Below are 144,179 nucleotides of genomic sequence, written 5' to 3'. Positions count from 1 at the left end.
CTGTATGACTAAGCTAAGCGACACAAACAATTTGCCCATCTAGGAGTGGTATTGCAGTGGCAGACAGGATGGCACTTAAAAAAAAAATAGTCCCCAAACAGCACTACATGCCAAGAAGTAAAAGAGAGCAACGAGGTAGTTGTATGACTAAGCTAAGCGACACAAGTGTGCGGCACAAACACCTGGCCCATCTAGGGTTGGCACTGCAGCCCACTGCACTAATGGCAGATACCGAATGCACATCTTCCACCAGCATAGTTGTTATGGACTCAGTAATCCACTTTGCAACAGGGTATATATATATATATATATATATATATACAGCAGTATCACTGGAATTATATGGCAGTACAACTGGACATATACGGCAGGATCACTGGACTCGACTTATACGCCAGTACCACTGGAATTATATGGCAGGATCACTGGAATTATATGGCAGGATCACTGGATTTATACGGCAGTACCGTTGGACATATACAGCAGTATCAATGGACATATACGGCAGTATCACTGAACATATACTGCAGTATCACTGGACTGGACTTATATGCCACTAACACTGGAATTATAACGCAAGATCACTGAATTTATACGGCAGGATCACTGGATTTATACGCCAGTACCACTGGAATTATATGGCAGGATCACTGGATTCATACCCCAGTACCACTGGAATTATACGGCAGGATCACTGGATTTATACGGCAGCACCGCTGGACATATACGGCAGTATCAATGGACATATACGGCAGTATCAATGGACATATACGGCAGTATCACTGGACATATACGGCAGTATCACTGGACTGGACTTATACGCCAATACCACTGGAATTATACGGCAGGATCACTGGATTTATACGGCAGTACCTCTGGACATATACGGCAGTACCGCTGGACATATACGGCAGTATCAATGGACATATACGGCAGTATCCCTGGACTGGACTTATACGCCAGTACCACTGGAATTATACGGCAGGATCACTGGAATTACACGGCAGGGTCACTGGATTTATACGGCAGTATCAATGGACATATACGTCAGTATCACTGGACATATACGGCAGTATCACTGGACATATACAGCAGCACAGGGACACCACCACTGGACTGATGCAGGACAACACAGCACCACTGCAATGGACTGTACTTATACAGCAGCACTGGACATATGGCAGCAGAGGACACCACCACTGTGACTGGACTGATGCAGCACAACACACCACCACTGGACTGATGCAGCACAACACAGCACCATTGGACTGGACTTATACAGCAGCACTGGACATATGGCAGCAGAGGACACCACCACTGTGACTGGACTGATGCAGCACAACACACCACCACTGGACTGATGCAGCACAACACAGCACCATTGGACGGCACTTATACAGCAGCACTGGACATATGGCAGCAGAGGACACCACCACTGTGATTGGACTGATGCAGCACAAGACACCACCACTGGACTGATGCAGCACAACATAGCACCACTGGACTGGACTTATACAGCAGCACTGGACATATGGCAGCAGAGGACACCACCACTTTGACGTTACTGGACTGATGCAGCACAAGACACCACCACTGGACTGATGCAGCACAACACAGCACCACTGGACTGGACTTATAGCAGCACTGGACATATGGCAGTAGAGGACACAACCACTGTGACTGGACAGATGCAGCACAAGACACTATAACTTTGGACACTGGGGACAGAGACACGTCCTCTCTCTACACTCTCCAATGCCGGAGTGAAAGTGGCGGGGATGCGCTGCTCCTTATATGGAATCCAAACCCAGCGAGAATCCGACAGCGGGATGATGACGTTTTGCCTTGTTCTGGTTTCCGAGTCAGACGGGAAAACCTGAGCCTGACTCGGATCCGGGCTCGTGGCGTGAAGTCAGGGGCGGTTCGGTTCTCTAAGAACCGAACCCGCTCATCTCTACTTTTGAAATGATGATCTAATACAGAAGCTCAGAAAATCTTTGCCAAATCTTTTTGCTAATTTCTAGTCTTATCGTACTATAAATATTGGCATCATTTATCACAACCTTCCAAAATATTGCTGTAATTTGTTAGAAAAACCTTCTAAACTGATGTTCTGAGAATGCCAAACTACATCCATGACGTACTTTATTTACACAGATACAGAGCCGTGTCTTGAATCAGGAAGCACGATTTACATAGGAACATCTACAGCTATAGCAATGATTGCCACTGGGAAGGAATAAAAGCATTTCCATGTTATAGCTGTCTGCAAACAGTCACAGCATCTTTTTCATCCTTATAGCCTCGCAGCTCTTTTCCAACTGATGGTTTCTTTGCTTCGTGTTCTGCCAATTGTTGTACAATATGTCCAAATCACATAAAACCTCAATAGCAATATTGTCTTCCTTTCATAATTAAATGGCGTCAAATGGTGCCAAACAGTACTTCAAATGCAAGGGGTCCAGCGGAAAACAAAGCCTCTACAGGAATGTGACTCATTATGGCTGAACAGTAGGGGGCTAGACTAAGTTACTGTAGTTTAGGAAATGTTTTATTTTTAATATATTCTTAAGCTATTTATTATTACTTTGAGAATAATAATAATATTAACTACATTTCATCTGTTTTAAACTGAACAAAAGTCTCATAATCAGAGATGTTTGAAAATGTTTAACTAATAGTAAATTCAGTTGCTTTTCACTGGTTGGAAATTTGTTTCACACTGAAGATCCATGGTTTGTGGTCTGCTTTCAAGGCTCGCATTAAAGTGTGTGTTTTTAAATAATTGTATTGTTTTGATATTTAAAAAAAATTAAAATGTATCTCAACTTCTTTTTAATGTGAACAGCAAACAATACTGTGTTTGCAGCTTAATGATTACATTCATTGTTCACATTTATGGTTCAACATTTGCAAACAAAAGAAAACCGTATCAATTTTAGCTTGAACATCAGAAATTGTGGGGCCACTCTTGATTGGCTGTCAATCCGTGAGCTCTGAATAGCTGGCAGCCGGTGCCAAACTTAAAATGCCACCGGCGATGTCTCTCTATGGCTACCTGCCGGTGCACCAGTTGCAACCAGCTGGTGGCCCAGCACTAATTCACACTGTAGCCACCCAGACCCTCCTTTCTGACCGGGCCTAGGACTCTAGTTCCGGAAGTCCCCCCTGATTGCAGCCCTGAATCTTTGTGGTTCTGTCATCTGCAAACTGACTCGGATCAAAACTGTTTGATGTTGCCAAATGTTTTCAGTGATCAAAAATTCAAGATATCAGGTCAAATTTACTAGTGCAATTTATGTGTATTTGTACATATTCAGACAATAGAAGAATTTGTCTAAGACACAACATAATACATTACATTTGGTTATACTGTATATACACTATATTTAAATGTACAAGAATTGGGAATAGGATCAACTTGAATATGTTTCTTATTCCATGCAAGCAAACAGAGGTAATTATAAGTGTAGAAAAATAATACAGCGCCACTTGTGAGGTGGAATCTCAGTAAAACTATATATGTATAAATAATCTGTTTCAAAAACCGTAAGATCACCATAAAAAAAGCACACATGACCTTATTAACTTATAGGTGTCAGCCACCCCTAAAAATGCAATACTGGTATGGTACTGCTAGGTGTATAAGAAAATGGAGGGATAGGGGTACCGGTGAAAAGAGTTGCTAAAAAGTAGATAATAAGCTTATAATTTAAGAGCCAAATGTGTTTAAATATTAAAAAAAAGGTTTAATACATATGAGAGTAAAAAAATTCCATATAAAAATGTTTTCATATAAAAGCCCATACGAAAACAAATATACTTTGAGTAAAAAAGGATAGGAGATCAGACTTAACTTAAACTCAGTAGGAAGTCAGTACAGGAAATCCAATGCGTTTTGTCTCATCAGACTTCTTCAAGTGGGAGGTAATTATAAAGTAAAAAAATTAACACATTTTCAGTATCACATTCTTTAATGACCAAATGGGATCAAGCAGGAAATTTGAACAGCTCATTAGCAGACATTTTAGCGCTGTGTGCAAAAAACGGAATCGGCACCCCCCCCCCCCTTTCCCCCTTATGCAATATAAGGGCAGTGCGTGCCGAAGGCACACAAAAAAATAAATAGGGGTGTGGCTTCATGGGGAAGGGGTGTGGCCACAAAATAATACCAATTCATATTACGGTGCACAGTAGTCTCCATTATTCAAATTACGCCACACAGTAGCGCCACTACACCATGTAGAGCCCCTTTTACTCATTACGGCTGACAGATTCCCCTTTTTACACATTACGGCAGACAGCATCCCATTTTTACACATTACGGCAGACAGCGTCCCATTTTTAAACATTATGGCAGACAGCGTCCCATTTTTACACATTACGTCAGACAGCGTCCCGTTTTTACACATTACGGCAGACAGCGTCCCCTTATTACACATTATGGCAGACAGCATCCCCTTTTTACACGTCACGGCAGACAGCGTCCCCTTATTACACATTACGGCAGTCAGCGTCCCCCTTTTTACTCATTACGGCAGACAGCATCCCCCTTTTTACACATTATGGCAGACAGCGTCCCCCTTTTTACACATTACGGCAGACAGCGTCCCCCTTTTTACTCATTACGGCAGACAGCGTCCCCCTTTTTACATGTTATGGCAGACAGCGTCCCCTTATTACACATTATGGCAGACAGTGTCCCCCTTTTTACACATTACAGCAGACAGCACCCCCTTTTTACACATTGCGGCAGCCAGTCCCCCTTTTACACATTAGGTAGACAGGAGAGATAGAGAGATAGATAGACAGACAGACAGATAGATACTTACCATCTCTCCGCTGGCTCAGGCAGTCAGTCTCATCGGTGCTGGCAGCTCTGGAGGCAGGGGAGAAGGAGGAGTGAGGGGGACTCCGGAGCCGCAGCAGCACTATGTAATTGGTAGCGGCACCGCTGCAGCTGTCCCTCTCCTTCCGCATTGGCTGGGCGCCGCCGCTGTGAATGCTGGAATGAGGGAAGCGCATCCCAGCATTCACTGCGGCTGCATCCAGCCTATGTGGAAGGAGAGGGACAGCTGCAGCGGCGCTGCCACCAATTACATAGCGCTGCTGCGGCTCCCTCCTCCCCCTCCTTCCTCCTCCTTCTCCCCTGCCTCCGGAGCTGCTCCTCTCCGGCGGCAGCCCACTCACACAGGCGGCTTGTTATAAGTCAGTTTGACTCATTACAAGCCGTTGATGATTTTAGGGAAAGCGGGCAGTTGCACCCTCAGGGCGACTGCGCTGTGTGCCAAGCACACCTGGCATACACGTAATTACGGCTCTGGCTGTCATCGCTGTTGCTGTTGTTGCTGCTGTTCTACTAATACACCCACAAGCATGGTTAAAGATCACTGTGTGGCCTAAACTCCATTTCACAATTCTGCTGGTGCCTTTAGTTAGCCTCCTATGTTTCACACCAATAGGACGTATCAACATGAAAGTCCAAACAACAGGACAGGTAGTATCCCTGTAACTTAAGGGGTCACTAGCAAGCATAATAGCATAATTGGTAATACAGGGTCTGGACATAAATACCTACCAGAAGATATCTTTTGGCCATGTAAAAACCCTTTACTCTGTACCTAGTGTTGTGCTGTAGGATGTGATGTGTGTGTGTGATAGTCTCCATTTTCTTTCCTCTTCTCAGTGACGCTGTGCCTCCACCCGAATCTTCTCTCAATCATGTGTGGATTTGGCTTCACCAGTCAGTGACTCCTGGGTCCTAGCACCGGTACTACAGCTAATTAGACAGCTGGCCAGCATCCTCGCTGCCATGATGATGGGCCTATTTTTGTTTGGAGGCCTGGAGCAGTAGCTCCATCTGCCCCATTGTTAATCTGGCCCTTGCTGCAACTGGACAGCATATGGGAGTTTAGTTATTGGATATGTTTCAGAGCTTCCCTCTTAAATAGAGGGACTCCTACAATATGCAATGATCAGTAGTAGGATTAATATAGCAGCTTTTTTCCACATTCTATCACTTTTCACAATTTAAAAGCGAAAAAAGAAACACTAGAACAGTGGTTCTCAAACTCGTTCCTCAGGACCCCACACGGTTCATGTTTTCCATGTCACCCAGCAGCTGCACTGTGTATGACCAACTGTCACATTTTAAAAATCTACAGGTGACCTGCAAAACATGGACCGTGCGGGGTCCTGAGGACTGAGTTTGAGAACCTGTGCACTAGAATAATATAAATTGACTGTGTCTGATCCCCTACCTGCCGCATAACAAGCTGTTGTTTTGACTTTTTTTGAATAGTCAGTCACTGTTATGTTTTATGAGGGGCTTTGATGAGAACTTGGTAGGTTGTGGTGTTATTGGCTTCATCACGATTCTGTGTATAACCAGAGCAATATATTTTTTTATTTCTACTGCAACATATTCTACATTCCCTGTCATTTATTATCTACAATATATTGTTATCTGTTCTCGTACATACAATTCTGTTGAAAAGTTTTGTTGTTTAGCGGAATATCAAATAAATCATAAACCTTGAGAAAAGCACTGTAAGATAGTTTATCACGGCAATGCCTTAGATATTTACAAATTATGACAAAAAGGTTTTGCGACCTCTTCGAAGAAGAAAAAAAAAAAAAAGCATTATTACATTTGCAATCTTATCTGAACCGTTCCTAGCTTGTGCATAATAAGAGCGGGGGAAACATCAGTTGGTAATTTCGATTTTGATTTAAAATAGTTTATTTGTTTTTCTTTGTGCTTCTGAGAATTAATAGTGGGCGCTTTATGAGAAAATGATTATACATCAGTACTGTATCGGCCTTTTGAATTATATTCATAGCGAATAGCAAATGCAAGTTGTTTTGTAAGCAATTGATGTACTACCAAAGTAATTTTCTTTGTATCGTAATAAGATGCAATATCAACAGTGATAAAGGAAACAATGCATTTTTTTAATAAAATATTTTAAATATTGAACGTTGCACGAGCCTACTTACACACAACACAAGTTACACAGACTTAGGGAACTATTCACTAAGCCTTAAATGGAGGTAAAGTGGGCGGAGATAAAGTACTAACCAATCAGCTTCTGTCAGTTTTCAAACCCAGCCTGTGACATGGCAGTTAGGAGATGATTGGCTGGGACTTTATTTCCATCCACTTTACCTCCATCCAAGGCTTAGTACATAGACCCCTAAGTAACACACAAATTTAGTTAAACAATACATAGAGCAATTTGTAACACTGACATTGTAGACAACCAAAAACTCCCAATGGGCCTTTTTCACAGACAAAAATGTGATTTGCGACTTTAGCAGCAAGTTGAATTTTTTTAATGTGCATGCGCAAATTTTCGCAGGGTGTTTTAATTTTTGTATGTGAAATAAAATAAGAATTTACTTACCGATAATTCTATTTCTCATAGTCCGTAGTGGATGCTGGGGACTCCGAAAGGACCATGGGGAATAGCGGCTCCGCAGGAGACTGGGCACAAAGTAAAAGTTTTAGGACTAGCTGGTGTGCACTGGCTCCTCCCCCTATGACCCTCCTCCAAGCCTCAGTTAGGATACTGTGCCCGGACGAGCGTACACAATAAGGAAGGATTTTGAATCCCGGGTAAGACTCATACCAGCCACACCAATCACACCGTACAACTTGTGATCTGAACCCAGTTAACAGCATGATAACAGAAGGAGCCTCTGAAAAGATGGCTCACAACAACAATAACCCGATTTTTGTAACAATAACTATGTACAAGTAATGCAGACAATCCGCACTTGGGATGGGCGCCCAGCATCCACTACGGACTATGAGAAATAGAATTATCGGTAAGTAAATTCTTATTTTCTCTAACGTCCTAGTGGATGCTGGGGACTCCGAAAGGACCATGGGGATTATACCAAAGCTCCCAAACGGGCGGGAGAGTGCGGATGACTCTGCAGTACCGAATGAGAGAACTCCAGGTCCTCCTCAGCCAGGGTATCAAATTTGTAGAATTTAGCAAACGTGTTTGCCCCTGACCAAGTAGCTGCTCGGCAAAGTTGTAAAGCCGAGACCCCTCGGGCAGCCGCCCAAGATGAGCCCACTTTCCGTGTGGAATGGGCTTTTACAGATTTTGGCTGTGGCAGGCCTGCCACAGAATGTGCAAGCTGAATTGTACTACAAATCCAACGAGCAATCGTCTGCTTAGAAGCAGGAGCACCCAGCTTGTTGGGTGCATACAGGATAAACAGCGAATCAGATTTTCTGACTCCAGCCGTCCTGGAAACATATATTTTCAGGGCCCTGACTACGTCCAGCAACTTGGAATCCTCCAAGTCCCTAGTAGCCGCAGGCACCACAATAGGCTGGTTTAAGTGAAATGCTGAAACCACCTTAGGAAGAAATTGAGGACGAGTCCTCAATTCTGCCCTGTCCGTATGAAAAATTAGGTAAGGGCTTTTATAGGATAAAGCCGCCATTTCTGAGACACGCCTGGCTGAAGCCAGGGCTAACAGCATTACCACTTTCCATGTGAGATATTTTAAGTCCACAGTGGTGAGTGGTTCAAACCAATGTGATTTTAGGAATCCCAAAACTACATTGAGATCCCAAGGTGCCACTGGAGGCAAAAAAGGAGGCTGTATATGCAGTACTCCCTTGACAAACGTCTGAACTTCAGGAACAGAAGCCAGTTCTTTTTGGAAGAATATTGACAGGGCCGAAATTTGAACCTTAATAAGCCCTAATTTGAGGCCCATAGACAGTCCTGTTTGCAGGAAATGCAGGAAACGACCCAGTTGAAATTCCTCTGTAGGGGCCTTCCTGGCCTCGCACCACACAACATATTTACACCAAATACGGTGATAATGTTGTATGGTTACATCCTTCCTGGCTTTGATCAGGGTAGGGATGACTTCATCCGGAATGCCTTTTTCCTTCAGGATCCGGCGTTCAACCGCCATGCCGTCAAACGCAGCCGCGGTAAGTCTTGGAACAGACATGGTCCCTGCTGGAGCAGGTCCTTTCTTAGAGGTAGAGGCCACGGGTCTTCCGTGAGCATCTCTTGAATTTCCGGGTACCAAGTCCTTCTTGGCCAATCCAGAGCCACGAGTATAGTCTTTACTCCTCTCCTTCTTATGATTCTCAGTACTTTTGGTTATGAGAGGAAGAGGAGGGAACACATACACTGACTGGTACACCCACGGTGTTACCAGAGCGTCCACAGCTATTGCCTGAGGGTCCCTTGACCTGGCGCAATATCTGTCCAGTTTTTTGTTGAGGCGGGACGCCATCATGTCCACCTTTGGTTTTTCCCAACGGTTCACAATCATGTGGAAGACTTCTGGGTGAAGTCCCCACTCCCCCGGGTGAAGATCGTGTCTGCTGAGGAAGTCTGCTTCCCAGTTGTCCACTCCCGGAATGAACACTGCTGACAGTGCTATCACATGATTCTCCGCCCAGCGAACAATCCTTGCCACTTCCATCATTGCCCTCCTGCTTCTTGTGCCGCCCTGTCTGTTTACGTGGGCGACTGCCGTGATGTTGTCCGACTGGATCAACACCGGCTGACCCTGAAGCAGAGGTCTTGCCTGACTTAGGGCATTGTAAATGGCCCTTAGTTCCAGGATATTTATGTGAAGTGACGTTTCCATGCTTGACCACAAGCCCTGGAAATTTCTTCCCTGTGTGACTGCTCCCCAGCCTCTCAGGCTGGCATCCGTGGTCACCAGGACCCAATCCTGAATGCCGAATCTGCGGCCCTCTAGGAGATGAGCACTCTGTAACCACCACAGGAGAGACACCCTTGTCCTTGGAGACAGGGTTATCCGCTGATGCATTTGAAGATGCGATCCGGACCATTTGTCCAGCAGATCCCACTGAAAAGTTCTTGCGTGGAATCTGCCGAATGGAATCGCTTCGTAAGAAGCCACCATCTTTCCCAGGACCCTTGTGCATTGATGTACTGACACTTGGCCTGGTCTTAGGAGGTTCCTGACTAGGTCGGATAACTCCTTGGCTTTCTCCTCCGGGAGAAACACCTTTTTCTGTACTGTGTCCAGAATCATCCCTAGGAACAGCAGACGTGTCGTCGGAATCAGCTGCGATTTTGGAATATTTAGAATCCATCCGTGCTGTCGTAGTACTACTTGAGATAGTGCTACTCCGACCTCTAACTGTTCTCTGGACCTTGCCCTTATCAGGAGATCGTCCAAGTAAGGGATAATTAAGACGCCTTTTCTTCGAAGAAGAATCATCATTTCGGCCATTACCTTGGTAAAGACCCGGGGTGCCGTGGACAATCCAAACGGCAGCGTCTGAAACTGATAGTGACAGTTCTGTACCACAAACCTGAGGTACCCTTGGTGAGAAGGGCAAATTGGGACATGGAGGTAAGCATCCTTGATGTCCAGAGACACCATATAGTCCCCTTCTTCCAGGTTCGCTATCACTGCTCTGAGTGACTCCATCTTGAACTTGAACCTTTTTATGTAAGTGTTCAAGGATTTCAGATTTAAAATGGGTCTCACCGAGCCGTCCGGCTTCGGTACCACAAACAGCGTGGAATAATACCCCTTTCCCTGTTGTAGGAGGGGTACCTTGATTATCACCTGCTGGGAATACAGCTTGTGAATGGCTTCCAATACCGCCTCCCTGTCGGGGGGAGACGTTGGTAAAGCAGACTTCAGGAACCGGCGAGGGGGAGACGTCTCGAATTCCAATTTGTACCCCTGAGATACTACCTGCAGGATCCAGGGGTCCACTTGCGAGTGAGCCCACTGCGCGCTGAAATTCTTGAGACGGGCCCCCACCGTGCCTGAGTCCGCTTGTAAGGCCCCAGCGTCATGCTGAGGACTTGGCAGAAGCGGGGGAGGGCTTCTGTTCGTGGGAAGAGGCTGTTTGCTGCAGTCTTTTTCCCCTTCCTCTGCCCCGGGGCAGATATGAGTGGCCTTTTGCCCGCTTGCCCTTATGGGGACGAAAGGACTGAGCCTGAAAAGACGGTATCTTTTTCTGCTGCGAGGTGACTTGGGGTAAAAAGGTGGATTTTCCAGCCGTTGCCGTGGCCACCAGGTCCGATAGACCGACCCCAAATAACTCCTCCCCTTTATACGGCAATACTTCCATATGCCGTTTGGAATCCACATCCCCTGACCACTGTCGCGTCCATAATCCTCTTCTGGCAGAAATGGACATCGCACTTACTCTTGATGCCAGAGTGCAAATATCCCTCTGTGCATCTCGCATATATAGAAATGCATCCTTTAAATGCTCTATAGTCAATAATATATTGTCCCTGTCCAGGGTATCAATATTTTCAGTCAGGGAATCCGACCAAGCCACCCCAGCACTGCACATCCAGGCTGAGGCGATTGCTGGTCGCAGTATAATACCAGTATGTGTGTATATACTTTTAAGGATATTTTCCAGCTTCCTATCAGCTGGTTCCTTGAGGGCGGCCGTATCAGGAGATGGTAACGCCACTTGTTTTGATAAGCGTGTGAGCGCCTTATCTACGCTAGGGGGTGTTTCCCAACGCGCCCTAACCTCTGGCGGGAAAGGGTATAATGCCAATAATTTTTTTAGAAATTAGCAGTTTTTTATCGGGGGAAACCCACGCTTCATCACACACCTCATTTAATTCATCTGATTCAGGAAAAACTACGGGTAGTTTTTTCACACCCCACATAATACCCTTTTTTGTGGTACTTGTAGTATCAGAAATGTTCAAAACCTCCTTCATTGCCGTGATCATGTAACGTGTGGCCCTACTGGAAAATACGTTTGTTTCCTCACCGTCGACACTGGAGTCAGTGTCCGTGTCAGTGTCTGTATCGACCTGAGGTAACGGGCGTTTTATAGCCCCTGACGGTGTTTGAGACGCCTGTACAGGTATTAACTGATTTGCCGGCTGTCTCATGTCGTCAACAGTCTTTTGTAAAGTGCCGACACTATCACGTAATTCTTTCCATAAGACCATCCAGTCAGGTGTCGACTCCCTAGGGGGTGACATCACTAACACAGGCAATTGCTCCGCCTCCACACCATTTTCCTCCTCATACATGTCGACACAGCGTACCGACACACAGCACACACACAGGGAATGCTCTGATAGAGGACAGGACCCCACTAGCCCTTTGGGGAGACAGAGGGAGAGTTTGCCAGCACACACCAGAGCGCTATATATATACAGGGATAACCTTATATAAGTGTTTTTCCCTAATATAGCTGCTGTATATATTAATATGCCAATTTAGTGCCCCCCTCTCTTGTTTTACCCTGTTTCTGTAGTGCAGGACTGCAGGGGAGAGTCAGGGAGCCTTCCTCCAACGGAGCTGTGAGGAAAAAATGGCACTTGTGTGCTGAGGAGATAGGCTCCGCCCCTTTTTCGGCGGCCTTTCTCCCGCTTTTTTGTGGAAAACTGGCAGGGGTTAAATACATCCATATAGCCCAGGAGCTATATGTGATGTATTTTTAGCCATTTAAGGTATTTTCATTGCGTCCCAGGGCGCCCCCCCCCAGCGCCCTGCACCCTCAGTGACCGGAGTGTGAAGTGTGCTGAGAGCAATGGCGCACAGCTGCGGTGCTGTGCGCTACCTTATTGAAGACAGGACGTCTTCTGCCGCCGATTTTCCGGACCTCTTCACTCTTCTGGCTCTGTAAGGGGGCCGGCGGCGCGGCTCCGGGACCCATCCATGGCTGGGCCTGTGATCGTCCCTCTGGAGCTAATGTCCAGTAGCCTAAGAAGCCCAATCCACTCTGCACGCAGGTGAGTTCGCTTCTTCTCCCCTTAGTCCCTCGATGCAGTGAGCCTGTTGCCAGCAGGTCTCACTGAAAATAAAAAAACCTATTTAAACTTTTACTCTAAGCAGCTCAGGAGAGCCACCTAGATTGCACCCTTCTCGTTTGGGCACAAAATCTTAACTGAGGCTTGGAGGAGGGTCATAGGGGGAGGAGCCAGTGCACACCAGCTAGTCCTAAAGCTTTTACTTTGTGCCCAGTCTCCTGCGGAGCCGCTATTCCCCATGGTCCTTTCGGAGTCCCCAGCATCCACTAGGACGTTAGAGAAAGTTTGTTTTTTAATTAGTATAACACCATGGGACAAATTTATCAAAGCTCGGAGAGAGATATACAGTAGAGAGAGATATACTACCAACAAATCAGCAGGGCCAGCTCTACCATTAGGCAGCTGCCTAGGGCGCCTGGATCTGTGGGCACCACTGAGTCTGCCTGTCACAAAATTAAGGCTGTCTCTGGAAGAAACATTCTTTTTGTACTTAATGCAAGTGGTTGCGATAGAAGTTATAAGTCGCACTTTCATCTGAATAGCTGGGAACTGGGTATTGATGGTGGTTGGGAGCAGTAGGATGAAGTTTGCCTAGGGTGACGTGAAACCTTGCACCAGCCCTTCTAATCAGCTCCTGTAATTTTTCAAACACAGGGGCAGATGTATTAACCTGTAGACAGCATAAGAAAGTTATAAACCAGTGATATGTGCAAGGTGATAAAGGCACCAGCCAATCAGATCCTAACTGTTAATTTACATATTGGAGCTAATTGGCTGGTGCCTTTATCACCTTGCACATATCACTGGTTTATCACTTCCTTATGCCGTCTCCAAGTTAATACATCTGCCCCACAGTGTGAAAAAATTGCAGTTAGTAGCTTATTAGTTGGTACTTGATCTCTCTCCAAGCTTTGTTAAATCTCCCCCTATGGGAATTTTCATTATTTATGTGTGAAATAAGGACATCTACACCTAAAAGTGATCTACAAATAGAAGAAATCCACTACATAGAAAGATACAACTTCGATAAGCCTTGATTTCTTTAAATTGGTGCTGGGCCATCTTTATTACTGATATACAAAACCAAAACACCCAGACTTTTGGTTTTGGTTATAATTAGAGAAGAGCGGGTTCGGTTTCTCTGAATCCGAACCCGCCAGAACTTCATGGTTTTTTTCACGGATCCGAGCAGACTCGGATCCTCCCGCCTTGCTCGGTTAACCCGAGCGCGCCCGAACGTCATCATGACGCTGTCGGATTCTCGCGAGACTCGGATTCTATATAAGGAGCCGCGCGTCGCCGCCATTTTCACACGTGCATTGAGATTGATAGGGAGAGGACGTGGCTGGCGTCCTCTCCATTTAGATTAGGGTTGAGAGAGAGAGAGATTGACCTGAGGCTGTGATACTGTAGAAGAGAGTGCAGAGTTTAGTGACTGACGACCACAGTGACCACCAGACAGTGCAGTTGTTTGTTTTATTTAATATATCCGTTCTCTGCCTGAAAAAAACGATACACACAGTGACTCAGTCACATACCATATCTGTGTGCACTGCTCAGCCCAGTGTGCTGCATCAATGTATATATATATCTGACTGTGCTCAGCTCACACAGCTTATAATTGTGGGGGAGACTGGGGAGCACTGCAGTGCCAGTTATAGGTTATAGCAGGAGCCAGGAGTACATAATATTATATTAAAATTAAACAGTGCACACTTTTGCTGCAGGAGTGCCACTGCCAGTGTGACTAGTGACCAGTGACCTGACCACCAGTATATATAATATTAGTAGTATACTATCTCTTTATCAACCAGTCTATATTAGCAGCAGACACAGTACAGTGCGGTAGTTCACGGCTGTGGCTACCTCTGTGTCGGCACTCGGCAGCCCGTCCATAATTGTATATACCACCTAACCGTGTTTTTTTTTTCTTTCTTTATAGTCATACCAGTTACGAGTATACTATCTCTTTATCAACCAGTCTATATTAGCAGCAGACACAGTACAGTGCGGTAGTTCACGGCTGTGGCTACCTCTGTGTCGGCACTCGGCAGCCCGTCCATAATTGTATATACCACCTAACCGTGGTTTTTTTTTCTTTCTTTATACATACATACTAGTTACGAGTATACTATCTCTTTATCAACCAGTCTATATTAGCAGCAGACACAGTACAGTGCGGTAGTTCACGGCTGTGGCTACCTCTGTGTCGGCACTCGGCAGCCCGTCCATAATTGTATATACCACCTAACCGTGGTTTTTTTTTCTTTCTTTATACATACATACTAGTTACGAGTATACTATCTCTTTATCAACCAGTCTATATATTAGCAGCAGACACAGTACAGTGCGGTAGTTCACGGCTGTGGCTACCTCTGTGTCGGCACTCGGCAGCCCGTCCATAATTGTATATACCACCTAACCGTGGTTTTTTTTTCTTTCTTTATACATACATACTAGTTACGAGTATACTATCTCTTTATCAACCAGTCTATATATTAGCAGCAGACACAGTACAGTGCGGTAGTTCACGGCTGTGGCTACCTCTGTGTCGGCACTCGGCAGCCCGTCCATAATTGTATATACCACCTAACCGTGGTTTTTTTTTCTTTCTTTATACATACATACTAGTTACGAGTATACTATCTCTTTATCAACCAGTCTATATTAGCAGCAGACACAGTACAGTGCGGTAGTTCACGGCTGTGGCTACCTCTGTGTCGGCACTCGGCAGCCCGTCCATAATTGTATATACCACCTAACCGTGGTTTTTTTTTCTTTCTTTATACATACATACTAGTTACGAGTATACTATCTCTTTATCAACCAGTCTATATATTAGCAGCAGACACAGTACAGTGCGGTAGTTCACGGCTGTGGCTACCTCTGTGTCGGCACTCGGCAGCCCGTCCATAATTGTATATACCACCTAACCGTGGTTTTTTTTTCTTTCTTTATAGTCATACTAGTTACGAGTATACTATCTCTTTATCAACCAGTCTATATTAGCAGCAGACACAGTACAGTGCGGTAGTTCACGGCTGTGGCTACCTCTGTGTCGGCACTCGGCAGCCCGTCCATAATTGTATATACCACCTAACCGTGGTTTTTTTTTCTTTCTTTATACATACATACTAGTTACGAGTATACTATCTCTTTATCAACCAGTCTATATTAGCAGCAGACACAGTACAGTGCGGTAGTTCACGGCTGTGGCTACCTCTGTGTCGGCACTCGGCAGCCCGTCCATAATTGTATACTAGTATCCAATCCATCCATCTCCATTGTTTACCTGAGGTGCCTTTTAGTTGTGCCTATTAAAATATGGAGAACAAAAATGTTGAGGTTCCAAAATTAGGGAAAGATCAAGATCCACTTCCACCTCGTGTTGAAGCTGCTGCCACTAGTCATGGCCGAGACGATGAAATGCCAGCAACGTCGTCTGCCAAGGCCGATGCCCAATGTCATAGTACAGAGCATGTCAAATCCAAAACACCAAATATCAGTAAAAAAAGGACTCCAAAACCTAAAATAAAATTGTCGGAGGAGAAGCGTAAACTTGCCAATATGCCATTTACCACACGGAGTGGCAAGGAACGGCTGAGGCCCTGGCCTATGTTCATGGCTAGTGGTTCAGCTTCACATGAGGATGGAAGCACTCAGCCTCTCGCTAGAAAAATGAAAAGACTAAAGCTGGCAAAAGCAGTAGCACCGCAAAGAACTGTGCGTTCTTCGAAATCCCAAATCCACAAGGAGAGTCCGACTCCAATTGTGTCGGTTGCGATGCCTGACCTTCCCAACACTGGACGTGAAGAGCATGCGCCTTCCACCATTTGCACGCCCCCTGCAAGTGATGGAAGGAGCACCCGCAGTCCAGTTCCTGATAGTCAGATTGAAGATGTCAGTGTTGAAGTACACCAGGATGAGGAGGATATGGGTGTTGCTGGCGCTGGGGAGGAAATTGACCAGGAGGATTCTGATGGTGAGGTGGTTTGTTTAAGTCAGGCACCCGGGGAGACACCTGTTGTCCGTGGTAGGAATATGGCCGTTGACATGCCTGGTGAAAATACCAAAAAAATCAGCTCTTCGGTGTGGAAGTATTTCACCAGAAATGCGGACAACAGGTGTCAAGCCGTGTGTTCCCTTTGTCAAGCTGTAATAAGTAGGGGTAAGGACGTTAACCACCTCGGAACATCCTCCCTTATACGTCACCTGCAGCGCATTCATAATAAGTCAGTGACAAGTTCAAAAACTTTGGGTGACAGCGGAAGCAGTCCACTGACCAGTAAATCCCTTCCTCTTGTAACCAAGCTCACGCAAACCACCCCACCAACTCCCTCAGTGTCAATTTCCTCCTTCCCCAGGAATGCCAATAGTCCTGCAGGCATTGTCACTGGCAATTCTGACGAGTCCTCTCCTGCCTGGGATTCCTCCGATGCATCCTTGCGTGTAACGCCTACTGCTGCTGGCGCTGCTGTTGTTGCTGCTGGGAGTCGATGGTCATCCCAGAGGGGAAGTCGTAAGCCCACTTGTACTACTTCCAGTAAGCAATTGACTGTTCAACAGTCCTTTGCGAGGAAGATGAAATATCACAGCAGTCATCCTGCTGCAAAGCGGATAACTGAGGCCTTGACAACTATGTTGGTGTTAGACGTGCGTCCGGTATCCGCCGTTAGTTCACAGGGAACTAGACAATTTATTGAGGCAGTGTGCCCCCGTTACCAAATACCATCTAGGTTCCACTTCTCTAGGCAGGCGATACCGAGAATGTACACGGACGTCAGAAAAAGACTCACCAGTGTCCTAAAAAATGCAGTTGTACCCAATGTCCACTTAACCACGGACATGTGGACAAGTGGAGCAGGGCAGGGTCAGGACTATATGACTGTGACAGCCCACTGGGTAGATGTATGGACTCCCGCCGCAAGAACAGCAGCGGCGGCACCAGTAGCAGCATCTCGCAAACGCCAACTCTTTCCTAGGCAGGCTACGCTTTGTATCACCGCTTTCCAGAATACGCACACAGCTGAAAACCTCTTACGGCAACTGAGGAAGATCATCGCGGAATGGCTTACCCCAATTGGACTCTCCTGTGGATTTGTGGCATCGGACAACGCCAGCAATATTGTGTGTGCATTAAATATGGGCAAATTCCAGCACGTCCCATGTTTTGCACATACCTTGAATTTGGTGGTGCAGAATTTTTAAAAAAACGACAGGGGCGTGCAAGAGATGCTGTCGGTGGCCAGAAGAATTGCGGGACACTTTCGGCGTACAGACACCACGTACAGAAGACTGGAGCACCACCAAAAACTACTGAACCTGACCTGCCATCATCTGAAGCAAGAAGTGGTAACGAGGTGGAATTCAACCCTCTATATGCTTCAGAGGTTGGAGGAGCAGCAAAAGGCCATTCAAGCCTATACAATTGAGCACGATATAGTAGGTGGAATGCACCTGTCTCAAGCGCAGTGGAGAATGATTTCAACGTTGTGCAAGGTTCTGATGCCCTTTGAACTTGCCACACGTGAAGTCAGTTCAGACACTGCCAGCCTGAGTCAGGTCATTCCCCTCATCAGGCTTTTGCAGAAGAAGCTGGAGACATTGAAGGAGGAGCTAACACGGAGCGATTCCGCTAGGCATGTGGGACTTGTGGATGGAGCCCTTAATTCGCTTAACAAGGATTCACGGGTGGTCAATCTGTTGAAATCAGAGCACTACATTTTGGCCACCGTGCTCGATCCTAGATTTAAAGCCTACCTTGGATCTCTCTTTCCGGCAGACACAAGTCTGCTGGGGTTGAAAGACCTGCTGGTGACAAAATTGTCAAGTCAAGCGGAACGCGACCTGTCAACATCTCCTCCTTCACATTCTCCCGCAACTGGGGGTGCGAGGAAAAGGCTCAGAATTCCGAGCCCACCCGCTGGCGGTGATGCAGGGCAGTCTGGAGCGACTGCTGATGCTGACATCTGGTCCGGACTGAAGGACCTGACAACGATTACGGACATGTCGTCTACTGTCACTGCATATGATTCTCTCAACATTGATAGAATGGTGGAGGATTATATGAGTGACCGCATCCAAGTAGGCACGTCACACAGTCCGTACTTATACTGGCAGGAAAAAGAGGCAATTTGGAGGCCCTTGCACAAACTGGCTTTATTCTACCTAAGTTGCCCTCCCACAAGTGTGTACTCCGAAAGAGTGTTTAGTGCCGCCGCTCACCTTGTCAGCAATCGGCGTACGAGGTTACATCCAGAAAATGTGGAGAAGATGATGTTCATTAAAATGAATTATAATCAATTCCTCCGCGGAGACATTGACCAGCAGCAATTGCCTCCACAAAGTACACAGGGAGCTGAGATGGTGGATTCCAGTGGGGACGAATTGATAATCTGTGAGGAGGGGGATGTACACGGTGATATATCGGAGGGTGATGATGAGGTGGACATCTTGCCTCTGTAGAGCCAGTTTGTGCAAGGAGAGATTAATTGATTCTTTTTTGGGGGGGGTCCAAACCAACCCGTCATATCAGTCACAGTCGTGTGGCAGACCCTGTCACTGAAATGATGGGTTGGTTAAAGTGTGCATGTCCTGTTTTGTTTATACAACATAAGGGTGGGAGGGCCCAAGGACAATTCCATCTTGCACCTCTTTTTTCTTTTCTTTTTCTTTGCGTCATGTGCTGTTTGGGGAGGGTTTTTTGGAAGGGCCATCCTGCGTGACACTGCAGTGCCACTCCTAGATGGGCCCGGTGTTTGTGTCGGCCACTAGGGTCGCTAGTCTTACTCACACAGTCAGCTACCTCATTGCGCCTCTTTTTTTCTTTGCGTCATGTGCTGTTTGGGGAGGGTTTTTTGGAAGGGACATCCTGCGTGACACTGCAGTGCCACTCCTAGATGGGCCCGGTGTTTGTGTCGGCCACTAGGGTCGCTAGTCTTACTCACACAGTCAGCTACCTCATTGCGCCTCTTTTTTTCTTTGCGTCATGTGCTGTTTGGGGAGTATTTTTTTGAAGGGCCATCCTGCGTGACACTGCAGTGCCACTCCTAGACGAGCCAGGTGTTTGTGTCGGCCACTTGGGTCGCTTATCTTAGTCACACAGCGACCTCGGTGCAAATTTTAGGACTAAAAATAATATTGTGAGGTGTGAGGTGTTCAGAATAGACTGAAAATGAGTATAAATTATGGTTATTGAGGTTAATAATACTATGGGATCAAAATGACCGCAAATTCAATGATTTAAGCTGTTTTTTAGTGTTTTTTGAAAAAAACACCCGAATCCAAAACACACCCGAATCCGACAAAAAAAATTCGGTGAGGTTTTGCCAAAACGCGGTCGAACCCAAAACACGGCCGCGGAACCGAACCCAAAACCAAAACACAAAACCCGAAAAATTTCAGGCGCTCATCTCTAGTTATAATTATAAATAAAGATGTGTGCTGGCCCCCATGTTTTGGTCTTGATCTCTGTGTTTTGGTTTTGAAAAAAACAGCCTCAAGTGTTTTGGTTCAGATTCAGATTTCAGTTTGGTTAAAAATGTATAAAAAAAAAACAATAATCATTGATACAAATCGCAAAATAAAATTGATAGAAACAACTTCAATCATGTAATTTTTGAAATCCAAAACCCGATATACGGATTTTAAAATCAGAATTTCGAACAGTGGGAAGATGCGAACTTGGATACCCTCAAGTGATTTAGCTTTGGATCTGGAGATATTTAATTAATAAAAAAAATATATAAAAACAGCTAAAATCATGTAATTTTGATCTGTCTTTGTTCCTATAGTAAAATTAATATAGATAACATTTATTTCCAGTCTTCCCATCACTTTTGACTAATTTTGGCATCTGAAATCACAAGGGAGGAACTTACATGCAATCCAAAACACACAAAATCCAGTTTTAAAATTTGAGATCAGAACTTGGCAAAAAAATCTGAGCTTGGACTGTGTTCTCCTCAGAACCCCAAAGTTCTGATGTGTTCAGTCTTTAGCAAAGCCAAACCACTCATCTCTGTTAATAAGCACTTAAGACTTTTATGTGTGATTCCCACACTTCACTTTCCCAACATTACTGTCAGATCAGTGGCGGAACTAGCGAGCGGTGGGACCAGGTGCGACAAAATGCTTGCCCCCCCCCCCCCACACACACACTCATCCCGTCCAAGCCCACCCCCTCATCCCCTGGAGAGGATCTGGTGAGGGGGACCTGCTCAGGGCCAGGGAAATGGATACCTAGCAACAGTGCCGTAACTAGACATTTTAGCGCTGTGTGTAAGAAACGGCATTGGAGTCCCCCCCCTATGTAAAACAGGGGCAGTGCGCGCACAAAAAATATAGGGTCATGGCTTTATGGCGAAGGGGTGTGGCCACAAAATAATACCAATTCATATAACGGTGCACAGTAGTCTCAATTATTCAAATTACGCTGTACAGTAGCACCACTACACCAGGTAGAGGCTCTTTTACACATTACTGCGGACAGATTCCCCTTTTTACACATTACAGCAGACAGTGTCCCCTTTTTACACATTAAGGCATACAGACAGAATAGATAGATAGATAGATAGATAGATAGATAGATAGATAGATAGATAGATAGATAGATAGATAGATAGATAGACAGAAAGAAAGAATAGATTATACTTACTGTCTCCGCTCGCAGTCAGGCTCCTCGGTGCAGCAGCTTCTGGCAGATCCCGGGCAGGGGAGAAGAGGGATGGGGAGGAGGGAGCTGCAGCAGCACAGTGTAATTGGTGGAGGTGCTGCTGCAGCTGTCCCTCTCCTTCCACATAGGCTGGCCACCGCCGCTGTGACGAGGGAAGCGCATCCCGGCATTCACAGCGGTGGCCAGCCTATGTGGAAGGAGAGTGACAGCTGCAACAGTGCCTCCACCAATTACATTGTGCTGCTGCGACTCCCTCCTCCACCTCTCTCTTCCTCCTCCCCCTCCCCGATATGTCGGATCTAGGGTGATCCGATCTGATGCTTGCGAGAATGCGCATCGGATCGGGTGTAAAACATAATGAAAATGCCCGATTTCACCAAATATATCGGCCCGAATGCCTGAATTGGTCTGAAATCAGGAATTATCGTTCTAGTGTATGGGGTCCTTTAGCTGTGAGCAGAGGCTGAGTCGGCCATTTCTCTCCAGAGCAGGGTAGAGTCGGAGGCAGATTCGGGGGATGGCTGTTGCGGAGAGGGGGACCTGTGTGTACCTGCTGGGTTAGAAGCCGGATCCCCCTCAGCTGTGACAGGAGGAGGGAGCCACAGGTAGTGAAAAAGCTTCTGGCTGAGTGGACAAATGGAGAACTATATTTACTACAGATTTGTGAGGAAACTTTTTGGGCAATAATCACCCGTACTATACAGCTGCAGTACATAGGACAGGCACTCACCCAGCCAGCACATATGCAATATAAGTTGAAGGAAGAGGACTTCATCTGTTGTAACCTTAAGCAGTTATCAGCTAGGCCAGATAAAGCCCTTTGCCCAGTAGACAGAAGCCACAGTTAAATTGTGACTGAAAGGATGGCTGCAGCCTAAGTGCTACCATTAAAGTGGAGTCCGTTTACCTGTTCCAGCTATTATAAAGAGGATAAGTGTTATATTTTATAGCAAGCCTTTGAGGAGAAAAGTCTCTTACTATAACCAAATAATAGATAGTACCTATGTTATGGAAGCCAGTGTGAGTAGCCTTACCCACCTAACCACAGACTTTGCGGAATAAACTCATATATTTGGACACTCATAGACTAATCTGCTCAGTGCCTGAACAAAGCAACCTCAAACAAGTAGCCTCAGTTGGAATTCATAATTTTTATGACATATATGTCAGCCAATTACCCAGCAGGAGCTGGCAGCTACAGTACTAATAACTACACACGATGTATAGCGTCAATGTTGCAACACAGTTAAAAATCTGGTAGCATTCGAGATTTGGGAGTTTATACTGCAGTATAATACTTAGTGTTTATTAATAGCCGGGATTCATATTGTTTAAGAGTATATTCTTAATTGTACGTTTATGACTGCTAATATAGAAGAATTTGTGCTTCCTAAAACCTCAGAGGTGGTTTTACATATCTATACCTGAATACATGCATTTGTGAAGTTGTTAATGTTTACATTTGCTTATTCCATAATCTAACGTCAGAGCCACATGCTACCAAATAAAATACATTTATTTAGTACCTGTGTTTAATGGGTCCGGGGCCGGGTACCTTTACCTCTCTGCCACGGAAGAATAAGGAAATACACCTGTTATTATTAGAGATGAGCGGGTTCGGTTCGTCGAGATCCGAACCCCCCCAAACTTCACGTGTTTTTCACGGGTCCGAGGCAGCCTCGGATCTTCCCGCCTTGCTCGGTTAACCCGAACGAGGCCGAACGTCATCATCCCGCTGTCGGATTCTCGCGAGATTCGTATTCCATATAAAGAGCCGCGCGTCGCCACCATTTTCACTCGTGCATTGGAGATTGAGCGGAGAGGACATGGCTACGTTCTCTGCATGAAAAGCTCTGTAATCTGTGCTCAGTGTGCTGCAAATATCTGTGCTCAGTGTGCTGCAAATAATCTGTGCTCAGTGTGCTCAAAATATCTACGTTCTCTGCCTGAAAACGCTCCATATCTGTGCTCAGTGTGCTGCAAATATCTGTGCTCAGTGTGCTGCATTGTGGTGACCACCAGTATATTATAGTAGTACAGTACAGTAGGCCATTGCTATATCTCGCAGCTCCATGTCAGATTCCGTTCTAGACAGTATCCTGATCAGTGCTCAATATCTGCTGCATTGTTGTGTGACCATTATAGACTATATAGTAGTACAGTGCAGAATTTTGGTGACCACCAGTATTTAGTAGTACAGTACAGTAGACCATTGCTGTATCTTGCAGCTCCATGTCACTTCTAGTATCCATATCTGTGCTGCATTGTTGTGAGCAGTATATAGTAGTACAGTGCAGCATTTTGGTGATCAACAGTATATAGTAGTACAGTACAGTAGGCCATTGCTGTATCTTGCAGCTCTATGTCACTTCAAGTATCCATATCTGTGCTTTTGAGCAGTATATAGTAGTACAGTGCAGCATTTTGGTGACCACCAGTATATATAGTAATACAGTACAGTAGGCCATTGCTGTATCTTGCAGCTCCGTGTCACTTCAAGTATCCATATCTGTGCTGCATTGTTGTGAGCAGTATATAGTAGTACAGTGCAGCATTTTGGTGACCACCAGTATATATAGTAGTTAGTGATGAGCGGGTTCGTTCCTCGGAATTCGAACCCCCCCGAACTTCACCCTTTTTACACGGGTCCAAGGCATACTCGGATTCTCCCATATGGCTCGGTTAACCCAAGCGCGCCCGAACGTCATCATCCCGCTGTCGGATTCTCGCAAGATTCGGATTCTATATAAGGAGCTGCGCGTCGCCGCCATTTTTCACTCGTGCATTGGAAATGATAGTGAGAGGGCGTGGCTGGCGTCCTCTCACTTTGTTTCAGGGGGCTGCAGTGCAAATATCTTTATTCTGGGGACCAGCAGTATTATAGGAGGAGTACAGTGCAGAGTTTTGCTGACCAGTGACCACCAGTATTATATGTTGTCTGCCTGAAAAACGCTCCATATCTGTGCTCAGTGTGCTGCATATATCTGTGCTCACACTGCTTTATTGTGGGGACTGGGGACCAGCAGTATTATATAGGAGGAGTACAGTGCAGAGTTTTGCTGACCAGTGACCACCAGTATACGTTGTCTGCCTGAAAAATGCTCCATATCTGTGCTCAGTGTGCTGCATATTTCTGTGCTCACACTGCTTTATTGTGGGGACTGGGGACCAGCAGTATTATATAGGAGTACAGTGCAGAGTTTTGCTGACCAGTGACCACCAGTATTATACGTTCTCTGCCTGAAAAACGCTCCATATCTGTGCTCAGTGTGCTGCATATATCTGTGCTCACACTGCTTTATTGTGGGGACTGGGGCCCAGCAGTATTATATAGGAGGAGTACAGTGCAGAGTTTTGCTGACCAGTGACCACCACTATTATACGTTCTCTGCCTGAAAAACGCTCCATATCTGTGCTCAGTGTGCTGCATATATCTGTGCTTACACTGCTTTATTGTGGGGACTGGGGACCAGCAGTATTATATAGGAGGAGTACAGTGCAGAGTTTTGCTGACCAGTGACCACCAGTATAATACGTTCTCTGCCTGAAAAACGCTCCATATCTGTGCTCAGTATGCTGCATATATCTGTGCTCACACTGCTTTATTGTGGGGACTGGGGACCAGCAGTATTATATAGGAGTACAGTGCAGAGTTTTGCTGACCAGTGACCACCAGTATAATACGTTCTCTGCCTGAAAAACGATCCATATTGTAGTATATAGTAGGAGTACAGTGCATAATTTTGCTGACCACCAGTATATAATATGTAGCAGTACGGTACAGTAAGCCACTGCTCTACCTACCTCTGTGTCGCCAAGTATACTATCCATCCATACCTGTGGTGCATTTCAGTTTTGCACAGTTTGCTGACCACCAGTATATAATATATAGCAGTACGGTACAGGAAGCCACTGCTCTACCTACCTCTGTGTCGTCAAGTATACTATCCATCCATACCTGTGGTGCATTTCGGTTTTGCACAGTTTGCTGACCACCAGTATATAATTTATAGCAGTACGGTACAGTAGGCCACTGCTCTACCTACCTCTGTGTCGTCAAGTGTACTATCCATCCATACATGTGGTGCATTTCAGTTTTGCACAGTTTGCTGACCACCAGTATATAATATATAGCAGTACGGTACAGTAGGCCACTGCTCTACCTACCTCTGTGTTGTCAAGTATACTATCCATCCATACCTGTGGTGCATTTCAGTTTTGCACATTTTTCTGACCACCGGTATATAATAATATATAGCAGTACGGTACAGAAAGCCACTGCTCTACCTACCTCTGTGTCGTCAAGTGTACTATCCATCCATACCTGTGGTGCATTTCAGTTTTGCACAGTTTGCTGACCACCAGTATATAATATATAGCAGTACGAAACAGTAGGCCACTGCTCTACCTACCTCTGTGTCGTCAAGTATACTATCCATCCATACCTGTGGTGCATTTCAGTTTTGCACAGTATATATAGTAGTAGGCCATTGCTATTGATACTGGCATATAATTCCACACATTAAAAAATGGAGAACAAAAATGTGGAGGGTAAAATAGGGAAAGATCAAGATCCACTTTCACCTTGTGCTGAAGCTGCTGCCACTAGTCATGGCCGAGACGATGAAATGCCATCAACGTCGTCTGCCAAGGCCGATGCCCAATGTCATAGTAGAAAGCATGTAAAATCCAAAAAACAAAAGTTCAGTAAAATGACCCAAAAATCAAAATTAAAAGCGTCTGAGGAGAAGCGTAAACTTGCCAATATGCCATTTACGACACGGAGTGGCAAGGAACGGCTGAGGCCCTGGCCTATGTTCATGGCTAGTGGTTCAGCTTCACATGAGGATGGAAGCACTCATCCTCTCGCTAGAAAAATGAAAAGACTTAAGCTGGCAAAAGCACAGCAAAGAACTGTGCGTTCTTCTAAATCACAAATCCCCAAGGAAAGTCCAATTGTGTCGGCTGCGATGCCTGACCTTCCCAACACTGGACGGGAAGAATTGGCGCCTTCCGACCATTTGCACGCCCCCTGCAAGTGCTGGAAGGAGCACCCGCAGCCCAGTTCCTGATAGTCAAATTGAAGATGTCACTGTTGAAGTACACCAGGATGAGGATATGGGTGTTGCTGGCGCTGAGGAGGAAATTGACAAGGAGGATTCTGATGGTGAGGTGGTTTGTTTAAGTCAGGCACCCGGGGAGACACCTGTTGTCCGTGGGACGAATATGGCCATTGACATGCCTGGTCAAATTACAAAAAAAATCACCTCTTCGGTGTGGAATTATTTTAACACAAATGCGGACAACAGGTGTCAAGCTGTGTGTTGCCTTTGTCAAGCTGTAATAAGTAGGGGTAAGGACGTTAACCACCTCGGAACATCCTCCCTTATACGTCACCTGCAGCGCATTCATCAGAAGTCAGTGACAAGTTCAGAAACTTTGGTTGACAGCGGAAGCAGTCCACTGACCACTAAATCCCTTCCTCTTGTAACCAAGGTCCTGCAAACCACACCACCAACTCCCTCAGTGTCAATTTCCTCCTTACACAGGAAAGCCAATAGTCCTGCAGGCCATGTCACTGGCAAGTCTGACGAATCCTCTCCTGCCTGGGATTCCTCCGATGCATCCTTGAGTGTAACGCCTACTGCTGCTGGCGCTGCTGTTGTTGCTGCTGGGAGTCGATCGTCATCCCAGAGGGGAAGTCGGAAGACCACTTGTACTACTTCCAGTAAGCAATTGACTGTCCAACAGTCCTTTGCGAGTAAGATGAAATATCACAGCAGTCATCCTGCTGCAAAGCGGATAAATCAGGCCTTGGCAGCCTGGACGGTGAGAAATGTGTTTCCGTTATCCACCGTTAATTCATAGGCAACTACAGACTTGATTGAGGTACTGTGTCCCCGGTACCAAATACCATCTAGGTTCCATTTCTCTAGGCAGGCGATACCGAAAATGTACACAGACCTCAGAAAAAGAGTCACCAGTGTCCTAAAAAATGCAGTTGTACCCAATGTCCACTTAACCACAGACATGTGGACAAGTGGAGCAGGGCAGACTCAGGACTATATGACTGTGACAGCCCACTGGGTAGATGCATTGCCTCCCGCAGCAAGAACAGCAGCGGCGGCACCAGCATCTTGCAAACGCCAACTCGTTCCTAGGCAGGCTACGCTTTGTATCACCGCTTTCCAGAAGAGGCACACAGCTGACAACCTCTTACGGAAACTGAGGAACATCATCGCAGAATGGCTTACCCCAAATGGACTCTCCTGGGGATTTGTGACATCGGACAACGCCAGCAATATTGTGCGTGCATTACATCTGGGCAAATTCCAGCACGTCCCATGTTTTGCACATACATTGAATTTGGTGGTGCAGAATTATTTAAAAAATGACAGGGGCGTGCAAGAGATGCTGTCAGTGGCCCAAAGAATTGTGGGCCACTTTCGGCATTCAGCCACCGCCTGCCGAAGACTGGAGCACCAGCAAACACTCCTGAACCTGCCCTGTCATCATCTGAAGCAAGAGGTGGTAACGAGGTGGAATTCAACCCTCTATATGCTTCAGAGGATGGAGGAGCAGCAAAAGGACATTCAAGCCTATACATCTGCCTACGATATAGGCAAAGGAGGGGGAATGCACCTGACTCAAGTGCAGTGGAGAATGATTTCAACGTTGTGCAAGGTTTTGCAACCCTTTGAACTTGCCACACGTGAAGTCAGTTCAGACACTGCCAGCCTGAGTCAGGTCATTCCCCTCATCAGGCTTTTGCAGAAGAAGCTGGAGACATTGAAGGAGGAGCTAAAACAGAGCGATTCCGCTAGGCATGTGGGACTTGTGGATGGAGCCCTTCATTCGCTTAACCAGGATTCACGGGTGGTCAATCTGTTGAAATCAGAGCACTACATTTTAGCCACCGTGCTCGATCCTAGATTTAAAACCTACATTGTATCTCTCTCTTTCCGGCAGACACAAGTCTGCAGAGGTTCAAAGACCTGCTGGTGAGAAAATTGTCAAGTCAAGCGGAACGTGACCCATCAACAGCTGCTCCTTCACATTCTCCCGCAACTGGGGGTGCGAGGAAAAGGCTAAGAATTCAGAGCGCACCCGCTGGCGGTGATGCAGGGCAGTCTGGAGCGAGTGCTGACATCTGGTCCGGACTGAAGGACCTGCCAACGATTACTGACATGTCTACTGTCACTGCATATAATTCTCTCACCATTGAAAGAATGGTTGAGGATTTTATGAGTGACCGCATCCAAGTAGGCACGTCAGACAGAACAGGCGTATACTGGCAGGAAAAAGAGGCAATTTGGAGGCCCTTGCAGAAACTGGCTTTATTTTACCTAAGTTGCCCCCCCTCCAGTGTGTACTCCGAAAGAGTGTTAAGTGCAGCCGCTCACCTTGTCAGCAATCGGCGTATGAGGTTACTTCCAGAAAATGTGGAGAAGATGATGTTCATCAAAATTAATTATAATCAATTCCTCCGTGGAGACATTCACCAGCAATTGCCTCAATAAAGTACACAGGGACCTGAGATGGTGGATTCCAGTGGGGACGAATTAATAATCTGTGAGGAGGGGGATGTACACAGTGAAAGGGGTGAGGAATTGGACGATGAGGAGGAGGTGGACATCTTGCCTCTGTAGAGCCAGTTTGTGCAAGGAGAGATTGATTGCTTCTTTTTTGGTGGGGGCCCAAACCAACCAGTCATTTCAGTCACAGTTGTGTGGCAGACCCTGTCGCTGAAATGATGGGTTTGTTAAAGTGTGCATGTCCTGTTTATACAACATAAGGGTGGGAGGGAGGGCCCAAGGACAATTCCATCTTGCACCTCTTTTTTCTTTCATTTTTCTTTGCATCATGTGCTGTTTGGGGACTATTTTTTTGAAGTGCCATCCTGCCTGACACTGCAGTGCCACTCCTAGATGGGCCAGGTGTTTGTGTCGGCCACTTGTGTCGCTTAGTTTAGCCATCTAGCGACCACAGTGCATTTTTTTTTTCTTTGCATCATGTGGTGTTTGGGGACTATTTTTTAAATCGACCATCCTGTCTGGTCTGACACTGCAGTGCCACTCCTAGATGGGCCAGGTGTTTGTGTCGCCCACTTGGGTCGCTTAGCTTAGTCATCCAACAACCTTGGTGCAAATTTTAGGACTAAAAATAATATTGTGAGGTGTTCAGAATAGACTGGAAATGAGTGGAAATTATGGTTATTGAGGTTAATAATACTATGGGATCAAAATTACCCCCACATTCTATGATTTAAGCTGTTTTTGAGGGTTTTTTGTAAAAAACACCCGAATCCAAAACACACCCGAATCCGACAAAAAATTTTCAGGGAGGCTTTTTCCAAAACGCGTCCGAATCCAAAACACGGCCGCGGAACCGAATCCAAAACCAAAACACAAAACCCGAGAAATGTCCGGTGCACATCACTAATAGTAGTACAGTACAGTAGGCCATTGCTGTATCTTGCAGCTCCGTTTCACTTCAAGTATCCATATCTGTGCTGCATTGTTGTGAGCAGTATATAGTAGTACAGTGCAGCATTTTGGTGACCACCAGTATATATAGTAGTACAGTACAGTAGGCCATTGCTGTATCTTGCAGCTCCGTGTCACTTCAAGTATCCGTATCTGTGCTGCATTGTTGTGAGCAGTATATAGTAGTACAGTGCAGCATTTTGGTGACCACCAGTATATATAGTAGTACAGTACAGTAGGCCATTGCTGTATCTTGCAGCTCCGTGTCACTTCAAGTATCCGTATCTGTGCTGCATTGTTGTGAGCAGTATATAGTAGTACAGTGCAGCATTTTGGTGACCACCAGTATATATAGTAGTGCAGTACAGTAAGCCATTGCTGTATCTTGCAGCTCCGTGTCACTTCAAGTATCCATATCTGTGCTGCATTGTTGTGAGCAGTATATAGTAGTACAGTGCAGCATTTTGGTGACCACCAGTATATATAGTAGTACAGTACAGTACAGTAGGCCATTGCTGTATCTTGCAGCTCCGTGTCACTTCAAGTATCCGTATCTGTGCTGCCTTGTTGTGAGCAGTATATAGTAGTACAGTGCAGCATTTTGGTGACCACCAGTATATATAGTAGTACAGTACAGTAAGCCATTGCTGTATCTTGCAGCTCCGTGTCACTTCAAGTATCCATATCTGTGCTGCATTGTTGTGAGCAGTATATAGTAGTACAGTGCAGCATTTTGGTGACCACCAGTATATATAGTAGTACAGTACAATAAGCCATTGCTGTATCTTGCAGCTCCATGTCACTTCAAGTATCCATATCTGTGCTGCATTGTTTTGAGCAGTATATAGTAGTACAGTGCAGCATTTTGGTGACCACCAGTATATATAGTAGTACAATACAGTAGGCCATTGCTGTATCTTGCAGCTCCGTACCACTTCAAGTATCCTGAACAGTGCTCAGTATCACTGGTCAATGTCATGTCAGAACAAAATGTTTTGGAGGTTGTAGAGGTGTCTTCCTCAGAGGAGTCTGTACCAGGTTCTCAGGATTGCCTTGAGTGGTTTCATCCCATTAGGATGGAGACAGAATGGCTGGATAACCTAGGAAATAAGATTCCTCAGAGTTCATTAGGGCATACTCTATTAAGTTGCTGGAAAAAAGCTACGAAGAATGCTCTAGATATGGATCAGTCCCTTTCATCTAGGACCCCCTCAGCTCCTGATACACAGGTCTTGCAGGCCAACGCGGACATTGATTCCAACACAGGAATCGACACAGAAGTTAGAGGGGGGCACTATGATAGATTTGAATATAAAATTCATCAATTTATCAATGCCATTAGGGATGTGTTAGAAATACGTATACAAATAGAGGAAAATTCTTGTATGCTAACTGCAAAATCATTAGTGACATTCCCGGTTTCGGAAGAGTTGAATACTCTATTTGAAAGATCCTGGTTAAACCCAGAAGAGGTTTTTCACATCCCCAATAAAGTACTTAAGACATATCCCTTTCCTGAGAATGATAGAAGGAGATGGGAGATTCCTCCCATAATGGACATTTCGGTGTCCAGGCCTGTACCAGGCTCGGCCTCATTAAAGGAGCCGACTGACCGCAAGATAGAGACAACTCTAAATTCCATTTACACGGCTACTGGAGCCGCCCTTAGGCCCACTATTGGATGTACTTGGGTAGCGAGGGCTATGTTAAAATGGTCAGACAATTTAATAGAAGACCTTGATACAATCCATAGGGACAATGTTGTCTTGATTCTAGGTCACATAAAGGATTCGGCTAAATTCATGGTGAAAGCCATGAGGGACATTGGGCTGATGAATTCTAGAGCATCCTCCATGGCAGTAGCGGCTCGCAGAGGTCTCTGGATCCGCCAATGGAACGCAGACGCCAAATCCAAGAGGTACCTCCCCTTCGCAGGTGAGACACCGCTTGGGGACACTCTGAATACAAATCCTTCCGCAGCACCACCTGTGAGAAGTCGTAACTCTGCTTCTCTGATGCAGTCCCCTTGGGGTGCCAGATCGAGAAAATTCGGGAGGGCCTACTTCTGCATGAGGCTAGGCCATAGAAAGAGCAGAAAGTTTGCACCCTCTACAGGTGCATGGGTTCAGAGGTTGGATTCTACTCCCTTAGCGTCCTCAGTGTGACGCGGAAGGACTCCCATGTGGGGGGAGGGATCTCAACTACATCACTACAGGGGAGCCTTAGTGATTATAATTATATCCCGGGTAATAAAAATTATTACCCAGGGTTACAAACTGGATTCAGGAGTTTCCCCCTGGCTGTTTGTTTAATCAGCTCTGCCAATTATTATGACAGTGGGTTTGTCCCTGTCATATAAAAAAAAAGTTTTTCTTAAAGTGTCATCATGTCTGACACTTCCGTAAATGTCCAGTGGTACTGCCATTTGATATAATTCCCGACATTACTGCCATTTAATTCCAGTGATTTTGTCATTTTCTTCCAGGGATTTGGACCAATAATACCTTTGATTAGAACGAATAATTCCTGTGATACTGGCTTTTCATTCTAGTGATTTTGTCTTTTTCTTCCAGTGATTTGGACCAATAAAAATAATACCATTGATTAGAACGAATAATTCCTGTGATATTGAGGTGTTTGTGTCGCTTAGCTTAGCCATCCAGCGACCGCCATCCAGCGACCTTGGGGCACCTCTTTTTTTCTTTGCATCATGTGCTGATTGGGGACTATTTTTTTAAGTGCCATCCTGTCTGACACTGCAGTGCCACTCCTAGATGGGCCAGGTGTTTGTGCCGCCCACTTGGGTCGCTTAGCTTAGTCATCCAGCGACCTCGGTGCAAATTTTAGGACTAAAAATAATATTGTGAGGTGTGAGGTGTTCAGAATAGACTGGAAATGAGTGGAAATTATGGTTATTGAGGTTAATAATACTATAGGATCAAAATTACCACCAAATTCTATGATTTAAGCTGTTTTTGAGGGGTTTTTGAAAAAAAACACCCGAATCCAAAACACACCCGAATCCGAAAAAATTATTTAAGGGAGGTTTTGCCAAAACACGTCCGAATCCAAAACACGGCCGCGGAACCGAAAACCAAAACACAAAACCCGAACAATTTTCAGTGCACATCTCTAGTTATTATTGATTTAACCTACCCAAACCATCTTATGCAAAAGGTGAGTGTTACAAAAGTGTACCAGATGAAGCAGCCATGTTGGGTGCACTACGAAGGTTAAACAGTGCCAGAAAAACATATCCGAACTCAGGGCACATATGGGAAAACTGACATGTGTGTAATAGTATGATATACCCTGTATGAATAAATCCCCATGTAGCATAACATTGTATTGAGCGGCTAAAGAGGACAAGTGGAGATGTCTATAGCTACCAATCAAATACTACCTTTCTACGGATTTGGCATGATATGCTGATCGACAGGATGCCAGCGATCTGAATACCGACAGCGGCATCCCGACCATCAGAATCCCGACAGCTCCCCAGAAAGTGCTTTAACCCTTCCCTGGCCCGTACCCTACCACTCTCTTGTGGGTGCCTAACCACAACCCTCCCCAGTCGTGCCTATCCCTCACCTGTAGTGCCTAACCCTTCCCCTCCCTTTCCCACTGCCTAAACCTAACCCTCCCCGCTTGGTGCCTAACCCTAACCTCCCCTAGTAAGTGCTTTACCCAACCATCTCCATCCCGCCCCTCACCCTAACCCCCCTTCTAATGCCTAAACGTAACCTCCCACCCCTGTAGCAGAACACAAGCGTGTCCCACTAATAAAATATTAGAGATTCCAGGCGTCGATATTTGGACCTCCGGGATCCCGTACGGCGGCTTTTTAACTGCATCTCATTTCTACAACGTACTAGATAATTGATAGCTATAGTAGAATCTGATTGGTTTCTTTCGGCAACTTTTTCACTTGTCCTATTTAGAAGTTTTAATACATCTCTCTCTAAGTACCCTGAAATTAGTTCCATTTATATGTGTAATATATTCATGTTCCATTATTACTCTGCACAGCACTTAAGAATATGTTAATTGTTTTGTGAATAAAATATAATAATAATATAATAATAATCTCCTATATAATAGCCCAGATCTGTGACTTTGTGATTCATTTGCTAACGCTGGGCGGAGTCACAACACTGGGCGGAGTTAATCAAATGAGTCACAGATCTAGCCAAATCTATAGGAGACTAGGAGCAGAAGCAGATAGTATGGGCATGGCACAGGCAGGGGTGCACACCTCCCAGCTTTCTGCAGGAGCTTTCTTCAGGCAGAAGGAGGGACACACACTCAGCGAAAAGGGGGCGTGGCTTCACGGGAGGGCCCCCGTTTTCGTCAGTGAGGGGGCATGCCCAGCACTCTGTGAGCTGCTGGCATGCCCCCAGGCGCTGATTATGAGTCCATGGGGCCCAGGGCACTTGAGACAGGGGAGCCCTATCTCATTGCTGTGCCTGCTGTGGGTTGGGGGCGTGGCCTAATCGCGGGACGCGAGGCCACGCCCCCTTACACAAATTCCTTCTTTTTTTTTTACATGGAATTTTGGCCCCTCAGCTAGGGGTAAATCCAGAGGGGGTGGTCGCTCCCCTCTACACACCCGCACAGGCAGAAGAAAGCAGGGAGACTGCTGCCTCCTTGCAACACCACAGACCTGCCAATACGCAGCAGCTTGTGCTGACAGTAGCACAATGCTGCCGTTGTTGCTGGCAGGACGGGGAGGGGGGGGGAGCTTCTGAGCTGGGACAGAGCTACTCGAGCAGGGGGGCCCCCTAAAACTGTGGGGCCAACGGTACGTACCCCCTGCCCCCCCCCTTAATCCGGCTCTGCTGCTGGAACCCCCCCTTAATCCATACCCCTTGATGCACCCTCTCCCTCTGTCTCCACTATTCACCGCTGCTCTGCTAAGCAGAACAGCGAGTACAGAAGCTTTCCAACTGACCCCCCCGTTACCGCGGGACACTGCGACCCGCGGGTGGGAAAGCGGGACAGACCCAAAAAAATGGGACTGTCCCGCGAAAATCGGGACATTTGGGAGGTATGGGGGTGTGTGAGGGGTATGCCGTACAGACAGACGGGCACCGGCTCACTGTGTGCTTGACCCCCCCTCTATGGCGCGGAGGAGCGTCACTTTCTGGCACACTCCACGCTTCTTAGCTGCAGTTTTGTGGGGCACCTGCCGCTGTGCAGGTTCCGTACTGCCTCTGTTATCTCCAGCCCCGGCAACCCACCCGCTAGCTGCAGCGCTGCCACCCACAGTGAGGTGCGCCCAGCTCCTTCACACACTTTAGCCGGCGGGTAACGCTGCAGAAGTCCGAGCTGCTTGCAGGCTCCGACCCCCTCCTCCCTCTAGCCGCAGCATCTCCTGGGGGCTAACCAGTCACTCCCAGTCTCCCCTTACCACAGTGCCCGGCAGTGTGTGACTGAGGAGGGGGGGAGGGATGCGGACGGGCAGAGGAAGCAGGACTAGAGAGTCAGCCATGCCAAGTCTCCACCAGCAGCAGATCCCAACAGGTTGGAGTGGAACAGCAGCAGCCAGCAGCAGTGACTCCGGTAAGACACATCTGTCTGTCACCACTGTTTTGTCCCTAATACCAACCTCTCCCGTGCCCTGTGTTCTGTCATGTCCCTGTCACCCCTGGCCTTGCCCTGCCATCCTTATCCTGGCCCTTTCACCCTTATCCTGGCCCTGTCACCCTTATCCTGGCCCTTTCACACTTATGCTGGCCCTGTCACCCTTATGCTGGCCCTGTTACCCTTATGCTGGCCCTGTTACCCCTATCCTGGCCCTGTTACCCCTGTGCTTGCCCTGTCAACCCTATACTGGCCCTGTCACCCCTGTCCTGTTCCTGCCACCCCTACCCTGGCCTGTCACCCCTATCCTGTCCCTGTCATTTCTGTCCTGGCCCCGTCGCCCCTGTCCTGGCCCCGTCACCCCTTTTCTGACCCTGTCACCCCTGTCCTGGCCCCGTCAACCCTGTTCTGACCCTGTCACCCCTGTCCTGGCCCTGTTACTGCATACCCTCCAACTACCTTTTTGGCAGGTACAGTACCCGCAGCGCCTCCAGACCTCTCCCCAATGCACCACACCTCCGCACCTTCCCCTCCACCACATGCGGCACTCCACCCCTCCCCCACATGCTGTGCCTCCTGACCCCCTACACCACCCGCGGCTCCCACTCCTCCGCCCCTTCACCACCCACAGCACCTCCAGGCCCCCTCCACCATCCACCCCCTTTATATGTCTCCCCCCACACCTGCCCCCCTCCACCCGCAGCATCTGCAGACACCCTCCTCCATCCGCGGCCCCCCGCTCACCCACCCCTCCCCCACCCATGGCACCCCTGCACCTGCCCCTCCACCACCAGCAGCACCTCCGGACCTCCTTCCCTATGCGCCGCACCACCCGTACCTGCCCCTCCCCTACCCATGGCACCTGCGGACCCCTACCCCACCCCCGGCACTCCCGCCCCTTCCCATCCCACAGCACCTCCGGAACCCTTCACCCATCCACAACATCCCCACACCTGCCCCTCTCCCACCCATGGCACCCCTGCCCCTCCCCCACCTGCAGTGCCTCCGGACCCCTCCCCAATCTGCATCCCCCACTCCTCTGCCCCTCCCCCACCCGCAGCACCTCCCGACTCTTCCCCATCCGGGCCCCACCCCCACTTTTGCCCCCCCTCCACCTGCAGCATCTACAGACACCATCCGCAGTCCCCCCCGCACCCGCTACATTCTGTACATCGTGCCCTACAGGTGCTGTTCACGCCGTCGCAAGGGGCTGCGCCTCCTTCACCATCGCACGCCCTTTCATTGTGCAATATTTAACCACTAACAAAGCAATGCAGGTAATACTTTATATAATACAAATATTGAACCCCAGAAAGGCATGCAAGGGTTAAGGGGGCGTAGCCCCTTGCGACGGTGTGAAGAGCGCCCGTAGGGCGCGATGAAGCACCTAGTAATAATAATAATAATAATAAAAATAGTAAGGCATGGTTATGATTTTCGGGGGCTTATGTAAAGATGGGCATAAGTGTGTTTAATTTGCGAGCAATATATAGTTAGAGTAATATGGGGGCACTTTGTGACACCTTCCAAACTACTGTAAATCATTCCCCAAGCCTTTTTGATTAGAATAAAGAAAAATGATATATCCGCAAACACAACATTAATTATAGTCTGAGAAGACATGTCTTTCATTACTAACAATTTAGCTGCATGATCTCCATTTTAATTATCAGAGAGGTATTTAAAATGTCATTGCAGATAAATAATTCAACCTCTATCAAAAACTGAAAAAAAAAAAACAAAATACAGAAGTCCTACACAAAGCAATGAACAAGATATGCAAGATACACAGCAAAAAACATCTTAACGTACAGTGCACACTTTTGCTGGCACTCTGCTGCCAGAGTGCCACACTGCCATTGTGACCACACTGACCACCAGTATATATTGTGATTGTCTGCTTAGGAGTACTACTTGCAAGTTGCTGATAGTGTGACCAGTGACCTGACCACCAGTTTAATTAATCACCACCAGTTTAATATATAGATATATATATAATTGTATATAATATATATATAATTGTATATGTATACCACTTTTTTTTCTTTCTTTCTTCTTGATACATACTACTATAGTAGCTTACTGTAGCAGTCTGCGGCGCTGCTGAGCTGACAGTGTCCAGCAGGTCCGTCATCAGTCATTACATAATAAATATATATACCTGTCCGGCTGCAGTACTAGTGATATTATATATATATATATATATATATATATTAATTTCATCTCATTATCATCCAGTCTATATTAGCAGCAGACACAGTACGGTAGTCCACGGCTGTAGCTACCTCTGTGTCGGCAGTCGCTGGTCCATCCATATTTGTATACCACCTACCCGTGGTTTTTTTTTTCTCTTTCTTCTTGATACATACTACTATAGTAGCTTACTGTAGCAGTCTGCGGTGCTGCTGAGCTGACAGTGTCCAGCAGGTCCGTCATCAGTCATTACATAATAAATATATATACCTGTCCGGCTGCAGTACTAGTGATATTATATATATATATATATATATATATATATATATATTAATTTCATCTCATTATCATCCAGTCTATATTAGCAGCAGACACAGTACGGTAGTCCACGGCTGTAGCTACCCCTGTGTCGGCAGTCGCTGGTCCATCCATATTTGTATACCACCTACCCGTGGTTTTCTTTTTCTCTTTCTTCTTGATACATACTACTATAGTAGCTTACTGTAGCAGTCTGCGGTGCTGCTGAGCTGACAGTGTCCAGCAGGTCCGTCATCAGTCATTACATAATAAATATATATACCTGTCCGGCTGCAGTACTAGTGATATTATATATATATATATATATATATATATATATATATTAATTTCATCTCATTATCATCCAGTCTATATTAGCAGCAGACACAGTACGGTAGTCCACGGCTGTAGCTACCTCTGTGTCGGCAGTCGCTGGTCCATCCATAATTGTATACCACCTACCCGTGGTTTTTTTTTCTCTTTCTTCTTGATACATACTACTATAGTAGCTTACTGTAGCAGTCTGCGGTGCTGCTGAGCTGACAGTGTCCAGCAGGTCCGTCATCAGTCATTACATAATAAATATATATACCTGTCCGGCTGCAGTACTAGTGATATTATATATATATATATATATATATATATATTAATTTCATCTCATTATCATCCAGTCTATATTAGCAGCAGACACAGTACGGTAGTCCACGGCTGTAGCTACCTCTGTGTCGGCAGTCGCTGGTCCATCCATAATTGTATACCACCTACCCGTGGATTTTTTTTTCTCTTTCTTCTTGATACATACTACTATAGTAGCTTACTGTAGCAGTCTGCGGTGCTGCTGAGCTGACAGTGTCCAGCAGGTCCGTCATCAGTCATTACATAATAAATATATATACCTGTCCGGCTGCAGTACTAGTGATATTATATATATATATATATATATATATATATATAAATTTCATCTCATTATCATCCAGTCTATATTAGCAGCAGACACAGTACGGTAGTCCACGGCTGTAGCTACCCCTGTGTCGGCAGTCGCTGGTCCATCCATATTTGTATACCACCTACCCGTGGTTTTCTTTTTCTCTTTCTTCTTGATACATACTACTATAGTAGCTTACTGTAGCAGTCTGCGGTGCTGCTGAGCTGACAGTGTCCAGCAGGTCCGTCATCAGTCATTACATAATAAATATATATACCTGTCCGGCTGCAGTACTAGTGATATTATATATATATATATATATATATATTAATTTCATCTCATTATCATCCAGTCTATATTAGCAGCAGACACAGTACGGTAGTCCATGGCTGTAGCTACCTCTGTGTCGGCAGTCGCTGGTCCATCCATAATTGTATACCACCTACCCGTGGTTTTTTTTTTCTCTTTCTTCTTGATACATACTACTATAGTAGCTTACTGTAGCAGTCTGCGGTGCTGCTGAGCTGACAGTGTCCAGCAGGTCCGTCATCAGTCATTACATAATAAATATATATACCTGTCCGGCTGCAGTACTAGTGATATTATATATATATATATATTAATTTCATCTCATTATCATCCAGTCTATATTAGCAGCAGACACAGTACGGTAGTCCACGGCTGTAGCTACCTCTGTGTCGGCAGTCGCTGGTCCATCCATAATTGTATACCACCTACCCGTGGTTTTTTTTTTCTCTTTCTTCTTGATACATACTACTATAGTAGCTTACTGTAGCAGTCTGCGGTGCTGCTGAGCTGACAGTGTCCAGCAGGTCCGTCATCAGTCATTACATCATAAATATATATACCTGTCCGGCTGCAGTACTAGTGATATTATATATATATATATATATTAATTTCATCTCATTATCATCCAGTCTATATTAGCAGCAGACACAGTACGGTAGTCCACGGCTGTAGCTACCTCTGTGTCGGCAGTCGCTGGTCCATCCATAATTGTATACCACCTACCCGTGGTTTTTTTTTCTCTTTCTTCTTGATACATACTACTATAGTAGCTTACTGTAGCAGTCTGCGGTGCTGCTGAGCTGACAGTGTCCAGCAGGTCCGTCATCAGTCATTACATAATAAATATATATACCTGTCCGGCTGCAGTACTAGTGATATTATATATATATATATATATTAATTTCATCTCATTATCATCCAGTCTATATTAGCAGCAGACACAGTACGGTAGTCCACGGCTGTAGCTACCTCTGTGTCGGCAGTTGCTGGTCCATCCATAATTGTACACCACCTACCCGTGTTTTTTTTTTCTTTCTTTCTTCTTGATACATACTACTATAGTAGCTTACTGTAGCAGTCTGCGGTGCTGCTGAGCTGACAGTGTCCAGCAGGTCCGTCATCAGTCATTACATAATAAATATATATACCTGTCCGGCTGCAGTACTAGTGATATTATATATATATATATTAATTTCATCTCATTATCATCCAGTCTATATTAGCAGCAGACACAGTACGGTAGTCCACGGCTGTAGCTACCTCTGTGTCGGCAGTCGCTGGTCCATCCATAATTGTATACCACCTACCCGTGGTTTTTTTTTCTCTTTCTTCTTGATACATACTACTATAGTAGCTTACTGTAGCAGTCTGCGGTGCTGCTGAGCTGACAGTGTCCAGCAGGTCCGTCATCAGTCATTACATAATAAATATATATACCTGTCCGGCTGCAGTACTAGTGATATTATATATATATATATATTAATTTCATCTCATTATCATCCAGTCTATATTAGCAGCAGACACAGTACGGTAGTCCACGGCTGTAGCTACCTCTGTGTCGGCAGTCGCTCGTCCATCCATAAGTATACTAGTGTCCATCCATCTCCATTGTTTACCTGAGGTGCCTTTTAGTTGTGCCTATTAAAATATGGAGAACAAAAATGTTGAGGTTCCAAAATTAGGGAAAGATCAAGATCCACTTCCACCTCGTGCTGAAGCTGCTGCCACTAGTCATGGCCGAGACGATGAAATGCCAGCAACGTCGTCTGCCAAGGCCGATGCCCAATGTCATAGTACAGAGCATGTCAAATCCAAAACACCAAATATCAGTAAAAAAAGGACTCCAAAATCTAAAATAAAATTGTCGGAGGAGAAGCGTAAACTTGCCAATATGCCATTTACCACACGGAGTGGCAAGGAACGGCTGAGGCCCTGGCCTATGTTCATGGCTAGTGGTTCAGCTTCACATGAGGATGGAAGCACTCAGCCTCTCGCTAGAAAAATGAAAAGACTCAAGCTGGCAAAAGCACCGCAAAGAACTGTGCGTTCTTCGAAATCCCAAATCCACAAGGAGAGTCCAATTGTGTCGGTTGCGATGCCTGACCTTCCCAACACTGGACGTGAAGAGCATGCGCCTTCCACCATTTGCACGCCCCCTGCAAGTGCTGGAAGGAGCACCCGCAGTCCAGTTCCTGATAGTCAGATTGAAGATGTCAGTGTTGAAGTACACCAGGATGAGGAGGATATGGGTGTTGCTGGCGCTGGGGAGGAAATTGACAAGGAGGATTCTGATGGTGAGGTAGTTTGTTTAAGTCAGGCACCCGGGGAGACACCTGTTGTCCGTGGGAGGAATAGGGCCGTTGACATGCCTGGTGAAAATACAAAAAAAATCAGCTCTTCGGTGTGGAAGTATTTCAACAGAAATGCGGACAACATTTGTCAAGCCGTGTGTTGCCTTTGTCAAGCTGTAATAAGTAGGGGTAAGGACGTTAACCACCTCGGAACATCCTCCCTTATACGTCACCTGCAGCGCATTCATAATAAGTCAGTGACAAGTTCAAAAACTTTGGGCGACAGTGGAAGCAGTCCACTGACCAGTAAATCCCTTCCTCTTGTAACCAAGCTCACGCAAACCACCCCACCAACTAGAGATGAGCGGGTTCGGTTCCTCGGAATCCGAACCCGCCCGAACTTCAGCTTTTTTTACACGGATCCGAGCGACTCGGATCTTCCCGCCTTGCTCGGTTAACCCGAGCGCGCCCGAACGTCATCATGACGCTGTCGGATTCTCGCGAGGCTCGGATTCTATCGCGAGACTCGGATTCTATATAAGGAGCCGCGCGTCGCCGCCATTTTCACACGTGCATTGAGATTGATAGGGAGAGGACGTGGCTGGCGTCCTCTCCATTTAGATTAGAAGAGAGAGAGTGAGATTGAGACAGAGACACTTGATTTACTGGAGCTTAGGAGTACTAGAGAGTGCAGAGTTTACTAGTGACTGACCACTGACCAGTGACCACCAGTGCAGTTTTATTTAATATAATCCGTTCTCTGCCTGAAAAAAACGATACACAGTGACTCAGTCACATACCATATCTGTGCTCAGCCCAGTGTGCTGCATCATCTATGTATAATATCTGACTGTGCTCACACAGCTTAATTGTGGGGGAGACTGGGGAGCAGTTATAGGTTATAGCAGGAGCCAGGAGTACATATTATTAAAATTAAACAGTGCACACTTTTGCTGCAGGAGTGCCACTGCCAGTGTGACTGACCAGTGACCTGACCACACTGACCACCAGTATAGTATACTATATTGTGATTGCCTGAAAAAGTTAAACACTCGTCGTGTGACTTGTGTGGTGTTTTTTTATTCTATAAAAAACTCATTCTGCTGACAGACAGTGTCCAGCAGGTCCGTCATTATATAATATATACCTGTCCGGCTGCAGTAGTGATATATATATATTTTTTATATCATTATTTATCATCCAGTCGCAGCAGACACAGTACGGTAGTTCACGGCTGTAGCTACCTCTGTGTCGGCACTCGGCAGTCCATCCATAATTGTATACCACCTACCCGTGGTTTTTTTTTTCTTTCTTCTTTATACATACTACATCTCATTATCATCCAGTCTATATTAGCAGCAGACACAGTACAGTACGGTAGTCCACGGCTGTAGCTACCTCTGTGTCGGCACTCGGCAGTCCATCCATAATTGTATACCACCTACCCGTGTTTTTTTTTCTTCTTTATACATACTACATCTCATTATCATCCAGTCTATATTAGCAGCAGACACAGTACAGTACGGTAGTCCACGGCTGTAGCTACCTCTGTGTCGGCACTCGGCAGTCCATCCATAATTGTATACCACCTACCCGTGGTTTTTTTTTCTTTCTTCTTTATACATACTACATCTCATTATCATCCAGTCTATATTAGCAGCAGACACAGTACAGTACGGTAGTCCACGGCTGTAGCTACCTCTGTGTCGGCACTCGGCAGTCCGTCCATAATTGTATACCACCTACCCGTGTTTTTTTTTTCTTTCTTCTTTATACATACTACATCTCATTATCATCCAGTCTATATTAGCAGCAGACACAGTACAGTACGGTAGTCCACGGCTGTAGCTACCTCTGTGTCGGCACTCGGCAGTCCGTCCATAATTGTATACCACCTACCCGTGGTTTTTTTTTCTTTCTTCTTTATACATACATACTACATCTCATTATCAACCAGTCTATATTAGCAGCAGACACAGTACAGTACGGTAGTCCACGGCTGTAGCTACCTCTGTGTCGGCACTCGGCAGTCCATCCATAATTGTATACCACCTACCCGTGGTTTTTTTTTCTTTCTTCTTTATACATACTACATCTCATTATCATCCAGTCTATATTAGCAGCAGACACAGTACAGTACGATAGTCCACGGCTGTAGCTACCTCTGTGTCGGCACTCGGCAGTCCGTCCATAATTGTATACCACCTACCCGTGGTTTTTTTTTCTTTCTTCTTTATACATACTACATCTCATTATCATCCAGTCTATATTAGCAGCAGACACAGTACAGTACGGTAGTCCACGGCCGTAGCTACCTCTGTGTCGGCACTCGGCAGTCCGTCCATAATTGTATACCACCTACCCGTGGTTTTTTTTTCTTTCTTCTTTATACATACATACTACATCTCATTATCAACCAGTCTATATTAGCAGCAGACACAGTACAGTACGGTAGTCCACGGCTGTAGCTACCTCTGTGTCGGCACTCGGCAGTCCGTCCATAATTGTATACCACCTACCCGTGGTTTTTTTTTCTTTCTTCTTTATACATACTACATCTCATTATCATCCAGTCTATATTAGCAGCAGACACAGTACAGTACGGTAGTCCACGGCTGTAGCTACCTCTGTGTCGGCACTCGGCAGTCCGTCCATAATTGTATACCACCTACCAGTGGTTTTTTTTTCTTTCTTCTTTATACATACATACTACATCTCATTATCAACCAGTCTATATTAGCAGCAGACACAGTACAGTACGGTAGTCCACGGCTGTAGCTACCTCTGTGTCGGCACTCGGCAGTCCATCCATAATTGTATACCACCTACCCGTGGTTTTTTTTTCTTTCTTCTTTATACATACTACATCTCATTATCATCCAGTCTATATTAGCAGCAGACACAGTACAGTACGGTAGTCCACGGCTGTAGCTACCTCTGTGTCGGCACTCGGCAGTCCGTCCATAATTGTATACCACCTACCCGTGGTTTTTTTTTCTTTCTTCTTTATACATACATACTACATCTCATTATCAACCAGTCTATATTAGCAGCAGACACAGTACAGTACGGTAGTCCACGGCTGTAGCTACCTCTGTGTCAGCACTCGGCAGTCCATCCATAATTGTATACTAGTATCCATCCATCTCCATTGTTTACCTGAGGTGCCTTTTAGTTGTGCCTATTAAAATATGGAGAACAAAAATGTTGAGGTTCCAAAATTAGGGAAAGATCAAGATCCACTTCCACCTCGTGCTGAAGCTGCTGCCACTAGTCATGGCCGAGACGATGAAATGCCAGCAATGTCGTCTGCCAAGGCCGATGCCCAATGTCATAGTACAGAGCATGTCAAATCCAAAACACCAAATATCAGTAAAAAAAGGACTCCAAAACCTAAAATAAAATTGTCGGAGGAGAAGCGTAAACTTGCCAATATGCCATTTACCACACGGAGTGGCAAGGAACGGCTGAGGCCCTGGCCTATGTTCATGGCAAGTGGTTCAGCTTCACATGAGGATGGAAGCACTCAGCCTCTCGCTAGAAAAATGAAAAGACTCAAGCTGGAAAAAGCACAGCAAAGAACTGTGCGTTCTTCGAAATCCCAAATCAACAAGGAGAGTCCAATTGTGTCGGTTGCGATGCCTGACCTTCCCAACACTGGACGTGAAGAGCATGCGCCTTCCACCGTTTGCACGCCCCCTGCAAGTGCTGGAAGGAGCACCCGCAGTCCAGTTCCTGATAGTCAGATTGAAGATGTCAGTGTTGAAGTACACCAGGATGAGGAGGATATGGGTGTTGCTGGCGCTGGGGAGGAAATTGACCAGGAGGATTCTGATGGTGAGGTGGTTTGTTTAAGTCAGGCACCCGGGGAGACACCTGTTGTCCGTGGGAGGAATATGGCCGTTGACATGCCTGGTGAAAATACCAAAAAAATCAGCTCTTCGGTGTGGAAGTATTTCACCAGAAATGCGGACAACATTTGTCAAGCCGTGTGTTCCCTTTGTCAAGCTGTAATAAGTAGGGGTAAGGACGTTAACCACCTCGGAACATCCTCCCTTATACGTCACCTGCAGCGCATTCATAATAAGTCAGTGACAAGTTCAAAAACTTTGGCCGACAGCGGAAGCAGTCCACTGACCAGTAAATCCCTTCCTCTTGTAACCAAGCTCACGCAAACCACCCCACCAACTCCCTCAGTGTCAATTTCCTCCTTCCCCAGGAATGCCAATAGTCCTGCAGGCCATGTCACTGGCAATTCTGATGATTCCTCTCCTGCCTGGGATTCCTCCGATGCATCCTTGCGTGTAACGCCTACTGCTGCTGGCGCTGCTGTTGTTGCTGCTGGGAGTCGATGGTCATCCCAGAGGGGAAGTCGTAAGCCCACTTGTACTACTTCCAGTAAGCAATTGACTGTTCAACAGTCCTTTGCGAGGAAGATGAAATATCACAGCAGTCATCCTGCTGCAAAGCGGATAACTGAGGCATTGACAACTATGTTGGTGTTAGACGTGCGTCCGGTATCCGCCGTTAGTTCACAGGGAACTAGACAATTTATTGAGGCAGTGTGCCCCCCGTTACCAAATACCATCTAGGTTCCACTTCTCTAGGCAGGCGATACCGAGAATGTACACGGACGTCAGAAAAAGACTCACCAGTGTCCTAAAAAATGCAGTTGTACCCAATGTCCACTTAACCACGGACATGTGGACAAGTGGAGCAGGGCAGGGTCAGGACTATATGACTGTGACAGCCCACTGGGTAGATGTATGGACTCCCGCCGCAAGAACAGCAGCGGCGGCACCAGTAGCAGCATCTCGCAAACGCCAACTCTTTCCTAGGCAGGCTACGCTTTGTATCACCGGTTTCCAGAATACGCACACAGCTGAAAACCTCTTACGGCAACTGAGGAAGATCATCGCGGAATGGCTTACCCCAATTGGACTCTCCTGTGGATTTGTGGCATCGGACAACGCCAGCAATATTGTGTGTGCATTAAATATGGGCAAATTCCAGCACGTCCCATGTTTTGCACATACCTTGAATTTGGTGGTGCAGAATTTTTTAAAAAACGACAGGGGCGTGCAAGAGATGCTGTCGGTGGCCAGAAGAATTGCGGGACACTTTCGGCGTACAGGCACCACGTACAGAAGACTGGAGCACCACCAAAAACTACTGAACCTGCCCTGCCATCATCTGAAGCAAGAAGTGGTAACGAGGTGGAATTCAACCCTCTATATGCTTCAGAGGTTGGAGGAGCAGCAAAAGGACATTCAAGCCTATACAATTGAGCACGATATAGGAGGTGGAATGCACCTGTCTCAAGCGCAGTGGAGAATGATTTCAACGTTGTGCAAGGTTCTGATGCCCTTTGAACTTGCCACACGTGAAGTCAGTTCAGACACTGCCAGCCTGAGTCAGGTCATTCCCCTCATCAGGCTTTTGCAGAAGAAGCTGGAGACATTGAAGGAGGAGCTAACACGGAGCGATTCCGCTAGGCATGTGGGACTTGTGGATGGAGCCCTTAATTCGCTTAACAAGGATTCACGGGTGGTCAATCTGTTGAAATCAGAGCACTACATTTTGGCCACCGTGCTCGATCCTAGATTTAAAGCCTACCTTGGATCTCTCTTTCCGGCAGACACAAGTCTGCTGGGGTTGAAAGACCTGCTGGTGAGAAAATTGTCAAGTCAAGCGGAACGCGACCTGTCAACATCTCCTCCTTCACATTCTCCCGCAACTGGGGGTGCGAGGAAAAGGCTCAGAATTCCGAGCCCACCCGCTGGCGGTGATGCAGGGCAGTCTGGAGCGACTGCTGATGCTGACATCTGGTCCGGACTGAAGGACCTGACAACGATTACGGATACGGACATGTCGTCTACTGGCACTGCATATGATTCTCTCCCCATTGAAAGAATGGTGGAGGATTATATGAGTGACCGCATCCAAGTAGGCACGTCACACAGTCCGTACTTATACTGGCAGGAAAAAGAGGCAATTTGGAGGCCCTTGCACAAACTGGCTTTATTCTACCTAAGTTGCCCTCCCACAAGTGTGTACTCCGAAAGAGTGTTTAGTGCCGCCGCTCACCTTGTCAGCAATCGGCGTACGAGGTTACATCCAGAAAATGTGGAGAAGATGATGTTCATTAAAATGAATTATAATCAATTCCTCCGCGGAGACATTGACCAGCAGCAATTGCCTCCACAAAGTACACAGGGAGCTGAGATGGTGGATTCCAGTGGGGACGAATTGATAATCTGTGAGGAGGGGGATGTACATGGTGATATATCGGAGGATGATGATGAGGTGGACATCTTGCCTCTGTAGAGCCAGTTTGTGCAAGGAGAGATTAATTGCTTCTTTTTTGGGGGGGGTCCAAACCAACCCGTCATATCAGTCACAGTCGTGTGGCAGACCCTGTCACTGAAATGATGGGTTGGTTAAAGTGTGCATGTCCTGTTTTGTTTATACAACATAAGGGTGGGTGGGAGGGCCCAAGGACAATTCCATCTTGCACCTCTTTTTTCTTTTATCTTTCTTTGCGTCATGTGCTGTTTGGGGAGGGTTTTTTGGAAGGGCCATCCTGCGTGACACTGCAGTGCCACTCCTAGATGGGCCCGGTGTTTGTGTCGGCCACTAGGGTCGCTTATCTTACTCACACAGTCAGCTACCTCATTGCGCCTCTTTTTTTCTTTGCGTCATGTGCTGTTTGGGGAGGGTTTTTTGGAAGGGACATCCTGCGTGACACTGCAGTGCCACTCCTAGATGGGCCCGGTGTTTGTGTCGGCCACTAGGGTCGCTTATCTTACTCACACAGTCAGCTACCTCATTGCGCCTCTTTTTTTCTTTGCGTCATGTGCTGTTTGGGGAGGGTTTTTTGGAAGGGACATCCTGCGTGACACTGCAGTGCCACTCCTAGATGGGCCCGGTGTTTGTGTCGGCCACTAGGGTCGCTTATCTTACTCACACAGCGACCTCGGTGCAAATTTTAGGACTAAAAATAATATTGTGAGGTGTGAGGTATTCAGAATAGACTGAAAATGAGTGGAAATTATGGTTTTTGAGGTTAATAATACTTTGGGATCAAAATGACCCCCAAATTCTATGATTTAAGCTGTTTTTTAGGGTTTTTTGAAAAAAACACCCGAATCCAAAACACACCCGAATCCGACAAAAAAAATTCGGTGAGGTTTTGCCAAAACGCGGTCGAACCCAAAACACGGCCGCAGAACCGAACCCAAAACCAAAACACAAAACCCGAAAAATTTCCGGCGCTCATCTCTACCACCAACTCCCTCAGTGTCAATTTCCTCCTTCCCCAGGAATGCCAATAGTCCTGCAGGCCATGTCACTGGCAATTCTGACGAGTCCTCTCCTGCCTGGGATTCCTCCGATGCATCCTTGCGTGTAACGCCTACTGCTGCTGGCGCTGCTGTTGTTGCTGCTGGGAGTCGATGGTCATCCCAGAGGGGAAGTCGTAAGCCCACTTTTACTACTTCCACCAAGCAATTGACTGTCCAACAGTCCTTTGCGAGGAAGATGAAATATCACAGCAGTCATCCTGTTGCAAAGCGGATAACTGAGGCCTTGACAACTATGTTGGTGTTAGACGTGCGTCCGGTATCCGCCGTTAGTTCACAGGGAACTAGACAATTTCTTGAGGTAGTGTGCCCCCGTCACCAAATACCATCTAGGTTCCACTTCTCTAGGCAGGCGATACCGAGAATGTACACGGACATCAGAAAAAGACTCACCAGTGTCCTAAAAAATGCAGTTGTACCCAATGTCCACTTAACCACGGACATGTGGACAAGTGGAGCAGGGCAGGGTCAGGACTATATGACTGTGACAGCCCACTGGGTAGATGTATGGACTCCCGCCGCAAGAACAGCAGCGGCGGCACCAGTAGCAGCATCTCGCAAACGCCAACTCTTTCCTAGGCAGGCTACGCTTTGTATCACCGGTTTCCAGAATACGCACACAGCTGAAAACCTCTTACGGCAACTGAGGAAGATCATCGCGGAATGGCTTACCCCAATTGGACTCTCCTGTGGATTTGTGGCATCGGACAACGCCAGCAATATTGTGTGTGCATTAAATATGGGCAAATTCCAGCACGTCCCATGTTTTGCACATACCTTGAATTTGGTGGTGCAGAATTTTTTAAAAAACGACAGGGGCGTGCAAGAGATGCTGTCGGTGGCCAGAATAATTGCGGGACACTTTCGGCGTACAGGCACCACGTACAGAAAAACGCCTGAACCTGCCCTGCCATCATCTGAAGCAAGAAGTGGTAACGAGGTGGAATTCAACCCTATATATGCTTCAGAGGTTGGAGGAGCAGCAAAAGGCCATTCAAGCCTATACAATTCAGCACGATATAGGAGGTGGAATGCACCTGTCTCAAGCGCAGTGGAGAATGATTTCAACGTTGTGCAAGGTTCTGCTGCCCTTTGAACTTGCCACACGTGAAGTCAGTTCAGACACTGCCAGCCTGAGTCAGGTCATTCCCCTCATCAGGCTTTTGCAGAAGAAGCTGGAGACATTGAAGGAGGAGCTAACACGGAGCGATTCCGCTAGGCATGTGGGACTTGTGGATGGAGCCCTTAATTCGCTTAACAAGGATTCACGGGTGGTCAATCTGTTGAAATCAGAGCACTACATTTTGGCCACCGTGCTCGATCCTAGATTTAAAACCTACCTTGGATCTCTCTTTCCGGCAGACACAAGTCTGCTGGGGTTCAAAGACCTGCTGGTGACAAAATTGTCAAGTCAAGCGGAACGCGACCTGTCAACATCTCCTCCTTCACATTCTCCCGCAACTGGGGGTGCGAGGAAAAGGCTCAGAATTCCGAGCCCACCCGCTGGCGGTGATGCAGGGCAGTCTGGAGCGACTGCTGATGCTGACATCTGGTCCGGACTGAAGGACCTGACAACGATTACGGACATGTCGTCTACTGTCACTGCATATGATTCTGTCACCATTGAAAGAATGGTGGAGGATTATATGAGTGACCGCATCCAAGTAGGCACGTCAGACAGTCCGTACTTATACTGGCAGGAAAAAGAGGCAATTTGGAGGCCCTTGCACAAACTGGCTTTATTCTACCTAAGTTGCCCTCCCACAAGTGTGTACTCCGAAAGAGTGTTTAGTGCCGCGGCTCACCTTGTCAGCAATCGGCGTACGAGGTTACTTCCAGAAAATGTGGAGAAGATGATGTTCATTAAAATGAATTATAATCAATTCCTCCGTGGAGACATTGACCAGCAGCAATTGCCTCCACAAAGTACACAGGGAGCTGAGATGGTGGATTCCAGTGGGGACGAATTGATAATCTGTGAGGAGCGGGATGTACACGGTGATATATCGGAGGATGATGATGAGGTGGACATCTTGCCTCTGTAGAGCCAGTTTGTGCAAGGAGAGTTTAATTGCTTCTTTTTCGGTGGGGGTCCAAACCAACCCGTCATTTCAGTCACAGTTGTGTGGCAGACCCTGTCACTGAAATGATGGGTTGGTTGAAGTGTGCATGTCCTGTTTATACAACATAAGGGTGGGTGGGAGGGCCCAAGGACAATTCCATCTTGCACCTCTTTTTTCTTTCATTTTTATTTGCGTCATGTGCTGTTTGGGGAGTGTTTTTTGGAAGGGCCATCCTGCGTGACACTGCAGTGCCACTCCTAGATGGGCCAGGTGTTTGTGTCGACCACTAGGGTCGCTTAGCTTACTCACACAGCTACCTAATTGCGCCTCTTTTTTTCTTCTTTGCGTCATGTGCTGTTTGGGGAGTGTTTTTTGGAAGGGCCATCCTGCGTGACACTGCAGTGCCACTCCTAGATGGGCCAGGTGTTTGTGTCGGCCACTAGGGTCGCTTATCTTACTCACACAGCTACCTCATTGCGCCTCTTTTTTTCTTCTTTGCGTCATGTGCTGTTTGGGGAGTGTTTTTTGGAAGGGCCATCCTGCGTGACACTGCAGTGCCACTCCTAGATGGGCCAGGTGTTTGTGTCGGCCACTAGGGTCGCTTATCTTACTCACACAGCTACCTCATTGCGCCTCTTTTTTTCTTCTTTGCGTCATGTGCTGTTTGGGGAGTGTTTTTTGGAAGGGCCATCCTGCGTGACACTGCAGTGCCACTCCTAGATGGGCCAGGTGTTTGTGTCGGCCACTAGGGTCGCTTAGCTTACTCACACAGCTACCTCATTGCGCCTCTTTTTTTCTTCTTTGCATCATGTGCTGTTTGGGGAGTGTTTTTTGGAAGGGCCATCCTGCGTGACACTGCAGTGCCACTCCTAGATGGGCCAGGTGTTTGTGTCGGCCACTAGGGTCGCTTAGCTTAGTCATCCAGCGACCTCGGTGCAAATTTTAGGACTAAAAATAATATTGTGAGGTGTGAGGTGTTCAGAATAGACTGAAAATGAGTGGAAATTATGGTTTTTGAGGTTAATAATACTTTGGGATCAAAATGACCCCCAAATTCTATGATTTAAGCTGTTTTTTAGTGTTTTTTGAAAAAAACACCCGAATCCAAAACACACCCGAATCCGACAAAAAAAATTCGGTGAGGTTTTGCCAAAACGTGGTCGAACCCAAAACACGGCCGCGGAACCGAACCCAAAACCAAAACACAAAACCCGAAAAATTTCAAGTGCACATCTCTAGTGTTTACCTATCTTTACTCTACAATCTACCTAACTATAAAATAATATAAAAATAAACAAAAAACGTTTTTCATTTGTGCACAGTACAAAGTTTATTTGTATTTCTGCTAACACATGAGAAGTCAATGCGGAATTGTCTTTCTTTTCCATATTAGATAGAACAAAGTTTTATAATTATAAAATGCCAAACTATTGAACGAAGTACACAACGGAGGAAAATCAAATATCCTTTAAATAGGAATGCCTGCAAGCGCTAGGGATAGTACTAATCATTACTTTCTATTGTACCATTAATAGTTGTAAAGTCATTTGGAAAGAACTGCAGAACTGTTACCTGCAGGGAACAGCAGATGACACCTATGGACTTACAGGTGATACTAGCAATGAAATGACTTGAAAGAAATTAATAACAGTCACATAATGTTAAATTGTTTCTTCGTTATGCACAAAGACTGACAATGATCCAATTTTCATGCAGTGCACATAGGAAATGGATGTTTACCACGTGAAGGTGACCATCTTATGCAAATGAAATATTTTTCAGAATATTGTCAGTCATTAAATGTCCAATTTTAATCTAGTTTCAGCCTTGCTGGAGAACGGCAATAATAATTTTGTACACATTTTAATAGCTACGCGTAGATGCCTTTGGCGCGGCAGCATTCATTAGCTAGTAACTGAAAAAGTTTGAGCTAATAGCATGCTACTATAATTTTTATTACTGATATTTTAGCACTTTTTGGATGCTGACAATGATATACTGGATGATCAAGATATTACCGTGTTGATTTACTAAAGCTTTTAAAAATGAAAAGTGGTGTTGTTACTTATTGTAACTAATCAGATTCCAACTGGCGTTTCTCTATTGCATCTGAGAAAATGATCGTCAGGATTTGATTGGTTGCTATGACAACACCACCACTATGCAGTTTCTGAAGCCTAAGTAAATCTACCCCTTTACCTTTGTATATCAGCATTTCCCTTATTTTATTTAAAAGTTTGTTGTGTTCTCATTAGTCTGCAGCATTAAAGCATGCAAGATGTTTGAAAGGGTTGGGATTGAAATGCCGGTGTTTGTGATGCCGGCAGAATACTGACAGCGGCATCCCAATAATCAGAATCTCGACAGGGGACGGTAAGTATACATACCTTCTCCCAATGGCCCCCTATCCCTCCCTTCCCACAGCCTAAACCTAGGCCTCCCCTCCCAACAGCTTAACCCTAACCATCCCTAGGGTTGCCTAAACCTAACCCTCCCCACGTAGCCTAAACTTACCCCCTTCCCTCCCCTCCCCCCCAAGCTTGCCTCTCCGGCCCACCATGCAGGGATAGATATTCGGAATTTCGGCACTGGGCTGGTGACCCTATTCTGGATGGCGGTGTCCACATTCCGAGTAGTGTCCGGATTCCAGCGTCAGGATTCTGACTGAAAAACTGTCAAACAAACTAAGTAGAAAACATGGTTAGGGTGGATTTTTAATTTTGTAACTATTAAAGAGGCTTTATAAGCTGTTCAACAAAACACTGACAGCATTCTGCAACTGACTTACAAGCTGCTTGTTTGGATCTATGTGGCTGCAAAACTTTGGACAATGATATTTAACGATATGGAAAAGGAGGAACGGGAACAGGAAATGTAATCATTTATGGTTTAGAACAGAGGTTCTCAAACTCGGTCCTCGGGGGCACACACAGTGCATGTTTTGCAGGTAACCCAGCAGGTGCACAGGTGTATTAATTACTCACTGACACATTTTAAAAGGTCCACAGGTGGAGCTAATTATTTCACTTGCGATTCTGTGAGGAGACCTGCAAAACATGCACTGTGTGTGCCCCCGAGGACCGTGTTTGAGAACCGCTGGTTTAGAATAACAGCAAATTCCATCAGAATTGATTAAAGGGAGTTTGACTTTTTAAAACAATTCTCCAGAATTTCTCCAGGAACTCTTGATAGCAATGGGAAATTCCGGGTCAAACCATGAATATGATTTAATATGATGGGTAAGTAGTCAATCACATGCTACCTCATTCAGCTGGGAATGTTCTGATGTGTACATTTATTTATTTATTTATTGCGGCTCGCTGTGTAATACTACAACTGACATTGACTGAAGTGGTGTCAAAATGTAATTTTTAAGCAGTTTTGAAAAATCTTACGTTAATGCAACAGACTGATGCATGATTATTAACACACATATACACTATTTGAAAAAATAAAAACATAAAAAATGCTACAGAACTCACTGTCACAAATTTGTTACTTAAATTACTAATTGTGAACACAGTGTTGTAACGAACATTTTCTTCTGGGCCCCAAATGTCAGTGGGTAAGGCACTGAGAAGGGGGAAGATACCAAAAGAATACTGAGTCCATAGCATAGGGCATCCAGTCTCTGTGTAGTGCCAGCCGCACACTGTGTTAGAGAGGCATCATGAAGCCAATTACACAGGCTGCACAGACCCCTCCTGCAGCAGCACGATCAGGTAAAATAACCAGCAAGGAATTGCTGTTGGCGACCATGCCTTATTGCCCAGGTCTCTGTGAGTATGTGTGTGTGCGGTGGTGGTGGTGGTGGTGGTGGGGGGGAGGGGTGATCTGCTGTCGGAGAGCATGATAGAGACGGGGTTGCTGGTGTGCAGAGACTTTGACTCCAGGCACTCTTCTTAGGAGTCCTGTAACAAGTCACTCTTGGCAGCAGTACTCACGGTTCCTGATTGTTCTGTTGGAGCCCCATGTTGGTGTCATGTCTACTGATGTCAGCAGGTAATGGATTTAAAACTGTTTTTGACCTGACTTGTCTCTGACAAATTTTATTCTTCTAGTTGCTTCCTTACCAACCATAGCACCTTTGTCCTTGCACCAAGAGCTCAAATGTCTCACTGACCATGCATGTGTCTCCTTCTATACAGTTTGGCCTCCATAGTTAGTACATCTTCCCCGAAGAAACACCTAAGCATTGGAGAGTGATAAAGGGGAGAGAGATAAACTATCAAGCAATCAGCTCCTAACTGTCATGGTGGGATGTACGAAAGGGAAAATGTGGGCAAAACCCCATTTTCACACTTTGGTAGCATTTTCCATATGTAATGGACTACAGGGCTTCAGTGTGGAGGAAATTGCCAGCTTTTGCCTATGGGCTTCTTTCTTTCCGCATTTTTCCGTAGAGGGATCCAGTTGGATCCCTCCTGGCACCCTCACAACAGCCGTGTCTCTCTGCGGATGAGCAGAGGGACTCCAGGGGCCTAAACCCAGAAGTTCTGGCATCACAATGGGCAGCTCTTATAGGAACAGCTGTCCTTTGTGATACTAATTACATATGTTAGTCCATTCTGTGTGCGATTAGTATCAATGCAATGTTTGGCAGAATGTACCGGAGATGGCTAGTACATCCCACCCACATCCGGTAACATGGTAGTTAGGAGCTGATTGGTTGGTAATTTATCTCTCTCCACTTTATCACTCTCCAAGCGTTGATACATCTTCCCCTAAATTGTTTAAAGACCTGACTGGCTACTGGCCTCAGGAACTAGAGATAGGTTTCTAGAAAAGGAGCCAGAAACTACTATTCATGAACAGGCAGGGGGGTGAGTTATATTAAGATTGGGGTTGTTCACCCGTTTGGGATGCTACGGCTGATGGGTTTCACACTTTGCAACACTGAGGCCCAGATTTATCAAGCCTTGGAGAGTGATAAATTGCATGGTAATAAAGTGCCAGCCAATCAGCTCCTAGCTGTCATTTTTCAAACACAGCCTGTAACATGGCAGTTAGGAGGTGATTGGCTAATACTTTATCACTGTGCTATTTATAACTCTCCAAGGCTTGATAAATCTGGGCCAGAATGTGAGTGCCACACTTTCACTACACTCACTCTATGACACAGTGATAACAGGTTGTATCCAATGTACTCATGGTCAATCTGACAGGACTATACTTGCCTACTCTCTAGGAACTGCTGGGAGGCTCCTCAAAATCGTGTGGCGCTTTGTTGTGTTCTCAACTTCCGTTCTCATTAGTACATAAGACAACTTGGCACATGGAGTATGACCCATCCACACCACTAATCATGTCTACAACATAGATTAAACAAATGACATCTTCTTTTCTTTTATGTAATAATTCTCTATACCGTAATAAACGCACATTTTATTAGTTTTTGTTTACTGGCCCAACACGATTTCCTACCCTAGCATAATGTCTGTAATATCTATTGTCTGGTTTATATAACCTGATTACCCTTTTTGATCAGCAAGAAGAGATTGTATTCTCTCGTGGTCTGTAGCTTGCAGATATCCCTGGAGATGACAGGCAGTATATACTCGGACAAGTATATCTATCTTAATTCTAACTTTCACAGGAATTTGAATTTTATCTTGGCACTGTCTGAATAAAAGCACAGGCTTTGTTTGTATTCATCCCTTGATTTGATAGCCATAGAAAGTCATTTCAATGAGGCTGACGGCATCAACAAGTAAAAATATACATTGGATAAAAATGTGAGGGATTCCACAGAAAGAACTTTATTCTTCCTTCTATACATCGCCTGATTATGAGTGGAAGCAGTCATGTTGTATTTTATAGTTCAGTAAAGTGGAGCATATGTACTGTATCAAGCAAAAAAGTGGAGAAGTGGGTCAGTGGAGAAGTTGCCCATGGCAACCAATAAGCTGCTATCATTTTATAGAATATGCTTAATAAATGCTTCCTCAAATTAGTGATGTGCACCGGAAATTTTTCGGGTTTTGTGTTTTGGTTTTGGGTTCGGTTCTGCTGCCGTGTTTTGGATTCGGACGCGTTTTGGCAAAACCTCACCGAAAATTTTTTGTCGGATTCGGGTGTGTTTTGGATTCGGGTGTTTTTTTTTTAAAAACCCTAAAAAACAGCTTAAATCATAGAATTTGGGGGTCATTTTGATCCCATAGTATTATTAACCTCAATAACCATAATTTCCACTCATTTCCAGTCTATTCTGAACACCTCACACCTCACAATATTATTTTTAGTCCTAAAATTTGCACCGAGGTCGCTGGATGGCTAAGCTAAGCGACACAAGTGGCCGACACAAACACCTGGCCCATCTAGGAGTGGCACTGCAGTGTCAGGCAGGATGGCACTTCAAAAAAATTGTCCCCAAACAGCACATGATGCAAAGAAAAAAAGAGGCGCAATGAGGTAGCTGTGTGACTAAGCTAAGCGATCCAAGTGGCCTACACAAACACCTGGCCAATCTAGGAGTGGCACTGCAGTGTCAGACAGGATGGCACTTGAAAAAAATACTCCCCAAACAGCACATGATGCAAAGAAAAAAAGAGGCGCACCAAGGTCGCTGTGTGACTAAGCTAAGTGACACAAGTGGCCGACACAAACACCTGGCCCATCTAGGAGTGGCACTGCAGTGTCACGCAGGATGGCCCTTCAAAAAAATACTCCCCAAACAGCACATGATGCAAAGAAAAAAAGAGGCGCAATGAGGTAGCTGTGTGACTAAGCTAAGCGACCCTAGTGGCCGACACAAACATCTGGCCCATCTAGGAGTGTCACTGCAGTGTCACGCAGGATGGCCCTTCAAAAAAATACTCCCCAAACAGCACATGACGCAAAGAAAAAAAGAGGCGCAATGAGGTAGCTGTGTGACTAAGATAAGCGACCCAAGTGGCCGACACAAACACCTGGCCCATCTAGGAGTGGCACTGCAGTGTCATACAGGATGGCACTTCAAAAAAATTGTCCCCAAACAGCACATGATGCAAAGAAAAATGAAAGAAAAAAGAGGTGCAAGATGGAATTGTCCTTGGGCCCTCCCACCCACCCTTATGTTGTATAAACAGGACATGCACACTTTAACGAACCCATCATTTCAGCGACAGGGTCTGCCACACGACTGTGACTGAAATGACTGGTTGGTTTGGGCCCCCACCAAAAAAGAAGCAATCAATCTCTCCTTGCACAAACTGGCTCTACAGAGGCAAGATGTCCACCTCATCATCATCGTCCGATTCATCACCCCTTTCACTGTATACATCCTCCTCCTCACAGATTATTAATTCATCTCCATTGAAATCCACCATCTAAGGTCCCCGTGCACTTTCTGGAGGCAATTGCTGCTGGTGAATGTCTCCACGGAGGAATTGATTATAATTCATTTTAATGAACATCATCTTCTCCACATTTTCTGGAAGTAACCTCGTACGCCGATTGCTGACAAGGTGAGCGGCGGCACTAAACACTCTTTCGGAGTACACACTGGAGGGAGGGCAACTTAGGTAGAATAAAGCCAGTTTCTGCAAGGGCCTCCAAATTGCCTCTTTTTCCTGCCAGTATACGTACGGACTGTCTGACGTGCCTACTTGGATGCAGTCACTCATATAATCTTCCACCATTCTTTCAATGGTGAGAGAATCATATGCAGTGACAGTAGACGACATGTCAGTAATCGTTGGCAGGTCCTTCAGTCCGGACCAGATGTCAGCACTCGCTCCAGACTGCCCTGCATCACCGCCAGCGGGTGGGCTCGGAATTCTTAGCCTTTTCCTCGCACCCCCAGTTGCGGGAGAATGTGAAGGAGGAGCTGTTGACGGGTCACGTTCCGCTTGACTTGACAATTTTCTCACCAGCAGGTCTTTGAACCCCTGCAGACTTGTGTCTGCCGGAAAGAGAGATACAACGTAGGTTTTAAATCTAGGATCGAGCACGGTGGCCAAAATGTAGTGCTCTGATTTCAACAGATTGACCACCCGTGAATCCTGGTTAAGCGAATGAAGGGCTCCATCCACAAGTCCCACATGCCTAGCGGAATCGCTCTGTTTTAGCTCCTCCTTCAATGTCTCCAGCTTCTTCTGCAAAAGCCTGATGAGGGGAATGACCTGACTCAGGCTGGCAGTGTCTGAACTGACTTCACGTGTGGCAAGTTCAAAGGGTTGCAGAACCTTGCACAACGTTGAAATCATTCTCCACTGCGCTTGAGACAGGTGCATTCCACCTCCTTTGCCTATATCGTGGCCAGATGTATAGGCTTGAATGGCCTTTTGCTGCTCCTCCATCCTCTGAAGCATATAGAGGGTTGAATTCCACCTCGTTACCACCTCCTGCTTCAGATGATGGCAGGGCAGGTTCAGGTGTGTTTGGTGGTGCTCCAGTCTTCTGTACGCGGTGCCTGAACGCCGAAAGTGGCCCGCAATTCTTTGGGCCACCGACAGCATCTCTTGCACGCCCCTGTCGTTTTTTAAATAATTCTGCACCACCAAATTTAAGGTATGTGCAAAACATGGGACGTGCTGGAATTTGCCCAGATGTAATGCACGCACAATATTGCTGGCATTGTCCGATGTCACAAATCCCCAGGAGAGTCCAATTGGGGTAAGCCATTCTGCGATGATCTTCCTCAGTTGCCGTAAGAGGTTTTCAGCTGTGTGCGTATTCTGGAAAGCGGTGATACAAAGCGTAGCCTGCCTAGGAACGAGTTTGCGTTTGCGAGATGCTGCTACTGGTGCCGCCGCTGCTGTTCTTGCAGCGGGAGGCAATACATCTACCCAGTGGGCTGTCACAGTCATATAGTCCTGAGTCTGCCCTGCTCCACTTGTCCACATGTCCGTGGTTAAGTGGACATTGGGTACAACTGCATTTTTTAGGACACTGGTGACTCTTTTTCTGAGGTCTGTGTACATTTTCGGTATCGCCTGCCTAGAGAAATGGAACCTAGATGGTATTTGGTACCGGGGACACAGTACCTCAATCAAGTCTATAGTTGGCTCTGAAGTAACGATGGATACCGGAACCACGTTTCTCACCTCCCAGGCTGCCAAGGCCTCAGTTATCCGCTTTGCAGCAGGATGACTGCTGTGATATTTCATCTTCCTTGCAAAGGACTGTTGGACAGTCAATTGCTTACTGGAAGTAGTACAAGTGGTCTTCCGACTTCCACTCTGGGATGCCGATCGACTCCCAGCAGCAACAACAGCAGCGCCAGCAGCAGTAGGCGTTACACTCAAGGATGCATCGGAGGAATCCCAGGCAGGAAAGGACTCGTCAGACTTGACAGTGACATGGCCTGCAGGACTATTGGCTTTCCTGGGTAAGGAGGAAATTGACACTGAGGGAGTTGGTGGTGTGGTTTGCGGGAGCTTGGTTACAAGAGGAAGGGATTTAGTGGTCAGTGGACTGCTTCCGCTGTCGCCCAAAGTTTTTGAACTTGTCACTGACTTATGATGAATGCGCTGCAGGTGTCGTATAAGTGAGGATGTTCCGAGGTGGTTAACGTCCTTACCCTTACTTATTACAGCTTGACAAAGGCAACACACGGCTTGACACCTGTTGTCCGCATTTGTGTTGAAATAATTCCACACCGAAGAGCTGATTTTTTTTGTATTTTGACCAGGCATGTCAATGGCCATATTCGTCCCACGGACAACAGGTGTCTCCCCGGGTGCCTGACTTAAACAAACCACCTCACCATCAGAATCCTCCTTGTCAATTTCCTCCCCAGCGCCAGCAACACCCATATCCTCATCCTGGTGTACTTCAACACTGACATCTTCAATTTGACTATCAGGAACTGGACTGCGGGTGCTCCTTCCAGCACTTGCAGTGGGCGTGCAAATGGTGGAAGGCGCAAGCTCTTCCCGTCCAGTGTTGGGAAGGTCAGGCATCGCAACCGACACAATTGGACTCTCCTTGGGGATTTGTGATTTAGAAGAACGCACAGTTCTTTGCTGTGCTTTTGCCAGCTTAAGTCTTTTCTTTTTTCTAGCGAGAGGATGAGTGCTTCCATCCTCATGTGAAGCTGAACCACTAGCCATGAACATAGGCCAGGGCCTCAGCCGTTCCTTGCCACTCCGTGTCGTAAATGGCATATTGGCAAGTTTACGCTTCTCCTCAGACGCTTTTAATTTTGATTTTTGGGTCATTTTACTGATCTTTTATGTTTTGGATTTTACATGCTCTGTACTATGACATTGGGCATCGGCCTTGGCAGACGACGTTGATGGCATTTCATCGTCTCGGCCATGACTAGTGGCAGCAGCTTCAGCACGAGGTGGAAGTGGATCTTGATCTTTCCCTATTTTTTTAACCTCCACATTTTTGTTCTCCATATTTTAATGCGCACAACTGAAAGGCACCACAGGTATACAATGTAGATGGATGGATAGTATACTTTATGGACGACGAGTGACGACACAGAGGTATGTACAGCAGTGACCTACCGTACTGCTATATACAGTATAATGGACCTGGTGGACACTGTCAGCAGACTACGTTTATAGTATAAAGAAAAAAAGACACCACAGGTATACAATGTAGATGGATGGATAGTATACTTATGGACGACGAGTGACGACACAGAGGTAGGTACAGCAGTGGCCTACCGTACTGCTATATACAGTATAATGGACCTGGTGGACACTGTAAGCAGACTGCGTTTATAATATAAAAAAAAAAGACACCACAGGTATACAATGTAGATGGATGGATAGTATACTTATGGACGACGAGTGATGACACACAGGTAGGTACAGCCGTAGCCTACCGTACTGCTATATACAGTATAATGAACCTGGTGGACACTGTCAGCAGACTGCGTTTATAGTATAAAGAAAAAAAGACACCACAGGTATACAATGTAGATGGATGGATAGTATACTTATGGACGACGAGTGACGACACAGAGGTAGGTACAGCAGTGGCCTACCGTACTGCTATATACAGTATAATGGACCTGGTGGACACTGTCAGCAGACTGCGTTTATAGTATAAAAAAAAAAGACACCACAGGTATACAATGTAGATGGATGGATAGTATACTTATGGACGACGAGTGACGACACAGAGGTAGGTTCAGCAGTGGCCTACCGTACTGCTATATACAGTATAATGGACCTGGTGGACACTGTCAGCAGACTGCGTTTATAGTATAAAGAAAAAAAGACACTACAGGTATACAATGTAGATGGATGGATAGTATACTTATGGACGACGAGTGACGACACAGAGGTAGGTACAGCAGTGGCCTACCGTACTGCTATATACAGTATAATGGACCTGGTGGACACTGTCAGCAGACTGCGTTTATAGTATTAAAAAAAAAGACACCACAGGTATACAATGTAGATGGATGGATAGTATACTTATAGACGACGAGTGACGACACAGAGGTAGGTACAGCAGTGGCCTACCGTACTGCTATATACAGTGTAATGGACCTGGTGGACACTGTCAGCAGACTGCGTTTATAGTATAAAGAAAAAAAGACACTACAGGTATACAATGTAGATGGATGGATAGTATACTTATGGACGACGAGTGACGACACAGAGGTAGGTACAGCAGTGGCCTACCGTACTGCTATATACAGTATAATGAACCTGGTGGACACTGTCAGCAGACTGCGTTTATAGTATATAAAAAAAAGACACCACAGGAGTGTTTTTCAGGCAGACAAACGTATACTGGTGGTCACTGTCAGCAAAACTGTGCACTGTACTCCTGCTATAGGTGCTCCCCAGTCCCTACAATTAAGCAGTGTGAGCACTCAGCACAGATATATCATGCAGCACACTGAGCACAGATATGGTATGGAGCATTTTTTTCAGGCAGAGAACGGATAAAAAACTGGTGGTCACTATTAGCAAAACTCTGCACTGTACTCCTTCTAACAGCTGCTCCCCAATCCTCCCCACAATAAGCTAAGCAATCAGATCAACTGTGTAGTATATAACTATATAAACGGAGAGGACGCCAGCCACGTCCTCTCCCTATCAATCTCAATGCACGTGTGAAAATGGCGGCGACGCGCGGCTGCTTATATAGAATCCGAATCTCGCGAGAATCCGACAGCGGGATGATGACGTTCGGGCGCGCTCGGGTTAACCGAGCCATACGGGAGAATCCGAGTATGGCTCGGACCCGTCTAAAAAGGGTGAAGTTCGGGGGGGTTCGGTTTCTCGGAAACCGAACCTGCTCATCACTACCTCAAATATAATTGGTTGTTATGGACAACTTTTCCACCGGCCCATTTCTCCACCCCTTTCAGTTCTTCATACATCAACCCCTAATCCAGAGGTTCCCAAACGTGGTCCTCAAGGCACACCAACAGTCCAGGTTTTAGGTATATCCATGGCTCAGCACAGATGGTTAAATCAAATTGACTAAGGTGCTAATTAAGTCACCTGTGGCCAGGCATGGATACATTTAAAACCAGGACCATTGGGGTGCCTTGAGGACCGCATTTGAGAACCTCTGCCCTAATCCATACACTCCAATGGAACAATGACACCTGTTATTAAGCAAGATGACAGTATGTGTAAAGTTTTATCAGGGTTTTAATATTTAGAAGGAATCTAATACAAAATAGTACAGTAATTTAACTTAGTAATATGTGATTTACAAACAATATACAGTGTATATATACAGTATATACAATATACAGCATATTTGGGGCCGTATATAATGCTGTTCGAGTTGGCCGGAAGTGCGGGTTGCCAGCCGAACTGGTAAGTTTTTTTAAAGTGGCAATCAATTACAAACCATGGTTTTGTTTTGTAAATGATTACCACTTTTAAAAAACATCTGAGTTTGCCCGGCAATGTGTAACTCTGGACAACTCTGATAGCATTACATCCGGCCCTTGATGTTTGTTCTATATACAAGTAGAACAAGAAAGGCTTCTCAAAATCGTATCTTACATGGGGGCTAATTCAGACCTGATCGCAGCCGTGAAAAATTTTGCACAGCTACAATCAGCCACCCTGACATGCGGGGGGGATGCCCAGCACAGGATTAGTCCACCCCGCATGTCTGGCTCTCCCTTTGCTGCACAGGTATAAAAGCATCGCACTGTGGCAATGCTTTTGTACCTGAAGAGTAGCTCCCTACCAGTGCAGCTCCTGCGCTCTGGCAGGGAGCTTCCTGTCACTCTCCGGGTCGCAGCGGCTGCGTTTGACATCACGCAGCCATCGCGGACCGCCCCCCCGCATGGTCCGTGTATGCCTGCGTTGTCTAGACTGCGCCCCCAAAATGGCGGGCCAACACCGCTGGCGTACCCCCTCCCACCCAGCGAATGCCTCTGCCTGTCAATCAGGCAGAGGCGATCGCTGATCAGAGATGCCAATCACATCTCTGGCATGCGCCGGCGCACTGCGGCGCATGTGCAGTGGAGTGCTGCAGATTTTACTATCACGTGTGTGTGTGTGTGTGTGTGGATCTGAGTGCTTAATTATCGCACCAGAGAGGGAATATAAATAAGTGGCTTACCCGCGTGACCATTAAGTCTGCATATGTCTTTGTTTGGGACAGACTCTAGCTTGTTACATGCTAATTAAACATCCTTCACGGGCTGGCAACAATTACTCTACAATCAGACATTTGGAGACCCCCCTCCAGAAACCCTGTGTTTTCCCCTCAGTGATTAAAGTCTCCTTCAACCTCCTGCTTGCACCTACACAGCACCCACATAAAGCAAGTCATTTTCTGGGGAAGTAAAAAGCACCAGCCAATTTGCTCATAATGGCCATGTTACTGGTTGTGTTTGAAAAAATAGGATTTTAATTACCTACAGGTAAATCCTTTTCTCGTAGTCCGTAGAGGATGCTGGGGTCCACATTAGTACCATGGGGGTATAGAGGGGTCCACTAGGAGCCACTGGCACTTTAAGAGTTTGAAAGTGTGGGCTTGCTCCTCCCTCTATGCCCCTCCTACCAGACTCAGTCTAGAAACTATGCCCGAGGAGACGGACAACTTTGAGAGAAAGATATTACGCAGATAGTGGCAAGATTCACACCAGCTCACACATACGAGGCAAACCAAGCTAACCAGCTTGAAAAATCAGCAATGGCTGAACAATATTACTTAACCAAGTAACAAAACAGTACTTAACCAAGAACCAAGCAGTTCTGAATCACTGCAGGATCACGAAGCTCTGGGCAGGCACCCAGCATCCTCTACGGAATACGAGAAAAGGATTTACCGGTAGGCAATTAAAATCCTATTTTCTCCTACGTCCTAAAGGATGCTGGGGTCCACATTAGTACCATGGGGATGTACCAAAGCTCCCAGAACAGGAGGGACAGCGCGGAGGCTCCTGCAGAACTGATTGACCAAACTTCAGGTCCTCAGAGGCCAAAGTATTGAACTTATAGAACTTTGCAAACGTGTTCGACCCAGACCAAGTAGCCGCTCGGCAGTGCTGTGAAACCGAGACACCCTGGGCAGCCGCCCAGGAAGAACCCACCTTTCGAGTAGAGTGGGCCTTAACAGACGTAGGACACGGCAAGCCTGCCATAGAATATGCATGCTGGATAGTGAACCTGATCCAGCGAGAGATCTTCTGCTTAGGAGCAGGACACCCAAGTTTCTTGGGATCCTACAGGACAAACAGAGAGTCCGATTTTCTGTGATGAGCAGTCCTCTTCACATAGATTTTCAGAGCAATTACAACATCCAAGGACTTTGATGAAATTGAGGAGCCAGAAGCAACTGGTACCACAATAGGTTGGTTGATATGAAATGCCGACACAACCTTCGGAAGGAACTGCTGACGTGTCCGATGCTCAGCTCTATCGTCATAGAAGATCAAGTAGGGGCTCTTACAAGACAAAGCCCCCCAAATCCGACACACATCAAGCAGAAGCTAAGGCCAACAAAGTTACAGCCTTCCACGTGAGAAACTTGACCTCAACCTCCGGTAGAGGTTTGAACCAATCCGATTGGAGGAACTGTAACACCACGTTAAGATCTTAGGGCGCCGTAGGCGGCGCAAAGGGAGGCTGGATGTGCAGAACCCCTTTCAAGAAAGAAAAAATTATATAACAAGTATATAATGGACAGGCGCAGAAATGAGTGGTTCCTCCTAGCTGCTGTAGGTTGGAGATAGTCAATCTCCTAAACAGTGTATACAGAAAAGGAATGGATTACAGCGCTAACACAACTGGTACTGATATATACAAATTTATTAATTTAAAACAGACTGATATAATGTGTATCAATAAAATTCATATAAAAGATGAAAAAACGCTCATAGACCAATTCATGGATGTAAACTAAATACGTCAGTAATGACCTTATTGAAACAGTCTACGGTCCATATAATAATAATTGGACGTGATAACTGATTTGTGCCAGGACCAATAGTCAATTACCCATCAAGTGTTCCAATGCGTGGATCCTGATCCGGGTCTTCACTTGTGGAAACGGATTCTGGTTCACAGTCCTTTTAAGTTGACACTTTCATGTCCAACGCGCTGTGTTCCATTGAAAGATGAATCCTGAAGAAATTGTTTGAAAGACCAAGGCTGGGATCGGGATCCTGGTTCACCAATTGCATACAGATGGGTATGTCCTGGATCTAAGGTCCAATAGAGCTGAGTTTGATTACATCCAATGGTCAAGAGCAGTGTTCCCTCAATCAGTTATCACGTCCAATTATTATTATATGGACCGTAGACTGTTTCAATAAGGTCATTACTGACGTATTTAGTTTACATCCATGAATTGGTCTATGAGCGTTTTTTCATCTTTTATATGAATTTTATTGATACACATTATATCAGTCTGTTTTAAATTAATAAATTTGTATATATCAGTACCAGCTGTGTTAGCGCTGTAATCCATCCCCTTTCAAGAAAGTCTGAACCTCAGGGAGGGAAGCCAATTGTTTCTGGAAGAAAATGGATAGGGCCGAAATCTGGACCTTTACGGATCCCAACCTCAGGCCCATATACACACCTGTTTGCAGGAAGAGGAGAAACCGTTCCAGTTGAAACTCCACCGTAGGAAACTTCTTGGACTCACACTAAGATACATATTTTTTCCAAATACGATGGTAATGTATCAGAGTAGGAATAACTTTGTTCGGAATGCCCTTCCGAGCTAATATCTGGCGTTCAACTTCCATGCCGTCAAACGTAGCTGCGGTAAATCTTGATAAGCGAGCGGCCCCTGCTGCAGCAGGTCCTCCCAAAGAGGAAGAGGCCTCAGCTCTTCCAGCAATAGATCCAGAAGATCTGCATACCAATCCCTTCTTGGCCAGTCTGGGGCAGTGAGAATTGCCTGAAATCTTGTTCTCCTTATGAGTTTTAGAACTCTTGGAATGAGTGGAAGTGGAGGAAACACGTACACCGACTGGAACACCCACAGAGTCACTAGGGCGTCCACCACCACGGCTTGTGGGTCCCTCGACCTGGAACAATACCTTCAAAGCTTCTTGTTGAGATGAGAGGCCATCATGTCTATTTGAGGTACACCCCAAAGATCTGTTACCTCCGTGAACACCTCCGGATGGAGTCCCCACTCTCCTGGATGGAGATCGTGTCTGCTGAGGAAGTCCGCTTCCCAGTTGTCTATTTCCGGAATGAAGATTGCAGACAGTGCCACCACGTGCTTTTCTGCCCAGAGGATGATTCTTGTTACTTCTGACATTGCAGCTCTGCTCTTCGTTCAACCCTGTTGGTTTATGAAGGCCACCGCCGTTACATTGTCTGACTGCACTTGAATGGCTCGATCTCGCAGAAGATGAGCCGCTTGGAGAAGCCCGTTGTAGATGGCTCTTAGTTCCAGAATGTTTATCTGAAGACAGGATTCCAGGCTTGACCACCTTCCTTGGAAGGTTTCCTTCTGAGTGACTGCACCCCAGCCCCGGAGACTTGCATTCGCGGTAAGAAGGACCCAGTCCTGAATCACGAACCTGTGGCCCTCCAGAAGGTGAGGCACTTGCAGCCACCAGAGGAGTGAAATCCTGGCTTTTGGCGACAGATGTATCCTCTGGTGCATGTGTAGGTGAGAACCCGACCATTTGTCTAGGAGATCCAGTTGGAAGGAACGAGCATGAAACCTTCCGTACTGTAGAATCTCGTAGGAGGCAACCATCTTCCTCAGAAGGCGAATGCACTGATGAACCAATACCCGGGCTGGCTTCAGGACATCCCGGACCATTGTTTGAATCACCAACGCTTTCTTCTCCGGCAGAAACACCCTCTGCACTTCCGAGTCAAGGATCATCCCCAGAAAAGAAAATCTACTTGTTGGTTCCAAATGTGACTTTGGAAGGTTCAGGATCCAAGCGTGTTCCCTGAGCAGATGAGTCGTAAGAACAATGGACTGCAACAACATCTCCCGGGATGATGCCTTTATCAGCAGATCGTCCAGATATGGGATTATGTTCACCCCCTGTCTGCAGAGGAGAACCATCATCTCAGCCATCACCTTGGTAAACACCCTCGGTGCTGTGGAGAAGCTGAATGGCAGTGCCTGAAATTGATAGTGACTGTCTTAACAGTGCAAATCTGAGATAAGCCTGGTGTGGCAGCCAAATCGGAATGTGGAGGTACGCATCCTTGATATCCATGGATACCAGGAATTCTCCCTCCTCTAGACCTGAAATGACTGCTCTGAGAGACTCCATTTTGAATTTGAACACCCTCAGGTAAGGGTTCAACGATTTCAAGTTCAAAATTGGTCTGACCGAACCATCCAGTTTCGGTACCACGAAAAGGTTTGAATAATAACCCTTGTTTTGCATATGAGGTGGAACTGGGACAATGACCTGTGACTTTTCCAATTTTAGGATGGCTTCCCGTAGGATAGCCCTGTCTGTCAGCAAAGCTGGCAAGCCTCATTTGAAGAATCGGTGAGGCAGGAGTTTTTGAAACTCCAGTCTGAACCCCTGGGACACAATATCCTGTACCCAGGGATCCAGGCCGGACGACACCCAGATGTGTTTGAAACGCCTGAGTCTCGCACCCACCAGCCCGTCCTCCAGGCTGTGCTGCGATCCACCGTCATGCTGAGGATTTTGAGGAACCAAAAGCAGGTTTCTGGTACTGGGAGCCTGCGGGTGCATGCTTTTCGGATTTTGCACGACCAGCTCTAAAGAAAGTTGTAGGAGGCTTGGACCTTTTCGCCTTAGCGGCCCGAAAGGACTGCGACACAGCTAAAGAAAATGGTTTCTTCGTAGAAGGTCTAGCAGAGGGAAGGAAAGGTGACTTACCCGCGGTTGCCATGGAAATCCACTCATCCAACACTTCCCCAAAAAGAGCCTGACATGTGTAGGGTAGGTTCTCCACACTTCTCCTGGATTCCATGTCTGCAGACCATTGGCGTAGCCAGAGTCCCCTGCGAGCTGAGACCGACAAGGAAGATATCCATGCAGTGACCATACCCAGGACCTTCATGGATTCTACCATGAACCCCGCAGAATCCTGTATGTTACGAAGAAACAATTCAATGTCACTTCTATCCATTGTATCCAAATCCTCTAGTAATGTGCCTGACCACTTTACTATGGCTTTAGAAATCCATGCACAGGCAATAGTGGGCCTTAACGCCACACCTGAAGCAGTGTATATGGATTTGAGCGTAGTGTCAATCTTACGATCAGCCGGTTCTTTCGGGATCTGGAATTTTTTCTCCGGGTTTTCCCAGGATTTTTCAAATATAGCTTTTCATTCTTTTGACGCATGGAAGTTTAGCGAGGATTTCTTATTGTCAGTGAAGTAAGCCTCCTCAACTGCTCAGGTGGTGTGTCAATAATGTTTAATACATCTCTAATGGCCTTAGTCATGAGCTGAACCCCCTTTGCAAGGGATGCTTCCCCTCTCAGCATGTCCCCATCACCGTCTGCTGTGTCAGAGTCGGTATCCGAGTCATCTTGCATAATCTGGGCAAGTGCACGTTTCTGTGTTACCATACTAGGAGATTTTGCAGGATTAGGAACAGAACCTGACCAAACTGCCATGGAGTTCTTTAACATCTGAGTTTCCGTCTCAGTATGAGCTACCCTGGTAGAGATCTGAGAGATCATGCCCTTAATAGAGGACAACCACTCAGGCTCATTAATTGGGATCTGAGACAAAACATTACATTCCTGTGTACATGGAATGGATTCCTCTGCAGCATATGACACAGAGTCCCTAGACATGGCTATGTGAGACAACAAACACACACACACACACACACACACACACGGAAATGTCAGACACAGTTTCCCCCCCCAAGTATGCCACAGAGAGACACAGAGATTGGAGCCAATCCACACATAGCGCTTACTGAGGTAGATACATTACAACTACCTAGCACTTACTGTGTACCTTAATAGACTACACAGTATTTACACAGTGTAGGGTATGTACCGCACTATGTACCGCTGAGCCTCCGGAGCGCAGTTAATCTTCTGGCTCTGTTAGGGGATGGCGGCATGCTGCGGGAGTAAGCGGTCACCTGGGGCAGCTAACGATCATCACCCTCAGGAGATAATGTCCTGTCAGTGGAGATAGTGGCTCAAAACCCCTCAGAGTGGACACTACTCCCCCCCCCCCCCCTAAGTCCCACAAAGCAGGGAGGCTGTTGCCAGCAGCCTCACTGTGCCTAACTTAACTCTTAGAAAAATAATAAAACTAAATAAGCTCTAGGAGCTCCCCTAGCTGTGACCGGCTCCTCCGGGCACATTTTCTAAACTAAGTCTGGAAGGAGGGGCATAGAGGGAGGAGCCAGCCCACACTCTCAAACTCTTAAAGTGCCAGTGGCTCCTAGTGGACTCGTCTATACCCCCATGGTACTAATGTGGACCCCAGCATCCTCTAGGACATAAGAGAAATAATAAGAATTTACTTACCGATAATTCTATTTCTCATAGTCCGTAGTGGATGCTGGGGACTCCGTAAGGACCATGGGGAATAGCGGCTCCGCAAGAGACTGGGCACATCTAAAGAAAGCTTTAGGACTAACTGGTGTGCACTGGCTCCTCCCCCTATGACCCTCCTCCAAGCCTCAGTTAGGATACTGTGCCCGGACGAGCGTACACAATAAGGAAGGATTTTGAATCCCGGGTAAGACTCATACCAGCCACACCAATCACACCGTATAACCTGTGATCTGAACCCAGTTAACAGCATGATAACAGAGGAGCCTCTGAAAGATGGCTCACAACAATAATAACCCGATTTTTGTAACAATAACTATGTACAAGTATTGCAGACAATCCGCACTTGGGATGGGCGCCCAGCATCCACTACGGACTATGAGAAATAGAATTATCGGTAAGTAAATTCTTATTTTCTCTAACGTCCTAGTGGATGCTGGGGACTCCGTCAGGACCATGGGGATTATACCAAAGCTCCCAAACGGGCGGGAGAGTGCGGATGACTCTGCAGCACCGAATGAGAGAACTCCAGGTCCTCCTCAGCCAGGGTATCAAATTTGTAGAATTTAGCAAACGTGTTTGCCCCTGACCAAGTAGCTGCTCGGCAAAGTTGTAAAGCCGAGACCCCTCGGGCAGCCGCCCAAGATGAGCCCACTTTCCTTGTGGAACGGGCTTTTACAGATTTTAGCTGTGGCAGGCCTGCCACAGAATGTGCAAGCTGAATTGTACTACAAATCCAACGAGCAATAGTCTGCTTAGAAGCAGGAGCACCCAGCTTGTTGGGTGCATACAGGATAAACAGCGAGTCAGATTTCCTGACTGCAGCCGTCCTGGAATATTTTCAGGGCCCTGACAACTTCCAGCAACTTGGATTCCTCCAAGTCCCTAGTAGCCGCAGGCACCACAATAGGTTGGTTCAGGTGAAAACGCTGGAACCACCTTAGGGAGAAACTGAGGACGAGTCCTCAATTCCGCCCTGTCCGAATGGAAAATCAGATAAGGGCTTTTACAGGATAAAGCCGCCAATTCTGACACGCGCCTGGCCCAGGCCAGGGCCAACAGCATGACCACTTTCCATGTGAGATATTTTAACTCCACAGATTTAAGTGGTTCAAACCAATGTGACTTTTGGAACCCAAACTACATTGAGATCCCAAATTGCCACTGGAGGCACAAAAGGAGGCTGTATATGCAGTACCCCTTTTACAAACGTCTAAACTTCAGGGACTGAAGCTAGTTCTTTTTTGGAAGAAAATTGACAGGGACGAAATCTGAACCTTAATGGACCCCAATTTCAGGCCCATAGACACTCCTGTTTGCAGGAAATGTAGGAATCGACCCAGTTGAATTTCCTCCGTCGGGCCTTACTGGCCTCGCACTACGCAACATATTTACGCCAATTGCGGTGATAATGTTTTTGCGGTTACATCCTTCCTGGCTTTAGATCAGGATATGGATGACTTCATCCGGAATGCCTTTTTTCCTTCAGGATCCGGTGTTCAACCGGCATGCCGTCAAACGCAGCCGCGGTAAGTCTTGGAACAGACAGGGTCCTTGCTGGAGCAGGTCCCTTCTTAGAGGTAGAGGCCACGGATCCTCCGTGAGCATCTCTTGAAGTTCCGGTTACCAAGTCCTTCTTGGCCAATCCGGAGCCACGAATATAGTGCTTTCTCCTCTCCATCTTATCAATCTCAGTACCTTGGGTATGAGAGGCAGAGGAGGGAACACATACACTGACTGGTACACCCACGGTGTTACCAGAGTGTCTACAACTATTGCCTGAGGGTCTCTTGACCTGGCGCAATACCTGTCGAGTTTTTTAATCATGTGGACGACTTCTGGGTGAAGTCCCCACTCTCCCGGGTGGAGGTCGTGCTGAGGAAGTCTGCTTCCCAGTTGTCCACTCCCGGAATGAATACTGTTGACAGTGCTATCACATGATTTTCCGCCCAGCGAAGAATCCCTGCAGCTTCTGCCATTGCCCTCCTGCTTCTTGTGCCACCATGTCTGTTTACGTGGGTGACAGCCATGATGTTGTCCGACTGGATCAACACCGGCTGACCTTGAAGCAGAGGTCTTGCTAAGCTTAGAGCATTGTAAATGGCCCTTAGCTTCAGGATATTTATGTGAAGTGATGTATCCAGGCTTGACCCTAAACCCTGGATATTCCTTCCCTGTGTGACTGCTCCCCAGCCTCGCAGGCTGGCATCCGTGGTCACCAGGACCCAGTCCTGAATGCCGAATCTGCGGCCCTCTAGAAGATGAGCACTCTGCAACCACCACAGGATGGATACCCTTGTCCTTGGTGACAGGGTTATCCGCTGATGCATCTGAAAATGCGACCCGGACCATTTGTCCAGTAGGTTCCACTGGAAAGTTCTTGCGTGGAATCTAACGAATGGGATTGCTTCGTAGGAAGCCACCATTTTTACCCAGAACCCTTGTGCATTGATGCACTGAGACTTGGTTCAGTTTTAGGAGGTTCCTGACCAGCTCGGATAACTCCCTGGCTTTCTCTTCCGGGAGAAACACCTTTTTTCTGGACTGTGTCCAGGAACATCCCTAGGAAAACAGAAGACAAGTCGTCGGAACCAGCTGCGATTTTGGAATATTGAGAATCCAATCGTGCTGCCGCAACACTACCTGAGATAGTGCTACACCGACTTCCAACTGTTCCCTGGATCTTACCCTTATCAGGGAATCGTCCAAGTAAGGGATAACTAAAATTCCCTTCCTTCGAAGGGATATCATTTCGGCCATTACCTTGGTAAAGACCCGGGGTGCCGTGGACCATCCCTACGGCAGCGTCTGAACTGATAGTGACAGTTCTGTACCATAACCTGAGGTACCCTTGGTGAGAAGGGTAAATTTTGACATGAAGGTAAGCATCCTTGATGTCCCGAGACATCATGTAGTCCCCTTCTTCCAGGTTCGCAATCACTGCTCTGAGTGACTCAATCTTGAATTTGAACCTCTGTATGTAAGTGTTCAAAGATTTTAGATTTAGAATCGGTCTCACCGAGCCGTCTGGCTTCGGTACCACAATAGTGTGGAATAATACCCCGTTCCCTGTTGCAGGAGGGGTACCTTGATTATCACCTGCTGGGAATACAGCTTGTGAATGGCTTCCAAAACTGCCTCCCTGTCAGAGGGAGACGTCGGTAAAGCCGACTTTTGGAAACGGCGAGGGGGAGACGTCTCGAATTCCAATATGTACCCTTGAGATATTACCTGAAGGATCCAGGGGTCTACTTGCGAGTGAGCCCACTGCGCACTGAAATTCATTGAGAACGGGCCCCCACCGTGCCTGAGCTTGTAAGGCCCTAGCGTCATACTGAGGGCTTGGCAGAGGCGGGAAAGGGTTTCTGTTCCTGGGAACTGGCTAATCTCTTCAGCCTTTTTCCTCTCCCTCTGTCACGAGCAGAAAAGAGGAACCTTTTGTCCGCTTGCCAACAAAGGACTGCGCCTGATAATACGGCGTCTTATTTTGAGAGGCGACCTGGGGTACAAACGTGGATTTCCCAGTTGTTGCCGTGGCCACCAGGTCTAAAAGACCGACCCCAAATGTCCCTTTTCAAAGGCAATACTTCCAAATGCCGTTTGGAATCCGCATCACCTGACCATTTTACTGGTAGAATTGGACAACGCACTTATACTTGATGCCAGTCGGCAAATATTCCGCTGTGCATCATGCATATATAGAAATGCATCTTTTAAATGCTCTATAGGCAATATTATATAATCCTTATCTAGGATATCAATATTTCCAGTCAGGGAATCCGACCATGCCAACCCAGCACTGCACCTCCAGGCTGAGGCGATTGCTGGTCGCAGTATAACACCAGTATGTGTGTGAATACATTTTTGGATACCCTCCTGCTTTCTATCAGCAGGATCCTTAAGGGCGGCCATCTCATGAGAGGGTAGAGCCCCTGTTCTTACAAGCGTGTGAGCGCCTTATCCCCCCTAGGGGGTGTTTCCCAACGCACCCTAACCTCTGGCGGGAAAGGGTATACAGCCAATACTTTTTAAGAAATTATCAATTGTTATCGGGGGAAACCCACGCATCATCACACACCTCATTTTATTTCTCAGATTCAGGAAAACTACAGGTAGTTTTTCCCTCACCGAACATAATACCCCTTTTTGGTGGTACTCGTATTATCAGAAATGTATAAAACATTTTCCATTGTCTCAATCATGTAACGTGTGGCCCTACTGGAAATCACGGTTGTCTCTTCACCGTCGACACAGGAGTCAGTATCCGTGTCGGCGTCTGTATCTGCCATCTGAGGTAACGGGCGCTTTAGAGCCCCTGACGGCCTATGAGACGTCTGGACAGGCACAAGCTGAGTAGCCGGCTGTCTCATGTCAACCACTGTTTTTTTATACAGAGCTGACACTGTCACGTAATTTTCAACAGTACATCCACTCAGGTGTCGACCCCCTAGGTGGTGACATCACTGTTACAGACACTCTGCTCCGTCTCCACATCATTTTTCTCCTCATACATGTCGACACAAACGTACCGACACACAGCACACACACAGGGAAAGAGGGAGAGTATGCCAGCACACACCAGAGCGCTATATATATATATACAGGGATAACCTTATATAAGTGTTTTTCCCCTTATAGCTGCTGTATGTTTTAATACTGCGCCTAATTAGTGCCCCCCTTTTTTTTTTTTTTTTTTTAACCCTTTCTGTAGTGTAGTGACTGCAGGGAAGAGCCAGGGAGCTTCCCTCCAACTGAGCTGTGAGGGAAAATGGCGCCAGTGTGCTGAGGAGATAGGCTACGCCCCCTTTTCGGCGGCCTTATCTCCCGTTTTCTGTATATTCTGGCAGGGGTTAAATGCATCCATATAGCCCAGGAGCTATATGTGATGTATTTTTTGCCATGTAAGGTATTTTTATCATGTTTTATTGCGTCTCAGGGCGCCCCCCTCCAGCGCCCTGCACCCTCAGTGACCGGAGTATGAAGTGTGCTGAGAGCAATGGCGCACAGCTGCAGTGCTGTGCGCTACCTTATTGAAGACAGGAACGTCTTCTGCCGCCGATTTTTCCGGACCTCTTCGCTCTTCTGGCTCTGTAAGGGGGCCGGCAGCGCGGCTCCGGGACCCATCCAGGCTGGGCCTGTGATCGTCCCTCTGGAGCTAATGTCCAGTAGCCAAGAAGCCCAATCCACTCTGCACGCAGGTGAGTTCGCTTCTTCTCCCCTTAGTCCCTCGATGCAGTGAGCCTGTTGCCAGCAGGTCTCACTGAAAATAACAAACCTAAACTAAAACTTTCACTAAGAAGCTCAGGAGAGCCCCTAGTGTGCACCCTTCTCGTCGGGCACAGAAATCTAACTGAGGCTTGGAGGAGGGTCATAGGGGGAGGAGCCAGTGCACACCAGTTAGTCCTAAAGCTTTCTTTAGATGTGCCCAGTCTCCTGCGGAGCCGCTATTCCCCATGGTCCTTACGGAGTCCCCAGCATCCACTTAGGACGTTAGAGAAAACAGGAACTGCTTGGTTGGTAGTTTATCTTGATCCACTTCTCTCCAAGGTTCTGCCTCAGCTTTTTTCTTTACTTATATGCAATTATTATTATTATAAGACAGAAATAGGATTTTAATTACCTACTGGTAAATCCTTTTCTCGTAGTTTGTAGAGGAGGATACTGGGGTTCCATTTAGTACCATGGGGTATAGACGGGTCCACTAGGAGCCATGGGCCCCACCTACCAGACTCAGTCTAGGAAACTGTGCCCGAGGAGACGGACATACTTTGAGAGAAGGATAGATAAAGATAGTGGTGAGATTCCGAACCAGTACACACAAAAAGAGGAAAGCTAAGCTAACTCAACTTTAAACAGGAACAGCAACAGCTGAACCAACAATACTTAACCAAGTAACAGTGCAGGAAGAACGAAGCACCGTGCGGACGCCCAGTATCCTCTATGGACTACGAGAAAAGGATTTACTGGTAGGTAATTAAAATCCTATTTTCTCTTACGTCCTAGAGGATACTGGTGTTCCATTTAGTACCATGGGAATGTATCAAAGCTCCCAAACCGGGTGGGAGAGTGCTGAGGGTCCTGCAGAACTGATTGACCAAACTGAAGGTCCTCAGAGGCCAAAGTATCAAACTTGTAGAACTTAGCAAACATGTTCGAACCTGATCAAGTAGCCGCTTGGCAGAGCTGTAAAGCCGAGACACCCCGGGCAGCCGCCCAGGTAGAACCCACCGACCTAGTAGAGTGGGCCTGTACAGATTTTGGAACCGGCAAGCCTGCCGTGGAATAAGCATGCTGGATAATGAGCCTGATCCAGCATGCAATTGTCTTTGAAGCAGGACACCCAATTTTATTGGGATCATATAGGACAAACAGCGAGTTGGATTTTCTGTGACAAGCTGTCCTCTTTACGTATACCTTCAAAGCCCTCACAACATCCAAAGACTTTGAAGTAGTGGAAGTGTCGGAGATAATCGGAACCACAATAGGTTGGTTGATGTGAAATGCAGACACCACTTTCGGAAGAAATTGCTGATGAGTTCTGATTTCAGCTCTGTCCTCATGGAAAATTAAATAGGGGCTCTTGTGAGACAAAGCCTCCAGCTCCGACACACTCTTGCTGAAGCCAAGGCCAACAGTGTGACAGTCTTTTGCGTAAGATATTTTATGTCCACCTCCTGTAATGGTTCAAACCAGTCCGATTGGAGGAACTGCAGCACCAAATTCAGATCCCAAGGGGCCGTGGGAGGCACAAAGGGAGGTTGGATGCGAAGAACATCTGGACCTCAGGGAGAGAAGCCAATTGTTTTTGAAAGAAAATGGACAAGGCCGAAATCTGGACTTTTATGCAGCCCAGACGTAGGCCCACATCCACACCTGCCTGCAGAAAAGCAGGAAACGTCTCAGGTGAAATTCCACCGCAGAATAGGTTCTGCTCTCACACCAAGGAACATATTAAAAATACGGTGGTGATGTTTAGATGTTACCCCCATTCTAGCTTGGATTATAGTCAGGATAACTTTATTAGGGATCCCCCTCCTGGCTAGAATCAGCCATTCAACTTCCATGCCATCAAACGTAGGCGCGGTAAGTCCTGATAGATGAATGGGCCTTGTTGTAGAAGATCCTCGCAAAGAGGTAGAGGACACGGATCCTCGAGGAGCATCTCTAGAAGGTCTGCGTACTAGGCCCTTCTTGGCCAGTCTGGAGCAATGAGTATTGCTTGAGCCTTTTCCCTTTTTATTCTTTTGAGAATTCTTGGGATCAGAGGAAGTGGAGGAAACACGTACACCATCTAATAAACCCATGGTGTCGTCAGAGCGTCTAACGCCACTGCTTGTGGGTCTCTCGACCTGGAACAAAACCGCTTGAGCTTCTTGTTGAGACGAGAGGCCATCTTGTCGATTTGTGGATATCCCTACCGATGTGTGAAGTACCTGAACAATTCCAGGTGAAGGCCCCACTCCCCCGAGTGTAGGTCGTGTCTGCTGAGGAAGTCTGCTTCCCAGTTGTCTACTCCCAGAATGAAGACCGCTGACAATGCCACAGCATTTTTTTCTACCCAGAGAAGAATTCTTGATACCTCTGACATTGCTGCTCTGCTTTTCATTCCACCCTGTCAGTTTATGTACGTCACTGACGTCACATTGTCCGACTGGACTTGCATGACCTGATCCTGAAGAAGATAAGAGGCCTACAGAAGGGCGTTGTGTATGGCCCTGAGTTCCAGAATGTTGATTGGAAGGATGACTTCCTGACTTGACCATCTTCCTTGAAACTGCAGCCCTTGGGTGACTGCTCCCCAACCTCGGAGGCTTCCATCCGTGGTTAACAGGATCCAGTCCTGAATTCCGAACCTCCGACCCTCGACGAGGTGAGAGGTCTGTAGCCACCACAGAAGGGAGATCCTGGCTTTTGGCGACAGAAGAATCATCTGGTGCATGTGAAGATGCGATCCGGACCATTTGTCCAACAGATCAAGCGGGAAGGGTCTTGTGTGAAACCTTCCGTATTGAAGCAACTCGTAAGAGGCCACCATTTTCCCCAGAAGACGAATGCATAGATGCACCAATATCCGGGTTGGATCCATTTGTCTAGTTTCCAAACAAGGCCTCTCCTCTGAATAGTAGGCCTTCCATGCCTTTCCTGGAGTCCGCATCAGCAGTCCACTGGCGTAGCCACACGCTCCTGTGTGCTGACACTGCCATAGCGGCGAAGCGTGCATTAAGCAAACCAATCTCTTTTATGGCTTCCACCATAAAGTTTGCAGAGTCCTTTATATGCTGCAGGAGTAAAACAACATCCCCCCTAGACAAGGAATCTAACCCCTCAATTAGGAATGGTTTTTGTGATACACGCACATGCAATAGTGGGTCTCTGGGCCACCCCAGCAGCTGTGTACAATGATTTGAGTGTGGTCTCAATTTTACGATCAGCCGTATCATTTAGGGAGGCTGTACAAGGGACAGGTAATACAATTTTTCTTGACAGCCTAGAGACTGATGCGTCCACTATTGGTAGATTTTCCGATTTTTTCCTATCCTCCAGAGGAAAATAAAAAGATGAGAGCAACCTTTTATGGATTTGAAATTTCTTATCAGGATTAACCCACAGTTCTTCAAACAGGGTATTCAATTCCTTTGATGCAGGAATAGTGACTGAGGACTTCTTTTTTACTTTAAAATAAGATTCCTCACACTCCTGACACTTTATCAGGAATTTGCAGAACATCTCTGATAGCCTCTATAAGAGCCTCTATTCCCTGTGACAGAGTAGCATCCTCCCCCCTCCAAATCCACCTCACCCTCCTCCACGTGTGACCCATCAGCGTCAGAGTCAGACTGCAGGATAACAAATGGGAGGGTATTGAGACGCTGGTTTGTGGACTGAGGGGGTCATTCCGAGTTGATCGCTCGTTGCCCCCCCTAAGCCCCACGAGGCAGACAGGCTGGTGCCAGCCAGCCCTGCCTGAAAATAACAAACATATCAAATAAATGCAGAAAACTCTTCAGGAGCTTCCATAAGCGTGACCGTCTCCTCTGGGCACATTTTCTAAACTGAGTCTGGTAGGAGGGGCATAGAGGGAGGTGCCAGCCCACACTATCAAATTCTTAAAGTGCCAATGGCTCCTAGTGGATCCTTCTATACCCCATGGTACTATGTGGAACCCCAGTATCCTCTAGGATGTAAGAGAAATAAACTTGGCAATATATGCCACACTGTAGAGGCAGTAGGATTGTCTGAGTATTATACCAAGGGAGAGAACACTTGAAGAGGTTGCACACTTTTGAAAAATCATTCCGTGAAGTAACCTGCCCCCAAAGCGTAGAATATGCAAGTGGGGTGCTAAAACCTCCCACCTTAGTTACTTGAAACCAAAAGCTGGCCATGGCTCATATGATCTATTCAAATTGCCTACTAAATTTGTAACAGCAGTAATATAAACTGGTTTTGCCTTTTAAATTATTGCCACGTTACATCAAACGGCTAAGGGGTCTATTTTTGCTAAGCAGAGCCGGTCCTAGGCATAGGCAAACTAGGCAAATGCCTAGGGCATTTGGTATGCCTAGGGGCATCAGCAGCTTCTGCTGATTAAAATGATATGCGGCATGCCTATATTCTGTGTGTAGCATTTCATATGCATATACAGCCACAGTCTCAAACAGTATATAGGCATGCTGCATATCATTTTAATCAGCGGAAGCTGCTTGTGCATCCTAGCCACATAGCAATGTAAATAAGATGCATTTTCATTAAAAAAAGGTACCCGATGTTACTATTGAGGCAAGATTTATGAGGACACATCTGTATCCAAGCAGAAGCAGAGGTCACAGTGTTAGCGGCCGTGTGAGTGCTGTGTGTAAGTGGGTTGGTTGTGAAGTAGTGTTCGGCATATGTGTAAGGGGCATTATGTGTGTCATGTGTAAAAATGCATTATTAATGTACAGCAAATGTGTAAGGGGCACTATATGTGTCATTACGTGTATAATGGTATTAATAATGTGTGGCATATGTGTAAGGGACATTATGTATGTCATTATGTGTATAAGAGCCTTAATAATGTGCGGCATATGTGTAAGGGACATTATGTGTGTCATTATATGTATAAGGGCCTTAATAATGTGCAGCATATGTGTAAGGGACATTATGTGTTTAAGGGCATTAATAATGTGTGTCATATGTGCAAGGGGCATAACTGTTAATTGTGTGGTATTATGTGTAAAATGCATTACTAATATGTGGCATTATGTGTATAAGGTGCTCTAATGTGTGGCGTATTGTATAGAAAGGGCACTACTGTGTGGTCTAATGTGAATAAAGAGCAATATGGTGTAGTATAATGTGAATAAGGAGCAATTCAGTGTGGTGTAATGTGAATAAGGGGCACTACTGTGAGGAGTAACGTATGTAAGGTAAAGTGGTACTACTGTGTGATGTAACGTGAATTAGGTACACTATCGAATGATAAAATGGGAATAAAGTTGCACTACTGTGTGGCGTAATTTGAATTGGGGATACTATTCTGTGGCCATGCCACTTGCCAGCAAAAACACACCCCTTTTTGGGCTGTGCACTGAATGTGCACACTGTTCCTATTTAAAACATAGGGGGTAGGAAAACTTAAAATAAGGACTGCTATGGGTGAGGGGTTATGGTGCTGGGAAAGGGTTGCACTGTCGGAGGCGGAACTAGTGGTGGTGCTAGGGGGCACCAGCCAAAATCTTGCCTAGGGCATCATATTGGTTAGGGCCGGCTCTGTTGCTAAGCCTTGGAAGGAGATACAGTAAAGTACCAGCCAGAAAGCTCCTAACTGCCATGTTACAGGCTGTGTTTGAAAAATAACAGCTAGGAGCTGTTTAGTTGTGACTTTAAAATCTCCAAGACACAGGCAATTCAGGCTCACAGGCTATTAAATATGGGCCTATGGGGGTTATTCCGAGTTGATCGCTCGTTGCCGATTTTCGCAACGGAGTGATTAAGGCTAAAATGCGCGTGCGCATGGTACGCAGTGCGCATGTGCTAAGTATTTTAACACAAAACTTAGTAGATTTACTCACGTCCGAACGAAGAATTTTCATCGTTGAAGTGATCGGAGTGTGATTGACAGGAAGTGGGTGTTTCTGGGCGGAAACTGGCCGTTTTCTGGGAGTGTGCGGAAAAACGCAGGCGTGTCAGGGAAAAACGCGGGAGTGTCTGGAGAAACGGGGGAGTGGCTGGCCGAACGCAGGGCGTGTTTGTGATGTCAAACCAGGAACGAAACGGCCTGAGCTGATCACAATCTGTGAGTAGGTCTGGAGCTACTCAGAAACTGCTAAGAATTTTCTATTCGCAATTCTGCTAATCTTTCGTTCGCTATTCTGCTGAACTCAGATACACTACCAGAGGGTGGCGGCCTAGCGTGTGCAATGCTGCTAAAATCTGCTAGCGAGCGAACAACTCAGAATGACCCCCTATATCCAGTCCTAAAAGTGGTCCTAGAGAGGTGGTGGAACTCAACCCCCACGCCCCTCCCCATGCTTGTGAAACAAAGGGATTGCGCGCACCACAAAAAAGGGAGTGATCTCGAAAAAAGGGGCGGGGTCACCCAAGAGTATCCCCAATTCAAATTACGCCGCACAGTAGCACAATCTTATTCACATTACACCACATTACACCACCCTTATTCATGTTATTACACACATTAGTGCCCCTTATACACAAAGCTCACAGTTGTAGCACCCCAAATACACATAATGCCTACAGCAGTAGTGCCCCTTATGCAATACCCACTGTAGTGGTAGTGCCCATAGTTGTAGTTCCCCTTATGTAGAGCCCATAGTATTGGTGCCCCTTATTCAGTGCCCTTTATGTCCCCTCGAGTGATGCCCCTTATTACGTGCCCCCATATGCAATGCTCTCATTAGTATTGCCCCCCATAGTAATGCCACTTAGTTATGCCCTCTGTAGTTACTGTATGTCCCCAGTAGATATGCCCCGTGTAGATATACCCCCTGTAGTGCCCTCAGTTTTGCTCCCAGTTGGTTTGCCCCCAATAGATATGCCCCCAGTTGGTTTGCCCCCTGTAGTTATTCCCCCAGTTGGTTTGCCCCCAATAGATATGATCCACTTGGATTGCCCCCAGTAGGTTTCCCCCAGTTGGTGTGCCCCCAGTAGTTATGCCCCCAGTTCCCCCCTCCAGTATCGCTGATTACACAAAAACCCCAATATTCACCAGCCCTGCTCCTGCTTCTGGACCACAGCCTCCGTCTGGCGCCTGCTCCTTGAAACTGTGGGAGAGACGTCATGACGTCTCTCCCAGAGCGCCGCCCAGCCGCACACTGCCAGACCCGGGAGTGAGCTCCGGCTTCCTGCTGCCGCTTAGGGTGAAAGAGCCAGCGCTCACTGGTAACACAGTCTCAGTGGGCGCCTGGCATTTACTTGGGTTAGGCGAGTTGGAGGAGGTGGAACTGCGTTCCGTCTCCAAATGGAACTGGCGGAACTGCGTTCCGCCCTGTTCCGGTTCACTTTAACCTCTGCCTATATCTGACTAATTGATCAGAACAAGCCATCAATAGTTCTGGGGCGGGATGTCCTAATGGACATCACCACCCAGTGCCATGATGTTAATCGCATATGTACTCACATATGCGGTTAGCATTGTGGAGGACAGCTCTTCCGATAAGAGCTGTCCTCTGCGATCCCCAGCGGCTGCTTGACTTCTGGGATTCGGCCCCGGGAGTCAGTCTGCGCATGCGCAGGGCGATAGGGGTGGGCGCGAGGCATGCTGGGAGGGATTGGATTGGATCCCCCACACAGCGCTGCGGAGAGAAGACCATAGGCAAAAGCTGGCGTACCCTACTGAGGCGCTGACCTGATGGTCAGGGGTTAGTACATTAGGAAAGTGCGGTAAACAGGAGTTTACCTAATTTTCCGTTTAGTACATTCCGCCCTTTTGCAGAGGTCTTTTTCAGAGCTATGGCTGGATTAATGTCTCCATGGTCTGGAGCTTCTGCTTACAAGGATGATCCTATAAAATCACCATTTGCTAGAAGTGTTGATATAGGCCCTCATTCCGAGTTGTTCGCTCGCTAGCTGCTTGGGAGTGTATCTTAGCATAGCAGAATTGCGAACGAAAGATTAGCAGAACTACTACTAAATAATTCTTTGCAGTTTCTGAGTAGCTCCAGACCCACTCACAGATTGCGATCAGCTCAGTCCGTTTAGTTCCTGGTTTGACGTCACAAACACGCCCTGCGTTTGGCCAGCCACTCCCCCGTTTCTCCAGACACTCCCGCGTTTTTCCCTGACACGCCTGCGTTTTTTTAGCACACTCCCGGAAAAAGCTCAGTTACCACCCAATCATTCACCGATCAGCAGTGCGACTGAAAAGCGCCGCAGGATCCACAGCAAATCTGCTAAGTTTTTAGTTAAATAACTAAGCGCATGCGCTCTGCGTGCTTTACGCATGCGCAATTAGCAATAAATCGCAGCATAGCGAAAATCGACAACGAGCGAACAACTCGGAATGACCACTATTGTTCCTTAAAAAGGAATTGGCCACAGTTGACCACACTTTTAATTTGCACCATTTGATTATAATTACCGGAGGCGGTGTTTTTGATAGACCAATATTTAAATACCTGGTTTCCTGGTAAATGTGCAAACTAATTCTCCTGAATATTGGTTGTAATCACTGTTCCTAGGCTATACACAATTTTGAGCGGATTCAGAGGTGGACACTAATCTCACTGTGGTGGTGCGAAAATATGCAAAAGCCGCAGGAGGCATCTTTGAAATCACACTGCTGGGCGGGTGCAGCTGTGTTTGTGGATGCAGCTGTCAGCTTCAGCACATCCGGAAAATGGCCAACTTTCCCCCATTCTCTAGAGCGATGCCTGTATCGCCAGGGCCGTAACTAGCGGTGCACTAGTGATGCCGCTGCACAGAGTGCAGGGTCGTTGCCCCACGGTCCTTGCATTTGGATAGACCATCACCCTGCAGCCCGGATCACTGCTGCAGCACTAGCCAGAGTGTCTTTTAGATGCTCCAGACAGCCACCTTGCAGTTTCAGCAACCCCCTCCCATACCTCCCGGAGCACTCTGCACTTACCAGTGCCCACACTGTCTTCCACCATGACATCGTCACCCAGTGGCCCCGCCTCCTTTGTGTCATGATTGCTCAGGGGTCGTGGCCGACACAGGGTGCCGGACGACCCTCTTACGGCTCTGTCTCTTGCTGCCCCATCAAATGCCTGCAGCATGTCAATCATACTGCAGCATTAGGGGCACTGCAAGTGACATCACAGCCCTAGATCTGCACATGTGCAGTGCAGCTTCTATGCTTGCGCAGATCTACAAACTCTGGAGATGTGGACTTACGTTTATCTCTGAATTAGCCCCTTTATCTCTGCACAGCCACTAAACCAGATTTTATGCAGATGATTTTTTCTCTACTGTAAGAGCATTAATTATAGAATCGAGAACAGTGACAAAGACATGAGCTGCCTTTTAACACAACAAATGTAGATATTATTTTACATGAATGTTCCACATTCTAAAGAATCTTTGCAGATGGCATGAAGAAATAGCAGCTTTGTAAAGTTCTTTATTATATTTTTATGTAAAGATTTTTTGTAGCGTTTTATTGTATATGCTAATGGTATGGAAACTGATTAAGATGCTCTCTAAGGGTACATTGAATAGAACCAGTGAAGTCACACCATGGCATACAATGCTTGGCACCGCTGGAGTGTCTTAACTGGAAATGGTATGCACAGAGTCTTATCTCTGACACAGGTATATTATTGTATATGGTATTTTGCAGACGAGCTTTATTCAACATGTATAGCTGCTACTATCTGTGCGTCTATTGTCGTCTGGGTCTTTTTATCAGTTTAGTAAAATAGGCAACAGATAGGCAACTCATCTGCTTGCCATTTCCATATGACATGCTGTCAGAAGGTCATTTCTCCTGTCGCTCTCTTCGATATTTCCATATACCTGCATTAGCTCTGTGCACCAATGCACCGTGTGGAACTCTCATGCAGTGGGTGATCTGCTGCACTAATACAGGCGATTGCTGCGGTACACCTGCAACACACCCACACCCACTGTGCCGTGGCACACCTGCGACACACCTTCACCCACTGACTAGCCATGCCCCTGCTACCTCCCAGGAACACCCACTGGAATTACCTCTCTCTGCGATTATGTCTCCCAGCAGAATCTATCGGGAAGCATGCACAGTGCAACTCGGCCGTTTGCACAGACTGAATACATCGGCTGCTTGCATGTGAAACTGACTATGCGCAGACAGCATCAGTATTATTCTGTATGGTGTGTGCTAGTTGCATAGTGAGTTTTGCTACTCAGGTAGTTTGCACATGTTCAGAAGTCTGTAGTTGTGACCCCCCCCCCCCCACCCCCCCCCCAAACGTAAGAACAGTTGTTTGACAAAGATGCTTTTGACCTTTGATGGTAAGCTACTATCACAAGAAGTCTTAGAGCGGGATGTATGAAACAAATGCTCTACATCCTGTCACTTACTGCATACATATGTGATGCAAATAATGCCGGGATGCATGCAGATTTGTGATTAAAGTTGTAAAGGACAGCTCTTCCAATAAGATAGAAGAACTTCTGGATCTATGACCTGGGGGTCCTTCTGCACATTGCGAGTCATGTGGGACACTGGGAGGGAACCAGTGTCCCCCTATATTATAATTAGAGATGAGCGGGTTCGCTTTTACTCAGATTTACCAGAATCTCCTTATCGGACGTCACGTGTTTTGGTTAGCCAATAAGAAAAATCCAGAAAATAAGATATATGGCGATAATTCTGGCGTAAAGAACCGAGTAAATCCGAACCCGCTCATCTCTAATTATAATTAGATAAGATGTAGGGGTACATGCTATGTAGAAAGTCAGCAAACATTTCAAGTGATAAGCATTTGATACTATAGATAGTAAGAATCAGTTTTTTCCAGGGAAAGGTCTTTCCTCCAAGGGGGTGGGACCACTGGCACTAAGAAGTAGAGCACTGCCCTCAGAGTGGCAGTTGGGAACTGATTGACTGGAGCACCAGTTATCATACACAACGAGTTTTATCATCCATGATTAAGTTTTATCACTCGTTGATTAATGGGCCCCTAACTATTGTAACGTCCCAGACACTGGCATATCTTAGAGTAAACATCTCAAACCCCTAAGATATGGAACAAGATATGTCCCAATTCATGAAGGGGGTAGAGTTTTCAAATAATATAAAGCATCATCCCCAAATACCAGATACCGCAAGGCCATAGCCAGTATAATATGTGCAATGAGTGACTGATACCCCTTTCAGACCGCCAGCTATGATCATGGGTTATTGGCACATGAGTGCGCATAACCCGTGTTCATGTGCGGTCTGAAAGGTGCCAGGGGAAAAATACTGGGTCGAGCGACTCGGCATTTCTACCCTGGTAGCGAGCAAGGTTGAACTCGTATTCAACGTGGCTCGCTGTGCGGTGTGAATGGGAGCCGGTTCGATGCGACCTATTTCCCGTTCACTGTGTGTGTGTACGGGTGGCACTTGGAGATCATGTGTCACCGCTGACGTCACCAACCTGCCAATATGCCGGGTTGCCGACAGCGGTGACGGCGGGTTGCACCCTGGGAGCTCCCGTGTCAGGAAGCCGGGTGCAACCCGCCTCAGGCAGTGTGAAAGGGGTATGAGAGAACAGGCATTTCAGTAGTCCAAGTACAGTACTAACTGCCTGAGATTCCACAAAAGTGTTTTACAGTAGATCTAGATATTTTTTCATAGGGATTGACAAAGGTGATAATGATATTTGCTCGACACTGTACATTTCCGCACTCACATCTTCATCAGAACCAAGTCCAAATGTAATTACACCTCTTACAATATGGCTGGGCATACTTTAATAAAGAGAACCATAAGAGAAAAAACTGTAACTGAAAGTCAATGCGACACATTTATGGTCTGTAATGTAAAACGCATCTAATCGGCTGTATTCTAAGCTCAGAGCCAGGATTAATTTCACTTTTTTATAAACTACTGTAACTGCTGATCTCGAAGAATTTTCACACCAGATAAAAAGCAGCATTTTCCAAAGAAATATCTTTACTAGATCTCCCGAAATGGATTTAAAATTGCAAATTGATTTCTTAATTTATTAAGTTTTTTTTTAATCTCTAGCAATAAAAAGCTGCAATGAATACTCAGTAGCAGCATACAAAAATGTCACAATACTTCTTGTCGATAAATCACTACAACATAACAACTATTGCCAAGCAATTATCAATGCCAAAGAACCAGATGAACAACCAAACTGTGTTACTTGATTTACAAGAGGAAGGAAAAGGGAATCAATGAAACTGTATAACATGTTGTATAAAAGGGACTGGTGCCAATTCTAATATCAGTTTATCAAAGATGGTCCTTTAATACCAGGAAGAGCTGCATAAAAGACGTGATTTATGTATATATCTAAGTGTTTCCTTTGAAAATCACATATCGTTAAAATGGCCCATAACTTATTCAGCACAAAGCAAAAGAGACTGATGACTAATAGAGTCAGAACAGATAAAAGGAAACGTTTCAGAGATGAGAATATACTGAACCATGTGTATGAAAAGCAGTGATTCCTGAAGTGCAATCATGCATTCAAGATGGAAAAGAAGGACAGCGCATGCACAATATTAATACACTAGCAGAAAGAAGTATATTCCAGTAATGCAATCTTCAGTATTGTCAAAGGGGCTAAAGTGCATTATATATTCAACCTCGGCTCATTAATACTGATGGTTATTTGGCTCCCCTGAGTGTCCCGGTTGCAGACATCGAAATTATTTTTGACTGAAGTTCATATGTGTAAATGTTATATTATATGCTTTCTTTTACATCCATTATTGATTTATTTATGGGGTTATGGCGTACTGTGCAAATCAGGAAAAGTTACTTGGACAAAGCAAGCAGCTTTTTGTCAGTTATATGGAGGAGATTGAGACAGGAATGGTGTATATGCAGGAGAGATATGGCATTTGGCTGTGGAATGGAAGAACAGAAGGCTGAGTATGCCTGATGTGGGTTAAACCATAAGGCTTTGTGTGGAGTCTCATTGGATTTTTTGTAGCCAGTTTTAGTTAGTAGGGTTATAGTTTGGTGTATTTAAGGTTTGGAGCAAGGTCATAGCTACCATGGGTGCAGGTAGTGCAGCTACTATTAGGCCCAGAGCTGAAAGGGGCCCATATTCGCTGTCAAAGTCATATCTGTCACCTTTGGGTGGTCCATAGGGGCCCTTACAAATATTTGCCATGGGGCCTGCAAAATATCTAGTTATGTCCCTTGACCTGGTCATTGTAATGTGGTATAAAATGAAGTGGAGGCACCATAGTGTGGCATAATATGAACTGGGAGCACTGTAATGTGGCACATTAACAAGTGGAGGCAGTATAGTATGGCATAATATGAACTGGGCGCAGCACTGTACTGTAGCATTATCTGAAGTGGAGGCACTATAGTGTGGCATAATATGAACTGTGGGCACTAATGTGGCACAATATGAAGTGGAGGAACCATAGTGTGACATAATATGAACTGGGGCCAGCACTGTAATGTGGCATAATATGAAGTGGAGGCACTATAGTGAGGCATAATGTGAACTGGGAGCACTGTAGTGTGGCACAATATGAAGTGTAGGCACTATAGTGTGGCATAATATGAACTTGGGGTAGCACTGTAATGTGGCATAATATGAAGTGGAGGCACTATAGTGTGGTATCATATGAACTAGGGCACTGTAATATGGCACAATATGAAGTGGTGGTACAATAGTGTGGCAAACTATGAACTTGGGGCACTGTAATGTGGCACAATATGAAGTGGAGGCACAATAATGTATATAATATACCCTGGGGGTAGCACTGTAATGTGGCACAATATGAAGTGGAGGCACTATAGTGAGGCATAATAGGAACTGGGAGCACTATAGTGTGGCACAATATGAAGTGGAGGCACAATAGTGTGGCATAATTTGACCTGGGGGCAGCACTGTAGGATGGCATAATATGAAGTGGAGGTACTATAGTGTGGTATAATATGATCTGGGGTACTGTAATATGGGACAATATGAAGTGGAGGCGCTATAGTGTGGCATAATATGAACTGGGGGCACTGTAATGTGGCATAATATGAAGTGGAGGAACTATAGGATGGCATAGTATGAACTTGGGGCACTTTAATGTAGCACAACATGAAGTGGAGGCACTATAGTGTGGCATAATATGATCTGCAGGCACTGTAATGTGGCACAATATGAAGTGGAGGCACAATAGTGTGGCATAATATGAACTGGGGTCAGCACTGTACTGTGGCATTATATGAAGTGGAGGCATTATAGTGTGGCATAATATGAACTGTGGGCACTAATGTGGCACAATATGAAGTGGAGGAACTATAGAGTGGCATAATATGAACTGGGGCCAGCACTGCAATGTAGCATAATATGAAGTGGAGGCACTATAGTGTGGTATCATATGCAGGGCCGTCTTTCCATATGGGCTCAATGGGCTCTTGCCCAAGGGCCCCAGGAGTATAAGGGCCCTAGGCTGATAGCTGAGGGTCCCCTCTTTCCAGGGGTACCAGATTTTTTAAAATCGCCCATGGGGAACCGGAGATATCCGACCTCAAAGTAGTGGTACCCATCCAAGCCTGTTAATTGCTCTTCCCAGCCAGATATCTCGGGTTTTGTCTGACTTAGAGTTTTTCTGAGGGTATCATCCAATAGCTGCGACTCTTTCCTTTTGGTGGACACTGGCAGCTTGTTTCTACTATTCCCGGAACCAGAGATATCAGCCTTCCAGCAGATGGTCCCTGCTCCAGCTCCGCACGCCTAATAAGCAGTTTTAGGTTTTCATTGGTGAATTGCTCTGGCACCTGAACTCTGAGCCCTATTTCCCCAGTACCTTGTGAAAAGTGGGACTCTCTAGTTTTTTATCCCGTTCAAAGCTAAGAAATATATTTTCAGGAACTTGAGATATCTGCAGTCAAGCAAGCTGCCCTCCCACCAGAAAATTATAAATATTAAGCCCACTCCACTATCCACCCCTCCCCTACGTATTAAACACCCCCTACCACCCTAAAAGTCATGTTCCAGGGCTTCTTCATTCAGCCCAATGCCCACTTCTACAGTTTAGCCCCATTTGTGCAGTAAAGGAGTAATTAGCAGAAATGACTGCTCCAGGTCCTACATGCTTAGCGGAAGATAGAACACCCCCTACCACCCGCGGGACTTCAAAGCTGCCACTGATAGCACCCTCCACCCCTACCACTGGAGGATGGGTAGGGGGCCCAGTGCATTGCTGTGCCCAGGGGCCTACACTGCTGTTAAGACAGCCCTGATCATATGAACTAGGGCACTGTAATATGGCACAATGTGAAGTAGTGGCACTATAGTGTGGTAAAGTATGAACTTGGGGCACTTTAATGGGGCACAATATGAAGTGGAGGCACTATAGTGAGGCATAATAGGAACTGGGAGCACTGTATTGTGGCACAATATGAAGTGGAGGTACTATAGTGTGGTATAATATGAACTAGGGCACTGTAATTTGGCACAATATGAAGTGGTGGTACTATAGTGTGGCATAGTATGAACTTGGGGCACTGTAGTATGGCACAATATGAAGTGGAGGTACTATAGTGTGGTATAATATGATCTGGGGCACTGTAATATGGGACAATATGAAGTGAAGGTACTATAGTGTGTCATAATATGAACTGGGGGCACTGTAATGTAGCATAATATGAAGTGGAGGCACTATAAGATGGCATAGTATGAACTTGGGGCACTGTAATGTGGCACAACATGAAGTGGAGGCACTATAATGTGGCATAATATGATCTGCAGGCACTGTAATGTGGCACAATATGAAGTGGGGGCACAATACTGTGGCATAATATGAACGGGGTCAGCATTGTAATGTGGCATAATATTAAGTGGAGGCACTATAGTGTGGCAACATATAAACTGGGAGCACTAGTGTGGCACAATATGAAGTGGAGGCACAATAGTGTTGCATAATATGAACTTGGGGCAGCACTGTAATGTGGCACAATATGAAGTGGAGGCAGTATAGTGTGACAAAGTATGAACTGGGGGCACTGTAATGTTGCATAATATGAAGTGGAGGCACAGCAGTGTGGCATAATATGAACTAGGAGCAGCACTGTAATGTGGCATATTATGAAGTGGAGGAGCTATAGTGTGGTATAATATGAACTGGGACACTGTAATACTGTATGGGTCAATATGAAGTGGAGGCACTATAGTGTGGCATAATATGAACTGCAGGTACTATAGGATGGCATAGTATGAACTTGGGGCACTGTAATGTGGCACAACATGAAGTTGAAGCACTATAGTGTGGCATAATATGAACTTGTGTCACTGTAATTACTGAATGGCATAAGATGAACTAGGGACACTTTTTGTCGTCATGTGAATTGGGGTACTGTTGTGTGCTGGCAACCCTACAATGTGACATAATGTGAACTAGGGCACTACTGTGGTTCAGAAAATGAACTAAGGCACTATTATGGGACATAAAATTAAAAACTTTAGAAGCATTGGGGTAGACGCCCCTTCAAAATGTTGCTGTGGGGCCCACAAATTTCTGGCTATGCCCCTGGTTTGGGATCACATGGTATAATACTCTTTGCAAAGAATTTGCTCTCCCCTCACACCCTTTATTTTTATTATTATTAACTATTTACTGATTGCAGGAAAGAACGGCAGATCATTAACCCAGTAGTAATGCAGATGAGCCAACACAACATTTTGACATCTGGTAGAATTGTCCAAAATTAGTGACACCTCTACCGTAACTGAATATAATATGGTCAACATTCAAAGAATGGTGGATGATTATTTTAATAACAGTGTACATATAGGCATGTCACAGAGTCCCTTTGACTATTGGAAAGAAAAAAAGCAAATTTAGAGGCCCTTGTACAACTTGCTTTACATTAGTCAAGCTGCTCACCCTCCAGTGTGTACTCATTAAGACTTTTCAGCACAAATGGTAACCTTGTCAGTGATCGACGTTGGATGCTACTTCCTCAAAATGTGGATAAGATGAAGTTCATCAAAATGAACTACAAATTCCATGTGGAAGACTTTTACTGGCAATTGCATCAAAGTACAGAGACTTCTGTAATGATGAATTCCAGCGGGGATTAATTAATATTGTGTGAGGATGATGTACACACAGATGAGGGTCAGAGTGAGGATGATGATAATGACAATGACATCTTGCCACTGAAGAGATCATTGACAGCACTGTTAGCTTTGTCGCCTTAAGCCCATTGGTAGATTATTTCGTGGGGGGACAGACAAACCAAGCACTTCAGACACAAAAGTGACAGTCGCTGTTGCTGAAGTGCTTGGTTTGTTAAACTGTTCATGTCCTTTTTATGTCCAACATAAGGGTGGGTGGTAGTGCCAAAGGGCAATTCCATCTTGCACCACTTTTCTTTTCTGCCACTGGCCTTTGGCCTATACTGGATGAAAACAATACTGTAAGTGTGAGGTAGTATTGACTGGAAAGGAATGTGTTACAGGTGGGTTAAGTTCGAGGAGACCCAGATGGGTGGATTCCCAGAAAAGTACTTCAACAAATAACTTGAATATATAAATATGAATTTATTGTATACTTAGCTAAGGTTATTGATCAATTCAGTAGATGTTCGATACAGCAATCACATCATACTCAGGAGCCTCGCCCTCTTCATCTAGAGGGTGAGTTATATTCTCTTTACAGAATGGTATTGAGGTTAATATTACTATAGGAACAAAAAAATGGCCAAATTATGTGATTTTAGCTGTTTTTAACAATTGTTTTTAATAAATACAGATCTAAAAACAAAAACAAGGAGTTCAGTGCACATCTCAATGGGAAACACATCCAACCAAATGAGCTGCTTAAGTCCGGTTTGTTTGTAGAAAGCAAACACATCACTTTACACTTGAGGGGACATCGGCAACTACCCTTCTTGGGTGCGGTTGGATAGCTGGGTACTCCAACTCCATTGAGGTACAGTTATATGCTGTTAATAATTGTTTTAATGTAAGGATTTTTAAAGTCATACTATTATCATTTAAAATCAATATGCTATGCAATGAATGGTAATTTTGCTTTTTTGTTGGGTGCTTTTGGTGCATGGGTGTGTTTAATGGTTTCAAGAATTGGCTTACAAGGACCCAGGAGCGAGGAATTCCTTGAGTAAGTTCCATTTTAAAGAAACCCAAGAAAAGCTTATTGTCAACTTACTTATCTCTCATCTGTTAGAGATTTATGGACAGGAGCAGTTAGTTATTTCTTAAGACTGACTTTTAGGCCATTCTCTTCCAATATTTATATATTTGAAGACTGTAAAGTGATTTGAGCTCAGTATTTGAATTGTTGTTTTATAAATTATGTACAGTATTGATATAGATAGATAGATAGATAGATAGATAGATAGATAGATAACTACATGCATCAGAAAATATAGCCTCACTATTAAACATACATATCAAATAATTGACAATCATCTTGCATTTGCCATAACGTGTTCAAGTCTTATCTGGATAATTTTCAGCAAATATGACAACTCTGTTTTAAATGCCATTAGAAGCACATGACATGGCCTAGGCACGTCTGGACTGGCCCACAGGGGTACAGGGGAAAACCCCGGTGGTCTCCTCTGCCTGGAGGACCCTTCTCTTCCTCTAGGGATCAGGTTCCAGACTGTGCACTTGAATTGTACATTATACATAGGTTACCTTATACTTTACAGGACTATGGTGTTATTAATCTGGTACATTACCATGCATGCACTAGCAGTATTTACTATATATAGTTATCAATGGGCCCAGCCCATGTACTGTCTAATGCAGGCATTCCCAACCACGGTCCTCAAGGCACACTAACAGTGCAGGTTTTAGTGATATCCAGGTTTCAGTACAGGTGACTTAATTAGTAGCTCAGTTATTTTTATTTAACCATCAGTGCTGCAGCCTGGATATCACTAAAACCTGCATTGTTGGTGTGCCTTGAGGACCAAGGTTGGGAATGCCTGGTCCAATGGTTAGGCAAACCAATGTGGTGGCTGGCCACACCCCCTCTGTAGACTGGCGGCACCCCTATACATGGGCCCCTACTACTGCATTCCCCCGGTGGGCCCTTCACTCCATAGTGCAACACTGGCCCTAGGCATATCCTAATATCAGCATTGTTCCTGCACTTTGATCTGCTCCAGTGCACTCAAGATTGTTTATATACACAGGAACACATGGCATTGTATAAAAATAAATTAAAAATAAAAATTGTTCATTACAATCTAGTACAGACTGTATAGACACAATTTTACAGCTTTTAATTAGAGATGTGCACCGGAAATTTTTCGGGTTTTGGTTTTGGATTCGGTTCCGTGGCCGCGTTTTGGATTCGGACGTGTTTTGGCAAAACCTCCCTTAAATATTCTGTCGGATTCGGGTGTTTTTTTTTTTCAAAAACCCAACAAAAACAGCTTAAATCATAGAATTTAAGGGGATTTTTGATCCTTTAATATTATTAACCTCAATAACCATAATTTCCACTCATTTCCAGTCTATTCTGAACACCTCTCACCTCACAGTACTATTTTTAGTCCTAAAATTTGCACCGAGGTTGCTGGATGACTAAGCTAAGTGACCCAAGTGACCGGCACAAACACCTGGCCCATCTAGGAGTGGCACTGCAGTGTCAGACAGGATGGCACTTAAAAAAATTGGCCCCAAACATCACATGATGCAAATATAAAAAAAAAAAATAGAGGTGCAAGATGGAATTGTCCTTGGGCCCTCCCTCCCACCCTTATGTTGTATAAACAGGACATGCACACTTTAACAAACCCATCATTTCAGCCACAGGGTCTGCCACACAACTGTGGCTGAAATGATTGGTTGGTTTGGGCACCCACCAAAAAAAGAAGCAATCAATCTCTCCTTGCTCAAACTGGCTCTACAGAGGCAAGATGCCCACCTCATCATCATCCTCCGATTCCTCACCCCTTTCACTGTGTACATCCACCTCCTCACAGAGTATTAATTTGTCCCCACTGGAATCCACCATCACAGGTCCCTGTGTACTTTCTGGAGGCAATTGCTGGTGAATGTCTGTACTGTACAACTATATACTGTTGGTCATCAAAATGCTGCACTGTACTACTATATATATATATATATATATATATATATATATATGGTATCCGGACTCAAGGTCGACAGCAAAAAGGTCGACACACCTTAGGTTGACGCCAATTGGTCGACACACCTAAGGTCGGCATGGATAAAATGTCGACTTGGACAAAATGTCGACATGAGCAAGGTCGACATGGAAAAAGGTCGACATGAGTTTTTCACGATTTTTTTCTTTTTTTTTACCTTTTCATACTTAACGATCCACGTGGACTATGATTGGAACGGTAATCTGTGCCGAGCGCAGCGAAGGCACCATGCCTGAAGCATGGCGAGCGAAGCGAGCCATGGAAGGGGACGCGGTGCACTAATTGGGGTTCCCGGTCACTCTACGAAGAAAACGACACAAAAAAAACATAAAAAACTCATGTCGACCTTTTTCTATGTCGACCTTGTTCCTGTCGACCTTTTGTCCATGTCGACCTTTGTCCATGTCGACCTAAGGTGTGTCGACCAATTGGCGTCGACCTAAGGTGTGTCCGCCTTTTTGCTTTCGACCCTCAGTCCCAGACCCATATATATATATATATATATATATATATATATATAATCAATGCTTGTTGCACGGCACTCACTGTGTCCTCAGATGGGGATGAAAAGAACGAAATAGCCGGTGCCTTCCAGTGGTTACAGCAAGCGCTGTGTCCAATAATATATCCAGCATGCAGGCGGCACTCACGGCGTGGAATAAAACAACAGACACAAGTCTGGGATGCAATATCAACGTTTCAATGTTAAGAAAACATTTTCGTCAGGATAAACAAATATAACTGTGTCACTCACCTAAATACCCCCGTCTGATGGTATATGGCGCCAACGGCCCGTCGCGTCTCACTCGTTGAATGACGTCATGCTGAGGCGCCGGCTTCGGCGTCATGGAGCACCCGGACAGGAACACCTCTAAATTGTGATAAACAAGAATTATACAACATGTAGAACTAAATCCGCAGTTATAAACTAGACAACATAAAATAAAATCCTCTAGTTAATTGATAATAGACACGGAGCAAAATGCTCGATGCTATAAGGCGTTAATTGCACCATTTGTCTGAGTATAACTGCTAGATGTAACACACGCCGATAGGACGCATATTATGAAACATGTAATCATAATAACGATCACATTGTAACAAATGCTGTCCAAGTAGAATCAGCCCATAAAGGATGAAATAATGCATAGTGTAATTGAAAAAGCTAGTGTATAGCAATGGGTAATGAAGAAAATACAATGTTATGAACCTATATGATAGATATTATGCAGCGCACCGATTAAATTAATGCAGACAACCCTGCATGTTCATTTAGCCCATGGGGGGACAAGGTGTCCAACAGGAATATCCATCTGGCCCCTGCTTTCAATAGAAGTTGTTCACGATCTCCACCTCTCTTGAGGGGTGGGATATGGTCCGTTATACGATGCCGCAAGACTGCAATGGAGTGTTTGGCTTGTAAAAAGTGTCTTGCTACAGGTTGATCGCTCCGACCTGTTGTTAAGGCGGTTCGGATGGACGTGCGGTGTCCAGCCATGCGCTCTTTAAACTAGAGATGAGCGCCTGAAATTTTTCGGGTTTTGTGTTTTGGTTTTGGGTTCGGTTCCGCGGCCGTGTTTTGGGTTCGACCGCGTTTTGGCAAAACCTCACCGAATTTTTTTTGTCGGATTCGGGTGTGTTTTGGATTTGGGTGTTTTTTTCAAATAACCCTAAAAAACAGCTTAAATCATAGAATTTGGGGGTCATTTTGATCCCATATTATTATTAACCTCAAAAACCATAATTTCCACTCATTTTCAGTCTATTCTGAATACCTCACACCTCACAATATTATTTTTAGTCCTAAAATTTGCACCGAGGTCGCTGGATGACTAAGCTAAGCGACCCTAGTGGCCGACACAAACACCTGGCCCATCTAGGAGTGGCACTGCAGTGTCACGCAGGATGGCCCTTCCAAAAAACACTCCCCAAACAGCACATGACGCAAAGAAAAAAAGAGGTGCAATGAGGTAGCTGTGTGACTAAGCTCAGCGACCCAAGTGCCCGACACAAACACCTGGCCCATCTAGGAGTGGCACTGCAGTGTCACGCAGGATGTCCCTTCCAAAAAACCCTCCCCAAACAGCACATGACGCAAAGAAAAAAAGAGGCGCAATGAGGTAGCTGTGTGAGTAAGATTAGCGACCCTAGTGGCCGACACAAACACTGGGCCCATCTAGGAGTGGCACTGCAGTGTCACGCAGGATGTCCCTTCCAAAAAACCCTCCCCAAACAGCACATGACGCAAAGAAAAATAAAAGAAAAAAGAGGTGCAAGATGGAATTGTCCTTGGGCCCTCCCACCCACCCTTATGTTGTATAAACAGGACATGCACACTTTAACCAACCCATCATTTCAGTGACAGGGTCTGCCACACGACTGTGACTGATATGACGGGTTGGTTTGGACCCCCACCAAAAAAGAAGCAATTAATCTCTCCTTGCACAAACTGGCTCTACAGAGGCAAGATGTCCACCTCATCATCATCCTCCGATATATCACCGTGTACATCCCCCTCCTCACAGATTATCAATTCGTCCCCACTGGAATCCACCATCTCAGCTCCCTGTGTACTTTGTGGAGGCAATTGCTGCTGGTCAATGTCTCCGCGGAGGAATTGATTATAATTCATTTTAATGAACATCATCTTCTCCACATTTTCTGGATGTAACCTCGTACGCCGATTGCTGACAAGGTGAGCGGTGGCACTAAACACTCTTTCGGAGTACACACTTGTGGGAGGGCAACTTAGGTAGAATAAAGCCAGTTTGTGCAAGGGCCTCCAAATTGCCTCTTTTTCCTGCCAGTATAAGTACGGACTGTCTGACGTGCCTACTTGGATGCGGTCACTCATATAATCCTCCACCATTCTTTCAATGTTGAGAGAATCATATGCAGTGACAGTAGACGACATGTCCGTAATCGTTGTCAGGTCCTTCAGTCCGGACCAGATGTCAGCATCAGCAGTCGCTCCAGACTGCCCTGCATCACCGCCAGCGGGTGGGCTCGGAATTCTGAGCCTTTTCCTCGCACCCCCAGTTGCGGGAGAATGTGAAGGAGGAGATGTTGACAGGTTGCGTTCCGCTTGACTTGACAATTTTGTCACCAGCAGGTCTTTGCACCCCAGCAGACTTGTGTCTGCCGGAAAGAGAGATCCAAGGTAGGTTTTAAATCTAGGATCGAGCACGGTGGCCAAAATGTAGTGCTCTGATTTCAACAGATTGACCACCCGTGAATCCTTGTTAAGCGAATTAAGGGCTGCATCCACAAGTCCCACATGCCTAGCGGAATCGCTCCCTTTTAGCTCCTTCTTCAATGCCTCCAGCTTCTTCTGCAAAAGCCTGATGAGGGGAATGACCTGACTCAGGCTGGCAGTGTCTGAACTGACTTCACGTGTGGCAAGTTCAAAGGGCATCAGAACCTTGCACAACGTTGAAATCATTCTCCACTGCACTTGAGACAGGTGCATTCCACCTCCTATATCGTGCTCAATTGTATAGGCTTGAATGGCCTTTTGCTGCTCCTCCAACCTCTGAAGCATATAGAGGGTTGAATTCCACCTCGTTACCACTTCTTGCTTCAGATGATGGCAGGGCAGGTTCAGTAGTTTTTGGTGGTGCTCCAGTCTTCTGTACGTGGTGCCTGTACGCCGAAAGTGTCCCGCAATTCTTCTGGCCACCGACAGCATCTCTTGCACGCCCCTGTCGTTTTTAAAAAAATTCTGCACCACCAAATTCAAGGTATGTGCAAAACATGGGACGTGCTGGAATTTGCCCATATTTAATGCACACACAATATTGCTGGCGTTGTCCGATGCCACAAATCCACAGGAGAGTCCAATTGGGGTAAGCCATTCTGCGATGATCTTCCTCAGTTGCCGTAAGAGGTTTTTAGCTGTGTGCGTATTCTGGAAAGCGGTGATACAAAGCGTAGGCTGCCTAGGAAAGAGTTGGCGTTTGCGAGATGCTGCTACTGGTGCCGCCGCTGCTGTTCTTGCGGCGGGAGTCCATACATCTACCCAGTGGGCTGTCACAGTCATATAGTCCTGACCCTGCCCTGCTCCACTTGTCCACATGTCCGTGGTTAAGTGGACATTGGGTACAACTGCATTTTTTAGGACACTGGTGAGTCTTTTTCTGACGTCCGTGTACATTCTCGGTATCGCCTGCCTACAGAAGTGGAACCTAGATGGTATTGGTAACGGGGGCACACTGCCTCAATAAATTGTCTAGTACCCTGTGAACTAACGGCGGATACCGGACGCACGTCTAACACCAACATAGTTGTCAAGGACTCAGTTATCCGCTTTGCAACAGGATGACTGCTGTGATATTTCATCTTCCTCGCAAAGGACTGTTGGACAGTCAATTGCTTACTGGAAGTAGTACAAGTGGGCTTACGACTTCCCCTCTGGGATGACCATCGACTCCCAGCAGCAACAACAGCAGCGCCAGCAGCAGTAGGCGTTACACGCAAGGATGCATCGGAGGAATCCCAGGCAGGAGAGGACTCGTCAGAATTGCCAGTGACATGGCCTGCAGGACTATTGGCATTCCTGGGGAAGGAGGAAATTGACACTGAGGGAGTTGGTGGGGTGGTTTGCGTGAGCTTGGTTACAAGAGGAAGGGATTTACTGGTCAGTGGACTGCTTCCGCTGTCGGCCCAAGTTTTTGAACTTGTCACTGACTTATTATGAATGCGCTGCAGGTGACGTATAAGGGAGGATGTTCCGAGGTGGTTAACGTCCTTACCCCTACTTATTACAGCTTGACAAAGGGAACACACGGCTTGACACCTGTTGTCCGCATTTCTGGTGAAATACTTCCACACCGAAGAGCTGATTTTTTTGGTATTTTCACCAGGCATGTCAACGGCCCTATTCCTCCCACGGACAACAGGTGTCTCCCCGGGTGCCTGACTTAAACAAACCACCTCACCATTAGAATCCTCCTGGTCAATTTCCTCCCCAGCGCCAGCAACACCCATATCCTCCTCATCCTGGTGTACTTCAACACTGACATCTTCAATCTGACTATCAGGAACTGGACTGCGGGTGCTCCTTCCAGCACTTGCAGGGGGCGTGCAAATGGTGGAAGGCGCATGCTCTTCACGTCCAGTGTTGGGAAGGTCAGGCATCGCAACCGACACAATTGGACTCTGCTTGTGGATTTGGGATTTCGAAGAACGCACAGTTCTTTGCGGTGCTACTGCTTTTGCCAGCTTGAGTCTTTTCATTTTTCTAGCGAGAGGATGAGTGCCTCCATCCTCATGTGAAGCTGAACCACTAGCCATGAACATAGGCCAGGGCCTCAGCCGTTCCTTGCCACTCCGTGTGGTAAATGGCATATTGGCAAGTTTACGCTTCTCCTCCGACAATTTTATTTTAGGTTTTGGAGTCCTTTTTTTACTGATATTTGGTGTTTTGGATTTGACATGCTCTGTACTATGACATTGGGCATCGGCCTTGGCAGACGACGTTGCTGGCATTTCATCGTCTCGGCCATGACTAGTGGCAGCAGCTTCAGCACGAGGTGGAAGTGGATCTTGATCTTTCCCTAATTTTGGAACCTCAACATTTTTGTTCTCCATATTTTAATAGGCACAACTAAAAGGCACCTCAGGTAAACAATGGAGATGGATGGATACTAGTATACTTATGGATGGACTGCCGAGTGCCGACACAGAGGTAGCTACAGCCGTGGACTACCGTACTGTACTGTGTCTGCTGCTAATATAGACTGGTTGATAAAGAGATGTAGTAGTAGTATGTATGTATAAAGAAGAAAGAAAAAAAAACCACGGGTAGGTGGTATACAATTATGGACGGACTGCCCAGTGCCGACACAGAGGTAGCTACAGCCATGGACTACCGTACTGTACTGTGTCTGCTGCTAATATAGACTGGTTGATAAAGAGATGTAGTAGTAGTATGTATGTATAAAGAAGAAAGAAAAAAAAACCACGGGTAGGTGGTATACAATTATGGACGGACTGCCCAGTGCCGACACAGAGGTAGCTACAGCCGTGGACTACCGTACTGTACTGTGTCTGCTGCTAATATAGACTGGTTGATAAAGAGATGTAGTAGTAGTAGTATGTATGTATAAAGAAGAAAGAAAAAAAACCACGGGTAGGTGGTATACAATTATGGACGGACTGCCCAGTGCCGACACAGAGGTAGCTACAGCCGTGGACTACCGTACTGTACTGTGTCTGCTGCTAATATAGACTGGTTGATAAAGAGATGTAGTAGTAGTATGTATGTAGAAAGAAGAAAAAAACACGGGTAGGTGGTATACAATTATGGATGGACTGCCCAGTGCCGACACAGAGGTAGCTACAGCCGTGGACTACCGTACTGTACTGTGTCTGCTGCTAATATAGACTGGTTGATAAAGAGATGTAGTAGTAGTAGTATGTATGTATAAAGAAGAAAGAAAAAAAAACCACGGGTAGGTGGTATACAATTATGGACGGACTGCCGAGTGCCGACACAGAGGTAGCTACAGCCGTGGACTACCGTACTGTACTGTGTCTGCTGCTAATATAGACTGGTTGATAAAGAGATGTAGTAGTAGTATGTATGTATAAAGAAGAAAGAAAAAAAAAACCACGGGTAGGTGGTATACAATTATGGACGGACTGCCGAGTGCCGACACAGAGGTAGCTACAGCCGTGTACTACCGTACTGTGTCTGCTGCGACTGGATGATAAATAATGATATAAAAAATATATATATATCACTACTGCAGCCGGACAGGTATATATTATATAATGACGGACCTGCTGGACACTGTCTGTCAGCAGAATGAGTTTTTTATAGAATTTAAAAAAAAACACCACACAGGTGAAGTCACACGACGAGTGTTTAACTTTTTCAGGCAATCACAATATAGTATACTATACTACTAACTATACTGGTGGTCAGTGTGGTCAGGTCACTGGTCAGTCACACTGGCAGTGGCACTCCTGCAGCAAAAGTGTGCACTGTTTAATTTTAATAATAATATGTACTCCTGGCTCCTGCTATAACCTATAACTGGCACTGCAGTGCTCCCCAGTCTCCCCCACAATTATAAGATGTGTGAGCTGAGCACAGTCAGATACGAGTGTTTAACTTTTTCAGGCAATCACAATATAATATACTATACTACTAACTATACTGGTGGTCAGTGTGGTCAGGTCACTGGTCAGTCACACTGGCAGTGGCACTCCTGCAGCAAAAGTGTGCACTGTTTAATTTTAATAATAATATGTACTCCTGGCTCCTGCTATAACCTATAACTGGCACTGCAGTGCTCCCCAGTCTCCCCCACAATTATAAGATGTGTGAGCTGAGCACAGTCAGATATATACATAGATGATGCAGCACACTGGGCTGAGCAGTGCACACAGATATGGTATGTGACTGAGTCACTGTGTATCGTTTTTTTCAGGCAGAGAACGGATATATTAAATAAAACTGCACTGTCTGGTGGTCACTGTGGTCAGTCACTAGTAAACTCTGCACTCTCTACAGTTCTACAGTACTCCTAAGCTCCAGTAAATCAGGTCAATCTCTCTCTCTCTCTCTTCTAATCTAAATGGAGTGGACGCCAGCCACGTCCTCTCCCTATCAATCTCAATGCACGTGTGAAAATGGCGGCGACGCGCGGCTCCTTATATAGAATCCGAGTCTCGCGAGAATCCGACAGCGTCATGATGACGTTCGGGGCGCGCTCGGGTTAACCGAGCAAGGCGGGAAGATCCGAGTCGCTCGGACCCGTGAAAAAAAACATGAAGTTCGTGCGGGTTCGGATTCAGAGAAACCGAACCCGCTCATCTCTACTTTAAACATGCAATCAGTCTTGCCGACATAGTGAAGCCTGCAAGGGCAACTGAGAAGATAGACAACAAACCGTGTGGTACATGTCACACGATGTCTGATCTTACATTTTTTTCCCGTAAATGGATGACAGAAAGTGTCCCCTATTAACATATGACTGCATGTAGTGCAGCCTAAGCATTTGAAACATCCTGGACATGAAGATTTAAGAAACGTGGTGGTTTGTGTTTTTTTGGTGCCTACAATCATAGTTTTAACAACCATATCACGTATATTCTTTCCTCTCCTATAGGCTGGCATAATGCGTGTATTAGACAGGGTGTTAAGTTTTTTGTCTGTTTGTACTATGGGCCAAAACTGCTTGGTGGCTTTACTGACCACAGCACTCTGTGTATTATACTGATTGGTCCATATCAACCTGTCGGCCTTGATAGATTTATCGACAGGGACTAGAGTGTCACTTCTTTTCATCTTGAGTACTTTATTTTTGATGGAAGTTAAATCAGAATGGGCATATCCCCTTTGTACAAATTTGGTGATCATGTTATTACAGGCTAATTCAAGATTAGCTTTGTCACTAATGATTCGTTTTAAACGAAGCATCTGAGAATAGGGGAGACCTTTACGAAGAGATATGGGGTGATGGCTTGAAGCCTGTAAGAGATTATTTCTATCTGTACTTTTAATGTAAATGTCTGTCTCAATTCTTTGTTCATTAATATTGATTAATACATCCAGATAATTAACACTCTGTTCATGTATGTAATACGTAAATTTGATTGGGGAATTGGACTTATTGTGTGATTCTAATAATGATTCCAACAAGCTGCGAGGACCTGTCCAAAACAAAAGCAAATCGTCTATGTATCTAAGATACATTAAGACGTGAGGTTTGGTCGTTTCATTGGATAGGAACAGTGTCTCCTCCACTTGCAACATGAAACTGTTAGCAAAGGAGGGCGACACGTTGCTGCCCATGGAACAACCTGCAAGCTGTAAAAAAAATTGATTATTAAACAGAAAATAATTTCTCTGCAAAGTAAGTTGCAATAAAGAAAGAAAAAGATCAATGTCAGGTCCATTATATGCTGGATTGTTCCGGATCAAGTTTTCCACTGCTTTCAATCCTTCCACGTGAGGAATGCAGGTATATAAATTCTGAACGTCAATTGTAGCCAGTAAACAATTGGTAGGGACAGTGGTAATGGTTGATAGTTTATTGAGGAGAGATGTAGTGTCCTTTAAGCAGTGATCAACTGCTTGAATGCATGGTTGTATGTAATGATCCAAAGAGATGGATACCTTTTGAAAAAGAGACCCCCTAGCGGAGATTATAGGGCGTGCAGGGGGACACTGACTATTTTTATGTATTTTTGGTACCGAATACAGGATTGGTACAACGGGAAATTTGATGGTCATGGCTTCGCATTGAGAAGATGACAACAAGCCTCCCTGCATGGCTTTTGTTAAAACAATGTCCAATTCTTTTTTAAAGATGTTTGTTGGATCAGAATGAAGCTTCCGGTATGTTAAAGAATCAGATAATTGTCGATCCAATTCAGAAATATAATCAGAGATATTCTGTATCACAATGGCTCTCCCCTTATCCGCCGGGCGGATAACGATGTCATCATATTTGCTTAGATTGTTTAAAGCTTGCCATTCTACCTTCGTGAGATTAGAATGAGGTTTTTCCTGTTTAATTGCAAGTTGTACTTGATAATTAACCGTTCTTGTAAAGACTTTAATAGATTGGTTTGAGAAACTGGATCAAATTTAGATTTGGCCCTTAATGCCTGTAGTAATGTAGTGGTAGTAGATGAACCAGATGGATTTTGTGCGAAATGTTCCTTCAGGCGGAGTTGTCGTTCCAATTTATATTGTTCCACCTTCCAGGTGAAGGGGTCAAATCTTGTTGTGGGGACGAAGTTAAGTCCTTTCGAGAGAACCTGCAATTCAGTGGGGGCGAGTTGGCGGTCTGAGAGGTTGAATATCATCTCCTTTTGGAGTAAGTTGTTTTCCTTCCTTGCCGTCCTCTGGCATTGCCCGCCCCTCCTCGTGATCTTGCGCTTGGATCGGCAATTTGTGCCCGTGTGCGTGCTCCTAAAGGGGGAAGGCATGTATTGGAATGTTGTGTATCTGTTTCGCTTGCTGAAGCTGTACCCTCTGTAGACGTGTCGGTATCCAGCTGATTTGCATTAAATCGGTTATAAAGCCGTCTTCTAGGTGGTCGGTTGGTTGTAGGTGTGCCGGAGACCCATGGGTACACTTGTCATTTAACGTAATCGTTATTTCAGTATCCAATTTATTCCTCTTGTATGCGATGAGATCTTTTTGGTATTTGTCAAGTTGATGGGTTAATTTTTCATACCAGTTTGTAGAATTATCAGATTGCAAAGTTGCTTTATGTGATTTTTCAAAGATCTCAATCTGGCTGCGGGTGATCTCGAGCTCTCGGGTTACTTCTTCAATAACTAATAAAATTAAGTCGTATGAGCATTTGTTTAAAATGGACACCCATTTTTTACAAAATGCTACATTGAATCTCCCAATTGTGGGTATGTTCTTTATACGGAATCCCCGGGGTATTTTACCTTGTCGGTGGTAATCTGACAATGTAACACCGTGATAATAGAAATTTTTCTCACGTCTTTTTAGTTTAAACAATTCACGGAATAGGTTGATGTTGTCTGGCACGCCACCCGTGGCTGCAAGGTCCTCCTTGAAACGGATATTTGTAGCATCAATGTCAGAATAGCTGAACGTTTCTCCAGGTGTTAAATCCACTGCAATACATAGTTCTTCAATGTTTGTGTCAGCATGTGTAGACATGGTGGATTTTGAATAATTCTCAATACAGATAACACCTCTAAATTGTGATAAGTCTGCATCCCAGACTTGTGTCTGTTGTTTTATTCCACGCCGTGAGTGCCGCCTGCATGCTGGATATATTATTGGACACAGCTCTTGCTGTAACCACTGGAAGGCACCGGCTATTTCGTTCTTTTCATCCCCATCTGAGGACACAGTGAGTGCCGTGCAACAAGCATTGATATATTTTGACCATTGGGGCTGTTTCAGTCCGTGGTTAATCACAGGCACCCTTTCCCAGAAAGTTTTCATACGTCTGGACTGTTTTTATTGGAACACTATTTCACTCTCTTGGTTTTATATGCACATTCTTTATCTGTATTGAGAATTATTCAAAATCCACCATGTCTACACATGCTGACACCGACATTGAAGAACTATGTATTGCAGTGGATTTAACACCTGGAGAAACGTTCAGCTATTCTGACATTGATGCTACAAATATCCGTTTCAAGGAGGACCTTGCAGCCACGGGTGGCGTGCCAGACAACATCAACCTATTCCGTGAATTGTTTAAACTAAAAGACGTGAGAAAAATTTCTATTATCACGGTGTTACATTGTCAGATTACCACCGACAAGGTAAAATACCCCGGGGATTCCGTATAAAGAACATACCCACAATTGGGAGATTCAATGTAGCATTTTGTAAAAAATGGGTGTCCATTTTAAACAAATGCTCATACGACTTAATTTTATTAGTTATTGAAGAAGTAACCCGAGAGCTCGAGACCACCCGCAGCCAGATTGAGATCTTTGAAAAATCACATAAAGCAATTTTGCAATCTGATACTTCTACAAACTGGTATGAAAAATTAACCCATCAACTTGACAAATACCAAAAAGATCTCATCGCATACAAGAGGAATAAATTGGATACTGTAAATAACGATTACGTTAAATGACAAGTGTACCCATGGGTCTCCGGCACACCTACAACCAACCGACCACCTAGAAGACGGCTTTATAACCGATTTAATGCAAATCAGCTGGGTACCGAAACGTCTACAGAGGGTACAGCTTCAGCAAGCGAAACAGATACACAACATTCCAATACATGCCTTCCCCCTTTAGGAGCACGCACACGGGCACAAATTGCCGATCCAAGCGCAAGATCATGAGGAGGGGCGGGCAATGCCAGAGGACGGCAAGGAAGGAAAACAACTTACTCCAAAAGGAGATGATATTCAACCTCTCAGACCGCCAACTCGCCCCCACTGAATTGCAGGTTCTCTCGAAAGGACTTAACTTCGTCCCCACAACAAGATTTGACCCCTTCACCTGGAAGGTGGAACAATATAAATTGGAACGACAACTCCGCCTGAAGGAACATTTCGCACAAAATCCATCTGGTTCATCTACTACCACTACATTACTACAGGCATTAAGGGCCAAATCTAAATTTGATCCAGTTTCTCAAACCAATCTATTAAAGTCTTTACAAGAACGGTTAATCATCAAGTACAACTTGCAATTAAACAGGAAAAACCTCCTCATTCTAATCTCACGAAGGTAGAATGGCAAGCTTTAAACAATGTAAGCAAATATGATGACATCGTAATCCGCCTGGCGGATAAGGGGGGAGCCATTGTAATACAGAATATCTCTGATTATATTTCTGAATTGGATCGACAATTATCTGACTCTTTAACATACCGGAAGCTTCATTCTGATCCAACAAACATCTTTAAAAAAGAATTGGACATTGTTTTAACAAAAGCCATGCAGGGAGGCTTGTTGTCATCTTCTCAATGCGAAGCCATGACCATCAAATTTCCCGTTGTACCAATCCTGTATTCGGTACCAAAAATACATAAAAATAGTCAGTGTCCCCCTGCACGCCCTATAATCTCGGCTAGGGGGTCTCTTTTTCAAAAGGTATCCATCTTTTTGGATCATTACTTACAACCATGCATTCAAGCAGTTGATCACTGCTTAAAGGACACTACATCTCTCCTCAATAAACTATCAACCATTACCACTGTCCCTACCAATTGTTTACTGGCTACAATTGACGTTCAGAATTTATATACCTGCATTCCTCACGTGGAAGGATTGAAAGCAGTGGAAAACTTGATCCGGAACAATCCAGCATATAATGGACCTGACATTGATCTTTTTCTTTCTTTATTGCAACTTACTTTGCAGAGAAATTATTTTCTGTTTAATAATCAAATTTTTTTTTACAGCTTGCAGGTTGTTCCATGGGCAGCAACGTGTCGCCCTCCTTTGCTAACAGTTTCATGTTGCAAGTGGAGGAGACACTGTTCCTATCCAATGAAACGACCAAACCTCACGTCTTAATGTATCTTAGATACATAGACGATTTGCTTTTGTTTTGGACAGGTCCTCGCAGCTTGTTGGAATCATTATTAGAATCACACAATAAGTCCAATTCCCAAATCAAATTTACATATTACATACATGAACAGAGTGTTAATTATCTGGATGTATTAATCAATATTAATGAACAAAGAATTGAGACAGACATTTACATTAAAAGTACAGATAGAAATAATCTCTTACAGGCTTCAAGCCATCACCCCATATCTCTTCGTAAAGGTCTCCCCTATTCTCAGATGCTTCGTTTAAAAAGAATCATTAGTGACGAAGCTAATCTTGAATTAGCCTGTAATAACATGATCACCAAATTTGTACAAAGGGGATATGCCCATTCTGATTTAACTTCCATCAAAAATAAAGTACTCAAGATGAAAAGAAGTGACACTCTAGTCCCTGTCGATAAATCTATCAAGGCCGACAGGTTGATATGGACCAATCCGTATAATACACAGAGTGCTGTGGTCAGTAAAGCCACCAAGCAGTTTTGGCCCATAGTTCAAACAGACAAAAAATTTAACACCCTCTCTAATACACGCATTATGCCAGCCTATAGGAGAGGAAGGAATATACGTGATATGGTTGTTAAAATTATGATTGTAGGCACCAAAAAACACAAACCACCACGTTTCTTAAATCTTCATGTCCAGGATGTTTCAAATGCTTAGGCTGCACTACATGCAGTCATATGTTAATAGGGGACACTTTCTGTCATCCATTCACGGGAAACAAAATGTAAGATCAGACATCGTGTGACATGTACCCCACGGTTTGTTGTCTATCTTCTCAGTTGCCCTTGCGGGCTTCACTATGTCGGCAAGACTGATTGCATGTTTAAAGAGCGCATGGCTGGACACCGCACGTCCATCAGAGCTGCCTTAATAACAGGTCGGAGCGATCAACCTGTAGCAAGACACTTTTTACAAGCCAAACACTCCATTGCAGTCTTGCGGCATCGTATAATTGACCATATCCCACCCATCAAGAGAGGTGGAGATCGTGGCCAACTTCTATTGAAAGCAGAGGCCAGATGGATATTCCTGTTGGACACCTTGTCCCCCCGTGGGCTAAATGAACATGCAGGGTTGTCTGCATTAATTTAATCGGTGCGCTGCATAATATCTATCATATAGGTTCATAACATTGTATTTTCTTCATTACCCATTGCTATACACTAGCTTTTTCAATTACACTATGCATTATTTCATCCTTTATGGGCTGATTCTACTTGGACAGCATTTGTTACAATGTGATCGTTATTATGATTACATGTTTCATAATATGCGTCCTATCGGCGTGTGTTACATCTAGCAGTTATACTCAGACAAATGGTGCAATTAACGCCTTATAGCATCAAGCATTCTGCTCCGTGTCTATTATCAATTAACTAGAGGATTTTATTTTATGTTGTCTAGTTTATAACTGCGGATTTAGTTCTACATGTTGTATAATTCTTGTTTATCACAATTTAGAGGTGTTCCTGTCCGGGTGCTCCATGACGCCGAAGCCGGCGCCTCAGCATGACGTCATTCAACGAGCGAGACGCGACGGGCCGTTGGCGCCATGGACCATCAGACGGGGGTATTTAGGTGAGTGACACAGTTATATTTGTTTATCCTGATGAAAATGTTTTCTTAACATTGAAACGTTGATATTGCATCCCAGACTTGTGTCTGTTGTTTTATTCCACGCCGTGAGTGCCGCCTGCATGCTGGATTTATATATATATATATATATATATATATATAGTCCATAACAGCCGGCACTCCAACTCTGAGAAAGCAGCAAGTCTCCGGCACCAGTGTAAAATCACATGCACTCCTCCCAAAATCACGGCACTGGAGACTGTTTGTATATAAGCATATAACTTGTATTCAGGTAGACGCACGTTTCGGAGCTACGGCTCCGTCCTCAATACCTGATCTCAGATATCTGATCTTGTAAGGTATTGAGGACGGAGCCATAGCTCCGAAACGTGCGTCTACCTGAATACAAGTTATATGCTTATATACAAACAGTCTCCAGTGCAGTGATTTTGGGAGGAGTATATATATATATATATATATATATATATATATATACTGCTCACAACAATGCAGCACAGATATAGATACTTGAAGTGACACGGGGCTGCAAGATACAGCAATGGCCTACTGTACTGTACAACTATATATCGGTGGTCCCCAATATGCTGCACTGTACTACTATGTATATATACTGCTCACAACAATGCAGCACAGATATGGATACTTGAAGTGACACAGAGCTGCACGATACAGCAATGGCCTACTGTGCTGTACAACTATATACTGTTGGTCACCAAAATGCGGCACTTTACTACTATATATATATATATATATATATATATATATATTAGAGATGAGCGGGTTCGGTTTCTCTGAAACCGAACCCGCACGAACTTCATGTTTTTTTTACGGGTCCGAGCAGACTCGGATCCTCCCGCCTTGCTCGGTTAACCCGAGCGCGCCCCGAAACGTCATCATGACGCTGTCGGATTCTCGCGAGACTCGGATTCTATATAAGGAGCCGCGCGTCGCCGCCATTTTCACACGTGCATTGAGATTGATAGGGAGAGGACGTGGCTGGCGTCCTCTCCATTAGAAATTAGATTAGAAGAGAGAGAGAGAGATTGTGCAGAGTCAGACAGAGTTTACCACAGTGACCAGTGCAGTTGTTGTTAGTTAACTTTTATTTATTTTAATATAATATATCCGTTCTCTGCTATATCCGTTCTCTGCCTGAAAAAAAACGATACACAGCAGCAGCCAGTCACACAGTGTGACTCAGTCTGTGTGCACTCAGCTCAGCCCAGTGTGCTGCACATCAATGTATAAAAGGCAAAGCTTATAATAATTGTGGGGGAGACTGGGGAGCACTGCAGGTTGTTATAGCAGGAGCCCCCAGGAGTACATAATATTATATTAATTTAAAATTAAACAGTGCACACTTTTGCTGCAGGAGTGCCACTGCCAGTGTGACTAGTGGTGACCAGTGCCTGACCACCAGTATAGTAGTATATTGTTGTATGTATTGTATACTATCTCTTTATCAACCAGTCTATATTAGCAGCAGACACAGTACAGTGCGGTAGTTCACGGCTGTGGCTACCTCTGTGTCGGCAGTCGGAACTCGGCAGGCAGTCCGTCCATCCATAATTGTATTACAATATATACCACCTAACCGTGGTATTTTTTTTTCTTTCTTTATACCGTCGTCATAGTGTCATACTAGTTGTTACGAGTATACTACTATCTCTTTATCAACCAGTGTACAGTGCGGTAGTTCACGGCTGTGGCTACCTCTGTGTCGGCAGTCGGCAGGCAGTCCGTCCATCCATAATTGTATTATTATTATAATATATACCACCTAACCGTGGTTTTTTTTTCATTCTTTATACCGTCATAGTGTCATACTAGTTGTTACGAGTATACTACTATCTCTTTATCAACCAGTGTACAGTGCGGTAGTTCACGGCTGTGGCTACCTCTGTGTCGGCAGTCGGCAGGCAGTCCGTCCATCCATAATTGTATTATTATTATAATATATACCACCTAACCGTGGTTTTTTTTTCATTCTTTATACCGTCGTCATAGTGTCATACTAGTTGTTACGAGTATACTACTATCTCTTTATCAACCAGTGTACAGTGCGGTAGTTCACGGCTGTGGCTACCTCTGTGTCGGCAGTCGGCAGGCAGTCCGTCCATCCATAATTGTATTATTATTATAATATATACCACCTAACCGTGGTTTTTTTTTTCATTCTTTATACCGTCGTCATAGTGTCATACTAGTTGTTACGAGTATACTACTATCTCTTTATCAACCAGTGTACAGTGCGGTAGTTCACGGCTGTGGCTACCTCTGTGTCGGCAGTCGGCAGGCAGTCCGTCCATCCATAATTGTATTATTATTATAATATATACCACCTAACTGTGGTATTTTTTTTTCTTTCTTTATACCGTCGTCATAGTGTCATACTAGTTGTTACGAGTATACTACTATCTCTTTATCAACCAGTGTACAGTGCGGTAGTTCACGGCTGTGGCTACCTCTGTGTCGGCAGTCGGCAGGCAGTCCGTCCATCCATAATTGTATTATTATTATAATATATACCACCTAACTGTGGTATTTTTTTTTCTTTCTTTATACCGTCGTCATAGTGTCATACTAGTTGTTACGAGTATACTACTATCTCTTTATCAACCAGTGTACAGTGCGGTAGTTCACGGCTGTGGCTACCTCTGTGTCGGCAGTCGGCAGGCAGTCCGTCCATCCATAATTGTATTATTATTATAATATATACCACCTAACCGTGGTTTTTTTTTCATTCTTTATACCGTCGTCATAGTGTCATACTAGTTGTTACGAGTATACTACTATCTCTTTATCAACCAGTGTACAGTGCGGTAGTTCACGGCTGTGGCTACCTCTGTGTCGGCAGTCGGCAGGCAGTCCGTCCATCCATAATTGTATTATTATTATAATATATACCACCTAACCGTGGTTTTTTTTTCATTCTTTATACCGTCATAGTGTCATACTAGTTGTTACGAGTATACTACTATCTCTTTATCAACCAGTGTACAGTGCGGTAGTTCACGGCTGTGGCTACCTCTGTGTCGGCAGTCGGCAGGCAGTCCGTCCATCCATAATTGTATTATTATTATAATATATACCACCTAACCGTGGTTTTTTTTTCATTCTTTATACCGTCGTCATAGTGTCATACTAGTTGTTACGAGTATACTACTATCTCTTTATCAACCAGTGTACAGTGCGGTAGTTCACGGCTGTGGCTACCTCTGTGTCGGCACTCGGCAGGCAGTCCGTCCATCCATAATTGTATTATTATTATAATATATACCACCTAACCGTGGTTTTTTTTTCATTCTTTATACCGTCGTCATAGTGTCATACTAGTTGTTACGAGTATACTACTATCTCTTTATCAACCAGTGTACAGTGCGGTAGTTCACGGCTGTGGCTACCTCTGTGTCGGCAGTCGGCAGGCAGTCCGTCCATCCATAATTGTATTATTATTATAATATATACCACCTAACTGTGGTATTTTTTTTTCTTTCTTTATACCGTCGTCATAGTGTCATACTAGTTGTTACGAGTATACTACTATCTCTTTATCAACCAGTGTACAGTGCGGTAGTTCACGGCTGTGGCTACCTCTGTGTCGGCAGTCGGCAGGCAGTCCGTCCATCCATAATTGTATTATTATTATAATATATACCACCTAACCGTGGTTTTTTTATACCACCTAACCGTGGCAGTCCGTCCATAATTGTATACTAGTATCCAATCCATCCATCTCCATTGTTTACCTGAGGTGCCTTTTAGTTCTGCCTATAAAATATGGAGAACAAAAAAGTTGAGGTTCCAAAATTAGGGAAAGATCAAGATCCACTTCCACCTCGTGCTGAAGCTGCTGCCACTAGTCATGGCCGAGACGATGAAATGCCAGCAACGTCGTCTGCCAAGGCCGATGCCCAATGTCATAGTACAGAGCATGTCAAATCCAAAACACCAAATATCAGAAAAAAAAGGACTCCAAAACCTAAAATAAAATTGTCGGAGGAGAAGCGTAAACTTGCCAATATGCCATTTACCACACGGAGTGGCAAGGAACGGCTGAGGCCCTGGCCTATGTTCATGGCTAGTGGTTCAGCTTCACATGAGGATGGAAGCACTCAGCCTCTCGCTAGAAAACTGAAAAGACTCAAGCTGGCAAAAGCACCGCAAAGAACTGTGCGTTCTTTGAAATCCCAAATCCACAAGGAGAGTCCAATTGTGTCGTTTGCGATGCCTGACCTTCCCAACACTGGACGTGAAGAGCATGCGCCTTCCACTATTTGCATGCCCCCTGCAAGTGCTGGAAGGAGCACCCGCAGTCCAGTTCCTGATAGTCAGATTGAAGATGTCAGTGTTGAAGTACACCAGGATGAGGAGGATATGGGTGTTGCTGGCGCTGGGGAGGAAATTGACCAGGAGGATTCTGATGGTGAGGTGGTTTGTTTAAGTCAGGCACCCGGGGAGACACCTGTTGTCCGTGGGAGGAATATGGCCGTTGACATGCCAGGTGAAAATACCAAAAAAATCAGCTCTTCGGTGTGGAGGTATTTCACCAGAAATGCGGACAACAGGTGTCAAGCCGTGTGTTCCCTTTGTCAAGCTGTAATAAGTAGGGGTAAGGACGTTAACCACCTCGGAACATCCTCCCTTATACGTCACCTGCAGCGCATTCATAATAAGTCAGTGACAAGTTCAAAAACTTTGGGTGACAGCGGAAGCAGTCCACTGACCAGTAAATCCCTTCCTCTTGTAACCAAGCTCACGCAAACCACCCCACCAACTCCCTCAGTGTCAATTTCCTCCTTCCCCAGGAATGCCAATAGTCCTGCAGGCCATGTCACTGGCAAGTCTGACGAGTCCTCTCCTGCCTGTGATTCCTCCGATGCATCCTTGCGTGTAACGCCTACTGCTGCTGGCGCTGCTGTTGTTGCCGCTGGGAGTCGATGGTCATCCCAGAGGGGAAGTCGTAAGCCCACTTGTACTACTTCCAGTAAGCAATTGACTGTTCAACAGTCCTTTGCGAGGAAGATGAAATATCACAGCAGTCATCCTACTGCAAAGCGGATAACTGAGTCCTTGACAACTATGTTGGTGTTAGACGTGCGTCCGGTATCCGCCGTTAGTTCACAGGGAACTAGACAATTTATTGAGGCAGTGTGCCCCCGTTACCAAATACCATCTAGGTTCCACTTCTCTAGGCAGGCGATACCGAGAATGTACACGGACGTCAGAAAAAGACTCACCAGTGTCCTAAAAAATGCAGTTGTACCCAATGTCCACTTAACCACGGACATGTGGAGCAGGGCAGGGTCAGGACTATATGACTGTGACAGCCCACTGGGTAGATGTATGGACTCCCGCCGCAAGAACAGCAGCGGCGGCACCAGTAGCAGCATCTCGCAAACGCCAACTCTTTCCTAGGCAGGCTACGCTTTGTATCACCGCTTTCCAGAATACGCACACAGCTGAAAACCTCTTACGGCAACTGAGGAAGATCATCGCGGAATGGCTTACCCCAATTGGACTCTCCTGTGGATTTGTGGCATCGGACAACGCCAGCAATATTGTGTGTGCATTAAATATGGGCAAATTCCAGCACGTCCCATGTTTTGCACATACCTTGAATTTGGTGGTGCAGAATTTTTTAAAAAACGACAGGGGCGTGCAAGAGATGCTGTCGGTGGCCAGAAAAATTGCGGGACACTTTCGGCGTACAGGCACCACGTACAGAAGACTGGAGCACCACCAAAAACTACTGAACCTGCCCTGCCATCATCTGAAGCAAGAAGTGGTAACGAGGTGGAATTCAACCCTCTATATGCTTCAGAGGTTGGAGGAGCAGCAAAAGGCCATTCAAGCCTATACAATTGAGCACGATATAGGAGATGGAATGCACCTGTCTCAAGTGCAGTGGAGAATGATTTCAACGTTGTGCAAGGTTCTGATGCCCTTTGAACTTGCCACACGTGAAGTCAGTTCAGACACTGCCAGCCTGAGTCAGGTCATTCCCCTCATCAGGCTTTTGCAGAAGAAGCTGGAGGCATTGAAGAAGGAGCTAACACGGAGCGATTCCGCTAGGCATGTGGGACTTGTGGATGCAGCCCTTAATTCGCTTAACAAGGATTCACGGGTGGTCAATCTGTTGAAATCAGAGCACTACATTTTGGCCACCGTGCTCGATCCTAGATTTAAAGCCTACCTTGGATCTCTCTTTCCGGCAGACACAGGTCTGCTGGGGTTGAAAGACCTGCTGGTGACAAAATTGTCAAGTCAAGCGGAACGCGACCTGTCAACATCTCCTCCTTCACATTCTCCCGCAACTGGGGGTGCGAGGAAAAGGCTCAGAATTCCGAGCCCACCCGCTGGCGGTGATGCAGGGCAGTCTGGAGCGACTGCTGATGCTGACATCTGGTCCGGACTGAAGGACCTGACAACGATTACGGACATGTCGTCTACTGTCACTGCATATGATTCTCTCAACATTGATAGAATGGTGGAGGATTATATGAGTGACCGCATCCAAGTAGGCACGTCACACAGTCCGTACTTATACTGGCAGGAAAAAGAGGCAATTTGGAGGCCCTTGCACAAACTGGCTTTATTCTACCTAAGTTGCCCTCCCACAAGTGTGTACTCCGAAAGAGTGTTTAGTGCCGCCGCTCACCTTGTCAGCAATCGGCGTACGAGGTTACATCCAGAAAATGTGGAGAAGATGATGTTCATTAAAATGAATTATAATCAATTCCTCCGCGGAGACATTGACCAGCAGCAATTGCCTCCACAAAGTACACAGGGAGCTGAGATGGTGGATTCCAGTGGGGACGAATTGATAATCTGTGAGGAGGGGGATGTACACGGTGATATATCGGAGGGTGAAGATGAGGTGGACATCTTGCCTCTGTAGAGCCAGTTTGTGCAAGGAGAGATTAATTGCTTCTTTTTTGGGGGGGGTCCAAACCAACCCGTCATATCAGTCACAGTCGTGTGGCAGACCCTGTCACTGAAATGATGGGTTGGTTAAAGTGTGCATGTCCTGTTTTGTTTATACAACATAAGGGTGGGTGGGAGGGCCCAAGGATAATTCCATCTTGCACCTCTTTTTTCTTTTCTTTTTCTTTGCATCATGTGCTGATTGGGGAGGGTTTTTTGGAAGGGACATCCTGCGTGACACTGCAGTGCCACTCCTAGATGGGCCCGGTGTTTGTGTCGGCCACTAGGGTCGCTTATCTTTCTCACACAGTCAGCTACCTCATTGCGCCTCTTTTTTTCTTTGCGTCATGTGCTGTTTGGGGAGGGTTTTTTGGAAGGGACATCCTGCGTGACACTGCAGTGCCACTCCTAGATGGGCCCGGTGTTTGTGTCGGCCACTAGGGTCGCTTATCTTACTCACACAGCGACCTCGGTGCAAATTTTAGGACTAAAAATAATATTGTGAGGTGTGATGTGTTCAGAATAGGCTGAAAATGAGTGTAAATTATGTTTTTTGAGGTTAATAATACTTTGGGATCAAAATTACCCCCAAATTCTATGATTTAAGCTGTTTTTTAGGGTTTTTTGAAAAAAACACCCGAATCCAAAACACACCCGAATCCGACAAAAAAAATTCGGTGAGGTTTTGCCAAAACGCGGTCGAACCCAAAACACGGCCGCGGAACCGAACCCAAAACCAAAACACAAAACCCGAAAAATTTCAGGCGCTCATCTCTAATATATATCCTGTTCACAACAATGCAGCACAGATATGGATACTTGAAGTGACACAGAGCTGCACGATACAGCAATGGCCTACTGTGCTGTACAACTATATACTGTTGGTCACCAAAATGCTGCACTGTACTACTATATGTATATATATATATATATATATATACTGCTCACAACAATGCAGCACAGATATGGATACTTGAAGTGACACGGAGCTGCAAGATACAGCAATGGCCTACTGTACTGTACAACTATATATTGGTGGTCACCAATATGCTGCACTGTACTACTATGTATATATACTGCTCACAACAATGCAGCACAGATATGGATACTTGAAGTGACACAGAGCTGCACGATACAGCAATGGCCTACTGTACTGTACAACTATATACTGTTGGTCACCAAAATGATGTACTGTACTACTATACTGTGTGTATATATATATATATATATATATATATACTGCTCACAACAATGCAGCACAGATATGGATACTTGAAGTGACACGGAGCTGCAAGATACAGCAATGGCCTACTGTACTGTACAGCTATATACTGGTGGTCACCAAAATGCTGCACTGTACTACTATATATATATACTGCTCACAACAATGCAGCACAGATATGGATACTTGAAGTGACATGGAGCTGCAAGATACAGCAATGGCCTACTGTACTGTACTACTATACTGGTGGTCACCAAAATGCTGCACTGTACTACTACATATATATATATATATATATATATATATACTGGTCACACAACAATGCAGCAGATATTGAGCACTGATGATCAGGATACTGTCTAGAACTGAGTCTGACATGGAGCTGCAAGATACAGCAATGGCCTACTGTACTGTACTGCTATAATTTTATGCTGGTGGTCCCCACAATGCAGCACACTGAGCACAGATATTTGCAGCACACTGAGCACAGATATGGAGCTTTTCAGGCAGAGAACGTAGATATTTGCAGCACACTGAGCACAGATATTTGCAGCACACATAGCACAGATATTTGCAGCACACTGAGCACAGATATGGAGCTTTTCAGGCAGAGAACGTAGCCACGTTCTCTCCGTTCAATCTCCAATGCACAAGCGAAAATGGCGGCGACGCGCGGTTCTTTATATAGAATACGAATCTCGCGAGAATCTGACAGCGGGATGATGACGTTCGGCCTCGTTCGGGTTAACCGAGCAAGTCGGGAAGATCCGAGGCTGCCTCGGACCCGTGTAAAGGTGAAGTTCGGGGGGGTTTGGATCTCGACGAATCGAACCCGCTCAACTCTACTTTTAATGCATGTTTTCAAAGCCTGTTAAACAAATGTTGACTTGATAGTGAAATATATACTGGAGAACATTAACATATCGCAAAGAGTTCAAGGCACAGCGCAAAATCAACACTGGTACCACCTGTACCTTGATTTGAGCAAATGTGTCTACATTTCCCCAAAACAAACATACAGTAGGTTTATGCATGACAGCAGATGGTTACGATGAATGATGGGAGTAGTTAAGCGGAGTATCCCTTGCTAAGCATGGAACAGACAGAAAACATTGTCTGTGTAAAAGTCAGCTTTTCTTTTACTGAGTGAGATTATTGACACAAGATGACGGGAAAGGGCTCATTTTGTTCCTGGTTACACAAAGGGGCATGCAAGCATTTTCACTCCACAAAAAGAATAAAATAAGGCCCAGTGTAGAAGAATAGAATTGTACACACATCTTCTGACAAGCCATTGACATTGCCTGCAGGGTTCAGCAGCATTGAGTACTGTATAGCATGTTATGAAAGCGCTCAACTGCCTAGTCTACTAGGTTACCACTATGATATGAACGTGCTTCTAACAGCCTATTATAAAGAAGACAAAGTGCAAGTATTTATCTATACCAGGCTTTCCCAGCCTCGGTCCTCAAGGCAGAGAGTGCAGGTTTCAGTGATATCCAGGCTTCAGCACAGATGGTTAAATCAAACTAACTGAGGTACTAATTAAGGGGTCTATGGGGGTCATTCCGAGTTGTTCGCTCGCTAGCAGTTTTTAGCAGTTGTGCAAATGCTAAGCCGCCGCCCTCTGGGAGTGTATTTTAGCTTAGCAGAAGTGCGAACGAAAGGATCGCAGAGCGACTACGAAAAATAATTGTGCGGTTTCAGAGTAGCTCCAGACCTACTCAGCGCTTGCGATCACTTCAGACTGTTCAGTTCTGGATTAGACGTCACAAACGCGCCCTGCGTTCACCCAGCCACGCCTGTGTTTTTCCTGGCACGCCTGCGTTTTTTTCGAACACTCCCTGAAAACAGTCAGTTGACACCAAGAAATGCCCACTTCTTGTCAATAACTCTGCGGCTGCCATTGCGACTGAAAAGCTTCGCTAGACCTTGTGTAAAAATACTTCACCCGTTGTGAAAGTTTACCCATGGTAAAACATTGGGTGCGAAAAACTAACGTATTTCAAAAACATTTTTTTTTTACAGTTTATCCTATTAGTTCGCCCATAAAAAATACCCTATCTCCTGAAGACACACAGATTCAGTGAAACCTGTGTATTTACATGAGAAACAGACCCATTTTCGCTTGAAAACAGGGATGTTTCCAGGGGGTGTTTGCAGTCCCAGCAGGCTGGGACTGCAGGGAGGGCACTGCGATCCGAAAGCCAGCACTCGGCTTTGTGACCCCCGGCGGGGAAGCTGGGGCAGTGCCGTGAGCTGCATCACTCCACCTCTTCCCCTGCCCACAGTAGCAGTTACATGACAGGGGAGTGGTATTGTGACCGGAAGGGCCAGAGGGGAAGCGCTGCACCGGGTGCTGTCAGGAGCCGGCTCCCAGGGCAGTACACAAAAGCCCAGATACAGTAAGCTGCAGCTCCTGCCGACTTATCTGGGCTAATAGCCCTGAGCAATATCATTACTGTGGGTAATAGGATACCGGCCAAAGTACCAGCCAACCAGCTTCTAACTGCCATTTTTCAAGCACATGTGGTGCGCATGTATTGGAGAAGTGATAAAGAAGTGATAAGTGGAAGGTGAAAACATACCAGCCAATAATTACGGGTTTGAAAAATGAAAGTTGGGAACTGATTGGCTGGTGCGTTATCACCTTCCACTTATCACTTCTTTATCAATTCTTTATTACTCCTCCGGGCTTAATACATCTGCCCCACAGCCTGTAACACAGTAGTTAGAGGCTGATTGGGTGGTACTTTATCCCGCTCTCTTTATCATTCTCCAAGTCTTAGATTTCAGTAAAATGCAGACTGTTAGTGTGCACTGATGACCAAGGTTGGGAATGCCTAACCTACACTGAAACATTGGGGCATACGTGCCTACCTGACCCTCTCCATGAAGGAGAAAATGCTCTGTTCCTGGACTTTCCTGTTAATGTATGATTGCCATCACCTGTGGAGAAACACCTTTCTTATCAATTAACTAGCTCACCACAGGTGATGGCAGTCATACATTACCAGGAAAGTCCAGGAACAGAGCATTTCCTCCCTCATGGAGAGGGTCAGGTAGGCAAGTATGCATTGGGGGTAATTCAGACCTGAACGTAGCAGCAAATTTGTTAGCAGTTGGCAGAGCCGGCCCTAACCAATATGATGCCCTAGGCAAGATTTTGGCTGGTGCCCCCTAGCACCACCGCTGGTTCCGCCTCTGACCTTGCACCTCTTTCCCAGCACCACCACCCCTCATCCATAGCAGTACTCATTTTGGTGTTTGTACCCCCTATATTTTAAATAGGAACAGTTCGCACATTTGGCACACAGTCCAAAAAGGGGTGTGTTTTGCTGGCAAGGGGCATGGCCACACAATAGTAATCCCAATTCCAATTACGCCACACAGTACTGCAACTTTATTCACATTTGATAGTGTCCATAATTCATATTACATCCCACAGTAGTATCACTTTACCTTATAAACGTTACTCCTCACAGTAGAACCCCTTATTCACATTATATCATACTGAATTGCTCCTTATTCACATTACACCCCACCCTGTTGCTCTTTATTCACATTAGACGACACAGTAGTGCTTTTTCTATATGCAATGCCACATAGTAGAGCACCTTATACACATAATGCCACACAGTAATGTCCCTTACACATATGAGACACATTATTAATGTCCTTATAAACATAATGTGCCTTACACATTATGACAACCTTTTTTAATGCCCTTTTACACATAAAGGCCCTCATTCCGAGTTGTTCGCTCGCTAGCTGCTTTTAGCAGCATTGCACACGCTAGGCCGCCGCCCTCTGGGAGTGTATCTTAGCTTAGCAGAATTGAGAATGAAAGATTAGCAGAATTGCTACTAAATAATTCTTTGCAGTTTCTGAGTAGCTCCGGACCTACTCACAGATTGCGATTAGCTCAGTCCGTTTAGTACCTGGTTTGACGTCACAAACTTGCCCTGCATTTGGCCAGCCACTCCCCCGTTTCTCCAGACACTCCCGCGTTTTTCCCTGACATGCCTGCGTTTTTTTGCAAACGCCGGGAAAACGCTGAGTTACAACCCAGAAACGCCCCTTTCCTGTCAATCATTCACCGATCAGCAGTGCGACTGAAAAGCGCTGCAGAATCCACAGCAAATCTGCTAAGTTTTTAGTTAAATAACTAAGCGCATGCACCCTGCGTGCCTTGCGCGTGTGCAGTTTGCAACAAATCGCAGCATAGCGAAAATCGGCAACAAGCGAACAACTCGAAATGACACCCAATGTCCCTTACACATATGCTGCACAAAATTAATGCCCCATACACATAATGACACACATACAGTAGTACCCTGTTACACATATGCTGCACATTATTAATGCCCTTATACACATAATGACACACATAGTGCCCCTTACACATATGTTGCACATTTTTAATGCATTTTTACATAACACACATAATGCTCCTTACACATATTCCGAATACTACTGCACAACCAACCCACTCACATGCACACAGCACTCACACTGCCACTAGCACTGTGACCTCTGCCTCTGCTTGGATACAGATGTGTCCTCGTAAATCTTGCCTCAGTGCTAACGTTGGGCACATGTATTTAATGAAAATGCATCTTATTTGCATTGCTATGTGGCTAGGATGCACAAGCAGCTTCTGCTGATTAAAATGATATACAGCATGCCTATATACTGTGTGAGACTGTGGCTGTATCTGCATATGAAATGCTACACACAGTATATAGGCATGCCGCATATCATTTTAATCAGCAGAAGCTGCTGATGCCCCTAGGCATATCAAATGCCCTAGGCAATTGCCTAGTTTGCCTATGCCTATGGCCGGCTCTGGCAGTTGGGCAAAACCATGTGCACTGCAGGTGTGGCAGATATAACATGTGCAGAGAGATTTAGATTTGGGTGTGGTGTGCTCAAGCTGAAATCTAAATTGCATTGTAAAACTTAAGTAGCCAGTATTTACCCTGCACAGAAACAATATAACCCACCCAAATCTAACTCTCTCTGCACATGTTATATCTGCCAAACCTGCACTGCACATGGGGGTCATTCCGACTCGATCACATGGTGCAGTTGTTCAAAGCGCAGCGATCGGAACGGAACTGCGCATGCACCGCCGAAGGCCGTTGTTACCTAGAGATCGCCGTTTTTGGGGTGCGGTCCGGCCAATGCAGGCATGGCCGGATCATGTGGGGGCAGGCCGCAGCGACGAGCAACTCCCGCTGACCGGGAGTTACTCTTCAAGTACAACATCATTGCCGCTGTGCGATGCTTTTGTACTTGTGCGGGGGGGGGGGGGATGACATGCGGGGCAGACTAGCCCTGTTCTGGGCATCCCCCCGCGTGTCTGGGAAGATGATCGTGGCTGAGCTAAATTTAGCACAGCTACGATCAACTCGGAATGACCCCCATGGTTTTGCCCATCAGCTAACAAATTTGCTGCTACGATCAGGTCTAAATTACCCCCATTGTTTTTAGAACTGTGAGCCCTAAAAAGCAGTTTAAGAAAAAAGGAAAAAGTGTTGAACATAGAACAAAAATTAAGATGCACACACAATATATATTAATACTAGTGACATGCCTCGGCTTTGCACTGGATCAATATTGAATTTATGGTGATAGTCTTTTTTAACACTCACTACTAATAGCAGGCAGAGCCAGAACTATAACAGTTGGTGAACAGGGGCTGACTGACCACCTGAGGCTGAATGAAGTCACACCAACACCCACTGCAGCATCAGCCCTCCTGTGTTAGACTGTGGCTCCCATGTGCTATATGAACCCCAGTCCGAAGCTTCTCCTCTCAGTGCCTTCAGCCCCCACAAACCTCTGGCGCCAGATAGAGACAATGATCGGACCGGCCTGTCACCAAGCAGGGAGCAGTGTCCAGGAGGAGGAATCCATGGCGCCTCCGCGATGATGTCATAGAAACATAGAATTTGACGGCAGATAAAAACCACTTGGACCATCTAGTCTGCCCTTTTTTTAACCATATTTTTATCTCAGAACTTATTTGATCCTTATTTCTTTGTAAGGATATCCGTATGTCTATCCCATGCATGTATAAATTGCTCTACTGTCTTAGCCTCTACCACCTCTGATGGGAGGCTATTCAACTTGTCCACTACCCTTTATGTGAAGTCATTTTTTCTCAAATTTCCCATGAACCTCCCCCTCTCCAGTCTCAGTGCATGTCCTTGTGTCCTATTGCTTCTCTTCATTTGGAGAATGTTTCCCTCCTGGACTTTGGTAAAACCCTTGATATATTTGATAGTTTCTATCATGTCCCCCCTTTCCCTTCTCTGCTCCAAATTATACATATAAGAAATTAGAGGGTTCGGTTCTCAGAGAGCTGAACCCCCCCCCCCCCCCCCCCCCCCGAACATCCCATTCCGAGGCAAAACGTCATCATCCCGCTGATGGATTCTCGCGGGTTTTGGATACCATATAAACAGCTGCGCGTCACGGTCATTTTCACTCTGGACTTGGAGACTCTCTATGGGTGGTGGCATCAGTGTGTGCTCTGTAGTGGTGCTGCTCCAGTCACTGTGGTGTACCTGTGCTGTTAGGGGTGCTGTCCTGGCTGTCCTGGCTGTCACTGGTGTTCAACTTTCATGTGCTGTTAGGGATGCTGCAGCTGTACATGGGTGTTGCTGTCCTGGCTGTTACTGTTTTGTACAGGGGACAGGGGCACTGTCCTCCTGTATGCTGTAAAAATATAGGAATGCTGCTGCTAAAATAATTTTACACCAGCCCTGTATGCTGTAAAAATTATAGGGTGTAGTAAAATAAATCAACACTGGCCCTGTATTGTATGCTGTAATAATTCTAGGGTGCAGGGAAAATCAATGTACACTGCCCGTCTTGTATGCTGTAAAAATTCAGGGGTGCAGTTGTTAAAATAAAAGCACACTGGTCCTGTATGCTGTAAAAATATAGGGATGCTGCTGTTAAAATAATATTACACTGGCCCTGTATGCTGTCAAAATTATGGGGTGAAATAAAATAAATGTACACTGGCCATGTCTTGTATGCTGCAAAAATTATAGGGTGCAGTGAAAATCAATGTACACTGGCTCTGTCTTGTTTGCTGTAAAAATTCAGGGGTGCAGTTGTTAAAATAAAAGTACACTGGTCCTGAATGCAGTAAAAAAAATAGGGTGCTGCTGTTAAAATAATATTACACTGGACCTGTATGCTGTAAAAATTCAGGGGTTCAGTAAAATAAATGTACACTGGCCCTGTCTTGTATGCTGCAAAACTTCTAGGGTGCAGTAAAATAATTGTAAAATGGCCCTGTCTTGCATGCTGTAATAATTCTAGGGTGCAATTAAAATCAATGTACACTGGCCCTGTCTTGTATGCTGTAAACATCAGGGGTGCAGTTGTTAAAATAAAACCACACTGGTCCTGTATGCTGTAAAAATATAGGGGTGCTGCTGTTAAAATAATATTGCACTGTCCCTGTGTGCTGTAAAAATTCAGTGGTGCAGTTATTAAAATAAAAGCACACTGGTCCTGTATGCTGTAAAAATACAGGGGTGCAGTGAAAATAAATGTAAACTGGCCTTGTCTTGTATGCTGTAGAATTACAGGGGTGTTGTGAAAATACAGGGGTGCTGGCACTGTCCGCGGTTGCAATGTCTAGGCCAGACCATCACAACACTGTACTGTATGGGAAGAGGAGGCTCATACCGCCATTTGCACGCCCTCTGCAAGTGCTGGGAGGAGCACCACCAGTCCAGTTGCTGATATTGAGATTGAGAATGTCACTGTAGAAGTACACCAGAATAAGGAGGATATGGGTGTAGCTGGCGCTGAGGAGGAAGTTGACAATGAGGATTCTGATGGTGATGTGGTTTGTTTGAATAAGGCACTAGTGGAGACAGTTGTTGGCCATCGGATGAAAAAGCCCATTGTCATGCCTAGGCAAAATACCAGAAAAAGTAGAGATGAGCGGGTTTGATTTTACTCGGATTTACTCGAATTTACCCGAATCTCCTTATTGGCTATCGGACGTCACGTCTTTTGGTTAGCCAATAAGAAAAATCCAGAAAATAAGAAATGCCAATAATTCTGTTGTAAAGAACCGAGTAAATCCGAACCCGCTCATCTCTACAGAAAAGCCACCTCTTCGGTGTGGAATTATTTCTCCACAAATCCGGACAACAGGTGTCAAGCCATCTGTTGCCTTTGTCAATCCATAATAAGTAGGGGTAAGGACATTAACCACCTAGGAACATCCTCCCTTATACATCACCTGCAGTTCATTCATCATATGTCATTGTCAAGTTCAGAAACTTTGGGTAAAAGCATAAGCAGTCCACTGACACCTAAAATGATGTGGTTTTGTTTGAATATTATGTCTCTGTGAGGATGAGGATTTAAATACTGAATGGTGGGGAGAATCTGAGGATGAGTATGACATCTTGCCACTGTAGAGCCAGTTTGTGCAAGGAGAGATGGATTGCTTCTTTTTTGGTGGAGGCCCAAACAAACCAATCATTTCAGCCACAGTCGAGTGGCAGACCCTGTTGCTGAAATTATTGGTTTGTTAAAGTGTGCATGTCCTGTTTATACAAGGACAATTCCATTTTGCACGTTTTTTCTTTGCCACATCATTCCAGGGGTGCTGCCCTATATGCGGTGCTGCCCCTCTGCCATATCAGTCCAGGGGTTCTGACCCACTGCCGTTTAAGTCCAGGGGTGCTGTTGCCTGTCTGCTGTGCTGTGTAATTCTCCAGGGGTGCTGCCTATGCTGCAAAAGTCCAGAGGTGCTGCCGTATAATTCCAGGGGTGCTGCTGTACTTGGTTTAATGAAAGCCTAAAGCAGATATGAAACAAGCTTCAACATCACAAACAGATTTGTGAAAACATAGCCGCAAAGGTGGAAATGTAAATTGCTGAACTGTTTTTAAATAAAGTGGGGAGAGACCACATTTGTGGCCAAAGTCAGTGTGACTCAGAAGAGACAGAATCATAATTCAGCACAACTGCCGAAGAGGTACAGTAAAAGTGATATTTTCTGCCGGAGCATTAAAGAGAGGTTCTTCTCAATTATTTCATGTTAGGACTCACTCAAATGAATGGCTCCAATTAGGCAACCTTAATTTTGATTTATTATTGATATTCCACATTATGGGATTGTTTAGAAGATGAGCATTTGTTGTACAGGGATCTTCTTTTCCTAAGGGCTGTGTAGGATAGGATTATCACAAGACCTTGCGGTGTTAGAAGAACAGAGTTTCAATGATCTTGCATTGCATCAGCTTTCCATTGCACTGCAGAACTAGATGGGCCAGGAGTTACTGAATAAGGCCCAGTATGGAGTCTCATGGTGGCTTACAGTCAGGAAGATGTCTGGCTTGCCAGGCTGAGGCATGCTGTGAGCACAGAGGTTAGCATTGCTTCCTCACGCAGTCCTACTTATAGTATGAAATTAGTTTCGACTGTAGAGTGGTAAGCTCCACTAGGGCAGGGGCTCAATAACAAAAAATTTCACTGCACAGTCCTGCTTAGTATTTTACCGAACCGACCCGAACTCAACTTGCCCCATCCGGGGCTGCTGTGGAGGCTCAGGAGGGGCTGCTAAAACATCTAAGGGGATGCTTTATTTAAAAATAAAATAGGAATAAAATAAACAAGACACTCAGGCATGCTCACATGCGTGTAACTGGGACACACAGGTATGCTCACATGCGTGTAACTGGGAGATGTGAAAAACAAAAATAAAGCATCTGCCACAAAATATGCAAATAAAAATGCAATAAAAAAAAAAGGAAATAAAGAGCCCCATGAGATTTTTACAAAATAAGTCTCCAGACTGCATGGAGGGGAAAATATCCAATCTTGATCCTTTGGTATACACCAGTTTATTTGCATCCCAGCATTAAATTCGGGATTATCTTAATCCCTGAACATGGAGACGGGGGTACAAATTTGGAGGCTAGTTTTTCAGTTTGTCCATTAATGTGGTAATTATATATTTGCTTGGTTTAAGTCCTTTCTGTTCCACACCAATATAGGAGTGAGCTGAAAGCCTGTGTGTTGTTCCTGATTGCGTGTGCCTTTCTAATTTTTAATCACCTTCTTGACACTGTCCTCTTCCTCTTGCCTGTTCTCATCATGTGAAAAGTCATCAAATAAGGAGGTGGTATGTTTGTAGCTAGCTATGATTCGGAGAACTTGGCAAGCTTTTTCCATGGAGACCACCTGTCGCTGAAATGATAGGTTTATTAAACTGTGCATATCCTGTTTAAACAACATAAGGGTGGGTTGGAGTTCCCGAGACAATACCATCTTGCACCTCTTTTTCTTTGGATTATGTGCTCTTTGGGGCCTAGTTTTTAAAAGTGTCATCCTGTCTGCCACTGCAGTGCCACTCTTAGATGGGCCAGGTGTTTGTGCTGCACACTTGGCACTTTTCAAAAACTAGGCCCCAAACAGCACCTCATGCAAAGATGTCAAAGAGGTGCAATGAGGAAGCTGCATGACTAAGTCAAGAGACACAAACAATTACCACTGGAATTATACGTCCAAATCACTGGAATTAAATGGCAAAATCACTGGAATTAAATGGCAAAATCACTGGAATTATACGTCCAAATCACTGGAATTAAATGGCAAAATCTCGGTATCGCTTGCCTAGTGAAGTGGAATCTAGATGGGATTTGGTACCGGGGACACAATACCTCCATCAATTGTCTAAATCACACTGCACTCATGGCGGATACCGGCCGCACATCTAACACCAACATAAGTGTCAAGGACTCAGTTATGAGGGCTTCCATCACCATGTGAAGCTAAACCACTAGTCATGAACATAGGCCAGGGCCTCAGCCATTCCCTGCCACTCCGTGTCGTAAATGGCATATTGGCAAGTTTACGTTTCTCCTCAGACCATTTAAATTTCTTTTTTTTTTTGGTCTTTTTACTGAACTTTGGCTTTTTGAATTTTACATGCCCTCTACTATCACATTGGGCATAGGCCTTGGCAGATGACGTTGATGGCATTTCATCATCTATGTCATGGCTAGTGGCAGCAGCTTCAGCACTAAAAGGAAGTGGTTCTTGATCTTTCCCTATTAACTCCTCCAAATGTTTGTTCTCCATTATTTTTCTGCAGTTATATAACACACTATGCGGCACAAGAGAGCGTACCCCCACACCTCACAGGGCAAACCCTGTAAAAATTATTTGGATTAAATATTAATAACCCCTATTATTTTGAGTAAATAATATACAGCACAGGACAGCACCACTGAATTTATATGGCAGCACCACTGGACTGGATTTATACGGAATTATATGGATTTATATGGAATTATACGGCAGGATAACTGGAATTATGCGCCAGTATCACGGGAATTATATGGCAGTATCGCAGGAATTATACAGCAATGTCACAGGAATTATACGGCAATATCATAGGAATTATACACCAGTATTCCGAGAATTATACGGCAATGTCACAGGAATTATATGGCAATATCATAGGAATTATACACCAGTATTCCGAGAATTATACGGCAATGTCACAGGAATTATACGCCAGTATTCTGAGAATTATATGGCAATATCATATGAATTATACGCCAATATTCCAAGAATTATACGGCAATGTCACAGGAATTATACGTCAGTATTCCGAGAATTATAAGGCAATGTCACAGGAATTATAAAGCAATATAATAGGAATTATATGCCAGTATTCCAAGAATTATACGGCAATGTCACAGGAGTTATACGCCAGTATTCCGAGAATTATATGGCAATGTCACAGGAATTATACGGCAATATCATATGAATTATACGCCAGTATTCCAAGAATTATACGGCAATGTCACAGGAATAGTACAGCAATATCATAGGAATTATACGCCAGTATTCTGAGAATTATACGGCAATGTCACAGTAATTATACGCCAGTATTCTGAGAATTATACGACAATGTCACAGGAATTATACGCCAGTATTCCGAGAATTATACGGCAATGTCACAGGAATTATACGGCAATGTCACAGGAATTATACGCCAGTATTCTGAGAATTATACGACAATATCATAGGAATTATACGCCAGTATTCTGAGAATTATACGGCAATGTCACAGGAATTATACGCCAGTATTCTGAGAATTATACGACAATATCACTGGAATTATATGCCAGTATTCCGAGAATTATACGGCAATGTCACAGGAATTATACGGCAATAACAAAGGAATTATACGCCAGTATTCCAAGAATTATACGGCAATGTCACAGGAATTATACGCCAGTATTCCGAGAATTATACGGCAATGTCACAGGAATTATACGGCAATGTCAAAGGAATTATACGCCAGTATTCCGAGAATTATACGGCAATATCATAGGAATTATACGCCATTATTCCGAGAATTATACGGCAATGTCACAGGAATTCAAATCACTGGAATTAAATGACAAAATCACTGGAATTAAATGGCAAAATCACTGGAATTATACGTCCAAATCACTGGAATTGAATGGCAAAATCTCGGTATCGCTTGCCTAGTGAAGTGGAATCTAGATGGGATTTGGTACCGGGGACACAATACCTCCATCAATTGTCTAAATCCCACTGCACTAATGGCGGATACCGGCCGCACGTCTAACACCAACATAAGTGTCAAGGCCTCAGTTATGAGGGCTTCCATCATCATATGAAGCTGAACCACTAGTCATGAACATAGGCCAGGGCCTCAGCCATTCCCTGCCACTCCGTGTCGTAAATGGTATATTGGCAAGTTTACGTTTCTCCTCAGACCATTTAAATTTCTTTTTTTTTTTGGTCTTTTTACTGAACTTTGGCTTTTTGTATTTTACATGCCCTCTACTATCACATTGGGCATAGGCCTTGGCAGACGACGTTGATGGCATTTCATCATCTATGTCATGGCTAGTGGCAGCAGCTCCAGCACTAAAAGGAAGTGGTTCTTGATCTTTCCCTATTAAAGTTATATAACACACTATGCGGCACAAGAGAGCGTACCCCTACACCTCACAGGGCAAACCCTGTAAAAATTATTTGGATTAAATATTAATAACCCCTTTTATTTTGAGTAAATAATATACAGCACAGGACAGCACCACTGAATTTATATGGCAGCACCACTGGACTGGATTTATACGGAATTATATGGATTTATATGGAATTATACGGCAGGATAACTGGAATTATGCGCCAGTATCACGGGAATTATATGGCAGTATCCCAGGAAGTATACGGCAATGTCACAGGAATTATATGGCAATATCATAGGAATTATACACCAGTATTCCGAGAATTATACGGCAATGTCACAGGAATTATACGGCAATATCATAGGAATTATACACCAGTATTCCGAGAATTATACGGCAATGTCACAGGAATGATATGCCAGTATTCCGAGAATTATACGGCAATGTCACAGGAGTTATACGCCAGTATTCCGAGAATTATACGGCAATGTCACAGGAATTATACGGCAATATCATATGAATTATATGCCAGTATTCCAAGAATTATACGGCAATGTCACAGGAATTATACACCAGTATTCCGAGAATTATACGGCAATGTCACAGGAATTATAAAGCAATAACATAGGAATTATATGCCAGTATTCCAAGAATTATACGGCAATGTAACAGGAGTTATACGCCAGTATTCCGAGAATTATATGGCAATGTCACAGGAATTATACAGCAATATCATATGAATTATACGCCAGTATTCCAAGAATTATACGGCAATGTCACAGGAATTATACGCCAGTGTTCCGAGAATTATACGGCAATGTCACAGGAATTATACGGCAATGTCAAAGGAATTATACGCCAGTATTCCGAGAATTATACGGCAATATCATAGAAATTATACGCCAATATTCCGAGAATTATATGGCAATGTCACAGGAATTCTGCGGCAATATCATAGGAATTATACGTCAGTATTCCGAGAATTATACGGCAATGTCACAGGAATTATACGCCAGTATTCCGAGAATTATACGGCAATGTCACAGGAATCATATGCCAGTATTCCGAGAATTATACGGCAATGTCACAGGAATTATACGGCAATATCATAGGAATTATATGCCATTATTCCGAGATTCATACGCAATATCATAGGAATTATATGCCAGTATTCCGAGAATTATACGGCAATGTCACAGGAATTATACGCCAGTTTCACTGGAATTATACGGCAATATCACGTGAATTATACGCCAGTATCACGGGAATTATACGGCAGTAACACAGAATATATGGCAGCAGAGGACACCACCATTGTGACTGTTCACTGGACTGATGCACAAGAGACTTCACCTGGTCTAATGCAGGACAACACAGAACCACTGAAAGGGACTTATACAGCTACACTGAATATTTGGCAGCAGAGGACACCACCACTGTGACTGGTCACTGGACTGATGCTGCACAAGACACTACACCTGGTCTGATGCAAGACAACACAGCAAAACTGCAAACACTTATACAGCAGCCAGCAGCACTGGGGACATATAGCAGCAGAGGACACCAACACTGTGACTGGCTGGACTGATGCAGCACAAAACACTGACTACACTGGACTTGATTGATCAGCACAACACAGCACAAGACTCGCAACCCCATTTTCCCGCCCCCACACAGACACTGAGGACGGAGACACGTCCTCTCACTACACTCTCCGAGACTGGAGTGAAAATGGCCACGATGCGCTGCTCCTTATATGGAATCCAAATCCCATGAGAATCCGATAGCAGGATGATGACGTTTTGCCTCGTTCGGGTTTCCAAGTCAGGCGGGAAAACCCGAGCCGGGCTCGGAACCGGGCTCAGAGCGTTCTCTGAGAACCGAACCCGCTCATCTCTAATTATTAGACATCAGCAGTGGACATATAGCAGCAGCTTATACCACTGTGACTGCCTGGTCACTGGAATGACTGATGGCCAGGACACTACCAGTGGTCTGATACAGGACAACACAGCACCACTGAAAGGGACTTATACAGTTACACTGGATATATGGCAGCAGAGGACACCACCACTGTGACTGGTCACTGGACTGATGCTGCACAAGACACTACCCCTGGTCTGATGCAAGACAACACAGCAAAAAGGCAAGGGACTTATACAGCAGCCACCAGCAATGGGGACATATACTGTAGCAGCAGAGGACACTAACACGGTGACTGGCTGGACTGATGCAGCACAATACACTGACTACACTGGACTGGACTGAGCAGCAGAACACAGCACAAGACTCGCCACCCCACTTTCCCGCCCCCACACAGACACTGAGAATGGCGACATGTCCTCTCACTACACTCTCCGAGACTGGAGTGAAAATGGCTGTGACACGCGGCTCGTTATATGGAATCCAAATACCGCGAGAATCCAACAGCGGGATGATGAAGCTTTGCCTCGTTCAGGTTTACGAGTCAGGTGGGAAAACCTGAGCCGGGCTCTGAACCGAGTTCAGAGCGCGAGGTTCGGTACGCTTCGGTTCTCTTAGACCCGAACCCGCCCATCTGAAACCCGAACAAGGCAAAACGTCATCATCCCGCTGTCGGATTCTTGCGAGATTTGGATTCCATATAAAGAGCCGCGCGTTGCGGCCATTTTCACTCCAGTTTCGGAGATTGTAGTGAGAGGACGTGTCTCCGTCCTCAGTGTCTGTGTGGGGGCGGGAAAGTGGGGTGGCGAGTCTTGTGCTGTGTTGTGCTGCTCAGTCCAGTCCAGTGTAATCAGTGGATTTTGCTGCATCAGTCCAGCCAGTCACAGTGTTGGTGTCCTCTGCCGCTATATGTCCCCAGTGCTGCTGGCTGCTGTATAAGTCCCTTGCAGTTTTGCTGTGTTGTCTTGCATCAGTCCAGGTGTAGTGTCTTGTGCAGCATCAGTCCAGTGACCAGTCACAGTGGTGGTGTCCTCTGCTGCCATATAGCTAGTGTAACTGTATAAGTCCCTTTCAGTGGTGCTGTGTTGTCCTGTATCAGACCAGTGGTAGTGTCCTGGCCATCAGTCATTCCAGTGACCAGGCAGTCACAGTGGTATACGCTGCTGCTATATGTCCACTGCTGACATATAATAATAACAACAACAACAACAACACGTCCCTCACAGTGTTGCTGTGTTGTGCTGCATCAGACCAGTGGTAGTGTCCTGTGCATCAGCCATCAGTCATTCCTGTGCCGCATAGTGTGTTATATAACTCCAGAAAAATAATGGAGAACCAAAATTTGGAGGATAAAATAGGGAAAGATCAAGAACTGCTTCCTCCTAGTGCTGAAGCTGCTGCCACTAGCCATGACATAGATGATGAAATGCCATCAACGTCGTCTGCCAAGGCCTATGCCCGATGTGATAGTAGAGGGCATGTAAAATCCAAAAAGCCAAAGTTCAGTAAAAAGACCAAAAAAAAAAAAAGAAATTTAAATGGTCTGAGGAGATACGTAAACTTGCCAATATGCCATTTACGACACGGAGTGGCAAGGAACGGCTGAGGCCCTGGCCTATGTTCATGACTAGTGGTTCAGCTTCACATGATGATGGAAGCCCTCATAACTGAGGCCTTAACACTTATGTTGGTGTTAGACGTGCGTCCGGTATCCGCCATTAGTGCAGTGGGATTTAGACAATCGATGGAGGTATTGTGTCCCCGGTACAAAATCCCATCTAGATTCCACTTCACTAGGCAGGCGATAGCAAGATTTTGCCATTTAATTCCAGTGATTTGGATGTATAATTATTAATTAGAGTGATCTTTCCAATTAATTCCAGTGATTTGGACGTATAATTAGTGATTTTGCCAATTAATTCCAGTAATTTGGACGTATAATTATTAATTCCAGTGATTTTGACAATTAATTCCAGTGATTTGGACGTATAATTCCAGTGATTTTGACAATTAATTGCAGTGATTTGGACGTATAATTCCAGTGATTTTGACAATTAATTCCAGTGATTTGGACGTATAATTCCAGTGATTTGGGTGTATAATTCCAGTTGGAATTGTTTGTGTCGCTTGGCTTAGTCATACAACTACCTCATTATACCTCTTTGAGATCTTTGCATGAGGTGCTGTTTGGTGTCTAGTTTTTGAAAAGTGCCATCCTGTGTGACACTGCCGTATGAATCCAGGGGTATTGCTGTATTAGTCCTGGAGTACTTCCGTATAACTCCACCAATTGCAGATTTTTTAAAAAGTGACTGGAGCGTGCTGGAGATGCTGTCATTGGACCGAACAATTGCGGTTCACTCTCGACAATCAGCCACTGCGTGATACTACTAGATGAGCCAGGTGGTTGTGTCGCTTAGCTTAGTCATACAACAAACTCGGTGCACCTTTTTTTCTTCTTTGCATCATGTGCTGTTAGGGGACTTTTTTTCTATCTGCCCTCCTGTCTGCCACTGCAGTGCCACGCCTAGATGGGCCAATTGGTTGTGTCGCTTGGCTTAGTCATACAACTACCTCATTACAATTCTTTTTCTTCTTTGCATGATGTGCTGTTTGGGGCCTTTTTTTTATATCTGCCCTCCTGTCTGCCACTGCAGTGCCACTCCTAGATGGGCCAATTGGTTGTGTCGCTTGGCTTAGTCATACAACTACCTCATTACAATTCTTTTTCTTCTTTGCATGATGTGCTGTTTGGGGCTTTTTTTATATCTGCCCTCCTGTCTAACACTGCAGTGCCACTCCTAGATGGGCCAGGTGTTTGTGTTGTCCACTTGTGTCGCTTAGCTTAGTCATCCAGCAACCACGGTGCAACCTTTTGGCCTAAAAACAATATTGTTAGGTGTTCAGAATAGACTGGAAATGAGTGGAAATGATTGTTATTGAGGTTAATAATACCGTAGGAGCAAAATTACCCCCAAATTCTGTGATTTTAGCTGTTGTTATGTTTTTTTTAAAAATCATCCAGATCCAAAACCAAAACCAAAACACGAAAGGGTGGTTTGGGCAAAGCCAAGCCAAAACCTAAGCACGAAAGTGGAATTAGAACCAAAACCAAAACACGAAAAGTGCCAGCCGCACACCTCTAAATAAATATATATATATATATATATATATATATATATATATTAGAGATGAGCGCCTGAAATTTTTCGGGTTTTGTGTTTTGGTTTTGGGTTCGGTTCCGCGGCCGTGTTTTGGGTTCGAACTCGTTTTGGCAAAACCTCACCGAATTATTTTTGTCGGATTCGGGTGTGTTTTGGATTCGGGTGTTTTTTTCCAAAAACACTAAAAAACAGCTTAAATCATAGAATTTGGGGGTCATTTTGATCCCAAAGTATTATTAACCTCAAAAACCATAATTTACACTCATTTTCAGTCTATTCTGAATACCTCACACCTCACAATATTATTTTTAGTCCTAAAATTTGCACCGAGGTCGCTGTGTGAGTAAGATAAGCGACCCTAGTGGCCGACACAAACACCGGGCCCATCTAGGAGTGGCACTGCAGTGTCACGCAGGATGTCCCTTCCAAAAAACCCTCCCCAAACAGCACATGACGCAAAGAAAAAAAGAGGCGCAATGAGGTAGCTGTGTGAGTAAGATTAGCGACCCTAGTGGCCGACACAAACACCGGGCCCATCTAGGAGTGGCACTGCAGTGTCACGCAGGATGGCCCTTCCAAAAAACCCTCCCCAAACAGCACATGACGCAAAGAAAAAAAGAGGCGCAATGAGGTAGCTGTGTGAGTAAGATTAGCGACCCTAGTGGCCGACACAAACACCGGGCCCATCTAGGAGTGGCACTGCAGTGTCACGCAGGATGGCCCTTCCAAAAAACCCTCCCCAAACAGCACATGACGCAAAGAAAAAAAGAGGCGCAATGAGGTAGCTGACTGTGTGAGTAAGATTAGCGACCCTAGTGGCCGACACAAACACCGGGCCCATCTAGGAGTGGCACTGCAGTGTCACGCAGGATGTCCCTTCCAAAAAACCCTCCCCAAACAGCACATGACGCAAAGAAAAAAAGAGGCGCAATGAGGTAGCTGTGTGAGTAAGATTAGCGACCCTAGTGGCCGACACAAACACTGGGCACATCTAGGAGTGGCACTGCAGTGTCACGCAGGATGTCCCTTCCAAAAAACCCTCCCCAAACAGCACATGATGCAAAGAAAAAAAGAGGCGCAATGAGGTAGCTGTGTGAGTAAGATTAGCGACCCTAGTGGCCGACACAAACACTGGGCCCATCTAGGAGTGGCACTGCAGTGTCACGCAGGATGTCCCTTCCAAAAAACCCTCCCCAATCAGCACATGATGCAAAGAAAAAGAAAAGAAAAAAGAGGTGCAAGATGGAATTATCCTTGGGCCCTCCCACCCACCCTTATGTTGTATAAACAAAACAGGACATGCACACTTTAACCAACCCATCATTTCAGTGACAGGGTCTGCCACACGACTGTGACTGATATGACGGGTTGGTTTGGACCCCCCCCAAAAAAGAAGCAATTAATCTCTCCTTGCACAAACTGGCTCTACAGAGGCAAGATGTCCACCTCATCTTCACCCTCCGATATATCACCGTGTACATCCCCCTCCTCACAGATTATCAATTCGTCCCCACTGGAATCCACCATCTCAGCTCCCTGTGTACTTTGTGGAGGCAATTGCTGCTGGTCAATGTCTCCGCGGAGGAATTGATTATAATTCATTTTAATGAACATCATCTTCTCCACATTTTCTGGATGTAACCTCGTACGCCGATTGCTGACAAGGTGAGCGGCGGCACTAAACACTCTTTCGGAGTACACACTTGTGGGAGGGCAACTTAGGTAGAATAAAGCCAGTTTGTGCAAGGGCCTCCAAATTGCCTCTTTTTCCTGCCAGTATAAGTACGGACTGTGTGACGTGCCTACTTGGATGCGGTCACTCATATAATCCTCCACCATTCTATCAATGTTGAGAGAATCATATGCAGTGACAGTAGACGACATGTCCGTAATCGTTGTCAGGTCCTTCAGTCCGGACCAGATGTCAGCATCAGCAGTCGCTCCAGACTGCCCTGCATCACCGCCAGCGGGTGGGCTCGGAATTCTGAGCCTTTTCCTCGCACCCCCAGTTGCGGGAGAATGTGAAGGAGGAGATGTTGACAGGTCGCGTTCCGCTTGACTTGACAATTTTGTCACCAGCAGGTCTTTCAACCCCAGCAGACCTGTGTCTGCCGGAAAGAGAGATCCAAGGTAGGCTTTAAATCTAGGATCGAGCACGGTGGCCAAAATGTAGTGCTCTGATTTCAACAGATTGACCACCCGTGAATCCTTGTTAAGCGAATTAAGGGCTGCATCCACAAGTCCCACATGCCTAGCGGAATCGCTCCGTGTTAGCTCCTCCTTCAATGCCTCCAGCTTCTTCTGCAAAAGCCTGATGAGGGGAATGACCTGACTCAGGCTGGCAGTGTCTGAACTGACTTCACGTGTGGCAAGTTCAAAGGGCATCAGAACCTTGCACAACGTTGAAATCATTCTCCACTGCACTTGAGACAGGTGCATTCCACCTACTATATCGTGCTCAATTGTATAGGCTTGAATGGCCTTTTGCTGCTCCTCCAACCTCTGAAGCATATAGAGGGTTGAATTCCACCTCGTTACCACTTCTTGCTTCAGATGATGGCAGGGCAGGTTCAGTAGTTTTTGGTGGTGCTCCAGTTTTCTGTACGTGGTGCCTGTACGCCGAAAGTGTCCCGCAATTCTTCTGGCCACCGACAGCATCTCTTGCACGCCCCTGTCGTTTTTTTTAAAATTCTGCACCACCAAATTCAAGGTATGTGCAAAACATGGGACGTGCTGGAATTGGCCCAGATTTAATGCACACACAATATTGCTGGCGTTGTCCGATGCCACAAATCCACAGGAGAGTCCAATTGGGGTAAGCCATTCTGCGATGATCTTCCTCAGTTGCCGTAAGAGGTTTTCAGCTGTGTGCGTATTCTGGAAAGCGGTGATACAAAGCATAGCCTGCCTAGGAAAGAGTTGGCGTTTGCGAGATGCTGCTACTGGTGCCGCCGCTGCTGTTCTTGCGGCGGGAGTCCATACATCTACCCAGTGGGCTGTCACAGTCATATAGTCCTGACCCTGCCCTGCTCCACTTGTCCACATGTCCGTGGTTAAGTGGACATTGGGTACAGCTGCATTTTTTAGGACACTGGTGACTCTTTTTCTGAGGTCTGTGTACATTTTCGGTATCGCCTGCCTAGAGAAATGGAACCTAGATGGTATTTGGTACCGGGGACCTCCAACAAGTCTCTAGTTGGCTCTGCAGTAATGATGGATACCGGAACCACGTTTCTCACCACCCAGGATGCCAAGGCCTCAGTTATCCGCTTTGCAGTAGGATGACTGCTGTGATATTTCATCTTCCTCGCAAAGGACTGTTGAACAGTCAATTGCTTACTGGAAGTAGTACAAGTGGGCTTACGACTTCCCCTCTGGGATGACCATCGACTCCCAGCGGCAACAACAGCAGCGCCAGCAGCAGTAGGCGTTACACGCAAGGATGCATCGGAGGAATCCCAGGCAGGAGAGGACTCGTCAGAATTGCCAGTGACATGGCCTGCAGGACTATTGGCATTCCTGGGGAAGGAGGAAATTGACACTGAGGGAGTTGGTGGGGTGGTTTGCGTGAGCTTGGTTACAAGAGGAAGGGATTTACTGGTCAGTGGACTGCTTCCGCTGTCACCCAAAGTTTTTGAACTTGTCACTGACTTATTATGAATGCGCTGCAGGTGACGTATAAGGGAGGATGTTCCGAGGTGGTTAACGTCCTTACCCCTACTTATTACAGCTTGACAAAGGGAACACACGGCTTGACACCTGTTGTCTGCATTTCTGGTGAAATACCTCCACACCGAACTGACCGAAGAGCTGATTTTTTTGGTATTTTCACCTGGCATGTCAACGGCCATATTCCTCCCACGGACAACAGGTGTCTCCCCGGGTGCCTGACTTAAACAAACCACCTCACCATCAGAATCCTCCTGGTCAATTTCCTCCCCAGCGCCAGCAACACCCATATCCTCCTCATCCTGGTGTACTTCAACACTGACATCTTCAATCTGACTATCAGGAACTGGACTGCGGGTGCTCCTTCCAGCACTTGCAGGGGGCGTGCAAATGGTGGAAGGCGCATGCTCTTCACGTCCAGTGTTGGGAAGGTCAGGCATCGCAACCGACACAATTGGACTCTCCTTGTGGATTTGGGATTTCGAAGAATGCACAGTTCTTTGCTGTGCTGCTTTTGCCAGCTTGAGTCTTTTCATTTTTCTAGCGAGAGGCTGAGTGCTTCCATCCTCATGTGAAGCTGAACCACTAGCCATGAACATAGGCCAGGGCCTCAGCCGTTCCTTGCCACTCCGTGTGGTAAATGGCATATTGGCAAGTTTACGCTTCTCCTCCGACGATTTTATTTTAGGTTTTGGAGTCCTTTTTTTACTGATATTTGGTGTTTTGGATTTGACATGCTCTGTACTATGACATTGGGCATCGGCCTTGGCAGACGACGTTGCTGGCATTTCATCGTCTCGGCCATGACTAGTGGCAGCAGCTTCAGCACGAGGTGGAAGTGGATCTTGATCTTTCCCTAATTTTGGAACCTCAACATTTTTGTTCTCCATATTTTAATAGGCACAACTAAAAGGCACCTCAGGTAAACAATGGAGATGGATGGATTGGATACTAGTATACAATTATGGACGGGCTGCCGAGTGCCGACACAGAGGTAGCCACAGCCGTGAACTACCGCACTGTACTGTGTCTGCTGCCAATATATAGACTGGTTGATAAAGAGATAGTATACTCGTAACTAGTATGTATGTATAAAGAAAGAAAAAAAAACCACGGTTAGGTCACTGGTATATACAATTATGGACGGGCTGCCGAGTGCCGACACAGAGGTAGCCACAGCCGTGAACTACCGCACTGTACTGTGTCTGCTGCTAATATATAGACTGGTTGATAAAGAGATAGTATACTCGTAACTAGTATGTATGTATAAAGAAAGAAAAAAAAACCACGGTTAGGTCACTGGTATATACAATTATGGACGGGCTGCCGAGTGCCGACACAGAGGTAGCCACAGCCGTGAACTACCACACTGTACTGTGTCTGCTGCTAATATATAGACTGGTTGATAAAGAGATAGTATACTCGTAACTAGTATGTATGTATAAAGAAAGAAAAAAAAACCACGGTTAGGTCACTGGTATATACAATTATGGACGGGCTGCCGAGTGCCGACACAGAGGTAGCCACAGCCGTGAACTACCGCACTGTACTGTGTCTGCTGCTAATATATAGACTGGTTGATAAAGAGATAGTATACTCGTAACTAGTATGTATGTATAAAGAAAGAAAAAAAAACCACGGTTAGGTGGTATATACAATTATGGACGGGCTGCCGAGTGCCGACACAGAGGTAGCCACAGCCGTGAACTACCGCACTGTACTGTGTCTGCTGCTAATATATAGACTGGTTGATAAAGAGATAGTATACTCGTAACTAGTATGTATGTATAAAGAAAGAAAAAAAAACCACGGTTAGGTCACTGGTATATACAATTATGGACGGGCTGCCGAGTGCCGACACAGAGGTAGCCACAGCCGTGAACTACCGCACTGTACTGTGTCTGCTGCTAATATATAGACTGGTTGATAAAGAGATAGTATACTCGTAACTAGTATGTATGTATAAAGAAAGAAAAAAAAAACACGGTTAGGTGGTATATACAATTATGGACGGGCTGCCGAGTGCCGACACAGAGGTAGCCACAGCCGTGAACTACCGCACTGTACTGTGTCTGCTGCTAATATATAGACTGGTTGATAAAGAGATAGTATACTCGTAACTAGTATGTATGTATAAAGAAAGAAAAAAAAACCACGGTTAGGTCACTGGTATATACAATTATGGACGGGCTGCCGAGTGCCGACACAGAGGTAGCCACAGCCGTGAACTACCGCACTGTACTGTGTCTGCTGCTAATATATAGACTGGTTGATAAAGAGATAGTATACTCGTAACTAGTATGTATGTATAAAGAAAGAAAAAAAAACCACGGTTAGGTCACTGGTATATACAATTATGGACGGGCTGCCGAGTGCCGACACAGAGGTAGCCACAGCCGTGAACTACCGCACTGTACTGTGTCTGCTGCTAATATAGACTGGTTGATAAAGAGATAGTATACTACTAATATTATATACTGGTGGTCAGGTCACTGGTCACTAGTCACACTGGCAGTGGCACTCCTGCAGCAAAAGTGTGCACTGTTTAATTTTAATATAATATTATGTACTCCTGGCTCCTGCTATAACCTATAACTGGCACTGCAGTAGTGCTCCCCAGTCTCCCCCACAATTATAAGCTGTGTGAGCTGAGCAGTCAGACAGATATATAATATATATAGATGATGCAGCACACTGGCCTGAGCCTGAGCAATGCACACAGATATGGTATGTATGTGACTGAGTCACTGTGTGCTGTGTATCGCTTTTTTCAGGCAGAGAACGGATTATAAATAAAAGTGGTGGTCACTGGTCACTATCAGCAAAACTCTGCACTGTACACTACTGAGTACTCCTAATGCTCCCCAAAATTAGTAAATCAAGTGTCTAAACGGAGAGGACGCCAGCCACGTCCTCTCCCTATCAATCTCAATGCACGTGTGAAAATGGCGGCGACGCGCGGCTCCTTATATAGAATCCGAGTCTCGCGATAGAATCCGAGCCTCGCGAGAATCCGACAGCGTCATGATGACGTTCGGGCGCGCTCGGGTTAACCGAGCAAGGCGGGAAGATCCGAGTCGCTCGGACTCGTGAAAAAAAACATGAAGTTCTGGCGGGTTCGGATTCAGAGAAACCGAACCCGCTCATCTCTAATATATATTAGCTGAATACCTGTGCATCGCTACAGATTTTAAAGAATAATGCCAATCTTTGTCAGGCCGCACCTCTGGGCTTCCCCCAGATTGATGCTGTCAACATGCTGGTGCTGAGGAGGACAATCTGCCTCCTTCTCTGCCCCGTCTCGCCTCTAATGCTGTGCCCTGCTCAGTGCTGTAAATGCTGGGACGACAGGCCAAGCTCTGCCCGCTATATGTTAAATATGTAAGGTTTGCAAGCTGACTCTATTCCAAAGGCTCCTGGTTCTCCTTGCTTAATTTCACTCTCCTTAGGGCTCCTCCTTTGAGGTAAAAAGGAAAAGATTTTCGCACAACACTTAAGGTCGCTGGGAGAGCTGTTGGCACCCTTTA

The sequence above is a fragment of the Pseudophryne corroboree genome, chromosome 2, assembly GCF_028390025.1.
Source record: "Pseudophryne corroboree isolate aPseCor3 chromosome 2, aPseCor3.hap2, whole genome shotgun sequence".
Lineage (NCBI taxonomy): Eukaryota > Metazoa > Chordata > Amphibia > Anura > Myobatrachidae > Pseudophryne > Pseudophryne corroboree.
This window is presented reverse-complemented; position numbering follows the sequence as displayed.